Source organism: Coccinella septempunctata, chromosome 6 (assembly GCF_907165205.1).
Source record: "Coccinella septempunctata chromosome 6, icCocSept1.1, whole genome shotgun sequence".
NCBI classification, from domain to species: domain Eukaryota; kingdom Metazoa; phylum Arthropoda; class Insecta; order Coleoptera; family Coccinellidae; genus Coccinella; species Coccinella septempunctata.
This window is the reverse complement of record NC_058194.1, coordinates 13,132,756-13,273,264: the sequence shown is the minus strand read 5'-3', so window position 1 is coordinate 13,273,264 and position 140,509 is coordinate 13,132,756. Positions and strand designations below refer to the sequence as shown.

The 140,509-nt window shown below is 35.3% G+C and overlaps 3 protein-coding genes across 4 annotated transcripts; 2 read left to right on the top strand and 1 right to left on the bottom strand.

The window, feature by feature from the left end:
* Nucleotides 1-25,253: 25,253 nt before the first annotated feature.
* Nucleotides 25,254-26,627, top strand: LOC123315969. The gene has a single exon (XM_044901880.1). The coding sequence runs from the start codon at nt 25,254-25,256 to the stop codon at nt 26,625-26,627; it is 1,374 nt and encodes a 457-aa protein (XP_044757815.1).
* Nucleotides 26,628-59,501: 32,874 nt separating this feature from the next.
* LOC123315336 lies at nt 59,502-120,124 on the bottom strand. 2 transcript variants are annotated; one of them, XM_044900996.1, is made up of 2 exons: nt 120,047-120,124; nt 59,502-60,822 (listed from the first exon to the last, which is right to left on the bottom strand). In XM_044900996.1, the coding sequence occupies exon 2, from the start codon at nt 60,820-60,822 to the stop codon at nt 59,722-59,724; it is 1,101 nt and encodes a 366-aa protein (XP_044756931.1). In that variant the 5' UTR covers nt 120,047-120,124; the 3' UTR covers nt 59,502-59,721. The 2 variants fall into 2 exon arrangements, with proteins under 2 accessions (XP_044756931.1, XP_044756930.1); XM_044900995.1 differs by lacking the exon at nt 120,047-120,124 and adding an exon at nt 96,072-96,313.
* Nucleotides 120,125-131,269: 11,145 nt separating this feature from the next.
* Nucleotides 131,270-133,949, top strand: LOC123315317. The gene is made up of 3 exons (XM_044900971.1): nt 131,270-131,420; nt 133,500-133,658; nt 133,725-133,949. The coding sequence occupies exons 1-3, from the start codon at nt 131,345-131,347 to the stop codon at nt 133,874-133,876; spliced, it is 387 nt and encodes a 128-aa protein (XP_044756906.1). The 5' UTR covers nt 131,270-131,344; the 3' UTR covers nt 133,877-133,949.
* Nucleotides 133,950-140,509: the final 6,560 nt, after the last annotated feature.

The following is a 140,509-nucleotide window of genomic DNA, read 5'->3' as shown; positions in this document are numbered from 1 at the left end:
GCACAAGATTTTTTAAAAATTGGGAATTCAAATGTAGATCGCAGTAACATGGTGATGACAGTTCGAAATAAAAAGTTAGTGCAGTCATTGTCATTTTCGGGGATTATGAGATTTTCGTCAAATAAACCTTTTTTTCTCAGTTTTTAGTTGTTTTTTCTCAATTTTGAAGATTCGTTGTCGAAACTGGATTCAAGTATGTTAATTATTATCAATTTCAGGTCAATAAATGGGGATATTAGTATTTATGAAAAAAAACTCCCATTATGTTTTGAATCAGCTGATAAAAGGGAGCAAAATTTTTTGCATTCGAACTTCTTTTCCCTTTACACGATCATAATAGAAGAAAATTGATTATAATGGAGAGCATCTTGCCTTCTCCATTATATATGTTACGGCTAAAGATAGGTGTGAACATAAACTTAAGATTAGCCGGGTATTTGCTAATGTTAGTTTCTTCTATCTTTAGCCGGCTAAACTTAAGTTTAACCACACCCTATCGGCTAAAAATGTAGAAGCTAATAGAAAAGAAGAAAAGTATTGGCAAAGCTTGAGGGACGCAAATTCTCGGCAATTAAAAAAAGGTGAAGAAATAGCAAATATTAATGCAATGCTGTTTTTGTATGAATTTCACATATTTTTAATAGCAGAAAAGCAAAGTGTTAAGCAGTTGAGAAATTGAGAAAGAACCTATACAGGGTCTTTCACGAGGAACCTCACCCATATTTATACGGGAAACTACTGAACGTATTTTCATGAAATTCAGCACTTATAAGTATTTCACGATGCTGATGAAATCTAAAATATTTTCAAGGCATGAGCACCTCCGGTTTTTCCGGAAATGACGTCAACTTCCGTTTTTCAAATTAGAACACAATTTTTTTATTGCAGAAGTAGATTCCTTAGAAAATTTCAAGTTATTTTGATGTAACATTTTTCAGTTTTGGTTGGAAAATTCTCTCTGAGCGAAAAAAAAATCGAAAATAGAGCTCCGCTGAAACAAGAATAACTTCGAGGTTTTTGGATGGAAAATTTTGGGATTTTTCAAGATGTAAGATTGATGTATCCACTTTAAAAATCGAAATCGCGATTTATGATACAGGGGGTGAAAAAATCGCTTTCAAAGTTAGGGATGACAAAATCGTGAAAAATCAATTTTTTCTAATTAGAACCCCATTTTTTTATGGCAGATATTGAATCTACGTTAAAAAATAATGTGAGTGTATGCATCACACCCTTGCCCTAAAATGGATATTTTCTGAGTACTCACAGAAAACTGTTTTTCGTCTTGAATTTTCAGCTATTTCTTTTCCCTTCACGCCAAAAAGATGAAATTTTCAGGAACTGTTATTTGAACCATGCTGTAGATTTTTCACTCCTTTTTGAAACCGACTTCAAGTTACTATTAGGAGAACCATGGCAAACTCTCGCAGTTATAACTAGAGAAGATGCTCAAAGTTTTGACCGTTAATTTCTAGACATTTATTTATACGTCTCAGGAATGCTTCGTGCGTTGCTCTTCTTATTTCATCGGGAGGAAGAGATCTGCAAAAGTGTTCAAAAACCAAATTGAGTCTCAAAACTATGAATCTAAAAATCTAAACAAACCTGAACGCATTTCTGACTCGTTCTATGCAGTCCTCTTTATCAGTCAGGGGAGTTGAGTAGACAATATTTTTTATCCTACCCCAAACATAATAGTCTAAAGGAGTTAAATCGGGAGAACGTGGTGGCCAAAGATGTGGACCATTGTTCGCCAACCATCGATCTTCAAATAGCCTGTAGAGGATATTTGACACATTGAGTGAATTGCGTGGAGGCGCGCCATCTTGTTGATACCATAAGTCATTAGGGTTCTGTACTAGCGGCTCAATTATTTGAGTCAATATGTCAGCATATCTATCTCCTGAGGGAGAACATTCTTTAAATAATGCAAACATGTGTAGTGTTCTATCTTACCAGTTAAAGTCCCATCATAAATGTGAACATCGAGAATTGCATTATTTTTGATGGCGCAAAAATATTGAAACTCCAGGTCTCTTGAAAATTCCATTGTCTGAAGTGGTGGTTGTTCTCTTCATCCCAATAATGACTGTTATGCCTATTGAAAGAACCATTCTTTGTGAATTTAGATTCATCTGTCCAAATTATACAGTCCAAAAAGTTTTCATTCTCTTGAAATCGAATCTTCATAGCTTCGCAAAACTCTGTTCTCCTGACGAAATCAGTTTCCTTCAAACGCTGAACCCTATTGAATTTATATGGGTGCATTTTATGTTTTTTTTAATATTCTCCAAACACTCGATTGAGATAATCCAAGCAATCTCGGCATCTTTGAGAGAATTTTGAGGATTCACACGAAAATATGCAAGAACTGTAATTTCGTTGTTCTCATCTTCTACTACACTTTTTTCTCTGTGTATAGTTTTCTTAACGAAAGATCCGACATTTCTCAAGTTTGTCATGGTTCTGTTAATGGTATCTCTCGTTGGTCTGGGTCGGTCAGGAAACCTCTCAATGAACAGTCGAATCGTTCTATCTACAACTTTATTACATTCTCCATGAAGTAGAATGAGATTTAAATAATCTTCATTGGTAAAATTAGGCATAGTGATCGATTTTATAACTTAATACGAATTATCACCAAATTAATAGTAAACACAAAATGCTACTGAATAAAGAGGAATTTGGTAGATGTAATCAATGATATCTATCATTAAAAAAAAAAGAATGTAAAACATGGTAAGTTTTTGCATATGGTTCATAAGAAATTATTTATTTATCATTGGAGAGAAAAAGAAAGGCCGATTAGTTGAAATAAAGAGGTGTCCGATACAAATTCGAATCAAAATTCGCCATCTATTTAGGAAAATTTCATCTTTTTGGCGTGAAGGGAAAAGAAATAGCTGAAAATTCAAGACGAAAAACAGTTTTTTGTGAATAACTCAGAAAATATCCACTTTAGGGCAAGGGTGTGATGCATACACTCACATTATTTTTTAACGTAGATTCAATATCTGCCATAAAAAAATGGGGTTCTAATTTGAAAAAATTGACTTTTCACGATTTTGTCATCCCTAACTTTGAAAGCGATTTTTTGACCCCCTGTATCATGAATCGCGATTTCGATTTTTAAAATGGATACATCAATCTTACATCTTGAAAAGTTCTAAAAATGAAAATTTTTCATTCAAAAACCTCGAAGTTATTCTTGTTTCAGCGGAGCTCTATTTTCGATTTTTTTTTCGAATTTTTCCGCTCAGAGAGAATTTTCCAACCAAAACTGAAAAATGTTACATCCAAATAACTTGAAATTTTCTACGGAATCTATTTCTGCAATGAAAAAATGGTGTTCTAATTTGAAAAACGGAAGTTGACGTCATTTCCGGAAAAACCGGAGGTGCTCATGCCTTGAAAATATTTCAGATTTCATCAGCATCGTGAAATACTTATAAGTGCTGAATTTCATGAAAATACGTTCAGTAGTTTCCCGTATAAATATGGGTGAGGTTCCTCGTGAAAGACCCTGTATTGTTTTCTTCTGAGTCCTAACGCATTCTTATTAGCGAATCTATGACTATAAATGCCTGATGACAAAATTTGAGACGAACAATTTTGAGTGTGAGGGAAAACTGTAGAGTAAAGTCGAGTTTCATAGTCGAAGTTTTGAAGCTTAAATCATTCATTAGTATCATTTCAAGTGGGGTTGAAGAAAGCTTTAAATTTGAAGCGACTTTAGGTTTGATTATGAAACCGGCCTTAAATTGATATCTTTCATCTTGTTATTATTCATAATTTGCAAGGGAATTGAACGAACCAAAGGAGAGAATGAAGACAAAAATGAACCCTCGAACTTCTTCATCAAAATACCAAAGGTCAAATTCTGGAGAAATATAAGTTGCAGTACCCATTATTTTGTAGCTAACCGGACTATTTGGCTGATAAGCCCTACGATGACTGCACTTGAATTCTCCGGATGATTCATCAAGGGTGGCGACAGACCGTATTTTGGACTCCGTATGTTCAATGACTTGGGAAGAAACTTTCGACAAAATCATCTAGAAGAAGTGTTTTCAACTATTTTCATGTTGATAGCTTTTTTTGTTCTTTTTTGCAAAAATATTAAGGCTGGACAGAAATTGCAATATTTGAAACTATCGTTTCTAATCCGTAGAGAATTTTTCCACAATCTCAATTGTTGAATGGTAGGGAAACTATACATTTGTTCACAGAAAAATACTCTATATCTCAATGTCTCATACTTAATTACCTTGTGAGGTCATATTCTGGTTTCTCGCAGTACAATTGACTATCTGCGTTCCTATTGTTCTGTGGAAAACTGTATATCTTATTTCTGTATGTGAATTGCTTTTAAAGAACTATAATCTCCTAAACAGATGAAAATAACTCATTAAATGTTAAATTGAAAACCAATGGGCGTTATGTAAAAAAACCTCAATACAATAGCATTCGATGCTATTTTGCATATTGCAATTCTAAAAATTGAAACAAAAACGTGGCCGCGTGCCTTCGTCTTCTCTCATCCGATCATTCAAAAGACATCACCCCTCCGCGAATCCATCGAATACACTTTTAGCCGTTTTGTTTTGGCTTTTGTTTTGTTTGACCAAAGATGAAATTCCCTGAAGCAGACAAACATTTTATCGAACTTTAGCCGGTCCACGAATATAAACCTAAGTTTAGCCGGCTAATCTTAAGTTTATGCTCACACCTATCTTTAGCCGTAACATATACAATGGCCAAATTCGCAACATTTATTGAAAAAAAAACTTGTTCAAGTTGAACTGGAGACGAGAAATCATTTTCTAAATGAATTTTGTGTGAATGTCCTCTCTGGGGGAAACAGATTTGTTTTTTGTATAAATCCTTTAATTTGGAGGTTATACGAGTATATATGCATGTTAGTTAATTCACCTATTGTTCTTCGTAACTAATTTGAAATGTAAAAAAGGTTTACCGTGCTATAAGGACGAGATGTATATGTCCTTAAACATTAACTAAACGTTCATGTCATCGTGGAAAATAGTGAAATCTGACACCTTCACAAGAAAGTCGTAATCGCAGATTTGCTCCAAGAATGCAAATTATTGAAATTTCACTAAGCTTTCCCTATTGTCACGAGAGAGTTTAAGATATATTTTTTATAAAACTTCTATTGGAACACCAAAATATTCTCCGTTCCTCGATATAATCAAACAAAAGTGCATTAACTTTTCATTGACAAAAATTGTCACCAGAGGCCGTCCCTTGCTTGGACATCCCAATAAAACTATACATTTACAAATAATTTGCCATCAAATAGTTTCATGACTTGTCGGAGTTCATACAAAAACAATATATAAAGATAGAGAATTTATTGATCCAAAAATTAACTCAACCCTTAAAAAAATGGTCTTTTCTAAAATAATACGATTCAGCTATGAGGCGATAAAGGTTCGGTTATTAACAGAACAATAGTAAATACGAAGCTTTATATCCTTTCCATACCTTCCTCCTCATATTCAATTAATTTCATTAAATTTTAACTATAAGTTAGTACCAGAGAGTAATGTGGAGTTCAAAAAGAAGAACGAATTCTGATCATACACGACCACCATCGAAATCAATCCGAAGAATAACAAATGGCTTCGTCATCATTTTTTAATGTCCGTAATTGAAATAACGCGCCAGGGTGACTTGTAAACACGGAACTTTTCAAATGCTCATTTGGAAGGAACACTGAGAACCCTCATTGAATAATTCATGAAATATGGCCACTATTGATCATTTCCGCCAATCGATGGCACGTTTTATTCTGGTTAATGGCCCTCCCGATGCGAAATAGAATTAATTGTAAGGTGAAATATTCACAATGAAGGTCGTGATAAGTTTTTAGGATGAAGAAATCTGATAAAACATTGGAATAAATCATAATAAAACATGAAAATTACCGAACAAAATATTTTAGAATTTTTCGAATATCTGGAACATAACCCAAGATATAGCGGAATATTTGAAACAGTCATTTTTCGGAAAAGCCTTTTAACACGAGAAAAGATCAGAATATCCAAATCTTTCTGACATCTAATTATTCTGAAAAAAGAGATCCAGGCATTGGAGATTTTTTGTCTGTGTCCAGTTATAGTAATGCTCTCAGTGGGCTTCAAATTTGGTACATCTTGGAATATTTTCGACAGCCCAATAAACACAGATATGTGGAAGTTACGTTGAGTTCTTCAAGTGAGGGTTGAGAAACCAGCAAAATGTCGTTAGGAAATATGTTTCGTTCTAGTGGTGCAGTAACGTAGCGGACAATGTTTTTGGAATGGAAATTCTACTGAAATACAAACGTTGCCATTCGATTCAACAGTAACGTTGCTACCAGAGATTATAGGGTTAGGAAGACAGGAAACGCATATCGCTGGTACTAAAAATCGACTACATTTTTTCCTGTGTTTTACACAATCAGATGGCGCTGAAATCGTACTCTAAAACTTTTAAATAACAGTTTTCTATTTCATAATTGAAGGGCGCGAAATTCGAATTCTATTCCTCAATAAAAGGGCGCGAAATTCCAATTCTATTCCTTTTATTGAGTTCGAATATAGACTCGGTCGAAACCAGAAAAAACATTGTTGTGAATCAATTAATATTGATGAAATACTGTGTTAGATTTGCTATACTTTTTATTTGAAATATATCAAATTATTTGACAGAATTCAAGATTATACCGGGTGTATTCAAAGGTCAGGCATTTTTTTTAACGGAAATTACAACTGGTGAAAAAATTTCACCTTTGAAAACACCTTGTACACAAATGATAGAGCTTTGAATATAGGACACAACATACATGGTGAAATGTTATATATCAAAGGTGTTATTTCCACACAATAGATTTTTTTCCAATCAATAAAATCAGCATATTTCAAGAATTCCTTTACATATTGGTTACAGAATTTTCAGAACCACAATGAACAAAAATTACATAGGTGTAACCTGTACGTCAGTAAAGACATATAACAATAACAAGTCAACTACAAAATGCGAATAACTTCACTGATGATAACATAAATTACATATCAACATAATAATATCCAGCTATAAATGATGAAATTCGGTGATGAATTGAAATACGTGTATCTATTCTAATGAATTGATTGTAGTGTCTGACTGTCCAAAGCGGGAGGGCATTTAATTAATGGATCAAAAAGTTTTCGTGACATCTGCCCCAACTTCAGCAGTCCGAATTAAAAATATAGAAGAGGGTTTATTTCTCATAAAACGGTGTGTATAAGCCTAGGAGTACGAGTGAGGTTTTGAGAAAATCAGATTCAAAGTTGAAAATTATTCCTGAATTCGACCTGTTGGTTTCTCAAGTACTCTGTATTGCTTTGTCTTTTTTACTTGAAGTTTTGGACTTACTCTTTCATACCATCCTCAGCTTGTCCCACCACTTACTTATAGACAACGTGGCTATCGTCAAAGTGCAACTCTTCACATAGAATAATTGCATCGAACATTAAAGAACAAATTTCCATTATTCAAATGCTCAGTATTTTGGAGATGCGACCTCAAATATTCTATAATGGCTCTACTTATTGCAAGAAACTTTTTTACTGCAGTTCACCAAACCAAGTCAATGTCTCGACATACTGAAAATCCTATTCACTTCAGAGTACTGAAAATAAAAATCAATCAATATCGGAGTCACATTGTACGAGTTTCAATACATACGTTTCCATTTTTATGGTAAATTCAAAAAACTTATATTCGGAGAATCTTTCCGGCATCTTTCGTACTACAGTTTCCATAGTCAGTCACCATACAATAGTTTCCATACGACATTTTTCTTTGATTTTGAAGTTTTCACTAAGAAAATACACAAAAAACGTGAAGGGGAGTTGATTATGGGTAGGAAAAAAAGAAGAAAAAACAAAAAGCGTACCCTTCTTCGGTAGCAACCGGAGAGATTTTATGAATGAATATCGCATAGGCGAATGAACAGAGTTGAGTGATCTAAAATATTCCGACAAAATTTAGGAAATATATTTCGACAAATGAAGAGGGCTGAAAGAAGCGCACTTACCTTTGTCCGTTCCTGTTAGTTGTTGAAGAGGGCCCTTCCACCTGGAATCCCAGGAATGAATTTGAGTTGCTTCTCGAACTGCCGGCATGAATATCCTCGTAAATTAAGCCACAAACCACTCAACTTAAGCTTTCTGAAATTTCTCTCACAAGGAATGGTTATATATTTAATATACGTTTGCACGGAATAAATATTGCGACAGCATGAAGAAATCCTGACGGTAACTGACTTCTCTCCACCGTAGTAGGACATATTTACGAAGTACGCTGCTTTTTTTCTCGCCCTTTTCTAACCTTACAAGTTGAATAGAATCATAGATAACTCAGTCACAAGAGTTCTTCCCCAAAAGTCATCAACCCGAACAAAACAACTAGAACGACTAGATAAACGAGGAGCGGTAAGAGAATCAGAACAAAACGGCCATGTTTCTTTAAATCTTACAAAAGTCAAATTATGTTTCTGCAAATGGCTCTCGAATAATTATTTCAACTACATAATTCGGACTGGCAGAAATCTACACCTTCAGTATATCTCGGAGAACGTGCCAGTCCGAATTATGTAGTTATCTTACATCGCCTTATTGCGTCAATCTGCTTCAATTATTTTAACCATTCTCAGCATCTTAGTAACACAATGGAACTACCAGGTGGCGCTCACGCAAGTGTAGTCTCTTCGTTTTCTATCTTCCTAAGCCTAGTTGCACACACACCGATTTTGGACGGCCCGGAATAAAATCGACCGATATTTTATCGGTAGCAGTTGCTAGCACACTAACCGGATTTTTACCGTCCAAACGATCAGCCAACTAAAGTCGACTGAAATGGTTGGTAAAACACATTGAACTCAAGAAAGAACTCCTTCTTGAGTTCAATGGTAAACAATCGGTGCTTGTACAAACGTGTACTTAGTCACGTACGCCACTACATCCCGGTATTGCCGGTATTGGACGGTTTCTCACCGGCATTTTACCGTTACCGATCAGTGGTCGGCGTATGTGCAAGGTCCCGTTCCACACGTGGTTCACTATTGGAATTTGGACGACCGATATAAAATCGGCCGTCCAAAATCGGTGTGTGTGCAACTAGGCTAAGGGAGACCGGCCACCGAATGCGAAGTTGTGCGAAGCTGAGTGTTTTCAATGCTAAATGACGAGCTGCGTCACTCGATTCGTAGCTTGTCAATTATATTAGCATTGAAAATGCTCAGCTTCGCACAACTTCGCATTCGGTGGCCGGTCACCCTAATGGTGATGATGAGCGAAGCTGAGTGTTTTCAATGCTAATATCATCGATTCGTAGCTTACGAATCTAGTGACGTAGCTCATCATTAAGGGTGACCGGCCACCGAATGCGAAGTTGAGCGAAGCTGAGCGTTTTTTTCAATGCTAAATGACGAGCTAAGTCACTCGATTCGTAGCTTGTCAAGTATATTAGCATTGAAAACGCTCAGCTTCGCTCAACTTCGCATTCGGTGGCCGGTCACCCTTAGCATTGAAAACGCTGAGCTTCGCTCAACTTCGCATTCGGTGGCCGATCGCCCTAACACTATAATCTTTGGTTGCTACAATACGAATTGTACGTTTGTTCCCATTAGCCAACATTATCTCTTATCAAAGTAGGTTCATCAAGACAACCGCAAACATCCATCACTGCGGCGGGATTCGAACCTGCTACCTTTGGCGTACTACCCTACAACCGCACCCTATAGTTTTTATTGTAGTAGTTGTGAATATTTCATTAGCTTAAAGCTACAAAGTTCATAACATCATATTCACAATATATCTACATCAACAGTCATCAGCTCAATATCTATTCGCAATATTACCATTACCAGTCCCTTGAATTGATTCAATTTCAAGCAGATATCATATAACTAATGGTAATTGGTAGAACATACCCAATCTATTATAAAAAAGTTATCGGTGTTGCTCTTGAAATGCCACATACAGGCCACTCATTCTTTTTCAATGTATACTACTTTGCACGACAAGGAAACGTTTCATGGTAGAGACTACAAGAAGGGAATCTTGGATAGTTTCATTTTCAACAAAGATTAATCTTTGGTCTTCAACATCATTGTAATGTTCTTTGCTTTTAATCGAATATACTTTGAGGAAATACCACAGATCCACGTTTCATATTCGTGGCTACAGTAACGATTTGTTGAATGATTTTATATTCAACGGTGATGAAATGTTTTTTAATTTTCTATTGAATATACGTTGAGGAAGTACGCTAAAGACTCATTACATATTAGTGACTAGTGTTGAATGGTTACGTTTTCAAAGTAAATTCAAAGTTTCTCACTTCCTATTGAATACACCTTGTGGCTGCACTGAAATTACAACGTTTCATGTTAGTGGATTCAGTAACCAGCTTATTCATAAACGTTGATTATATGTGAAATCAACGTAAGGTGGAATTTAGGTTTCGAAATAACGTTACAAAATTCAACGAGTAACCTTGAAACAACGTCCCCTACCACATATAAAAGTTTAATAAACGTGTGTAGGTTTATTGAGAGTGTATCAACAGATTTTAGTATCGGGAAAAAGAAGTCAATAATGGGTCTTCTTAGTATTATTTTTTATTTTCCTAGCTTTCGTTCACAATTCTGAACTTCTTCAGGGACTAAAAACATATAAAACACCAAAGTCAATGGAGATTGTACCCTATGTTTTATATGTTTTTAGTCCCTGAAGAAGTTCAGAATTGTGAACGAAAGCTAGGAAAACTTCAATAAAGAATAATACTATGAAGACCCATTATTGACTTCTTTTTCCCGATACTGAAATCTTTTAATTAGCGAAGTCGAGATTGAAACATAGCTTAGTTAAATGAGAGTGTATCAAATTTGACTTTGAACGAGCTATGTGAAGGGCAATAATTCTTTATTGTTTTTGTCACATGTACAAAACATCAACACGTACTGTCAAGTTTCAATAAAAATATTTATACATATTAAGGATGAAAATTGAATGAATTGGAGAAATTGGTATAATGCCGGTTGAAACATTAAGATCTATCATCGGAAGTGAACAAATTGATAGTTTGATATTTTGAAGAATAAAGTTTATCTGTATGTTCTCAAAGTAGAGAGATATGTATGTGAATGGGTAACACACTATTTCTTATAAAGGTTTAATATATTGGCGATCGATTTATGTTATAACAGAACCATTATAAGGCCACTGAAAATAATAAGTGCACAATTTTACAAAATATATTCTATTATCTAGTTTCATTTCGCGGTGCAAGTGAGGTTATATTGAATATGAGAAGAAGCAAGAGTGTGTCAGATTAGTGGAGTTTTCATGCATCGATTGCGAATTCTTTTATACAGGTTAAGTCTTTGACTCTTTTAACAATAGATTTCTGAGGTCAAAAGAAATGCTTCTTTTCTTTACCATCGGCTCGGTTTAAAAAGTACAGGGTGTTGTCACAAACGGTTTCATAGAATGAAATGATTTTCGGAATATGGTTTTTCATTCATTCGATTGATCTTTTTCGAATAACATATATCACCCACCTGTTCTAGTTTCCTCATTATGAACATAACGTACCATAAATATATCAAAAATTCGACGAACCCAACTCTTCAAACTAAGTTAGGCACTATCTAATGAATATTTGAATGTTTTGTAAAATAAAAGTATTTTTCATATTTTCTCGTTTAATGCCCTGTTTCCGAGTAATCTCATGTTCAAAAATGGAAGAATGTCTGTGAAATTTGAATAATTATGTACTTCGGCTGGGTACAACTCTGTTCAAAAGATCCACAGATGTGTGAAGTCACAGATTCAGCTAATTATTCTGAAGGTTATTCTGTTTTTCCAGGGGCGACACAGATCATAGTGAAAACTTAAAACGGCTATATCTTTTTATCAAGGCCGAATTGGAAAAAATGGTTTAGATGATAAGTGTTTCTTTTACCTCAAGAACCTACCGTTGAAATATTTATATGAGTCAAAGACTCACCCTGTATAGACAAATAGGCATGACAACCCGGAACATGAAGAAAAGATTCAATAAACATCGGAAAAAAGAACAAATTTAGCTCATTGAGAAAACCTTGAAAAAAAATAAAACCATTTATGAAAACAGTGAAATTCTGCATGTAGGAAACAATTACTTCAAATAAAACCCATCTTGAAAAATAAGTTCATGCAGGAATGGTTTGTTGATTTGCTGAGAAACTTTGAGGAGATTGATGTTTTTTCAATTCTTCACAATTGAAATGTTTGCTTGCTATACTACGATTGTACCTACAACAGAATGGTATGTTGCATAATCTTGCCTTTTCTCATATTCTCTGTCACCTCACTTTCACCGTGAGATGAAACCATATAATAATATATGTGTTTTGAGATATTGTGTATTTATTTCAGCTGGCCTGATAATGGTTTTGTTATAACCGAAGTCGAACACCAACAGATTAAATAATTTAACTGGAGTACACATACGCCGCCAATTGCCACGGGCACAACGGGAATATCAATATAATGGAGACGACAATTCGAAGAAGTGTCTCTCCATTAATGCGAGCTAGTCATGAATAAACGCAGGAATTCCCAGAGAGGCTGAAATCTGAACAAACAGCACGAACTGTAGACCGATTTCGGGATTATTGTCCCTCATCAGCACAGTGCAGTGACAGGTGGCGCGTCGTGATGAGAATTGAAAAATATTCCTCACGGCGTGCAGCGGTCCCCTGATGAGATAATTCATTCGAAATAGATTTGTTATTGAAGAATTCAGCTCAATACCATACAGGGTGAGTCTTTGACTCCTGCAAATATTTCCATAGTTGGTTCTTGACATAAATTAATCACTTTTTTCCCATATAATTTTTTCATATTCAGCCCTGATAAAAAGGTAGCCATTTTAAGTTTTCATAAGGAGCTATGCCAACGAAATTTCCTCCAGAATAACAAGCTAAATCTATGACACTACACATTTGTTGGTCTTTTAAACAGAGTATAGAGTTGCATTCAACCAAAGTGCCCAATTGCCTGAATATCACAGATATTTTTCATTTTCGAACATCAAATTACTCGAAACTGATGCACTATACGAGAAAATTTGAGGAATACTTTTATTTTACAAAACCTTCTAATATTCATTAGATAGCGTCCAACTTAGTTTCAAGATTTGGGTTTTGTGAATATTTGGTATTTTTACGGTACGTAATGGTCATAAGGAAAAACTGGAAAACGTGCGTGATATCTTGTGTTCGAAAAAGATTCATCAAATAAATGAAAAACTATATTCTGAAATTCATTTCATAAGTTGAAACGGTTTGTTAGATAGAACCAAATCCCAATTTTTTTTTTTGGTTCACAGCCTGTATCTTTCAAACCGAGCCGATTCTGAAAAAATGGAAAGAAAAAAAGGTGTTTATTTTGACCTCAAGAATCGAATGATAAAATATTCGTAGGATTCAAACACTCACCCTGTATTGGTAAAATGTTCCGCCTATGGTGAAACATCATATTTGCATATGTTCGACCTTCCTACTTTGTTCTGAACACCTTTCATGTACAATGGTATATATTGGTTATACTGTGGGACCAAACTATGTATGATTATGCAAAATTATGGTCCATAGGGTTTAGACTGACATATTCGACAAACTGATCGACCGATCCTTCTTCAGAAAAGATCTATGCCCTTGGAAAATCCAAATAATCTCGCAAAGACATCAAAGGTTTTCACAGCACCCGAACTTTTAATTAGATATTCGGGAGCACAGAAAGGCCCGAGAATCTACGGACTCACACGAAAATCCGACCCTAAATTTTGCCAAACTTCTTAGGTTCCAATTCAAACTTTCGGGAATTTCCATATTCACGAAATTTAAATTATCGCCGTTAACCTGCCTCCACGAATTATTCAATTACCCTCACTCGTCCCCTGGAATGTATGAAAATGAAATTATCGATCCGTGCCATGCCCATTTTTAAAAGTCGCTGAATAATTTATCAGCGCTATTTGCTGAACCGTTTTTCATTCGTAAGTTAACGTATAAGATGCTTCCTCGTGTTTGCATTGGCGGATCTTCCGTGGATTGAAACTAAATGGGACGGAAGGGCCACCAACCCAATCTCCGAAAAACTAAAATGTTTTTTCCATAATCACATCGAAGATTTCTATATTTGACGTGAGAAAACGGTTTTCCACATAAGAAAGGGTCGGTTCGGTTTTTCTTCGCCTCTATTTTATTCACTTTTTCACCTGCCATCAATAATTTCATAGTCACCCCATTTTATCGAAATCAAATATGCTTTAGGTACTCAAAAAACTTTCAATTTAAAATTTCACTCTTCTCGAATACTCAGAATATTTTCGATTACATAATTACTATTTTATATGAGCTCTCTATTTCAAAATTTTGTTTGAATCAATAGAACGACAGCCAGTTATCACAATTCAGTCTCCAATTTGTGAATAATATCAAATATCAGATATTATTTTGTCATTAAAGGCCCATAGTACGCTATGATATATTATATTACTTGAAAAGAGGAACTGATTCAATTTTTGTTTTGGTGCAAATGAGTGACAAAAGGCATTCAATAAAGTAGGTCATGAGAATAAAATGTGACCTGTAATGTCAGTCAAATAAGCAAAGCAAAGAATTTCTTTTCCTGCTCTGCCAAATGTCTTACGAAACTGATCTTCGTCAAGGTGTTTATAATCTGTTTCGGCTGATCCCAAAACGAAGCATTTTCGTTATTCTCTTAAGAACAACATAGATGCCTCTTCTAAGAGGGACCATTATCTTTATTTATCGATATCAAAACATAAGCAAATCGACAATTTACAATCAAAGAATGTGAAGAAGGGATATCGTAAACTGCATAAGTTTCAGCCGCTGGTTTTGAACCAAGAGGAAAGGAAGACCAATTGAAGCAGATCACAAAGTTGAAGTCTCAGATCTGTTCAAAAGAGTCACACATTTATTTATTCAGAGTAAGCTCGCGCTTAGTTTTCCACACCATTGCTGTTCAACTACTTTGAACCGATTCTAGACAAAGCCACAATGTTGGAAAGACTACTGTTGTTGAGTACACTATGAGTACCCTATCAGGTAAGAATATTGTTTTGCGGAAAAAGTGGACATCTCTAAAATACATAGCGGCTCAGTCAGAGGAAATTACGAGATATTGCCGCGTGAAGAAGCGATTCCATTTTGAATTTCGTCAACGAAATGATTGTGGTAGACGATGAAAAATATGTCACTTAGTCCAGATCTGAGACGAAGGTCTCAGAGATAATGGTTTCTACACGGGCTATTACGAGAATGTCTCTGATTATATGAGATCGAGGAGCAAAAAGATATTGGAGGACCTTATTTTGGTATAGTGTGCAACTTCAGAGGCTGGCTCATCTCGCCATCCCACATTGGCATAATTCGGCGTGCAACCCCAAATGCCTGAGCTTTATATTCAGATATGTCTCTTTAAACTGCTTCCATTTTCGAACATATATCATGGAGATGCCGAAATAATGTTCTGGCCAGATCTTGCTTCATTCCAATATGCAAGAATCACTAGGAACTGGTATGAAGTCAACAATCTCAACTCTGTACCAAAAATAGACAACTCCCCTAACCTATCTCCCCTTATTGAAGAGCTCTGGGAAATATTGAGACGGAAAGTCTATTATAACAGATGGGAACCACCATCAGATATTCTCGAGTCGGTTGCATCTTGTGTAACTATTGACAACATAACTGAGGCCAATATATAAACGCCAGTAAGAAGTTAAAATGTGGACAGACAGCAGGGCCGGTTGCTATTCCTAGTTTTTTGTGAAGGATACTATTGGTAGATTGGCTGAACCTTTGGCAGTAGGTACTGTTTAAGATGATCGAAAATACTACAGTGTATCCAGTGTTATTTGAGGTCAGTTCAGATTGTTTAAACTTCTTTCATATGAAGAAGAGAAAAGTGTCTTTTCCCCTAGATGTACTGATCTTGCTGCACTCTTGGGTAAGTTCGGTACTGTCTTTCTGGCTGATCGATAATGTTGGCAGTTATTTTTCCATAGAAGCTTGTTCAGGTGGCGTTGATGGTCCTAACTTACTAGACAGGCTTTTTATTTTCCAAGGCCCAACATGGAATCTCTGCTGTTGCTTTATTTGGTTCCTCGTAGGAAAGGGTAGATCGTTATAGAGGAGGCAAGAGAGGCTAAGCCTCCTCATACAGGTTATCAGCAAAATTCATAATGTACATACATTTCTAATCATAATTTTCATAAATAAATTTGAACTGAATATATTAGAACACCAGATATTCAGATGAAAATCCTACTCGTGAAAATGTAGCATCACATTTGGCGGCCGTGACGCTATACCACTGCCGTCTAAAGAAGGCTATACTGCAATGTGTATTGCATATCACAGGAGGCAATTCGGAAATTTGACTCCTTCGACAGCGTAATGCACGCGATCGACAGTTAGATCTATTAGATCACGTTAGTTCACAGTTCTCATCAGCTTGCCGACTGACTGGGAATATCCAAGCTTTCGGTAGGGCTAAGGAGGCTGGGCTCCGTTGGCCCGTAAATACTGGTTCATTTTCATTCAACGGCTTCGTGGTGAAATTCTGGATTCTTTGTGATTTTGCTGTCAGGGGTTGATCGGAAATATAATGGATGGAATAGAGGAAATTATACATTGCGAAACTGTGGTACCTTGGATTTTGAGAAATAATTTCAGTCGGCTGGAATATCCTGGCAAAAAATAAATTTCATCTCCACGCTGGACAATTCGTTCTAGGTCATCTAGGTGGACGAAAAAATTTATTCTATAAACCATTTCCAAAAAAAATTAATTTCAAGAAAAATATCACTTTTTATTATATTGAAAAAATTAAATTGATTGACTGTTAATACTTGAATTAATTTTTCCTCAAAATTTTAGCCTCCTTGGTTCAAATGACCACGAGCCGCCACTGCTCGTAGGCAGTATTGCATGATATGATTCTCATTCATATGAGTAGCCTAATAAACAAGTTGTTTGGGACTGAAATTTTCTTTGACAATTTGACCACTATTGAACAGAGATTCCTCATTTGTATAAAATGATGATCTCTTTTTTTCGAGCTAATAATATTTCCTTCCAATTATGGAATCGGTTTTTTTACCTCTTTGTTTTTTTATTTGTAAATGATTCCCAAGGTCTCCCAAATAAAAGAGATCAGAGCTAGGGGTATCCTCAATGGATTTGGCTGGCGCCAAAATTTTCAAGAAGCTTACATCACATTATCAAATATCTGGTGAAAGAGTATCACTCAAAGTTCAAAATGAGGAGTGGTGTAGAAAATTATTCAAATGAAATATGTTGAATTTCCTAAAAGGTCAAAAGACTGTTTCCTCGTCTGGAGTCTCACAGGAGATATTCGCGAGTGCAGTCATTTTCAGTTCTTCGTAGGAGTTGACGAAAAACTGATTCAAGTGTGTTCGAATCTCTAAGTTGATGAGTCCAGGTCTCAGGAGATCGTTGGTTCTGCAGGAGATATCTGGTGATAAGATTTATTGTCCTCGTTCTGTCAAAAATATGATGTCAAATAATTTATTACAGTAAAATGTTTTCTGATTGTTAAGAAAATAGTCTTGTTAGAGTATTGTTGAGCAGACTATCGGTGAAACAAACTTTGATTTCATTTCCGAGTTATTTTTCCGAGTTTCAGAAAACTTTTAGGCCAGGCGCAAATAGAAACGCAGGTTGGCGAGGTTACGCAGGGTGACGCAGCTTTTTCCTGTGCTGTACGTACTGTCTGACAAGTCACAGTCACGCTTTATTCGCGAGGTCTTGTTCTTTTCTGTTTTACAAAAACTCACGCTGCGTCACCTCACTAACCTACGTTTCTATTTGAGCCTAGCCTTACGATCGTGTAGGTGAATGCTCACATTGAAAATCTCGATCACGACTCTCTGAGGAATTACGACATAAGTGGCCAAGAACTGTATTATGGTAGCTCCACTAGAGCCCTGATATGATAGCTCTCAGAGAAAAAAATGAAAGTTTGACCTGGCAGATTCTTTCAAAACTGCCAAAAAAGCAGATTCCTCCTCCAAAAAGGCAGGAACTATAACTTCAAATAACCGCGAAGCCCGCGATTCCATCGGAAAAGATTGACTCGACGCAAACAAAGAGAGCTAGGCAGAATTTTTCAGAGGCTCTGAAAACCGAAAATATTTCCTCGGCGATGATAAACGGAACCGTTTATAAAAAATCTTATATCGGATGCTGCTAGTTATTGTTTAATAATGGATAGGAGGAAGGTCTTCGTGAATTTCGATGTTTGTATTCGCCTGGTATGATCTCGGTCACATATTTTCCAAGACAAAAAGAACCCCAGAGCTATCATGATTTGTATCAGGAACAAAACACAGCTATCGATATTCTTGCCTAATTTGAATGAACACTCAGTCAACATAAATATCATCTAGAAGAAAATTCTTCTGAATAACTCCAAACATTCGTTCATAAATGATGTCACATTCGTTTGATCGACCATGAAAATTCCTGCATATAAATTTATTTCAACGAAACGCATTGGACTCCACATCAGTTGATGATACAATGGTGAAGATTTCTTCGGACAACCTCCAATTTCCGCAATTCAAATAGTATATCATTTATGTAGACTTCAGTCTACATTGCAGTCAAATAGAGGAGAAGTTTTGTTATAAGAATCGTTTAAAAATGAAGAAATATTTTCATTTCCGACGAAGAAAATTCTTTAATTACGTTTCTGGAGAACAGTTGAGAAAAGCATGGTATGGATATTAGAGAACAGAGAAACACAAGAATTGATTTCTTGTCCGAAACCTTGAAATTTTGAAGAAACGTGTGGCCAACTACGGAAATAAAGTTTCTTTTCACTTTTTCGTTGAAACGATTTGAAGGGATAGAGATATTTCGTTCAACTTTTGCTTTACCTGTTTCCTTTAATTATTCTATCTAAAATAGGTCATCCGCCTACTGTTTTTTTTTTTCAGTACAATTTCTGGTGGTTAAAAGCATCCTAACATCACGCCAGATGCGAATTTTCAGTTGGAAATCTTATCAATAGAAACCTATTAATTGCTCAGTATTTGCCGAAATGAAATTCGTCCAATACTATTAAAATAAACAGTTTCCGAAATAAAATGGCCTGAAAGAAAAAGAAAAAGATCGTAGTACCTATATTACTGACGCTAAAAACAGTAAACTATATTGAACAAATTAATATTACCTGCCTTACTATGAAGGCGTGATCCATTTCTTAGTAAACTATATTGTTTTGTTTCGAATGATAAAAAAAAATTAACGAAATTTTTTTTTGCTTTCAATTTTATCGACCAATATACGACACCAGTGACACCACATATTCCAGATAGTGCAGACATTTCACCCCATGTTTTGAGAGCAATATTTCAGACAATAAATTATATCTTGCATTATTGCAATTCTTAAATTATTTCAACCACTCGTGAGGATGTCATATTTTTTTGTCGACCATGCAAGAGTTCTTGATTTGACATAGTGAATATGTAATATGGATCTCATATTTTGCAAAGAATTCCAAAGTGGTAATGTTCTGAATATTTTGCCTTTAATATAATTATTCCGTAATGGAGTTATCACTTACATTGGATACATATATATTTTGAAAATCATCGAAAGTAAAAAATAGTAATCGGAAACGACGATGAAAAAGTTTGGGGAAAGCACTAAGGTAAATGAGTTGGTTTCGTAGGCTTGTTCAAATTCATAACCAAAGCGGTCAACCATACGAGTAGTAGTAAACTCCCCTAACGCTACCTAGTGTTAATAGTTAGTTTTACTAATAAGCATAATTGATTATTTTTTAGATAGACGACATATAAGAAAAACGTCATTAAAATTACAACTATACATGTAAGATATATGACTAGGTACTGCAATACAAGTACAACATCATAGACCAGGTTCAACATGTGAAATCATGTGAAAGTATCACTTCGCAAGAATTACTGCTCGCTATATATATAGTCCTTCACCTCTATACTGAATCGCTTTCCATCCAACTCCTTGAAAGAATTCGGAAATCAATTGTAAAAAATACCCAAAATTGACCCAAATGGTCAATGAACTGTTATTTCTTTTATCAAAACATGTCTATTCATATTTCTTGTGAACTTTTCAATATTTTGATGAATATATTTCAAACAGGCTAGTATATACATGCTTGGTATTGTAAGAATCCTTCCTGATACGAATGAGCTGTATCTGACCTAAGGACCGCAAAGTCTTTTACAGCCTTAAAACTCAGTATGTCTCCGGTGTTGCCCCCGAGACATAATTCCATGAAGTCGTCAATTGTATTTGTTACACATTGTTTCTCTGATAGAAATTTCAGGAAGGATCTACTTTCCCGAACTTATGGTAGATTAGTATCGAAGTCACAAAGGTTCAGGGGCCACATTCAATTCTGCAGGGTTTGTCTGGAGAGAGACTTAACACCAGCATGGTTGAGGCTGAAGTTCAGGAGAGATGATACGTTTGCGCAACACCAGGTCCACCTGTTGAAGAGGAAACTTCTTAAGTGGGAGATTAGAAAATGGTACTGCCGCCTTTATGCAAATAATAGAAAAATCAGAGAAGTTATGGAAATATTGAGAGATAGGCTACCGGAAAGGGATCTCAACAGTTTGATAGATCTCAACCGAAGAAAACTTCACAATCTTCAACTGAAAAGTGGTAAAATCCAACAACGGAAAATTGATAAACTGTCGAGCCGATGTGTGATTCAGAACTCAGTCACGCATCTTAATAATGGAACCAAATTTAGGGAACCAATACTCAATTTGTCAGGCACAATTTTCAATGAATCAGAAACCAAACTGTTGAGCCTGGGTTTAAAATTCTCTTTTCCAACGTATAACAAGTCAAAGATTACCGAAAATTTGGTCGTTGCATTAGAAACTTTCCTGAGATCAAACAGATTGATTAATCCTCAATTAATAGATAGATAGATAGATAGATAATCTTCTTTATTTCAAATTTTACATAAACTACATAAGAAATGAAATGACGTCAACAAAAAACCAATTTAAATTCCCCCATTTAAGTAATCCCCTAAGCTATAAGGTTCTAGCGTAATCAACATCCCTTTTACATCCTTTTTAAATCTAGAAAGACTTTTACAGGATTTGATATGGTTAGGTAATTTATTGAAAACTTTGATACACATGTAATATGGACCTTTTTCACTCAAAGTTAACCTATGGTGTGGATATAGCAGGTCTTCAGTTCTGGTATTATAATTATGTCTTTCTCCATTATCAAACTTCTCTCTATTCTTGAACACAAATAACAAACATTCATAAATATATAATGCATATACAGTCATTATGTCTAAATTCCTAAATTTGCTTCTGCAAGATTCTCTGAAGCTCATTTTACATATGGTCCTTATAATTCTCTTTTGTGCTACAAAGACTGACTGGATCTTAGAATTCCCCCCCCCCAAAAAATAATACCAAATCTCATAACTGATTCACAATTTGCGTGATATAAGATTTTAATAGTATCAGTATTCATATATTTAGATACTATTTTTATTCCAAAGCCAACACTGGACAGTTTCAAACAAACTTTATTTATGTGTATATCCCATTTTAAGAACTCGTCAATCTGTAATCCCAGAAACTTAGTACATGACACCGGTTTAACAGAGTTATTTTGGAGAGTAATAGAGTTGCTAGTAGAAACTTGTATTTGTTGAGTACGAAACAACATTACATTCGTTTTTGATTGGTTTATTACTAATTTATTCATGGAAAACCACTTACTAGCTTCCGAAAAACATTGCTGTGTTTTTTCAATTATTTCTGTTGAGTTGGTACCTGGAATTAATATGTTGGTGTCATCAACATAGTTTGTGATGAAGAAATTATTTAATGTTAATGGGAGATCATTAATATAAATTATGAACAGAATCGGTCCTGCGATGCTGCCCTGTGCGATACCAGTTTCTACAAATTGTATATTGGATTTAGCTCCATTAACAATAACTTGTTGCTGCCTATTAGATAAGTAGGAACGAATCCATTCGTTGGCGTTTCCTCTTACTCCGTAACTCTTCAGTTTCGATAGCAAAATATCATGATTCACACAGTCGTAAGCTTTGGTAAGATCAATAAAAAGTCCCAAAGCCAAATTTTTGTTTTCTAAATACTCCAATATTGCCGTTATAAACTGAAAAATGGCAGAATTAGTAGATCTACCTGGCAAATAGCCATGTTGGAACTGGGAGAAAAGGTTTTGCTGATTCATAAACTGAAGCAATCTCGAAGTCATAACCAGTTCAAACATTTTTGAGAATGCCGGTAACAAGCTTATAGGTCTATAATTTCCAAGATCTTCTGGATCGCCTTTTTTAAAAAGGGGTTTGATTATTGCATTCTTTAGCTGATCAGGAAATACTGAGTACCTCATAGAATTGTTTATAATATAGCAGAGAACAGTTGATATTACTCTGATTGAAGATTTCATAATACTAACAGGAATATCATCATATCCTCGACAGTGTTTATTTTTCAATTTTGATCAGTCAATTGCTGTAGTTCGGTAACATTTATAGGTCTCAGAAATATTGATCTATCATTTTCTGGGATTCTACTAACAAACGGCACATAACATTGACTGTCCTGAATATTGTGTACAATTTCTAACAGATATTTATTGAAGTCATTTGATAGTTTCAATGCATCATCACAAATAAATTTTTCGTGACTTATATTCTTTCCCGTCATTTCATTACATATTGCCCACATTGATTTCATTTTACAATCAGATTTTTCAATTCTTTCGTGATATAATTTACATTTTTCTACTCTAATCAATTCATCATAATCTTTTTTCACTTTACTGTACTGATTTTTATACCTAGCATCACCTTGTGATAAAAGCAACAAATTATCTAATTGTGTTTTCATCTTCAGTATTTCCTTATTATTTCGAAAAACTGTCTTTTTCGAATTTTTGTAAACAGTTGTCAGTGGAAAACATTCATTGAACAAATACAAGAATTCATTAATAAAAATATGCCACTGTTCATTTACACTAGATTTACATACAAAATAAACATTATCCCAAGTTTTTGTATTCAACTTTTTTAAGAAATCTGCCTTATTTTTCTCATTGAAGAATCTTTTACGAATTAATTCTTTTTTATTGTTGATGTTAATAAAGAAGCTACATATTTGGGCCTTACGATCAGATATATGATGTTCTAGAACTTTTGATGTCAAATTACTAGTTAAATTCGTGAGGATATTATCTAGACAACTCTTAGAGTGTTCAGTTATTCTGGTGTATTCATGAATTTGAGCTTTTACGTCAAAATGATTTAAGAGTGTGAAAAATCTATTTTTAACATGGTTATCTTCCTTCATTTCAATATTGAAATCACCCGCTATAAATATAGTAACATTTGATGAAATTTTTTCAGATAGTATATTTTCCATTAAATCGAAAAATACCTCAATGTTTCCCTTGGGAGGTCTGTAAACCGAAAGAACCATGATTTTCGTCTTATTCAGAAAAAATTCAGCAGCACTGCACTCGAAATCACCAATAACTGACAGGTCACTAATATTCTTGCACTCACTTGTTTTGAAGAGATTACTGATGTAAATTGCCGATCCTCCATGTTTTCCCGCCTCTCGACACATACTTGCTGCTAAATGAAAACCTTCCAATGCCATCAGACAGAGTTGCTCCTGTGATTTCCAGTGTTCTGTGATACATAATATAATACAATCCGAGATATCCATGAGAAGTTGTTCCATCTTGTCGATACTGTTTCCCAGCGACTGCACATTTTGATGTATTATGCTTACTTTTCGCAGTGTATTGTGAGATTCTATTCTTGAGGGTCCACCTTTTGTGATAGTACCCTGTTCTTGGTAAAAAACTTCGAAACCACAGCACCCATGGGCCAGACTTCTTTTTTCCAAGCATCTTTCATATTTTCTTGGCGAATATTAACTTTCATTGAAACATATTTGTCAGGATGTCTGGATTCATGATTCTCACAACTGACATCATTAAATTGATCTTTCAAAATACCCAGTAAATCATTTGGTGTAGTTTTTGGATGTAGCCTGGTTACATGCAGGGACACAAACTTGGGAACTGTTTGGATATTCCCTAAATTATCATTGCGACCGACCATAATACGACGATTTCTTCTATGTTTTACGTACTGCCAATCATTGTTAGTTTGGCTTATGTTTGTGTTTGAAATCTCCTTCATGCGATTAATCAATTGAGCTTCCTCTATTGCTGCTTTAACTTGATCATTTCGGAAAAGAGTTGATTTGTTATTATCTCTTATCTTGAGGTTATGAGTTGTAATCTGTTCCGTTTGACGATTCTGATTTCGTTCAATCGGACTTGTAGGTATCGTATGTATTAACTCTGTCTCTCTCTACTACACTGGAGTATGAATGAACACCTTTATTTTCATTCCTTATCTTAAGTGTTTTTTGTTGTTGTTTATCCGATATTTTTAATTTTTCACTCAAAATTTCGATTTTCTCCTTGAGAAGTATAATTATACTTCTCAAGGAGAAAATCGAAATTTCTCTCGAATGTTCTCTTCTAGGACTGAATTTTTGGAACCCTTTTCTTCCACTAGCTGTCTCAATAACGCATTTTCCGACGAAAACATTCCATCATCTGTACCCGTCCCCTTGTTTTTCGACTGTACCTCCTTACAAGTTTCACAAATCCAGAAAATGTTGGGATTTTCACTGAGAATTCTGTACCAATTATCTTTGATGGCAACACAATTCAAGTGAAACTTTTTTTCACAGAAGAAGCATTTTATATATTTGCTCGAAACAATGAAATTCACTGAGCACTTGCCACACACGTCTATACTCGGCGACATCTTCGACACCGTCACATTATTTCTATACTTGACAAATTCAGGAAAACTAAAATCAAGACGCCTAAATACATAAGTGTCCTAAAACGGAATCTCCTTACTATTCGTCAGAAGATCAAAGACAATAACTTGTTTTTCTCCAAAGCAGACAAGGGTGATTGTCTAGTAATTCTTAAGAAAACCGTGTACATCAGTAAAGTACATGATTTTCTGTCCAACAATGGCTTCAACAAAGAAACTATGTCAACGATCAACAAATATAACATAAAGTTCAAGAATAAACTTAAATCTCTTGGTCCTGTATTGTGTGACAACTGGAAATCACTGATGCCTATGTCCTTCATTACCCCTAGACTATATGGCCTTCCAAAGGTCCACAAGGACGGCATCCTCATTAGACCAGTGGTATCGTTCTGTGGCAGCTTAGCCTATAGATTATCTAAATACCTCAACAAACTTTTAGTGTCCACAATTAACTTCAAATCAGAGTTCAGTGTTGATAACTCCTTGGATCTGATAAGAAGAATAAAAGACTTACAAATCCCAGAAAACACCATGCTTGCTTCTTTTGATGTGAGCAATCTGTTCACCTCTGTACCAGTCCCACAAACCTTAAAAATTTTCAAGAACAGACTGATAGATTCTCCACTTTCTGATGACTTGACTGAGTGTGCGTACCAGCTCACAGAATTATGCCTTCAACAAAACTTCTTCAATTTTGAGGGTGAAATCTTTTCTCAACAGAAAGGACTTAGTATGGGAAACTGCCTTTCCCCTCTTTTCGCCGAACTTTTCATGTCCTACTTCGAGAAAATGCTAATTTTTATAGTGAACAATCCTTTCAAAGATAAAATCCTTTTTTGGTTTAGATATGTGGATGACATCCTTATAGCATGGATTGGTAGCGAAGAGGAACTGAGAGAGTTCCACAATTGGTTGAACGGACTCCATTTGAACATAAACTTCACGCTGGAGCTGGAATCGGATCGTGAAATAAACTTCCTGGACCTCACAATCAGGAGACAACAAAACAAGTTGACGTTCAGTATATATAGAAAACCCACGCAAACTTCCACCAAAATTAGTAAAACATCATGTCATTATATGGGTCATAAGATGGCAGTCTTTAACTCTAATATCAATAGGCTACTTAATATTCCTCTAAGCCAGGAAGCTTATATTGAGAAGGTGAACACTTTAAAATATCTGGCGGTAGAGAACGGATATTCCCCGGATATCATTGATCGACTTATTGATAAGGCAAGGAGAAGACGGACCACAGAAGAACCGAACTCAAGAACTCCGGGAACTGATGATAATTCAAATCGGAAATTCTGGTGCATTCCGTTCTACGGGGGTATCTCATATAAAATTGCCAACGTAGTAAAGCAGGTAGAGGACACTAGAGTGGCTTTCAAATCCCAGAATACCCTACACCAATCCCTCATCAGGAACAAGAGCCCAATCGACATGTTGGACAAGCCGGGCGTTTATAGATTGGAATGTGGTGAACCAGGTTGTAATGTCGTTTATGTGGGGAGAAGCGGCAGATCCATCAGAACAAGGACCAAAGTACATCTGGCTAGTGCAAATAACCCAAATAATGACAAATAAATTTTTGGTTGTCATTTAAGAGAAGAAAAACACAAGTTTGATTTAGAGGAGAACACCCATCTAATTCATCACTGCGAATTCAACCACAGACAAGAAATTCTAGAAGAAGTGGCAATTTACAAACACCTCAAGAGTACAGAATACAAAGCGTTAAATTCGATGTTGACGAACAACATAAAGGACACTTATAAACTCTTATATTGATTCTCTCTGCCGACGCCACTGTTCTCGCTTAAGAGAAGAAGAGCAGGAACCTGTCTGCGCGAATGTAGTTTTTCGTCTTCCCTTTGTGTTTTGTTTATCTGTCATATCTTTCATTTTATATGCTCACTTGATCTAGATCCAATTTTATGTTTTTGGCTTTTACCTTTTGACTGATATGTTTTTTACCGTATGACTTTGGAACCTAAAATCGTAAGTTTTGCATTGTAGGTTATTTATTTTGTTTATTTCTTTGTTAGCAAACTTTGTTAGCAATTTTCCAACTAAAACCTCAATCGGTATTTCAGAGTCCCTTGGTTTGATAATGGCGATTAGCCGAAACATGTCACCGGATGATTAAATAAATGGTTCCACAAACAGAAGTGCTTAAAAGACTTTTCCTTTTGCTTCTCTATTCCTCGCCTGGTTATTTAAAGTTGAGCCGTATAATATTGATGAATTCAGGTTAATATTGTAGGATAGTATAAATTAATACATGTTGGTGACTTGTACCATACTAATAAGAGGTAATTTTGCAAACTTTTGTAATTGAGAATATAACTGTGTTATTCTTTTTCATTCTATATTTAGAATTTGTGTTTTTTTTTTAGTTTTTGTTTGTATTTTTACGGTTGTCCTGATCATAACTGAGTGTTGTCTCTGTTTTCTCTATGAAATTTTGCGAATGTTTCGTATGAAAGCCTCAACTTTATATGATAATCACCTATAGAGTATTGAAGGGCCTTTTTGGAGTGGACCTTACGTCTCTTTTCAACCTGAACATTGATTCGCATCTTCGTGGACATAGATTCAAGTTAAAGAAGGAAGTCTTCCGTACTACATCCAGGCAACATTTTCTTCCAAATAGAATTTTCGATGAGTGGGACCGTCTCCCTGTTCATGTTGTGAACTCACAATTTGTCAACTGTTTCAAGAACACGTTTGACAGACTACTTCATTGAAATATTTTTTTTTCTTTCAGCGTTTTTTCACTAAATTGTATTCATGAGTTTGTAGGTACCTACCTCAACTCATTCTGTCAATTAATAATAATAATAATAATAATGTCTGGCCTGCCTGGCAACTATCCGGTAGATGGCCTGCCAGGTAGCCATCGTAACGACGTAGACGGTGCATCCAGCGACGCCTGCTATCCGCAGTCCCATTCCTTTTTCCTCTCTCTTTCACATCCTTTATAGGGGTGCGTGATGGTGTTATATATGCGCACAATAGTTTCATTCATGGACGTTGTCCACTTCATGCGCTTTCTAACTAACCCCGCTTGGGTGAGCGCTAGCTGGATATCCTGCGCAGCACCTTCAGCGGTTCGAGTCGGCAATTGAATTGGACTCGTTGGTTGCTGTTGTTGCTTTGGAGATGTAGCTTCTTTTGCAGCAGGAGTCCGCTTCCTCAACATCCTGCCACCGACGTTTCGTACGCTGTCATGTCCAGCGCCGGCTCCAGACATGCCCTGACGATCCCCAGGCAGCGACTTGTTTCCGAGGCTTCTCGTTATCACCATTTCCATGGGTTTGTGCTCCCATTTCTCTACCCCTCACCCAAACCGAGAAAGGGGAGCACAAACCCATGGAAATGGGTTAACAAGACCCAACCCGTCGACGTAGATGATTTTAAAAATTGTATAAGGGCGGAATAGGCGACAAATCGTTCTAACGTTATGACTAGCGTGCTCAACCGCTATGTGAGCAAGCGTTTTGGCTTGGGTTTTGCAAATACATATTGGGAAAATTTTGATCGGGACCTTCAAACATACGTTAGTTGCAATTATAATTCATAAAATTTTATTTCTGAATAAACTGCTTACTTTTTCATATTTGGATATTTTTTTCCAAATATTTAATGAGTTGGATATACCGTCAAACGGGGTGAAGTGGATATATCGGGGTGAAGTGGATATAGCGGGGTGAAGTGGATATAGCGGGGTGAAGTGGATCAACCGTATTTTCCAGCATATTTTATCGCGTAACTCATAGACAAGACCCTAAATTGCGGCGAAAAAAACTCTGTATCTACTGTTACCTCCTAAGATTGCTAACTCGTGCCTTGGATAAATTTCTGGATGGTTAGTTTTCTCACAAAAAAAAAGTTTCGTACACTCTCGAATGAACAGTTTTTTAATTGATCAACTTCAATTATATATTTGGCAATAACTACGATAGTTATTCTCACCAAAACTTTTACAAGTTACGTATAAACTAGTTGGAATGTTATTACCCATTTTGAAATCAAAATTACCACCACAGTTCTTTAGGAAAAAAAATATTTGTTACATCACTCAAAAGTGAGGGGTGAAGTCGATCACCAATGATTTAGTCATGTTTGACCATGTCGCAAAAATACCCTTTTCGTATATCCGCATGCAGAGGATATAGCTCTTGTGAAAAGGTACCAAATGATTCGCAAAATCCACCTGAAGCTGCGCCAGTGACTTCATTCAAAACTGTTTTTATGTTCGTTAGAAATTTATTTTCGATGTTGATTGTATTTTGTTTTGAAACAAAACATGTTTAGTTTTACACAGAAAGAATAAAGATTTTTTTATTTTTTCAATGGTTTTAGTTCTGATATGACAGCACCTGTCTATCTTAGAACTCAAAATAGATTTTTTTTTCATTTCATCTGATCCAATTCCACCCTTGAAAAGTTAAAGTGAATATCCATTGATTTTTAAAATGTGAGCCAGTTACCTCCTTGAGCCAGTAAAACCTGTCACCTTGCGTGTATTGTTTTATATTTTATTTGTTTCTCATTTGCAAAAAGTTTAGATAAATTACAAAAAAATCTCAATAATTTGTCGCAAATGTCGTAAGCTATGGAAGCGTTGCCATGAACATGTCTGTTTATTTTCTTTACGTTTGTTTTGGCGAAAGCGAAAATGAATGTACCAAAAGAAATTATTGAGGCAGCCAGCAGTGTAGTTTCAAGTTTATTACCTGCAAAATCAGCTTCAAGGTACGAGCGAGAATACGACGACTTCAAAAAGTGGCAAAACAAAAATAGTGTGATTGGGGTAACTGAAGATGTTTTGTTGATCTACTTAAACCAACTATCAGCTATATTCAGCCCTAATACTTTATGGGCAAAATGGTCTATGCTGAAAAGCTGCTTGGAAATGAAAGAAAACGCCCCTGTTCGCAGGTTTGTTTTCCTTAAAAAATTTATTGAAAAATACTTGTCATTTGCAGATTTCAAAAGGTAATAGCTTTTCTGAAACGAACAAATGAGCGTTATGCGCCCAAAAAAGGCCAAGGTATTAAGTGAAGAAGAGGCTGAACAATTTCCTTTACATGCTCCTGATGACCAGTGGTTGCTGGCGAAAATTGTAACAATATTTGGAATTTTTGGATGTTGTCGATGTGACGAAATTCTCTCCTTGAACATGATGTAGAAGATATGGGAAAATACGTTATTGTGACATTGCGGCAAACAAAAAAGTTAACAACAAGAAGATTCACCATAACCGATGATGGCTGCAGCTTCAAGCCCTGCATGTCATACAGAAAATATGTAAATCTTCGGCCTCCTGGAACAGAAAGCCTAAGATTTTTCTTGACATACCGACATGGAAAGTGCATTTCCCTTAATGCTGGCCAGCACACTATTGGTGGTGTCCCAAAGCAAATAGCGAAATATTTAGGTTTAAAAGACCCAGAGTTATACACCGGCCACTCTTCTCGCAGAACTGGAGCCACTATAGTTGCGGATTCGGGTGGAGATATATTAGCACTAAAGCGTGCAGGAGGGTGAAAGAGCACCGAAATCGCGATGAGTTATGTCGATGATTCGGTCAACAAAAAAATCGAAATGTCTAGCAAATTATTTGGTAGTAAGGAGAGTACAAATGTTCTGCAGTACTCGAGATCAGCAGTTTCTGAGTCAACAGATGATTCATCATCATCAGTATCAACTCTTTCATCATCAAAAATCTGTGTTACTGGAAATAACAATTGTACCATGATTTTCATCATATATGACGATAAAACAAAATTTTCTAATGTAAATGATACTACTAACTTGTAAAAATTTTGCAAGTTAACTGTCAGTTTTACAAGTTAGTGACTTGATAAAATAAACTTTTTTGATTAATATTGTGTTTTTGGAAACTGACGTTTACGAATGAGAAACAAATAAAATCTTTATTATAAACGCCAGCCCGCTCGCACTGATAGTTTGAATCTTATTCCTAAAAAACCTAGATTTTTTATCCTCTTATTCACCCCGTTTGAAGGTAATTCATTACACCTTTTCCATGAAAACTAATAGATAGATAGATAGATAGATAGTATTTATTCATCTCTTAGTATTCACGAATACAAGAAAAAATGTCAAATAAACAATATAAACAATATAAACCCTACACAACCATGTGTTTGTTTACCTTACAATATTCTAAGAATTCATTAACATTGTATGGTTCACAAGTAATTACAAACTTAAACAACTTTTTCAAAAACATTTTCTCAACATCGATAGTATGAAATTTTACAGGCAGGGAATTAAGCAACCTAATACACATATACTGTGCATTATTTTGTGTCAGTGTTAGACTATATATTGGGTATATATATTTCACAATTTGTCTGGTTCTAGTGTTCACACTACTACTGTGTATATCTCATCAAAACTAATAATTTGCCACGATAGTATAATTGTTCTGCTACAGGTTTCATAAAAAAAAAACACCCAGAAAATTTGATAGTAATCGACAGTCATTTTGATTACCTTTTTTATATTCAAGTTTTTCTACTCAATAATGTTTTATTTATACATAAAAGACTGCCGACGAATTCATTATATCTGGCGTGATTTAAGCTACCTATTTTTTATTTCATTCAGAACCGTAGATGTATTCACAAACCAAGACACTTATGCCATTGTGTGTTATGTCAGATGAAAGCTAGTAAAATTCTCCCAAAAAAACATCGAAAAACCAATTTTCAATTGACGGGATTTCATTCTTGAAAAAAATCGAACTCGATTTTTCCAAAAGAAAATCTGAAATTTAACGCACCTCGCGCTAAATTATCTCAAAAATTGACCAAGCTATGGGCCTGGGGAGTTTTAGGCGGACCCAGTAAAGCACAAAACCTCCTACGAAGAAAAAGCTTAGAGTAATAATTCAAAGCCATCTACAATGTAATGTAACAATAAAAATATTTTCACATTTGAATTATGGGATCCTGATTTTGGAACTTTTCTCCTTTTGATAGCGATGATATTGCCCTCTTGCGCGAATAAACGCAACAGAGGTAAATGAACAACAGCAGGATGCAAAGAAAACTGCCGGTCACCTGTGCAAGGGTAAAGCGATAACATTATTCTATCTTCATACACTGTCTAATGCTATCCCACATTTTTTCAAAATTTGCATCATGAATGAACTCATCCACATCTTTCAGAAGAAGACTGTAGAGTATCATTGAGGTTATGTCGATTAGATGCCGCCACATCCGCAATCAATACAAGGATTGTAGGATAGATTGCTTTTGCCTCGTATATAAAATGCCTTCAATCGCCGCTAGGTGTATAAGTAAGTTATTTCTGTAACGTGCATTCGGAAAAAATCGTCGTCAAGTAGTCTTTGAAAGTTCGTAAGGTTGATATTCTGCGTCTAAACAGACTAAACGAAGCTCTCAGCTTGTACCAGCACATTATTTGTAGAGTGCCCAGTCAACCACTTTCAGTCACAGGGACTGACCACCACTGTGGAAATGCGACTTCACAATGTTGATTTAAAAAAGGCCACCAGTACTTACTGGAGAGTGCTTAATGTCCGCAACATCGCATATCGCGGGTAATTACCCAGTACATCACATATATAGTAGGTGTAAAAAAAGCATCATAGAGAGCAACATTGCGACTTCTCATTTTGGAGGTTTTTGGAACGATTTTTTTTACAGGATAAACTACCAAAGTGTATCCTCTATTGAAGTTATATTCATGTTCAATTTGATAATTACCATCGTGGCAATCAATTTGCACTCTATATTCGATGCGTTCCGGGCAAAAGTGACCCAAGCTACAATTTTTCTGAATTTGAATTAACAGTAAGAACTGCCTAAAAATGAATCAAAATTTTATATATGTACTCTTAAACTCAATTTCAGAAAAATTGTAGCTTGGGCCTCTTCAGCTGTGAACGCCTCATTTGTACCCAGTGTCTACTCTTACCTACATATATTTCGCATTCTGCTCTCATCCTCGAGAGGGAAATTGAAGAACTATATGAATTTCTGATATCTTTTTATTCAAGATCAATATGTTTCATACAAATCCAAATATATAAAATAAAGAACATATATCTTGTTAAAAATCTTCATTCCACTTCAGGAACGGCATGGTCCAGCTGAAGAAGAAAAAATCAGAGCTGTATTGATAGTAATAAATTGAGTGTCATGAAAAATCTAACAACAGTAAAAGGTGATTTTTTCCAGCACACTATCTAAAATAATAATTTGGAGTTCTCTCGATGATTCAAATCAATTCCAAGTTTGATTTTTGAAGGTTGTGAATGTTACTTATAACTTAATAATCACCTAAATTCATATGAAGTATGTTGAAAGTTGAACGTTACAAAGGTGCAAAAATGGGGAGGAGAAGAGGGCCAAGAAGTGATCATGTGATCAAGTGATCATTATTTCAATAGGTTATATATTATATATCTATACTCACCTTTTACTGCACGTTAATTAATCAATCAACGTCAAGTTACTCCTAACTAAAACGAAATTTAATAATAGAACAGCTCGGTTAAAAAAATTATTCTCAAACTCATTCAAGATTTTGTTTGTTCATTCTCTCAACACAACGCAGTCACAGCACGAAACACGAATAGTCACACCACATTTTGCATAGCGGGATTTACGTTATGAGTTAACCTCGAGACCACGTGTTGATAAATAGAACATTTCAGATAGTTACTGAAAGTTTTTCTTAGAGAAGTCGCTGGGTAGAGTTCATCGAAATTTATTCACAACACATCATTTCATGTTCTGAAAATATCACATATTCAATATTTCAAAAATATCAACAGAGAGAAGTCGCATATTAGTAGCTATGTTCACTTCATCGGAACATCTCGATATGATGTTACATGCAACCACTAGTTGAGGAATTGGCAAACTTAACAATATGCGGACATTAATGTCCACAATGTGAAATCTTAAGTACATCCATGAAAATTCTCCAAGAAGCGCTTCAATGCGATATTTTTGGGTACTCCCTGCGACTTACTGTTTCGTTTCTGGTTGACTGGGTGATACATGTATGTTAATTTCAATGATACTTACTTCTAGCTTGATATTTGATAGGACAACTTGAAAAATATGTCTATCAGAGTTTCGCTAAAAGTCAGAAGCAGGTACTCGTAGTTCCCTCCGTAAACACAATATGTTCCAAAAAAAGCAAAGCGTTGCGTTCAAATAACAAATACATATATCAACCTTCATTTCACAGTCTTCTTGAAGAGCAAATTTTCTAAATAGACGTTACAATGGTTCAAGTTATGGAGAGTAGAGATAAGGAGAACGATCGACGTAGTAAGAATGTGTCCCCGAAAACGGGAAACGTAGGAAAGGTGTCGCTGCGATTACAGCGGGTATCGATAAGAGGTGGGGATTCAAGCATCAATTTGAAATGAACAGCCTTCATTTTATTTAAGGTTACGTGTCATCGTGGTTTTTCTGATGATTTTTCAAATACCTTTCTTCAAATCTATATTGAATATGAGTTCTCTAAATTATATGCAATAAAATGCAAGTCGAAATCAATGAAATTCCAAAGAAATCACTGATCAAAAAAATTGTACCTACAGTCCCTGGCCAGTTTATTAGACGCACTGAGGATTTTTTTTATATTTACTGGTATTGCTCGAGGAAGAAGCAGAATATTTGAATTTCATTTCCACAGAATGTTAGTTCATCTACGACTCTCATTAAATTGTTCTATTTGGCATTTATTTTTGATGTTGTAGTATTAGTACTTAAGTATGAATCAGTACTATGTCTTCCAGTGGACGTCTTGCATTCTGCAGGTTCGGACGTTATTTCGGTAATCCACATATGAAATCATTATCTTCGAATGCAGCAAACCGAACAATTCTGCATTGATAGTATGAAGCTCTCATAGCTACACAGGGTGGCTCAGCAAAATATTAGAATTTCATGTTTAATCATCAATAAATCAATATTTTTTATTGAATATGATATATTATATGTGAAAACCATTTACAGATTAAGTATATGTAACATATACATTCAATTTAATAATTCAATATTGAGATTTTGCATCGAATCAATGCGTCTAATAATATGGCCAGGGACTGTACTTTTGTTTATCATTGTTTATTGAAAGCAGCTATGTTAGTTGGTTTACTAATCTTCAAAATTATATAAATCCGTACTGAGGAGTAGTATACATCAAGACAACAAAAGGTAGCAGTCTCAGATTTATCACTTATTTATTAGAGTAGATTCTTTTGCCAATACTCAGCTGAGAACCGATATAAACCATATATTATGTTATGCCAACAAAATTCTTCAAGAATATTTACTTCTGAACCATGTAGTTTTATTGGTTAAATATTCTTATTCAGAAGAGTCAACTTCTTACGAGGGATGACAATTTCGATTTCGTTTATAATGAATCCATCATCTTTTTGATATCTTCATCGCAAAAGTGCTCTTGACACACAAATTGATTCGGAGTTGATTCTTGAGATAAGGTTTTTTCCAATTTTCTCTCAAAAATGCTCTCGGAAATTTTATCTCTTCTCCTTTTCTTTCCGATGCCAAAACACTCTTATACTAGCGCACGCTTCAACATTTCACCATGGTCATATGTTGTTCTCTTATCAAAAATCGACAATAATAATATTTCTATCATCTGTCACCAGGGAAACAGTTCACTCAGCCAACGAGCCAACTAAACTTTGATTTGTGTAAACAAAATTTCGCACTCTCGTGATGGCCAGCGCGCCTGTTGGCAAAAGCATGAACTACCCTATTGGTACATATTTTAGGGGACAAAAAATCTGTGGTCTCAAAGCAGCGATCGTTCTCCTTCTCTCTACTCTCCATAGTTCAAGTTTTGAATCAAATGATAGTAGATAACTACATCTTCTTCACAATAATATCATAGGCGGACAAATTATGGTTGAAAAAAATATTATTATCTAGTAATATGTGTACCACCCGAACTGTCCACTTCTTGTTACTTGTCTAATTTCCACATTGAAAACAAAATATAATTCAGAAGTAAGTACTAGATGTTGGATAAAAAATGATAATTTATTATTATTACAATCTCTAGAAGTGCAAGAAATAATTGTTCGATTGAAAAAAAGAAATGGCGTCACTGTCCCGAAAGCAGCTTTCTAAATAAAACACAAATGAATCTTACAAGATAATCGTTTCAATATTCAAGTTTAGCAAATAATATTCGAATTAGCTATGCAAGAATCAACAGTGTACCATCTGAAGAAATTTACATAGGTTTATTTCGTGTTAGTGTTCTTGTATTCAGAGTAACAACTGTTTCACCTGATCAAATGAAGTCAGTAGAGGAAAAAACTTCTATTGTAAAAGTAACTAGAGTGTTTTAGAAAATGTTTTTTGATAGTACTATAGGAAGTTTAAGTCTGAGCCTGTGTAAGGAATTTTCTTACAGGTGCGTAAGAAGTTTCTGAATTGTTTTGGGATACTTCCATAACATCGTGTATTTGCTAAAATAGTTTCTCAAATCGACAGAAACTGGAATATTTGAAAAACAAACATGATTCATTAGTACCTGGGCTATATCGAATAGTATCGAATAGTCGAACCCATGTTGATATATTTGAAAGAAAATAAATGAAATAAAGATAATAATGGAATGAAACAGAAAAAGATATTATGTGATTTTCACTAACATCAGTTGCTAAACCTTGACACGCGTTCCGCTATCACAGTAGTACCTTCAGGTAAGTGGAGGAAACTGAAATTGATGTGATAGTGATAACCGTGTCGTGGTTTAATAACTCATGTTTGTGGCAATAATAAAAAATATAATTCTGTTTTTAGTTCAATTAAATATAGAATATGTTCATCAATTATCGGACAACTCAGTTCGATAAATAAATAAATATATATGTAGAATGTAGAATATATTTGGATTGGCAAATATCAGCAGGTACTAATTGACCTGAAACACTGTATGGTTTCGGTCTGTTTTCAAGTTATATTTTTGTTAATTTATCCGTCATCAGATTATCAGGTTGAGTTTTCTTTGAAAATTTTTTTTAATTAATATTTAGATCCTTACCTACCCTCGTAATTTTAACACAATACCATTTTCAAAACGGTGACCTATTATTATCCGAGAAAGAGATTCTAAAATGCTTAATGACTCAGACTGTTGATTAGGATATATACCATGCTTCAGAATTCGAATATAAATTTTGAAAAAAATATAATATACTTGTCCCAAGTCACCCACCGATTTGGGAGGCTTGGGACACAAGTTAAAATCTGTTGTAAGTCAAGTATAAAAAAGCTAAACAAAACAAGGGAACTTTGATTTCTTTCATTCTTTGGTGATTTCTTTGTGGAAATAACGTAAATAATAATATCCTGCGAAAAATCGGCATATTTCCTGCGGTCAATGCGGCGCTTGTATCTATTCGGCATTGTCCCAAGTCACCCTATGAAGCAACAAAATAAATGAATGAGATCCATGTTGCCGTTTGATTTGTAAACAGCCTTGTTTCATAACATACCTAATATCCCAATATCCCACGTATCCAGAAAAAAAAAATTACACATGGATAAAGTGGAACACATGTACAGGACACTAGAAAGTATAGGGGCCATAAAAAACGCGATTTTTCTCTCCTGAATTCGTTAATTTTTTCTGTCAATTCAAATGCTCTGGTCACGTCAAACTCAACAGGAATTAATTGTTAAACTAACCGAAAAGACATTACACAATCTTATGAGTTTGTCCCTTCACTCGTAAATGGTAAGAAACTAAGAAATCTACAAGAGGGGTAATTGTCCCAAGTTACAGGACTGTCCCAAGTCATTCGAATATACCGGTAGTTATAGCCGCAATTGACTCTTTAGAAACAGAAATTATCGCCGAAGCCGTTTGCGGACGAAGCAAGATAGTCTCGAGGGTTGCTAAAGAGTCTCGCGGCCATGATATAATCACTATTTCTTGTACAACCGTGAAAAATATAAATACAAACTCTCATATATTGCAAGAAAAATTCAATTATTTCAGAATTTTGCGATTTTTTTCAGCGTTTGAATGGAAATAGAATTTTCATGAAATTATATTTACGAGAAATATTCTCTCCATTCGTGATAATGTATGTGGTGGTTCAATATCGAGCCCTTCTCAGGAGTAAAACGAGTGGTAGATTCTGCTATTGAATGTTTACTGTTTAGTACTTACCTGAGAAAACGATTTCAAAAACTGGTGTTCTGTGATGTATGGACTTTCAGCGGTGGGGAAAGCGTCTGCAGGTCATCAAATATGTAAAAAAATCGTCAGGTGTACATACTTGAGCGTGTCAAATTGAGATAATGCATATGCCGTTTTCGTGATGGGGCTGGCCGTACGGAAGAGTTGGAAATTGTGAAAAAAATTTTTCTTCGAGCGTGTCGGATTTTTACTCAAACGAAGCTGTGTCACAGCGGTCCTTTGAAAATGCAAAAAAATAGTTACTTTTATACTCGGGCGTGTCAGATTTTCATACAGATGGTTAATCTCGGTGTTACAGATGTGTTGACCCATTAATCTGACACTAGACACAACTCTGGTGGGTTCTTAACCTAAAAGTTTGATGATGATAACAAGGCATTTTCTTAAAATATCTCCTTTCCTGTACCTCTTATTGTTTCTGTACTCATCAGGAAAGTTGTAAATAATACAATTCTATTCAACTTTTGTCTGAAGAATTTTACCTACTTACTTTTTAACGTTTTCGAGTTAGAGGGCGATTAGGTCAATGAGCTTAGCCACACATACGAAAGGTTTAAGGTCAATGTAGAAACCCAGTCTAATGTACATTCATCACCATATATCTCATAAACTTTAGAACGTAGAAAGAATTGCGTCGGGCAAAATTTGTACATATAATGTACTCTACAACTTCTATAATGAATGCGAAAACAATTTGAAGTTCAAGAGATTATGTAAGTCAAAAAAAAATAATTTTTGTGACCTTTATGGAAATTTATTATCGGTTCGGCTTGCTGAAACTGTCAGATTTTATTTTTTCCATTTTTCTTGAATCATTAGCATCAAAATAAGAAAAAATCCACCGCGCTCGAGAATATACACGTGACTTTTTTTGCAAGTTTGACGCTTAAATCGTCTTTGGTCATTATCTCCGTTTCTGTTTGTGCTAGGATGTTGAAATGAAGACATTATAGAGACACTTTTTTGATAGCAATCCAGTGGCGTACTATGATTCTTTCCTACAGGTTTATTTGCTGAGCTATAACATAAAATTGTGTTTTTTTCTTATGAAAACAGTAGTTTAAAATGACTCAGAAAGAATCGCCATTTTTTTACCGTTTCAGAAATATATCAAACATTGCCCTCAGTTTTTGTGAGTCATTTTAAACTACTCTTTTCATAAGAAAAAATACATCTTTATGTAATAGCTCAGCAAATAAACCATATGGAAAAAATCATAGTACGGTACTGGATTGCTATCAAAAAAGTGTCTCCAAAATGTTTTCAATTCAACTTCCTAGCTCAAACAGAAACGGAGATAATGACCAAAGTTGAAATTTTAATTTTGACTTAAAAGTTGTACGATGAGGAACGCTACAGGATCCTTATATGGAGTCGAGTGCACGGAGCGAGTTTACAAGCTACAAGCCGGCACAAGCAGCTTGTAAACATGTCCAGTATACTCGACGCACTCTCCTCGTTAGCTGCTCGTAAAAATACTCTAGGAAAGGTTGAACTGCTGGCAACTTTACACGCCACTCGCCGGCTTCTAAGCGAGTAGCTTGTAAACTATACCCACGTGTACTCACAGTAGACACAAGATGTTAATAGCACTAGTTTCTACTCGCCAGCTAGTTGGCTACCGAGCAAGTCTGAAATTCTGTGCGTACTCTATTAGTGGCTTACTCGCTGACTCGCCGGTTTCTCACAAGCCTGCTTGTTAGCCCCGTGTACTTGACCCTTATAAAAATAGGAAAAAAAACGAGAAAGAAATTTAAAAACTTCTGACACTCCATTGACAATTTGTCAATGATGCTGACTCAAGTTCAAGAAGATGAAAAGCCTTTCAACTTTCCATCGTACTAACGATTCGAAATGCATGAGAAAGACAATTACCACTTCAGGCACTTGAACATAGTAAGATCAAAGCTTGTTTTCTTCCAATTCGAATTGTCACTTTCAGGAGATAAATATTTAGAGATATCAACACAAAGGAGTTAGCCGCTTGTGAAGATCAGTGTTATAGTTCTAACAAGATAGTCTACATCCAAGTAACTCAGTTGTTGTCTTATAACTTGTAGAATTTTTTAAGAATGGTTGGTGAATAGTAGTTCTCTCTCCTCACCATCACGTTCACACGATCCTACGCCCTTAGTGGTATATGTTTGCCGAAAAATGAAAGATATGATATTAATAACTCCCGTTAATGATAGAGATGGCTGCAAAATAACGCGTCAGATAAGCGTTTAGGTTCATTTTGAATTTAAAATGACCTGTTTGGAATATATCCACTAATTATAACAAATAAAAATAAAAACGCTTTCTCCTGATGAGGTAACAATGAATAATAATAATAATTATTATGTCATTCATCCACAGGCCTCATACCGAAGAAACTGACAGAGAATGTGAAAAAACTTGAATTAGACGACTCTATATATATAACAGAAAGCGGTTCTTGCGAGAAAGGTATCCAAGTTCCTGCAAAATGCAGAACTTCGATAAGAAATGCGGAGAGATCAGAAATCTAATGAACACCAGGAACGAGCAGGACCAGGACAACATCAGGAGATCGTAGAGCGGCCCGCACCCGACCACCACCATGAGCCCGAAAACCGGGAAAGGACTCCAACAGAGCTTAATCCTTTTGATATCTGAGATAACTGGGATAAGTTCTTCTGGAGAGGAGTGTAATAGCCACAAGGCTAAAGTCATAATACGAACTGATGCAATATGACATAATCAAAATTGAAGAAGTGAAATCAGCTATCCAGGAACTTCACAACAGAACTTCTGAATAGAGAAACTTTGAATAATGCATGAAGATTTAAGCATTGCAATAAACGAGGTCATAAAAATCGTGAAAGAATGTTCAATATTTCTTATACAAAGCACAACATACCTGCTACCTTTTTTTTTTTTTTTTTTTTTTTTTTTTTTTTTTTTTTTTTTTTTTTTTTTGGTGTAGCAGGGGGAAAATCTGCAAACAGACGAACACACCCTCTGCTGAGGGGGAACAGTGTGGGGATTCTCACTCTCCGAGCTCGAGACCCACTAAAAACCCTTAACTGCTTCTTCATAGGTTCCGGGCATTTTGCCTATTAACCAGTTGACTCTTATGGTTTCTGGACTCTCACACGATCATAGTCGTGTTGATAGTTGTATGCTGCCTATAGCTTTTATAGGTTAAGCTCTTCTTTGGTTACATTCAAATCCTTAACTGATCTCTCGGTCTTCGGTGGTAGGTTCTTGACCTTCTAGCTTCTTCTGTTGGATCGTAGTCGACTAATCTTCGTAGTTCCTCATTTGGATGTTGTTTGGCTTTGTCGAATATTCTTTCCGCCTTTCTCTTCATAAATTCTGTAACTGGTTCCCATTCCAAGTCCTTGTAGATTTGTTTGTTCCTAACAAACCAGGGTACGTCCATCGCCATTCTAAGGAGTTTATTCTCAGTGGCCTGTATTCTCTTGATGTGGGTCTTGGCTGCGAAGCCCCATGCCGCCGATCCATATGTGAGTTGTGGTCGCGCAATAGTTTTAATCATCGTCAACTTGATGTTCTTATTCATATGACTTCTTCTGCCTATGAGTGGATAAAGTTTACTCATTGCGGCTTTTGTTTTATCAACAGCACATTTGATGTGGTTTTTCCATGTAAGTCCTCTGTCAAGCGTCACTCCTAGGTATGTTGCTTCATTTTTCCATTCAACCTCTTGTCCATCAACTTCAAGGTTTTCTTCCATCCTCAATCTTCTCTTTTGCAGTAATATTGCTTGAGTCTTTCTTCCATTGATTTGGATTTTCCATTTGATGCACCATTTGAGTAATTCATCTATGGCTTCCTGCAGTCTCCGGTGTATGATCTCTGGGCGTCGATGTCTGAACGCTATTCCTGTGTCATCTGCGTACAAGGTGAGCATATTCCTAGCATTCTTCGGGATATCATAAACGTATATTACGTAAAGCAGAGGTCCAAGTACCGATCCTTGAGGCACTCCCGCTTCCAATTGTCTGGTTTGAGAGGTTGCTCCATCTATCTTCACATAAAAGTTTCTATTCCTCAGATAATTCCTTATAATCTTGCATAGCTTGGTCGAATATCCTGCTCTTTTCATCTTGTAGATTAGGCCTTCGTGCCATACTCTATCAAAAGCTCTCTCGATATCCATCAGAACTAATCCTGTGGCCTGTTTGGTCTGCATTCCTTCGGTGACGTATTCTATGAGCCGTAGTAATTGGAGTTCAGTCGAGTGTTCTCGTCGAAATCCAAATTGTTCGGGTGGGATTATCTTCAACATTTCTGTTTCCTCATTCAGCCTTTTGGCGATAACCCTCTCGACGACTTTTCCTAGTGCTGATAGTAGGCTGATTGGTCTATAATTTTGAGGAAATTTCCGTTCCTTTCCAGGCTTGTTGAAAACTATCATTTCTGCAGTTTTCCATCTCTTTGGGTAGTATTCGGTCCTCATCACTCCGTTTGTTATATTCGTCAAGGCTGCTATTCCTTTTCTAGGCAATTTCTTCAACATATAATTCGTTATCCTATCTTCTCCCGGTGCTTTCCGGTTTTTCAGTTTCATTATGATCTCTTTGATTTCTGTTGGTGAAGCCGGTTTTGGAATGATTTCGGTTTCCGGTGGTTCCATCATCAGTTCTTCGTTTGCCTCCACTTCTTCTTCTAGATCTTCATTGTCATCATCATTTCTGTAGTTTATTCTGGCTTCTCTCTCAATTGATACCTGCTACCTGAAGACCCAAGGAATGCAGAAGATCATCCAAATATCAACCAATCACATGCCTTCGAACGCTGCATAAGTTAATCACATCGTGCATTCCAAACCGCATTTATAACTATTGTGAAAAGGATAAAATCATCGCCACGCTACAGAAAGTGTGCGCCAAAGACAGCCGAGGATGCAAAGAACAGCTAATAATAAATTCAGTTATCTGCAATCAAGCATTCCCTAAACGAAGGAATCTTTATGCTGCTTATGTAGACTACAAAAAAACATTAAATTCCATACCCCTCGAATGATTCTTGATTATCTTGAGTATTCACAAAATAGATCCCAATATTTTTAATTTCCTGGAAAATACCATATTGACCTGGCGCACCAGTCTACAGATGAAAGCAGCAGATGGCCTCATCACAACTGGTCCTATACCAATAGAACGCGAAATTTTCCGAGGAGACTCGCTGAGCATGCTTCGAAAATATTTCCTGAACGAGACTGCTTCATCAAGCAGTTTGCCACGCTGATAACTCAACTACATTAATGTTGCAATAGAAGTACAAAGAAATCTTCGAACACTCTGAAGAAAGCAAAATGCAGAAACTGATTGCCAAACCTTGGTGGCAGACACCCGAACGAAGTCAATCATGATTATGTCGACATATCTGCGTCGAACTACTGGTTGACTTTCGGAAAGTTGTTCCCTGAGACAGAGGGATTCATCTTTGCCATCCAAGATCAAGTTATTCCAACAAGGAACTATATGAAACTAGCTGACCCGGCAAACGTTGTTTTGCCATATAAATAATTTCCATGTTGTATCATAAAAAAATAGAAATTAAAAATTTTGTCTAAAAAATAAAAAAAAAAATTAGGGGTGGACTACCCCTAACATTTAGGGGGATGAAAAATAGATGTTGGCCGATTCTCATAGATAGCTGACCCGGCAAACGTTGTTTTGCCATATAAATAATTTCCTAATGATTAAATTACTAAAATGGCTATTAAAAAATAAGGGTTGATCGTAAAAGGGTGAAAATTGAGGATTGTATGTATTTTTGTATGTTGTATCATAAAAAAATAGAAATTAAAAATTTTGACTCAAAATAAAAAAAAAAATTTAGGGGTGAACTACCCCTAACATTTAGGGGGATGAAAAATAGATGTTGGCCGATTCTCATAGATACCGGATAAGCACAAAAAATTTCATCAAAATCGGTCAAGCCGTTTCGGAGGAGTACGGTAACGAAAACTATGACACGAGAATTTTATATATTAGATATATCGCCAATGATAGCTCAGCGGCAGACGATAGCTGTCTTTATGTTGTACGATACATGAAACCATCCAGCACATCACTGGGGGATGCCAGAAGTTCGTAGGCATTTAACACCAAGATTTGGCTATAAAATATCAACTTCGAAGGTCAAAGAAGGTTCTCTATTAGAACTACCATGTGGATGCTGTTTTGTAAAATGATCATCACAAGCTCTACTGGGATCGCACGGTTCTCATCTCACGGACAAGAAGATCACTCATACTAGGTCTGACCTCATATTGGTGAATGAGGATGGGAACAGAGCACACTTTACATTGACGTGACGATTTCAAACAACAAAGAACAGGCTCTACTGGGATCGCACGGTTCTCACAGACAGAAAAATCACTCAGAATAGGCCTAGGAAAAACCTTGAAATCGGTATTGTATTGCCAATTCTTGGTGTACAATCTTGGCAACAGCATCATTCATATTCTCGTACTCCATGCTAGCGAACTTTTGGCATCCCCAGATGATGTTATGGGGGTTTTCATGTGTCGCACAGCAGTAACGATAGCTCTCGTCCTTCCCTGTGGCATCCTTGGCAATATATTTCATGTAGTTCCTGGTCGGAATCACCTGGTCCTGGATGGCGAGGATGAAGCTCTCTGTCTCGGGAAACAACTTTCCAGAAGTTCGACGCAGATATGGCTATGTAATCATGGTTCATCTAGTTCTGATGCCTTTCATGCAAAGGTTTACGAAAATCAGCATCACAAACTACTCGATGAATTTCTGATTAAGCAGTTTTGTTCAGGAAATATTTTCGAATCAATCAAAAAATGTTCGTGTGTTTTGCCAGAACAATGTCGTCATTGGAATTCTTTCTCCCTGATACAGAACTTGAAAATCATTTTTGGATTATTCACAACTGTGTGGTTCACTAGTTTGGGCGATTCATCTGTCTGTTTAACATCACCCTTTGGAGGTATTTTCAATTATTACATTATTCCATGAATAATGAACCGATTTCGAAAATTTTAACTCTACTAACATAAATAATTTTCAAACTAGCCAACACTCGACATCTCTTGTTCAATGTTCTTCGTTTAATAGTTAAGGGGATTTAAATTTTCGTTAGGACACCCCGTATAAATGATTGTTCATACATCTACATCTATCTGCTATCTAGGTCTATTCGTATTCTTCATTTCACCATCATCAAAGTGAATAGAACCAGTTCTGTGGAAAATGCGTACAATAAAAACGGGTTAGGCGTCGGACCAAACTAACTAGAGCTGAAAACTCGTAGAGCGTCACGACGAATGCCATGCGGAACTTTTGGAAAATGCCATTCGGGCGTCTCGTTTTGTTGAAGTTTAATCATATTAGAATTAAGCTGGGGGCATTGTTGGAACTACATGCAAATGCTGTGTTAGCCTAGGTTACGTTCAGATTTTCGACGGTCTCTCCGATGTAAAATGTGTAAATATTCACACATCCGCGCGTGAATATGCATGAGGGTGGATGGATTCGGTACATCACAGTAGACACTTTGTGATGGGAGCTGTTGAAGGGAGGGCGGTATTATATTCTTGGCGTCTGAGATTGGAAAGAGAACCAGCTATACATTTCATATATGAGCACATACTGAGTTATTGAAAAGCAGATTTCATCTTAGATTTCAGCAGTTTTATCAGAAGTTCGGGAATTCTGAAGTATAGTAATTTCAATTTATTTGTGATATTCAACTACATACCCAAATTTCATGATCAGAATCTTCATTTTGTCGGATCTTTTGTTAATTTGAATCATTCCTTTTTCATTTTCATTCCTGAAAATATGAGTATAGTCTTAATAAGCATCTGTAACTTCGGTTTGAAATGAAGATAAATTATTAAATCGAGAACAAATTTACTTTTACTAAAATTTACTAAATCTACATCTTTATTATGTCCTTTATTCCAATAATGTATTTGATGGCGCTGTATAAATCCGATAAATCAAGTTCTTGAAATATAAATTGCTATCATCATTGAAAATTCTTCGCATTTGGTTACCAATCGTTTATTGAACTGACTTATGTAATAAACCTATTGAAAATTCTTCTTCTTTGGTCAACAAACTCTTATTTTATAAATCTAATTGAAATACTGTGATATATATTTCAAACATAACACCTCATTTTTTATGTAATTCGGATTAACACAACATACAAGGTGACTCTGCGACTTGTACAAATATTTCAACAGTAGCTCCTTGAGGTCAAAGAAACACTTTTATCCTATACCATTTTTCCGATTCGACCCTGATGAAAAGATAAAGTACTTTCAAGTTTTCATTATGAGGTATGCTACCCCGGGAGACACAAAATTCCCTTCAGAATAGCTAGCTCAATCTATGACACTAGATATTGTTTATTTTCGAACATAAAATTACTCGAAAACGGCGCATTATACAAGGAAATATGAAAAATAATCTTATTTCACACAACGTTCGAATATTCTTTAGATAGCGTCAAATTCAGTTTCTGTGGGTGGGTGGGTTCTTTGAATTTTTATTATTTTATGGTATGTAATGTTCATAATGAGAATACTGAAAGACAGGTGATATCTTGTGTTCGAAAATGATTCATCAAATTAATGAAAAACTATATTCCGAAATTCATTTCATTCGATGTTTGTGAGATAATAAAAATAAAATTTTTATATGGTATTTCAACAGCCTATATTTTTCAAACCGAGCCGATTTGGAGAAAATGGTATAAAAAAAGTGTTTCTTTTTACTTCAAGAATCTGCTGTTAAAATATTCGTACGAGTCAGAGACTCACCCTGTATACCACTATAACTTCAACACTTTTCCTTGTTAATTAGAGTTAGGAAATTTCTTAAAATTTTCAAACGGGTTTTTGCGAGAGTGTTTTTCATCATATCATCATCAGCTGTCTCTCTGTGGATACCTGCTGTACTGTTATTAAACCTTCTTGTACTTTTTCTCGGCGAAAAAAATGTTTGACGCTTATGTGTTTGGTTCTCTGCTGTAATTTCACATTATACGACAACTTGAAGAATGAGTATATTCTTCAGTCTAAAAATTTCATTCAATAATTAACCATATAATTTCCTTCATTGAGACATTTGAAAATTCAAGGCAAGTCACTTGTAGCATTTTAATTCTTTCCGTAGTGCATAGCTCGGGAGATATTTTCGCTATTTTCCATTCTTTAGTCTGTTTAACTAGCTGAAATGCCGAAAATACCGACCTACCGTTTGAACTTGATCTAGCCATTTTAGGCTGTGTAGATTGCCGATTTCCGTGATCGTTGGACCGCCGTTGGCGTTGGGTCCCAGGAGGGCTCCCACCGAATGTTTGTTCTCATTTTGTTAATATTTTGCCGATTTCCGACCGATCAAGTTACAGGTTGACAGCTTCTTCCGACCCGGACATTTTGAGGGTCACCGAACCGAGATAGAGAGAGAGAGGAAGAGGGCGCACTGCAGTTGGACCGGTATCATCCACCGATTTGCGCCGAGGGAGGGACTTACTTGCCAGTCTTTCAAAATTTTATTTTGATTTAACCGTATTTACTGTTTATTTTAACCGTAAGTTAAAGCAACTGTAAGTTACAAATCTGTAGCGTAATAGCAGATAGAGCTACGCCTCGGTACAAATTTTAGTCTTCGGGACGTCTTTGGTTCGTAATATTCGGATGGTGACCAACTTGGTGACGTTGTGACCCTATGGAAACGTTAATATGTCACAGTCTGAAGACGTCTTCAAAACGAATTCGGAAGACGATTATTCGGTACTTTTTCCACGTCTTGCGTGCATCTTTCTCACGCACTCAGGACGGTAATATTTTTCTAAAAATTTCAGAACTTCATGGCTAGAAATGAAACGAAAAAAAACACAATGTAAACAAACATTCATTGTTAGGTATATATTCTTTTTTTTTCTCTTCCCACTCCTTCTGGCCTTGTGACCGTGCACATCAGCCAACAACTTTCCTAGGTTCAAGCACCCACAAATATCCATGACGGCGACGGGATACGAACCCGCTAACTCCAGCGTCCTAGCCGACATAGCTGACAACCAGACCGCCGAGGTATTGAATAACACGAAAAGTGGTGTCAAAAAAAGTTATGGTTGTATTCAACACGGTGTAATAATGGAAAAAAGATGAATTTTATCAATAGGAAGACAAATGCATTAATATAGATTAAATGGTACATGATAGCTAGTAATTTTTTTGTCCAGGTTTTTGACTTCGAATATTTGTCTTCATCTTCGAAAATATACCCTTCTATCTGGGACCATACTTGCGTCCTCTTTGGTTTTCAATTTTGGTGTACTTTTGGGTGTTCGACCGTCAGCTATCCACTATTTTTTTATAACTTTGCATTGTTCTTTCCTACTATTTGACTATTATGACTTTAGCCTTGCGGCTTTCACACTCCTCTCCAGAGGAAAATTCACTTATCCCAGATATGTCAGATATCAAAAGGGTTAAGCTCTGTTGGAGCCCTTTCCAGGTTTTCGGGCTCGTGGTGGTGGTCGGGTCTGGGTCGCTCCTCGCCCCCCTGCTGTAGGTTGGATTCCTGCTCCACCCGCACTGCCTGCCGGAGCAGACGGTATTCCTCTGCATTCCCCATGTACTTGCGTACAGTTCTCGCCGTTCCGAGCAGTACCGCCTTCTGCATGACTCTATAGATATTTTCGTCCAACTGAAGTTTCCTCAAGTTCTCCAGTAGTTTCTTCGGTATCAGGCCTGTAGATGAAATGACAATAGGGATGGTCTTGATATCTTTCAGCTTCCACTATCTTCTGGTTTGTTGCTCGATATCTCTGTATTTTGAAATTTTTTCAGTGTGCCTATCTAGAAGATTGTTATTGTTATTTGGAATTGCCACGTCGATGAATAGTGCTCTGTCCTCATCCTTATTGAGCAATATGAGGTCTGGTCTATTGTGGGTTATTTTCCGGTCTGTGAGAACCGTGCGATCCCAGTAGAGCTTGTGATGTTCATTTTCCAACACAGCATCCAGATGGTAATTGTAATAAGGTACCTTTTTCGAACTTAGAAGTTGGTGTTTTAGTGCCAATTCTTGGTGAAGAATCTTGGCAACAGCATCATGTCTTTTTTTGTACTCCGTGCCCGCGAACTTCTGACATCCCTCGGTGATGTGCTGGATAGTTTCATGTGTCGCACAGCCATAACGACAGCTATCGTCCGTCACTGAGGCATCCTTGGCAATATATTTCATGTAATTTCTTGTTGGAATCACCTGATCCTGGATGGCGAGCATGAAGCCCTCTGTCTCAGGAAACAACCTTCCGGAAGTCAACCAGTAGTTCGACGCAGATATGTCGACGTAATCAGTTTCTGCATTTTACTTTTTGCAGAGTGTTCGACGGTTTCCAAGTGATCCTGTTGTAGCTTTATCGGTGTGGAACTATCAGCAACACAAACTACTCGATGGAGTTCTGACGAAGCAGCCTTGCTCAGGAAATATTTTCGAAGTCCTTCAATTTCCTGGGACATACGGTTGGACAAATCAACAATTCCTCTACCCCCAAGATGTCGTAGCAGCTCTGTCCGTTCTATTGAGCTTTTGGGGTGATGTTTATTGTGTTTAGTCAGCATCGTCCTTATTTTTCTCTGTAGAGCTGCTAAATCGGTGGTCGTCCAAGAGATGATACCAAATGAATAGCTCAGCGCCGAGCAAGCATAGATGTTAATCGCTTTTATCAGATTCTTGCTGTTAAGACCAGTTCTCATTATCCTTCTCAATCTTCGGGTGAACTCCTCCGTTAATTCTTTCTTCATCTGGGTCTGATTGATTTTTCTTGCCTGTTTTATGCCTAGATACTTGTATGTGTCTCCTTCATTTAATGCTTCAATTTCTGCACCTTCCTTTAGTTTGAACGTGCCATCTTCTATTTTCCCTCTCGTTATGTTCAGAAGTCGACATTTTTCTAGTCCAAACTTCATTTTGATGTCTTCCGAGAATCCTCCAACCATTTTCAGCATCTGTTGCATTTGTTTTTTGGTAGATGCGAAGAGTTTCAAATCGTCCATGTGAAGGAGATGATTCAGTTTCATCATAGTTCTACTGCCGCTCTTGATGGAAAATCCGTAGTCCGTAGAATTCAATCTATGAAACAAGGGATTCAGGGCCATGCAGAACCACAAAGGGCTCAGCGAGTCTCCTTGGAAAATTCCGCGTCTTATTGAAATAGGTCCTGTTTTAATGGAGCAATCTGCTGCTCTCATTTGAAAAGTAGTACGCCAGGTTGACATGGGTTTTTTCATTTTATTTCCATCGTTGTCTATTGAATAAGCACTAATATATCTAGAGGAGATGATTCCCAAATATAAGGGTCCCGTAGCGTTACGCGAACAACTGTAGAACAGAAGAATCATCACTTGGAAGACTGGACCTGGTCGAAAGATCCTCCCAGTCTAAAACTAGATTTGGCTATTATTAATTTGGGTACTGAAGGCATTTCTAACGACGAGGGTGATCCTCCACCAAGAGCAGCAGAATATTTTTGACTCAGAGATGAATTTCCTCCCAGTGCAATTGAAGGACAAGTTATGTACCTATGATTATTTATTTTTCTCTTCATTCTTCATCAAGTCTTTGAATAAGTTTGTCCATTCCATGAATTAATGTTCTGAGCATAAATTGATGATTAATATGATAAATTTCTAGGTAGCCGTTACGTGATATTGGTGTCATACCCTGTATACATATATTATATAATGGACGTATGTTTATGTCCTTACGCATTAATAAACTTAATTAGAAAGCACTTAAACTCCATTGAAATCAATTTTTTTGAAGCATGAAATACGAAAGAACTTGAATTCTGTCGAGTACAAAATGTACAACAATACAACATCGGTGATCAGGTTCTAATTCTTGTTTCCAAACTATCCGATCTTGGCATCACAGTTTCAGATGACTGCATCTGTCGTAGCCATAACGAGCCATTTCCGAAGCTAAACAACTACCATATACGTTCTACAATTTTTTGCAATGACTGTAACTTTGGTAACATATTCAGGACCAACATTCGACCTGAATACGGTGATCTGGTTTGGTGGTGTACAACAAGAGGCGAAGCTGAAACCTGACTTACTCCATAGCTACATATCTACAACTACTGGCGTCTTATAATCATGGGATTGACATCTTTCGAGGAGAGGAGAGCTCTCGGGACCTGATATTCTCTTACCAAGCTTTTCGCGTTTGAGAGACAAGAGTCAGAGATATGTTCACTCTACACAGCAACAATCTCATGGGTCATGAGAACCAACTGGGGCGAGAAAATTTCATATCAACTCAACGTCAGAATTTTCTTCGTATCAGAATTCAGCATCTTCTGTTAACACATTCAAAAACAGACAATATAGATGGAAGTAAGTTCAAAAAGGAGGACACTAATCTTCAGCCTACAATTTGGTATGTTCTAGTATTGTTCACTGCGATTCTTTCTTTGCCTCTTTCATACACACTTTCTGATTTCTTTTTATCATTATTGTGAATGCGTACTATCATTATCATTATTCATTTTGAGTGAAGTTCTTAACCTCAACTCTTGTTATTTTTATAATAATGATTATGGAGGACCAAGACCAATTTTGAATTGTGCGTGAAAATGTTGAGAGAGATCAACACTGAAGCTATAAATCGTTTAAAAACCAGAGAAATTTTTTTTTACAATGGTAATATTAATAGTGAATTATTCTAGAGTCTAGATCTAGATGCAAAAACTTTTCAATATATGGAAAAGGCGTCGTTAACGTTCCATAAAATCTTGTATTGATTACATCAACTTCAGAATGAAAGTTCTTTTAGTTCGTTAGCGTGAAATCAAGTGATGAGGTGGTAAATCTTGGTTTCATTACTGAAGTTAATCATTTTGGCAGGATGACGTCTTGAAGCCTGCTTGTTTGTCCTTAAATATTAGCTCATAAATATATTCGGCAAAAAGGAATGCAGAAGCGGCCGACTCCCGGCAATATAATAATGATATTATTTCCTGCACGAGCGATGATTTATAACACGGACATAAATTTGAAAAGTTCTGGGGGGAATTATTCTTTCGGTAATATCTCTTGGGAATTTGCTAGTTGATATCTGAAGAATATGGAGTTGTCATAAAAGATTTTCGTTATTATGTAAGCAGGAATGCAGCAATCGGAATTACGCAGAAGGAAAGTTCTGAATTTTATGATGCATATATAATAATAATAATAATAATTTTATTTGCAGAAACTATAAATACATACTCCACAAATAAAGAATATTCCCACAAAGGCTTAGCCTGTCTGTGGGGTGAATGAAGATGTTTCTACATTTGGAGCGGATCATAGAAAAATTCCTATAGGTAACGTATACATTGCTAGAATCATCTAAAGGTACCTACCTAAATATAAATTTTATGCGACATCAGCTTTCCTAAGCATTAGCAAATCACACAAGCTTCTCTCATTTATTGAAAAAAATTTCTTTCATTTCCACATTAATGTTTCATTTTTTTCTCTGATGAAGGGATGAAGGGTATCCACGACTAGGTATGTAGAGTAGGTAATAGGTAATATCTCTATCGGTTGTTCGTATAAGTCCAGATAAGTTGTGTTCAGACAATCTAATGTGTTCTGTTAAAGTTCATATTCGCATGGTTACATTTATTAATTTGCGGAGTACTCAACGCATTATCAGATCCTAGATAGTCATTTCTAAATGTGTGCTATTGTTCTGTGGACTGGAAAAGTGTAAACACTGAAAGCAAGTATTAATTTTTTTTTGTCTTTGTACATCCAACATGCAAATTCCCAATTACAGGTGTGAACAGGTAACATATAGGTACTATTCATACATGTATTATATGATAAACACCTCAATCCGTCGTCAACCGAGGTTAACCTATAAAATTCACCAGAAAAAATCATTTTCATATTAAATAACATTGATTCCTTAACTGAAACTGAAAACATATCAACTGAGGAAAAACCATTTAAGCTTTTGCAGATGGATGCCACAGGTCTATGAAAATGATGTTGGGTATTGAAGACACTGATTCTTAAAGTTAAATATGTCCTAGACATAATGCGGGGTGTTTTAAAATTCAACAGAGATAGCAGATACATCGAATCGACTTGACCATTAACTAATTTGAATGCAAATAATATTGCACCTAAAATTTCTCTCCTCTTTCTTAAACTAACAAAGTTGCACTCGACCAGTGGAAAGTTAAAGTTATAATGGCGAAAAGAGTGAATGTTATGTTTTTTATAGTAAAAAAATTTCAAAAAATTTTTTTGGGCAGATTCCAAAGCCAAATTGTATTCCACACGATTGGGATTCCATACTTCAGCATGGCTTCAGCACAGCTTTAATTTTTTTTGGTACGTATCAAACCGCAATATACCGATTGAATAACTGATATAATCGAAAATTCTTTGCAATAATTGCATTAAACCAGGCCCGGATCTAGGGGGGGGCAAGCGGGGCGCTTGCCCCGGGCGCCAGCCCAAGGGGGCGCCAAAATCAACCAGAGGTTAAAATTTTTTTACTTTTGATTTTCTCGGAAAAAATTAATTTCCTAGTGCCAAAATGGAAAGTGTAGAATGGAAACATGATAAACCATCAATATGCCTAAATCTTTAAAATCAATGAGGGATCAATTAACTGCATATTATTCAGTCATCTACGAATGACCGCCACACTTGGGTGAAATAGGTTGAAAGATCTGATATGTTCACACTGCGTCCAGCAGTAATTTCTTTGCCTGTTGACTCATCGCCTTCTCATCTGGAACTAAGGGCCAAAATTTCCGATTTTCTATAGACCATAACTTAAAAACTAATCCTTTCAGCATAATTCTATTTGCATATTCGTAATCTATGCCTTAGATTTTTCACCATAATTTGAGCCCCCCTTTAACTTTGTTACTAAGAGAGGTACAAAAAAATGTTTTATACAAAAATTTCACGAAATTGAGTGTTTTAAAATGTTTTCACAAAATGAAATATATACAGAGTGGGCGATTTTTTGAAGAATATTTTTGGTCTCCGATCAAAACCGAATTCATTCTGTACACTAATTCGAGAGCGTAGAACACGAATATGCAAACAGATATTTAAAAAAAAAATCATTTTTCATATTATGGTCGATGGAAAATCGGAAATTTTGGACCTTCGCGGAAAAATTCATAAAATCTGAACTGTTCGTGATAGATGAATGAAGTGTGGTTTTTTATATTCGCAAAGAACCAGTTCATCACAAAAAAAAACAGCATATGACTAGTGCCTTTTTTCTAGCTGCTACAGCTCTTCAAAGTTGACCAATATTTCCGAAATTTTGCACTAAAAGTGATTTATTCCTCAAAATACTGACCCTCCAAAAATCTAATTGCATATTCGTGATCTACGACCTTGAATTAATATGTGAAATGATCCGGGTCGACATATGTAGCTAAAAAAATAAATTTTTGTTCGGAATAATTTCGTTCATGAAGCGCGGGTAAAAACGATAGACGAGGGCGGGTTGTAAACGACATTCTTGTAAATACAAACTTTTTTATTTTTCGAACGATTGCAACTAATTCGAGGTCGTAGATTACGAATATGCAATTTTTGGGAGTATTTTGGGAAAAGAATAACTTTTAAGGGAATAATGAGAAAAAATATGTTTTGATGGAACAATGGGAAGAAAATAAGAGTGATTTTTTTCCCAAAGTACTCATCTTAGGAAAAATCTAATTGCATAATCTATACGACCTCGAACTAGTGAAAAAAATAGCTCGGGTTGAAAGCGATGACGAATATGCAATTAGATTTTTCCTACGAACCTTAGAAGGGGGGGGGGGGGGGCGCCATCATGAATTTTTGCCCCGGTCAGAAAAAATCGTAGATCCGGGCCTGCATTAAACGAAACCCGAAGATCTGTTATCTTCACAGATAATCCTACCGATATAAAGGTCGAATGAAAGTTTGCTATCGAATGAAACACCTTAATCCCTACAATAGACTCTTTTAAAGACATCGTGTTAACATTATAATTGAATTCTTCGGTTATCAATTTTCTTGAATAACACATAATTTTACATTTACATATATTTAAAGGAAGTTCATTCACAGTGCATTATTCAAATAAACGTCCAATATCTTCCAATATCTACCAAAACGACTTAACTTTCTCAAAATAAGCAATCCTTGTGATACCCGGTCGAAAGTTTTACTAAAGTCAGTGTAAATTACATCGATCTGTCTACGATTATCCAAACAATCCGATACTTATTGTGCAAAAGTACAAAGATTTGTAATTTGTAACAGTTCTCCTCCAGCGCATGAAACGATGTTGGCATTCAGATAATTTATTGGATACATGTAGAATCAGATCGAAAAGCAAAATCTCAAATAACTTGGAAAAAGCTGAGATGTCGGCAATAGCCCTATAATTTTTAATATCAACAGGGAATTAAACAGAAACTGCATTACATATTGACCTTTTGACACACATTAAAATTTCCACTCTCTCACAGATTCTCATTATTAAGAAACAATACTGTTTCTTGTCACAAATGTATACTTCATTCACTTCTATAAAAGCACTTGGTTGGCCATGGAAATTGGACAAATTCCATACTGCAAAATACGAAAATGTGAGGTTATGACGTTGGTCGACACATTTTTGAGTTTTAAATGAGCGCTTTGTTGTTCGTACTACGTGAAAGTTGTGTAACTACAACAATGTGAAATTACTTCGGAAATTATGAATCCGAAAACATGTGATGAACATAGTTTCTAAATGATATAGTGCATTTTCCATTACAACCACACATTTCCTATATGAATCTTAGCTGAATCTGTTGATTAATTACCCTATTTTGAAATATCTCACTGGTCATTGCACTGTGATAGAATATGTCATTATTTGCTAATTTCGAAATTAATCTATACGCAAATAAAAATCCAAAATTAATTCCTGCGTGTAGAACCGTAAAACGTTTATTCTCAGACTTAATTTTTGGTGGATTGCTCCTCATTTCAGATTTATGTGTCCATCAAGGAACAAAAACTCCATTGTGGTAAATCCATGTTTGTAAAGGAACACTGATATGATAATTTAATCCAACGATTGATATAGCAAAAATCTTCGCGAGTAATTTTTGCTGCAACAACATGCCTTTGTTTAAACATTTGGCTTTCGTTCACCCTTCTGTATTTATAACCCATTGATTTCAAAATTTGAAAAGTGATATTATTTAATAGCTGGAAGATGTTTTAGCAGCAATAGGAAACCAGAGGGAAGTCATTATGATGGGGGATATGAATGCCAGGACTGGAAAAAAATATCGTCATCAAATAGTGTATCACGGTGAGAGTCTATGCAATGACAAAAGACTGAAAACCATGAGTTTTTACAGACAATATATTCAGAAGATGCGGAATGGATTCTTCTTCCACAAGGATATCCACAAGTTTACATGGTGGTACGAGGAAGCTAAGATCAATCATAAATTCTATCATACTTAAAATCGATACAACATGGATAATGAATGACGTCAGATTGTTAAGAGGTAAAGAGTGCAAATAGGACCATTACTTACTGGTGGGCCATATGGAAGTACTGTTTAAACAACACCAACAATCGAAAAGTACAAATGAACACGCAGAACAGAAGATAGACCTAGTGAAATATAAACTGCAGGGTTTCTATAAGGAAAGTATAAGAACTCTTTACAAGTCAAGGCTAGATTAGACATTAGGACCACGATTCTCAGAGCAAGGAGCACAAATCTCATACCAACATATCACTTAGTCACACTGCTTGGACCTGGAATAGCAACCTGGAAAACCAGGAACAAACAAACACCAAAAATGAAGAGGAGGTTGCTTTGCTGCCGTGAACAGGCAAAATTCAAGAAGTTGATCCTGACAGAAAAATGAAAAATGGGACGTACCTGAATGTGGAGAATTGGAATCTTACATGGGCGCAAGCAGATCATCAGAAGCCTGGAGACTTATAAGAAATATGAGGAAAGAACAGATAACGAGAAGCAACATAAAACCGATAACATTAAATGAATGAACATACGACAGAATTCATTAATATCTCTTCCAAACGAAATACAATACAAGATAAAGTAGAAACAATGACTGGGGAACATATGGAAAAAGCCATAAGATCTATAGAGAACGAGAAGGCGGCCAACCGGTCTGAGGATGAGTATTGTTGATATCAACAAATGGACAGTTAACACAACACTCTCGACTAATTTTCTTGGAATTTATATCGACTGCATTTTGAACTAGGACAAACATATCTGTAAACTTAGTTAAATACTTTATTATCATTTCCTGGTGGGTAGTATTATTTATTATCGACCCTGGACTCGACCGAAGTGCAAATGGTTTTTGAAGAGTATCGAGTGTTCTAGCTACTGAATCACTAGCCTAGTCTGAACAAGGCTTCACAAGTTTAATAACTGAACTAGTAGACCAGTAGATCCACCTTTACGAGCCGGTTAGCCTTAAAAGCAATAATGAAATTAATATAATAAATTCCGAGTCCAAAAACACTACTATTTGCCTTAATAATCAAATCGGTACTGTCTTTCCCTGTCGGTACTACCTTACTTTTTTCTTCATAGTCAAATTGAAGTATATTCACTTATATTTGCGCTCGTTAAATGTCACACCGTTATTTTCTTGACTTCATTTCCTTTATTTTGAATCCGGTTCCAGGGTCAAGATAATTACCAATTACCTTGGCACGGTTTGATTATTTGACCATAGTTCGGTTTCATTCATGACATGCGAGACGCAGCGGTTTGGACAAATAGATCGCTTTTCGAACCCTTGTCTCTCCCGATCGAACTACTAGCGTAGTGCGAACTAATCTTTATTGATTGAAGGACAGAATTGAATATGACCAATAAATCCAACCCAATCGATTGAGAATTTTTTCGTCTCAAAATTTTAAAAATAAAAATTCTGTTTCATGAATTTTGTCTATTTTTTTTTGAACAGATATGAAGGAATAAGTGGATTGAAAATGAGAGCAGAAAATTTTTCAAATGTTACCGATTATGAGATGCGGTATAAAGTCAGGAATTCGTCGATATTCGATTTTTTTATCATTCTCTAAAACATTTTATTTCCACCTGGATGGAGGATCACCAGATCTAGAAATTTTTCTTTTTCAATTTTTTTGCACTAATTGCAATATTTGCAATAGTAGCAAAATTAGTTTGTCATTGATGATGAATGTTGCGTACCGGAAAGCAATCGTCATTTACATAAATAATGAATTGAATTAGTAATGAACGGTACTTTCCCATTGTGGTGAGTGCTCTAAAAACGGCTGAATTCATTTGTTATCACAAAACTCAACATGAATTTCAGATGTGTTCATTTATTTTCTTCTATTTATGCGGTAAGCCAGTGACTTATATATCTGCACGTTAAATGAGTGAACCAAAACTAAATATTTCTGGAAAATTTTTCTGTCACAACTGAGATATTCAAATACAGCTAGTTACAAAAATGATTTTTTCGTCGACCTGAACAAAAAATTATATTTTACCTACTAATTTCTGAACGAAAAGTCGACTATTTTTGAAAGCGAGTACTTTTCGTCTTGATTCACTTATCATACTGATTTACTTTACGTCCGGCTCTTCATCACTCAGCAATATATTAGATCCAGGAGCGATTGAATCAATTTTGTGAATACAGAATTTGATGAAAACATAAGTGCCTGTGTCATTTGATGTTGTCAAATTTATTCTCTACGAAATCGGCTAGATTTTACCAGTGCATTAGGTGAGTGGTCTGAATGTTAGTGTTCAGTATAATCCTTGAGTATTATTGAATACTCAAAGGTATAATCAAGAATGGAAAGTGATAGCGATATGGATAATAGTAACACTTGACCAGAGCTCAGGGAATTTGCAATTACGGACACCTAGATGAAACCACAAAACGGGTAACTTCTCACTTTCATAGAGGTATGTAAGGTTGTCGAAAAAATTTAATATGCAACTCGGCGAAAACTGTCTATATTGTCTCGCCTACTTGCTATCCTCGGCTGGGCCTAGGGTATTAATTTGCAGGCTCGACTGTAACTATCCCCAAAACAATTTGACAAATCAAAACTTTATTATTCTTATATATACTGAAGATCAAAAATTCAATTTCGAAGACATTCATGTTTATTTCACTCATTCAAAATAAATAGATGCCAGGAAGATGTACAATATTTACAATAGATTCTTGATGTCTTGTTTGAACTGAAACAATATCATGTAGTAACTGTTACAGTGTCGAACAAGAATGCATATATCTAGGGTCTACATTCAGTGTATATCTTATTATAGGTTTCTTTTGAAAACACTACAACTGTAGTCGCTTATAAACAATTCAAGTCTGCACATCAATTTTGAATCCTGGATCCTCCCCATCAATGACGTCAACTGGCGTGAGTTCTCTAACTTCTAAATCACTGTTCTCAGAAAATAAACGAAATGCAGATTGTATTTTTTCTTCTTCAGTTTTAGCTATTTTTTCAGGAGAACAGTCACTCGTTCGCTGTGTCGGATTAACATTTCTATATATACTCTCAATATTAGATACAACATATTTTGTTCCAGTTCTGTTAGTAGACTTCTCAAAACCCATTGATTTGACATCGAATTTAGTGCATTTGGAATCACTGTCCACTTGCGTTAAATTCATTGGGCTGCTGTTCCGGTATTTCTGTTGGGGCACTGAGAATGCTGAGTTGTGACTGCCATATCTGCTTGGTGCAAAAGGTAAGTTGCTCTTTTCAGCATTCTGGCTGTGTTCGGATTCAGAGTTCGAAGAAACTATAGTTGACGGGTATTCTTTGTTGGCGGATCGGTCAAAGTTCACACATTCTTTCTGGCTTTTATCATAGATATGACCAGATACTCTGAGATCAATGAAAAAATGTAATGGATCTACATACGGACTTGGATATATGGGAGGAAACCAAATTGGAGGTGCTGGAGGTAAGACTAGTCCAGTATTGGGAGGTTCTGCCTGGACATGTTCAAACGGACCAGACTTTTCTTTCATATATGTCTTAGAGTCTTCCAGTACCCTAGAGATTGGAGATTTTCTGATTAGTTCAATGGGACTAACTTTTTCGGAAGTTACTTTGGGCCAATCGGCTACTTCAGTTTTCTCAATTTTTGGAACGTGTTTAGATGCTTCCTCGTGCCTCGATACTAACCAAGGACGTTTTCTAGATCTCCTAGAATGTACTGATGACGCCATCATGCTCTCGGCATTCGCAGCATTTTCTTGTTTGGCTTGAACTAGGGATCTCAACATCTCGCTGAAGAAGTAGGAATTGGGCAGCAAAGACATGTTATACAAGTAAGGTGGCGTGGCTGCTAGTAGACGTGAAACCAATTCTGTATTTCTGAAGTCCAAAGGAGATAGCCTCGGCTTCGACGTTGATGGTGGTAGAGGCAAATGATCGTTACTAGACGACATCTGAAAAAAAAAATTTATTTCATCAACATGTCAATCAATATGTAATTATTGAAAAAAAAAGTCATGAAAAACATTCACGACACTTATTGGGGCTATATTCCCTAGTGCAGTTTTCCAATGGAATGGGCTGGGATTGGCCTACTGATGAAGTTAATTTTATAAATAGGTAGATTATGAAATTTTGTCCTCAAATACATACCTATTTTTAATTTTCAATTTCAAATTTATTAGTACTAAAGATAATTTATACACCCCAACGTTATTTGGGAATTCCTAAATCGAGGATTTCACGACCTTTGTTCATTTAGGTTACTTCATAAGGTGGTTATTTCAGGAATTCGGTAGGTTTCGCATTTCCGCCCCTACTCTTTTTGATTTCCATATACTACATCAGAATCTGCTTCAAGTATTTTATAATTTCTTATGTAGCCATGACTTACACATTGGCAGGAAGATCATTTATGTAGAGGATTCTTTTTTTTTTAGTCTACTGCTACAAAAATCAACTACAACTGAATTATGAAGTGTGTGGATATCTTCCCAGCACAAGAATAAATAATAGTTTACCCTTTTACTGAAAAAAATGTTTCATGCTCATTTTGATATTGTTAAATCCACTTCCAAGACTCTAGGTTTCTTCGAGGGTTTTTCTGTATAGATAATGCGGAGACTTTCAGGATAGAGCGGCAATAAAATCTTCGTATTAATCCTTCGTACACAAGCTACAGACTGTAACAATACTGAAATTACTTAATTCCAAAATGAAAGAAGAATACATAACATGAGGCATCGATGAGATTTGAAATAGACATGGTACAGGTATAGCTTTTCGAACAGCTGAGTATAATTTTCGATGTGGTTTTTATATTCAACGTCGTAATGAACTACTGTGATTCCCCAGAGACATGAATTTGTGCAATTTCATAGAAAAGAGAGACAAACGAGAAAGGGACAGCTACTTCATGAAAGAGGTTTCTAGACCTGAATGTGTGAATATTTAAACAAATATGTCAATAAGTAGAATATTTGTATTATATCCTCGTATTCCTTCAAGAAAATTTTTTATGCTTGTGAGACTATTAAATTTTTGTAGATATTTTTTATTCTTCATAATTCTATAAAAGTGATGTGGCTGATATTTACTTATATAATCAAAATTGAATAACCTGCTTTTTTCTAGGATTAAGTATTTGACGAACGATACTTACAAAGTAGTTTACTTTCACACATTTGAAGAGGCTATCTTAGCGAAACACTTCTAGAAGTTGAATCCTCGTTTTAATGAAGACCATGTAATTTCAGTTTGCAATTGAATTTTGTTCTTGAATGGGTATCTGTTTGTGACTCATTTCAGTGAATGGAAAAATAAATAAAAAAAAGCGTTCCAGATACATGAAAACTCCATTACCGCACTGAATAATTTCTTTTTGGTTATGGTATTTTATGTGGTGATGTTTCAAAACCGTTACTTTTTAGCGTCTTCGATTCGACAATATAGCACCTCCATTATTTACTGACTACATCCCTTCCTTATCATATCAGTTAAAGTTAAAACGTCAAATGATGAATATTACATTACATATTATATTACATTTTCATAACTTCATACGAGTGACAAAATAATAAGTAGCTTGGACATTAGAAAAGTGTAGAGAATTGAAATTTCGGGGGGAACGAATATGATTCTCTGATCAGTGAGATATATTTTATTTTAAAACTTGCAATCTGGCTGCAGATGAACCACCCAATTAAAGACTTGCCTAATAGGTATACATTTCGGAAATAAATGGCTCCGTAACTATAAGAGCTAGGGAAAAGAAATTTTCGAAACATGGATAATCCCTCTGTCTTCTAGTGTTTTCAAGTTATAAGTGAAAACTCATTTTTTGTGCTTTATTTCAAAAACTCTCAGTGATATCCAGAAACAAATGTAACAACATACTACAAACTACAGACAGATTATATATATATATATATATTTTAGCTGAATTATATATATTTTATATATAGTGCAGTGGAGTAGTCAGAGACTTTTTGCAGTCCGCCACTTTATTGATCTAATAATAACTTTCATTTTTTTCAAATATAAACCCCATATTTTTTTACATAATCCACTCCCAAATTGTTTGCTGATTCAGAATATCTTATATACGTCGTGTCTACAATTGTTCTTTCAATAAAAAAAAACCCTAAAATTAGTTCGGTCAAGTTGGGGGGTTATTTTCATTGAGAAACCTTATAATTCAATAGAACACCCTGTACATATCCAATTCTATCAGTCATTTGAGATTCCAATATTTTCATGACTTAAATTGATTCATCAGTCTGAGGAAGGATTTTGCATGCTGGTCAATTACCATCATTTCCGTGAATTTATCGAAATTTTCGACGATGGGCCTACCAGTGTAAGGTACATTTTTAACATAAAAATACCTGAAAGGAATCGACGAAATCCAAATTGCACGTAAATGGCTGTTACAATATTGGATCTATTGCCACTGTCCTCACTTTTAAGCCCATTTGCAACAGCCGAGAATTCTCTACAAAATTCTCGCAAGAAAACGGCAGAGATTATTTTGTACGCAACTGAACAGAGAATTCTACCGAAAGTGCGTATGTAACGGTACATAATTCACGCCGCATGAAATCTTGAGTAAATTTTCTAGAGAATTCTCGGCTGTTGCAAACGGGCTTTAGGTGCATTTCCGCATTTATGAAAGAAACTGTAAAAGTACCGAATTTGGTTTTTCTTGACTTTCGTTTCGAACATTCCGTAACAAAAACTGAATTGATCAAAAAAACAGCACGAGAATGTTACATTTCCTACGAGTATAGATTTCAAATTGTTTTATAGATAGGAACATTACAAAATATCCATTATCTACAACAGCTATTTGCATGAAAAATAAAAAAAAATTCAACCTAATATGCAATATTCACTCAGCTTGTTATCTTACTGATTCAAATACTCTGAACATTTGATGAGCAACGAAAGTTCGAATTACTTGTATTTATCTTCTGAAAAGATTTTCGTATAACTCAGAGTCAATTCCCTAAGATGCGCATCAAAGAAAACGTTAACGTCTTCTCACGAACAAATATTTGATAATCATATAGATAATGAGAGGAAAATATGGTATTGCACAATTCGCAAAAGTACATAATTTAAAATAGGCAAACAGGGTGTTAACTGGATATTCGACAAAAGGTCGACAAAGTTACAGAGAATGGGAATTGGAGCTGCATTGCATCTTGTGAGGAGTTGGGGTGGTCCTCAAGGGTGGTAATATAACTAAAATATGATTTCATCTTGTCACATTTGTATTATACTTCCCAGGAAAAATTCTTTTCTCAAATTGCTGGAGATATAAAAATTTTTGTGTTTTCGCAGATGGCGAAGAAATTATGTAATCCAATCTCTCCAATTGCAAAAAATGTATTAAAGGGCTGCACCAAGAGTCTTTCTTCATCCATGTTTAGATTAATCCCAGCGAGCACAAACATCCCTGGGATATTTTGGGATGTTTCGAAAATGTTGGCATGAGGATGTTTCTTTGAAACGTAATATGCACTTCCCAAAGAGGTCTCCAAAGGCTATTGGAAATCTTTATTTGTTCTGTTCTGTGCCATCTGTGGCATTTCTTCGTCTACCTACTGAGAGGTACTGTCGTGTTCAAAATAATGTAAGCGTGTGGATATCTTCTCTTGGCGTCGCATAGTTTGCCTTGGGAGGTTTATTCCAAATAAACAATATACAATTCACCTATTTCATTTTGCCGCCATTTTCACTTTCTTCGTAGTTTGGACTGTGGACTGTTCGGAGTTGAAAGTTGATTGGTGATTTGTATAATATTAACTACTGCTGTGTTGGTTTTGATTGTGAATTTAGGATTGATCTCTTCATAGTAACCAAATACAATTAATAAGTAAGTATTACATGAATTGAATGTATGGTAATAATGTCCAGAAACATACATATAACCTCAAAAGAATCCACGCTGCGTGGTTAATATTATTTGTGTATTTGGGACTAGGTATAAGAGATCATTGTATTTTGGTTGGAATAATCGAATGGTATATGGAAGGTTATTATAATTATTCAAGAAATAACTTTATAAAGTTTAAAGCCATATCATCGAGGATTTCAACATATTTCGATAATCTATCTCTGCCGTTGATAATTCCCAGAATATTTTGTAAGATTACTCTTCCGACGATGATAATAATCATTCATCACTTGTAAATCAAAAAATAATTCAAATTGTCCCAGAAAAGTTCTTGTTTTTGAAAACTACTTTAAATTGTTCCATCTTTAAATACCATTTAAAGATTTAAATAATTAAATAAATAAAAACGTTTCGCAAATCAACCTGGTCAGGAGCTATATACAACTCAAATCTTCCAGATCCTTTCATGCAGCTATTTTCTCTGTTATTTTAATTGTAAAAAATCATCTTAACCTTCATATATTTTGTGAATTAATTGTTTGAATTGTTTGAATTGTTTTTATTTTGTAGATGTGATCCATAAAAAATTCCAAATCACTAGGAAAGTATTCGAACTCTATGCCAAAGATTGGTTTAGGCATATTAGGCAGAGGAGGAGGGACGATAAAATGAAGGGAAAATAAATTTTTCATAAATTTTTTTCCCTTTCGGTACATCTAAAATTATAATCAGTTTGTTTTCTATTATTTCTGTTTTTTTTATGTTGAATGTGATATTTCTTTTTGGTTATTTATGTTTGTTTTATTGAATGTGATATATTTTTTGTTTATTCTCCCTTTCTGTAGTATAATATTTATCAATTGTTTTTTTTGTTCAATTTTTTATGTGAAATGTGATTTCTTTTCCTTTTGTACCTGTTGAAGTATCATTAAAATATTTTTATTCTTATATAGTATTCTGTATTCCATTTAAAAACTTTGTAGTTCATTTAAAATAGAATGTGGTAACCTCAAACATTCAAATGAAAGAAAAAAGGCCTCACAACAGAATTTCATATAAAGTCTTACAAACAGCGATTTCGTGTGCGCAAAGCACTTTAGAAATGTTCTATTGTGTACATGAAAAGGCTATCAAAAAAACTTCTGAGTAGTTCTTTTTGTGACATCCCAGGGACATCCATATAATAGCCGCCTGCGGCGGACATTGGCTGTTCTATAAAAGTTCTATTCATGTATAAACAGAACATCGCAGTGGATGTTCAATGTCTCGAAATCTCTTACTTTTAACATCTCTGAGATGTTTTTGTGCTCGCTGGGATTTGTCCATCCAAACTAACTAGAAAAATCTGACAGACACCTCTTTTGATGCTAATTCCTTATTGAAAATAACGCTTCCCTTAGTTATATACTATTCGATATGATATTACGAAATGAATTAATGGAAATACAATATTTATTACAATCTGGAACCATTAGATTATCCATTCTAAGAAGGGGGAAGCTATATACCCAATTGAGTTAATGACTCGGATATTAGACTACGATTTGGATCTGCCGTTGACAAGAACTTAGATGGATAATCTAAGACGCAGTGATCATTTCAAGGACCCTCTTTCGAGCCTGGAGTATATGTCTCAGTCTATTCAGATCTACCTATTGTTAAAATAGATTAATTATGCTTCAGGGTACCGTTGTTTCTCGATCGTTGGACGTTAATCTGGAAGCGACACATGCTTCACTTCTTGTCAATGATGATTTCGTATCACACTGATATCACATCCACAGTAGGCAAAGGAGTATGATAATTATGTAGTTCAGTTAGCTGGAAAGTTACTGTTATAAAAATAAACCACTTCAGCAACTTCAATTGAACCCGATATTGGGCAAATAATTTTAATTCTGTTTATTTTTTGAAGGTGTTTGATCGAAATCGCATACGTTTCAGGAAATAAGTTCTTTCAAGAAACCCAATCCTATTGCAACAATGATCGAAAAACCTCCACAATACCTATGCATGTACCATAAACTTGAAAAATATTTATATGAAAGATGGACAATGATACCAAATAATCATTTGTTCACACGACAATATGCTTATTACAAATACTAAGCAGCAAAATTCTTGACTAACCTGACAGAACAATGAAAAAACTCAAACCCAATATTACCCAATAGTATTTGATAATATCAAAAAAATTTACAAAATATTTGGCACTTGAGTTCCATTTATCAATTACAATTTCATAACCATTACGATCCACATCTTTCCTGCCAATCATCAATAGACACCTTGTATATTGCATCGTCTCTAGGATGTTAATTCAATATATTTATTTTCCTAACAAGTATGGAAAGTGATACGTTTTCGCAAGAGACTGCCCGACGCGGAGCGGAGTTCGGTCAAGCTGTCGAGTGCGGAAAAGACACTTTCCACATGAGTTAGGAACAATATTTATCCTACTAGCGTAAATGAAACACTTTCTCGCTGTAGACTTATCGCCTTGAAACTCACGTTATGAGAAATTATATTTTTGTGGGCTCAGCCGCATACAGAAACGTTTGAATTTTATGATTGGCGCATAGAGATATGCCAAAATTTTATGTATGAACTCTTCAATGCAGGGTGGCGCAATAGAACGTGCATTTATTAAGTATAGGCTAAAAAAATATATATATATTCTTTTGAAAAAGAGTGTTACAAACTTTTACAATCTGAAAAACAATGAAGCGGTTGTAAAGAAATGGCAAAAAGAGACAGATCATAAAAACCTGTTCCGCGTTCCAGATCTCAGTGTAAGCAGAGGAAAAATGTCAACGGGGTACCATACATATCTTCGTATGATACATTAAAAAACAGAGATAAAAACATCAGAAAAAACTCTCTGTTTGCCCGTATAAGTGTAATGATGATGTATTTGTGTAAAGAATAAGCTGAAATTATTATATTGAAGGACATCTTCTCCATATGACAAAATCCAAAAAATAAATACAATAGGTATAGTTGAAATAAAAGATATGATGATTAGGTAATTAAATATACTTAATTTTTTTTAAATAACATCCTCTAAGTGACTGCCCTCTCGAATACGGCACTCCTCTAGATCCTTCTTTCGCCTCTCCGAGCAAGTGTTGCACCCAAGGTGAGTATGTTGTCATAGCTATATTTCAACTTTAGTCTCTGCGCTCATTGTTCAAATTTCTAATCATAGTTAATTTTATTTATGTTTGCTGACAACCTTTGTGTCTATCAACAGTGATCTTCTAACCAATATTGCCTCTATATATAATGTTTCTTCTGCTATTATGAAAGTTGATTCGTGTTTTCGCTGGTATACTTATAGAGATGTAGTTTGATAATGGATATTGCATTATGCCTCTAGATACGCCATTAGTTTTATGACATATCAGTATGATATGATGCTTGTTCCACTAACAATACATCCAGCACTACAAGATCTGTTACCAGGTCTACCTCTGATTTAAAGTGAGACAGTTGTCAATACGTTGACCCTCTCCCTGTCAGAGTAGTGTCTTCCTAAGAGGAACCTAGTAGACTTGTGAATCCAAGCATCATAGGAGTAGACAAGTGCAACCGTATGCGGATAGCCATGTGCACTTTCTTGTGGCGGGTCTTGAGATAACCAAACTTCACATGGTTAGGCACTTCTTAATACATAAAGCTCCGAATAATAACTTCATAGCCTTTCTTGGGGTCTTAAGAGAGCTTTTGAGAATTCATCAAATTCCTGTTGCAGTTCAGTACACTGTGACATTCAACGTTGCATCCAAGTAGTTCTATTCGGATGTTGTGCTCGAGGTAGATATAAACATATTATTGGTCTGAGGGAATCATAAACACGATCTACGAGGAACTGGAACCTCTTCTTGATAGAGGCCAACAGACCATCGGTAAACGCAAATACATTCAAGAGTGTTTCTGCTGCAGGAAGAAACCTCGATGCAAGTTTGAAGGTGTTCCAACAGTTGCAAACGTTTTATAGACTCTTGAAACAGATTATACACAATTTTCAGAAAATTAGTTTTTGAACCACGTGTTCCGCTATCACAATAGCATTTTGAGGTGGGTGAACCGTCACCTCCACCACAGGTAAATCGAGTTGAGTTTACCATCACCCCCCTATTGTGATAGCGAAAGGAGTGCGTGGTTTAAAAACTCATTTTGTGAAAATTGTGTCATATGTTTCAAGTTCAATTATGGATTTTCATCAAGTATCGGCCACATCAATTCAATATTTTATAGATTCTTTCAAATTTTTCATAATGAAAGTGCATAAAGAAAAAAAGGCATGAAAGGAGCACAATAATATTACAACAGTTATATAAAACCTTCCATAACACCTAGTTTTTTTTACGTACATGGTAAGTCTCCAAGAACCTGAACATTTGAAAATGTTCCAATAGTATATGAAGTTACAAAACTATCAACTCGATCAACCCGTTGAACTGTAGACTCAAAACAAGGAATTCAAATGGCAATTCACCTCTTGTGATACGTGATTGAGTTCATTTTTGATGCCAATTATTAATAAATCCGAAACAGGTACCTGCAACCAATAAAATTATACCGGGTGTAAATGAATAGTTTTCGAAGCCTCTTGAGAAACGTCCACGTAAGATGTAATTTTAAAAAAGAATAGAAACCAGAAAAATGCCAGGAATAAATTTGAGCAGACTTTCTATTGGAAAGAGAAGGAAATAAAACGATTTGATGGTATTCCTAAAAATCTGCGCATGATATCCGCCTAAAAGATAAATATGAGTTCGACTATAATTCCAGCCTATACGACTCGCGCCTGGTAATTTTTTTTTTCTCAAGAATCTTTCCTTTCAGCAAGAAATCACAGTATAGTAGACGTTATAATATGTTGAAAATTAATCCAGGTATTAAAAATTGATTCTGCAATGGTGGTGAATGAGAAAAAGTGTCCTACGAATTATATTTAAGGGTTGGCTTTTTCTACCTCTTCATAGGGAAAAAACATCGAAAATGTTTTAATTCATCTTTCGTTTGTATAGAATGTTTGCTTCATTATTGTCAGTTTTCCTTTTCCAGAGAGCTTTCATCTGAGCCAGGGCTTCCAAAAAAGAACGAAGTAAGAGCAACACAATTTCCTAACAAGGAATCGCCCCCAATTTTTTCGCTAATAAGTTAGACCCTTCGTAAATACAGGGTACGTTAGTATTTGAATTAGCCGTCTCAAACCTTGAATGTTGAGACATCTACGAAAATTTTTGTAACACATTCATCATCTGAATATACTTCTTCGATACCTGCAAATTCGAATATTCTATTCGACTTCGACGCCTTCCAGAGTGCAAATTTCCTGAACGGAAGGAAAAACCTCTACATCAAAATCCACTTTTGGCGCCCTACCACCGTGGCGTAGTCACCAGCACACGGCAACTGTTCCTCCTAATAAAAACCTTTTAAATCGCTCAGCTCACTTTGAAATAATCTGGGGAGATGTTGCTTCACAATTTGCATCTTTTAAAGAGGATGATAGCACTGTTCCCCGTCAATCCTGAAAACCACCCCTATCCGCGCCACCCCAGCGAAGTTTAATACCACAGATTGTCGCATAGTGAAGAGACTTGGAAGTTTATTCGACTTTGGGAACATTTTAGCGAAATGACATCGCGAAAGAGACATTCAATACGAATTAATTAGCGAAGAGTTTCTTCTCTCTTTTCACTTTATTGTAATTATTCCATTTCTATGCAACACCGGGATTTCGGTTGGAGTTAGCGTCGTTTGTTGGAATTCATTGATAAAACTTTCAAGTTTATCTCATAAATCCTATTATGGAGTTGTCAAAATGTAAGATTGCGCGTTCAATTCTGTACAGGGTGTCCCCACTGCTTTCTTAAGACAGCTGTGGTGTTCCGAACTGAAACGTTATAATGAGATCTACTGCTATCTCACCTAAAATTGACGCGACGAAACTCCGCTGTGCCACTTCGAAATGAATTCGCAAATAAATATACATACAGATACGAGTATAGGCCACCTCGAGCTATTTTCTAGTAATCGTGAGGTGGGTATCACCAACAAAAAAATTGCAGTGTTTCATTTCGAAAATCATGGAGCTGCACAATATGAGTGTGTTTCATTGAGAAATAAAATGTCTCTAATATCATTTTACTTCTTTGTTCTTATAATAATGATAATATTTATTTTCATAATCAATATATGTACAATGTACATACATGAGAAGAGAACATGTCAGAAATTACGATACCCTAAGAAGTACTAAGAAAAAACTCCTGCAAATTGTATGGTTCTTGATTTAAGGGAAACTCAGAAGCTTTTTTTTAAAACTTTTTCAAATCATTAATTGAACGTAAAGACGTAGGAAGAGGATTGAAAATTTTCATACACATAAACTCGACACTCTTCTTGCTGAGAGTGAGCCTGAACACTGGGTACAAATAAGGCTGTGTGTGTCTGGTACAGCTTCTGGAGACATACTGATTGAAGTAATCACTGTTGTTTTTTTAGAAAAAGAAGACCTCGATATATGTATAGGGCAGTCACAGTCAGCAATCCACTCTCCCTGAAATTTTCCCCGACCTGAATTTCATTTTTAACTTACTTTCGAGAGTTACTGTCTGAATCAACTCAACCTATCCTATCCAAGCTGGAGCTAGAACCCCAAAAGATAATCACATATGATATGACTGACTGAAAGTTGGCATAGTAAACAACCTTGAGAACTTCCAGGCCCACATGCATTATTTATCAGTGAAAACAACTAGAATGAAGCAGATGCCAGTCTTCTGCTAAGCTGTCTGGTGTGCTCATACCATTTCAGATTCCTGTCCAAATGGATACCCAGGAACTTTGTTGTTGACGATATATATGCATCAGTCCTTAAGGTTCAGTCCATTCTCCCTGCACCAGGATGTCATCTTGGAAATCGCATCGGCTGATGTAGTTTGGAGCTGCGAGATGTTATGTGCTCCTATGAGCAGATTTGTGTCGTCTGCAAACATAATCGTTGTCTGACTTTCCGAGTCGATATAATGAAGTTCTTAACGAACACTTTAGAAAGATCATTCACGAAAATTATGAACATGAGCCAAGATGCTTCCCTGTGGAACACCCCAGGTGATAAGCTCCTCTTCAGAGGCATATGAAGTGCCATCAACTGTAATTTCAACCCTCTGCTCCCGATTTGACAAATACCCTTTAATGAGGTCCAGTTGTCTACCTCTTATGCCATACCGCTCCAACTTCCAAAGCAGCAATCTGTGGTCCACACAATCAAAAGCCTTTGACATGTCCTTGTCAGGATCATCCTGACCAGTTCATAAATTGCACTATCAGTGCCTTTGATTTGCATAAAACCATGCTGTGCATTATTAAATAAATTTTTGAAGAATTTCAGAAGCCTATTTGCTTATATTTTCTCGAAGATCTTCGAGAACGCTGGAAGAATACTGATGGGTCTACAGTTCCCACAGCCCTCAGCATCATCTTTCTTGTAAATAGGCTTCACCACAGCAACTTTAAGTGCATCAGGGAAAATGCCTTGTGAAAAAAGTTTATTGATTATCACAGTGAGAGGTTCAGTTATCAAATTTATGGAGCGTTTTATGATGTTGACAGGAATACTACCATCATATCTCGAGGATTTACCTTTCAGATTCCTCACAGCTGACATCACCTCATTAACCGTCACCTCAAATATTTAAAAAGACTTATGATTCTATGAAAATATACATAAAGGGTTAGTCAACAGTGCTCGATCAGTCGATAACTCTCAGATGGAATATAAAACCTATTCAATCTTAGGCGGAATCGACTCTACACAGAGATGCACCTGAAACAAATTTTGTCACTCATAGCTAGGAAGACGTGAAATCGACTTTTTTTATTTTCGTAGTATTTCCCTAAAAATTAGAATATACAAGTGGGGGAATTTCGCCGATATCATCAAGCAAAGAAGAGATGTGCTAGGGTCAGTCCTGGTGGTCCTGAAGGCTTATGGAAATGATGTTGGAAATAAATCATTGCTGAATTCAAAAATTCACCAGGATCGGTTAAGCCGTTTCGGAAGTTGTCACAAAAAAAAACTGAAATGTGGAACTACCCTGGGTTCTACACAACAGGGGTAGCAATATTCGGAAAACACGCAGGGGGGCGTGGAAGGAAAAATATGAAACCAATTCTGACTCGTTCTTATAAGCTTATTAACAACTGAGGAAAAGTCACTTGCACTTGCACTTGCCGATTCAATTGAGAAAGAAGCCAGAATAAACTACAGAAATGATGATGACAATGAAGATCTAGAAGAAGAAGAATTGGAGGCAAACGAAAAACTGATGATGGAACCACCGGAAACCGAAATCATTCCAAAACCGGCTTCACCAACAGAGATCAAAGAGATCATAATGAAATTGAAAAACAGGAAAGCGCCGGGAGAAGATAGGATAACGAATTATATGTTGAAGAAATTTTAAAAAAGAAAGAGCAGCCTTGACGAATATAACAAACGGAGTGATGAGGACCGAATACTACCCAAAGAGTTGGAAAATTGCAGAAATGATAGTTTTCAACAAGCCTGGAAAGGAACGGAAATTTCCTCAAAATTAAAGACCAATCAGCCTACTATCAGCACTAGGAAAAATCGTCGAGAGGGTTATCGCTAAAAGGCTGAATGAGGAAACAAAAATGTTGAAGATAATTCCACCCGAACAATTTGGATTTCGACGAGAACATTCGACTGAACTCCAATTGCTACGGCTCATAGAATTCGTCACCGAAGGAATGCAGACCAAACAGGCCACAGGATTAGTTCTGATGGATATCGTAGTATGGCACGAAGGCCTAATCTACAAGATGAAAAAAGCAGGAGGATATTCGACCAACCTGTGCAAGATTATAAGGAACTATCTAAGGAATCAAAAGTTTTATGTGAAGATAGATGGAGCAACCTCTCAAACCAGACAATTGGAAGCATGAGTGCCTCAAGGATCGGTAATATCTCTGCTTTACGTAATATATGTTCATGATATCTCGAAGAATGCTAGAAATATTCTATGACACAGCATAGCGTTCAGGCATCGACGCCCAGAGATCATACACCAGAGACTGCAGGAAGCCATAGATGAATTACTCCAATGGTGCATCAAATGGAAAATCCAAAACAATGGAAGAAAGACTCAAGCTATATAACTGCACAAGAGAAGATTGAGGATGGAAGAAAACCTTGAAGCTGATGGAGAAGAGGTTGAATGGGAAAATGAAGCAACATACCTAGGAGTGAAGCTTGACAAAAGACTAACATGGAAAAACCACATCAAATGTGTAGTTGAAAAAACAAAAGCTGCAATTAGTAGACTTTATCCACTCATAGGCAAAAGAAGTCATATAAATAAGAACATCAAGTGTACAATGATTAAAACTATCGCGCGACCACAACTCACATATGGATCGGCGGCATGGGGCTTCGCAGCCAAGACCCACATCAAGAGAATACAGGCCGCTAAGAATAACCTCCTTAGAATGGCGATGAATGTACCCTGCTTTGTTAGGAACGAACAAATCTACAAGGACTTGGAATGGGAACCAGTTACAGAATTTATGAAGAGAAAGGCGGAAAGGATATTCGACAAAGCCAAACAACATCCAAATGAGGAACTACGAAGATTAGTCGACTACGATACAACAGAAGAAGCTAGAAGGTCGAGAACCTACCGCCGAAGACCAAGAGATCAGTTAAGCATAAGTAACCAAAGAAGAGCTTATCCTATAAAAGATATAGGCAGCATACAACTATCAACACGACTATAATCGTGTGAGAGTCCAGAAAAAGTCAACTGGTTAATAGGCAAAATGCCCGGAACCTATGAAGAAGCAGTTTAGGGTTTTTAGTAGGTCTCGAGCTCAGGAGAGTGAGAATTCCCACACTTGTTCACCCTCATGAGAGGGTGTGTTCGTCTGTCTCGCAGATTTTTCCTCTGCTTCACCAAAAAAAAAAAGGAAAATTCACATAGTGCTCGGACATTATAAAGGAAATCGAAAAAAAAAACTGGCTATGCATCCGAATATACCTAAGAATTTTTATGGAAGCTATGAAATGTTTCAATGGACTATGCGTATTTAAATACACAAAATTTCACAGCAGAATTACGATTATAGAGTTAGATCTAATTTTCGAGATGAAGTTGCAAAATCTGCGTGAAATTAAAATAAATAAAATGGGAAAACTTAACCTTCGAGTTTTATGTACCCAAATCAGTTGATAATTTTCAAATTAGACTCACCATTTCAAGATGTAAATCTCAACTGAGCTCATGCAGTCATCAGAATTCGTAAACAATTATTTTTGGAAACACTTCAGTATTCCACAACTCATAGAATATTATTGATATAGTACAACGTGTGTTGATTGAAATGATTCATTTGAATACTACGGTTTGTGCCCTAAAAATCAATGCCAAACATACCGCGCTGGTTGTTCCACCCCCTTGACAGGGGGGCTTGGCCCTCACATCAACCCTTTCTATTCTTCTTATTCCCCTCGATTGATTACTGTTTGAAAGGTGACAAACCACGTCCACCCCCATTGTTTGTATCGTCTTTTATCATACAGTCTGAACTTCCATAATGCACAGGGCAAGTACAAATATACAGCAGAAAACAAGAGTAGAACGACAGAAGCTAAAGTAGATACCTGTTTGCAGAGCAGCATTACGGAAGTAGATAGGGGAATGCATTTGTTTCTTTATATGGGGGTCGATATATATTTCCGGTGGAACGAAACCTACAGAAGTTCATTAGAATGGTTGGCGGTTGAGCAAGGTGATATTCGAAATACAATGAGCCAGACAGTCCATTGTTACCACTTTTCAGGGCTCCGGGCACAACCGAGTGATTTCGAAGTTTGTCAGGTTCTTTGAATAAGAGTTTCTGATTCCAGGCAGGATAGGATATTATTTGAAAGTAATGTCAGTTCGTATTCAACAAGTACTGGAATCTTGGGTTGTTTTCATGTTTCGTTGGATAAGTTTTTTTTTATTGTGGTGGAAAATGTGAAATTAGCATGAGCCTTTCAGTGGAGAATATATATGGATTTTTCGTTCTGATATGATGAAATGGGATGTTTCCCTCTTTTACGAAGTGGAGAATATATAATAGGCATTTTTGGTTGACTATTAAAATGGGATATTTATTTATTGTTTGGAATATGTATAGGGAGTTTCACGAGAGGTTGGCCATAGCTAACTGAAAATTGCAAGTAATCTAGGCCTTTCAGAGAAGTTGCTTTCTCTTCATCTTGAGAATGATAGGAGGGATTTCGATGAAGTTTTGTGAGCTCGTTAACTTCCGATAACCCTTCTTGTTGGCACATCCTATTCCTAGATTATCAGGACAGTACTCAGAATATATTTTAAATATCAAAATTTGCATTTTCTCGATCAGTGGGAAATTTTTGACTTCCAAATTGAAAAAAAAAAACATTTTTCTGAAATAATTCCAATTTTCACTTCGCATGGCATAATTGTTTCAAAAGAGAAACAAACGAACAAAATCATGTTCCATGTTCAATGTCGAGAAAACTCTCTGGTTTTCAATTATTTGAATACCACCTATTTTCATTTCGGATATCAAAAGCCCCGTTTTCAATTATTTTCTTTATCCTGAATCATTAACAGATATCAACTGGTCAAGTCGAGGTTAAAGCACGCTGCCCAAAAATCATATTTGAAAAATGTGGTATTAAACTGTCAATTCTTTCGAAATTATCATACATGTACCAATATCCATTTGAGTTTGAAAATAAAGATATATTCGTCTTTCGGATTCAGCAAGGTAGATCAAAATTGTCGACCAATACTTTTTACTAGTGCAAGGAATGATGAAATGCAAAGAAATATGAGGGTTTTGTCTGAATGCTTTAAATCGATTATTGAGATTAGTATTAACCTTAAAAAACGCGAATTGATAATAGGTTAGCTTAGCTGACCATGTAAGATACAGTATTTGCATATGTTACATCGAATCTTTGTATTCCCTTGAGTCAGTTTTCAAATGTGAGTTACCTTTTGCCAAATTATATTTTGTTAAGAGGTAATAAGAGGATATGTTGAAAAATTCTCAGCCTACTATAGAACCAAACAAAATTTCAATGTTAAAATATTTTAGTACTCAACATATTCTCCCTTTAATTGGATACATTTACTACAACGAACCAGCAACATCTCTAGACCTTAAAAAAAAATGTTTCTTCTTGCTCTGCAAACCAGACCTCCTCGTTGGACGAAAGTTTACAACCTTTTAAACTTTTTCTCAGTTGAGGAAAGACATAGTAGTCGAATGGAGTCAAATCAGGTGAATATGGGGGTTGTTCTAGTAATTCAAACCCTAAATCACTAATTTTTTACATGACAACATGAGATTTGTGTGCAGGGGCGTTGTCTTGCAAAAACAAAACATCTTTGGATAGCTTTCACAAAGATTCTCAGGTCTTGGAGAACCAGAGTGTCGCCATTCCATCGATTGTTGCTTTGTTTCTGGATCGTAGAAATGTACCGAAGTCTCACCAATAGTAACAATTCGGTTTAAGAAGTCTACATCGTTTTCAAATCGAGCACAGATCGAACACGATGCTTCCACCCTTGCACGCTTTTGGTCAACATTCAAACATTTAGGGATCCATTTTGCAGAAATTTTTCTCATGTCCAAATTGATGTGAACTATATGATGAAAGCGTTCGTATGGAATATTCAGTGCTTCAGATATCCGTTATAGCCCAACTAGAAGGTCTGATAAAATCATGTCATGGACTGCATCGATAGTTTTGGGGACGAACACAGAAACTGGCCTTCCCGATAGGCCATCACCTTCACATTGGCACTTCTTTCTAATGAGTTATTGTCCGTTGCTATCGTAACGCAATATTCATTTTATGCATAGCACTGGTCTAGGCTATCTAGATATAAATACATCCTCGAACTTCCCCGTCATGGTGAAAGGTGGTTATTTAATGGTTAAACTATTAGTACCTAAAGTCGAAATTTAGACCCTATTCAAGGGTCCCCCGTTCTCCAGTTAGATTATTTTGTTTCAGATCATACCTACTTCTCAATGATACCTTTACGTGAGGAATAGAGAAAGAAACACAATTTTTCCTATCTCCTACAACCTTCCGACCTAAAATCTGCTGATTTCCGGACCAACTATTGGATCTTTTGTGACGAAGTAATTTATCCAGCCGCTCGAAAACCGAAATTCAGTCGAACATTCTTCACAATTATTATTACTCCGCCATCCGCATACAGAAATCAGCGGCTGATGGTTGGCGGTGGCGAGGACGCAAATGAAAGTTGCATAATGGAATCATTCTCGATGTCCTGGAAACATCGTGAGAGCGATCCGCCGCTGTCGCAAATCGCACAAAAGGTTCGGACACAAAAGATTATTAAGTTTGACGGGGTGTATCAACGGCTCTTGCTCTCTGCATTCCGAGGTATTAGCTCAGAGTGTATTAATTGCATGCTTAGGTAAGCGGCTTATCTCAAATTGCGAACTGCCTTATTGTTGATCCCCTAATCGCGATAGCAGCAATTTCATAGCCAGAAGTTTTTCTTTAATTTGGTGAGGATTGAAAAAACTGTCGGATAGGGATTTCACGCCATAATCTTCTACAAGGGGAAACACCCTCCGATCTGATAACGGGCGGTTTGCATGGAAAAAAATTTGTTCTTGTTGATTTCTGTACATGGTGAGCAGGCAGTATCAGACAAAAATCTTTCATCCAATTTCATTTATTTTCTAGTAACAGCCTTATTGAAAAAAAAAATTTTTGCAATCAAAGAAAAACAAAAACATGTTCAGACGTCTGAATAATGTTATTCTTAAACCAATCTGAGACTTTAGACTTATTATTTTTCAACATACAATATATATCGGACAGTTTGAATATTTCTATATCTACATCTACATTTCTATGTAGATATGAAATGGAGGAAAATATTATATCTGTTAAATTAAAAATCGCTATATTCTTATCCTTTAGATTCAAAATTTTTGCGGTCAAAAACATGAAAAAAAACTATGACTAGCTACCCTGTTTCATTTATTCTATGTAAATGCATGTGTCTTCCCATTGAAAATTCAACTTTTGCTTCATTTTTGTTAGTACATAATCTTCGAATACAACTAGAACTTTTTCTGACACACCTTTTTGTGGTACTAAATACAAAGAATATATATTATGCAGTGTGTTTCCTAATAGAATGCCAATATTTACAGGGGTGATTTTTGGGTCCATTTCAAGACAAAAACTTCATATGAATATATGTCCTAAACGTCTCACCTTTTGAGATACAGGGTGGTAATGTTTTCAAAAATAAATCATATTATATTAATATCTACCAAACCACTTCAGATATTTTAATGAAACTTGTCATACATGTACTATGAATCAAGAGACATTTTTAATGTATCACTTATGTATTACTTATCGCTGTGGCCAAGAATTTGATATTTCGTTTGTCAAGGCGGTTGTCATTATTTCGTGTAACAGTTCATCAGTCTTTAAATTCAGTTCGTCGCGTCTTATTTATTTTCGAAAACTTTACCACCCTGTAACTCAAAAGGTAAAACGTTTAGGACATATGTTCATATAGAGTTTTTTTCTTAAAATGAGCCCAAAAACCACCCCCATAGATAATGACATTCAATTAGAAAATACCTTGTATAATGCCTCGGAGGTCTAGTTGGCATTGATTTCGGCTAGGACGCCGGAGGTAGCGGGTTCGAATCCCGTCTTCGTCATGGATGTTTGTGATCTTTAACCTAGGAAAAAAAATTGGCTGATGTGCACCATCGCAAGAACAGAGGGTATGGAAATTGGAATAAAACAATATAACAATCAATGTTTGTTCATATCATGTTGTTTTCAATCCATGAAATTTTTTGAAAACTATCAACGCCCTGAGTGCGAAAGAAAGATGTAAACAAGAGGTAAAAAAGTACCGAATATTCGTCTTCCAAATTCGTTTTCAAGACGTCACCGTAAGACTTCTTCAGGCTGTGACATATTAACAGCACCCTAAGGTCTCACAGACGTCACCAAGTTGGTCACTATACGTTCGAATATGACCAACCAAAGACGTCTTGAAAACTTAAATTTCTACCTTGGTCCATGGTGTTTGTTAAACAGATGGCCTAGAGAACGGTCGCTCAATTAGAAGCCTGGAATGCCTGATACTAGCTCCCGTGCTCCATTCAGAGGAAAATTGGAGAAGGAATTCGTTGGCATCTTGAGAGCCCTCGCGTACCCCTGTCAACCATCTCGCAGTTGTCTGTGTTCCAAAACTACAAAAGCTGTCTTCAAAGCCACCTGTTACTATAAGGTGTAAAGAGGTAATCCTAGTAGGTACTCCATTATTGCCGTCGGGGTGGATCTCAGAGCGCCTGTAATGCTTAGACATGCTTTCCTTTGACATCTAGAGAGAATGGTGCGGCCTGAATTCTTCCCCACCACACTAGAGATGCGTAGGTAAGGATAGGCCTCACCACTACGATGTGTGGTTTGAAGCCATATTCCTTACTATGTACTCTCCGAGAAGACCAAAAAATTACATTAGCCTTACTCGATTGAGTTTCAATGTGTTTATTCCTCAGTAGTTTGTGGTCCACTATCACACCGAGATATTGGATAATTAATTCGTCCAAAGAAATTATTCGTGAAGTGTACAATTCTGAAGGTTTATATTATGAGTCTACTGCTGGAGCGTAGCTTATATTTCTACACTATACATGCGAGTTAAACTACAGCACTTGGCGCTTCCCGCATCCTACCCAGCGAGCACAAACATCCCTGGGATGTTTTGGGATGTTTCGAAAATGTTGGCATGAGGATGTTTCTTTGAAACGTAATATGCACTTCTCCAAAGGCTATTGGAAATCTTTACTTGTTCTGATCTGTGCCATCAGTGGAATTTCTTCGTCTACCTACTGAGAGGTACTGTCGAGTTGAAAATAATGTAAACGTGTGGATATCTTCTCTTGACGTCGCATAGTTTGCCTTGCGAGGTTTATTCCAAATAAACAATACACAATTCACCTATTTCATTTTGCCGCCATTTTCACTTTCTTCGTAGTTTGGACTGTGGACTGTTCGGAGTTGAAAGCTGATTGGTGATTTGTATAATATTAACTACTTCTAGGTTGGTTTTGATTGTGAATTTAGTATCGATCTCTTCATAGTAACCAAATACAATTAATAAGTAAGTATAACATGAATTAAATGTATAGTATAATGTCCAGAAACATACATATAACCTCAAAAGAATCCACGCTGCGTGGTTAATATTGACTAGGTATAAGAGATCATTGTATTTTGGTTGGAATAATCGAATGGTATATGGAAGGTTATTATAATTATTCAAGAAATAACTTTATAAAGTTTAAAGCCATATCATCGAGGATTTCAACATATTTCGATAATCTATCTCTGCCGTTGATAATTCCCAGAATATTTTGTAAGATTACTCTTTCGACGATGATAATAATCATTCATCACTCGTGAATCACAAAATAATTCAAATTGTCCCAGAAAAGTTCTTGTTTTTGAAAACTCCTTCAAATTGTTCCATCCTTAAATACCAGTACAAATAATTAAATAAATAAAATCGTTTCGCAAATCAACCTGTTCAGGTGCTATATATACAACTCAAATCTTCCAGATCCTTTCATGCAGCTATTTTCTCTGTTAGTTTAATTGGAAAAAATCATCTTAACCTTCATATATTTTGTGAATTTATTGTTTGAATTGTTTTTATTTTGTAGATGTGATCCATAAAAAATTCCAAATCACTAGGAAAGTATTCGAACTCTATGCCAAAGATTGGTTTAGGCATATTAGGCAGAAGAGGAGGGACGATAAAATGAAGGGAAAATAAATTTTTCATAAAATTTTTTTCATTTTCCCCTTTGGTACATCTAATATTATAATCAGTTTGTTTTCTATTATTTCTGTTTTTTTATGTTAAATGTGATTTTTTTTTTGGTTATTTATGTTTGTTTTATTGAATGTGATATCTTTTTTTGTTTATTTTCCCTTTCTGTAGTATAATATTTATCAATTGTTTTTTGTTGTTCAATTTTTTATGTGAAATGTGATTTCTTTTCCTTTTTACCTGTTGGAGTATCATTAAAATATTTTTATTCTTATATAGTATTCTGAATTTCATTTAAAAACTTTGTAGTTCATTTAAAATAGAATGTGGTATCCTCAAACATTCAAATGAAAGAAAAAAGGCCTCACAAAAGAATTTCATATAAAGTCTTACAAACAGCGATTTCGTGTGCGCAAAGCGCTTTAGAAATGTTCTATTATGTACATGAAAAGGCTATCAAAAAAACTTCTGAGTAGTTCTTTTTGTGACATCCCAGGGACATCCATATAATAGCCGCCTGGGGCGGACATTGGCTGTTCTATAAAAGTTCTATTCATGTACAAACAGAACATCGCAGTGGATGTTCAATGTCTCGAAATCTCTTACTTTTAACATCTCTGAGATGTTTTTGTGCTCGCTGGGTAGCTTCCAGGTCCGCCTGTTTTTCCAATCATTATCATCCAATGTTCACCTGCTAATTGCATCTTCTACTCCTATAGTGACCCTTTCCTTTTAGCCACTGGCTACAATTCTTTGAGTCCATCTATTCTCTGGTATGCGCCTCATATAACCACACCATTTTGGTATTTTAACCTCTTTTGAATCTATTATATCAATAATCTTTTATACGGCGATACTCTAGAGAGTAGGCGCATCGTCCCTCGATAGATTCCTGCTCCCTATAATTCGGTGTAGCTGTCAGATGGCTGCTCAAACCTTCGCGATTCTATGTGCAATTTCTTGTGAGCTGTCTCCATTCTCCGATATAAAGCCTCGTAGATATGTGTACTTCTCACAACTTCTCACAATCGACCCATCGTTCGTTACAAGATCTACTACACTAAACGAAGAGTGAAAATATGTGAACATACTCCTGACATCTTAATCTCGTTAACAATTTCACCCTTATCCACCTAAAGATGATAGCCAAACTCAATGTAAAGAAAATCTGTTATTCAGTTTTTAATTCAATTATATAGTTTTCATCAAGTATCGGCCAGATCAATTCAACATTTGCAGAGAGTGTGTTGGGCAAAAGAAGCTTAAGAGGAGAATTTTGCTCAAAATCAAAGGGCAATAAGTCTAAGTTAAGTAGGTAGTGAAAGAATGATCCTCAGAAAGCTGGCAGAAGGAACTGAACTAATAGCAGAGCTATTCGAATTTCGAAAAAGGAAACGGATCTAAATTTGTGGCTTAATAGCTGCAAAGAATATTTGCCATGGGATCAATAAAATAGTGACGGGTCAGCCACAGCGCGCCAATTCGACAGAGGAGTCAAACGCTTGGAAATCAGATACTTCTTCTGAACAAATCAACCAGTGTGAGCGAAGTTGGTGCTACACCACTACAAACATATAAGCAATATTCCAATTCCAACCGTATTCGAAGGGGAAGTATTTCAATGTTGTAGTTTAAAAACCCTATGTGACCTCTTAACAAAATCCGGGATTCTTTCCACCAAGTGTTCGAACTAGAAAGGGTAAGAGGAAATGCCAACTCCAACAATTCGCAAAGATTCCCAATGGTCAATCATAAACGAAATGGTGTTTCGATAAGGACAGATCATCACCTTATTTATTAAATGAAAAATCGAAAAGGCTGGTGAACTAAGTATCCGAAGGAAGAGAGGGGAAGAATGAGATTTGCAGAAGGAGACCGAGGAGCCAATTGAAAATGGGTTTAAATATGTGGGTAAACTTATTGAAGCAATACCAAGAAGTGATAGAGAAACACAAAAACCCCATTGACAACAAAGCAATTATGAAACGACAAAAACTACGAATGTTATACGTCATAAACCAAATAATCTGCTAATTTTTCACCTGTACTATTCAACAGCATCAGAAATAACTCTCTGGTTCCATAATGATAACGCACAACTTATACAACGGTGCTGAATCTAATTTCAATTAACGTGATGTTATCAATCTGATTTCTTCATGACATCGTGCCATTTTTCTTGGAGAAATTTCATTCTGTGTTGTTTTCCTCTTTATCTCTTTATTTGTTATTCGCATGAGAAAATTCTTGTATTACAGTTTTTTCACAATAAGATAGGGCATTGTTGTTCACTTTCTTGCAGACCAGAAAATATATGTTCACCTGTTAAACATTATCCTATATCCAGAACAATAATTTGATTTCTACCCATCAACTCCAATTTGAATTTTACAATTATCTAATCCCTTGCGCCAATGCTACCGACCACGATGAGGGAATTTTATGAAGCACATTATTGCAATATTATTACAGAAGCTATTATCTTCGACTAAGACAAACATTAATTAACATATATAGAATTGTCTCTTAGACGAAGGTATTCCTAACTTCGTCTTGAGATCAGATTTCCATTATACTACTCTAGGCAACGTTGAAGTAGCAGCAAACATCAGTTACAGTAATTACTTTCCAGTTATGTTCAATTAATCACAATCTGCCACCGTCTTGATATATCTGAGATGCGGAGTACCTATTCATTATAAGCAATTAATCAAATCTTGGTGAATTTGTATGCTACACGTGCGAGGACTTCAGAAATCAAGTATTCATCAAAATTAATTTATACATCTAATGAAGAGCCGTTGTAAAAACCCCGAATATATCGATAAACTTTGTTAAGAATAATCATAAATATAAACAAATGAAGTTCAGCAAGGAAAAAATTGAGAGTGAAAAAGAAAAAGCGTGCATTTCGGGTACAAAAACAAAACGTAATTTTGTAGATTCTGGTGAGCAGTAATTTATATTCTTTCTATTACGATTAGTTTTGTTTTGCTGTATAAATAAAGCAATGATTTTATCATTCAACCACTTCGAAGATCAATTCACCAATTGAAATTTGAATCTTTCAATGAAAAATTAATTATGAAATTTTCTTTTTACTATATCAATAGATATTTTTTCTGCCCCTCTTCACGTTTCAACCAACACCGCACTCATTTCAAATTGGAAATTTTCAATTTCTCGCACTAGTGCAGAAGGGTGACTTTTTTCCTCCTGCTATTGACGGAAGGTGATATTTCAGAAACTGAAATGGTTATAGAAAAATGACAGTCGCGCGAGGGAAAGAGAGAGCCATCAAGTCAGTTTTAAAAACGCTTGTCGTTTCATACCCCTTTATCTGACATATTTGGGTTTGAAACCCATTCCCATTGACCCATTCCTTTCTGACCTAGTGAAGCATCTCGGTCAAAAACGCTGTGACGCATTACGCATGTGAACATTTTTATTTACAGCCTTGTAACCCATTTTTCAGCACATGTAATATTTCAGTTCACTTTTCGGCTGTTACAGTTCATTTTTAAATTAATATCATTTTCGAAATTCAATAGAGACAAGGTTTGTAGTCTTACTTGTTGACTTACAAATTAATGTTATGTATCTGAATTAATTTTTTATATTATTGTGATTATTATGATCTAGAATTTCACTGCATGCATATTTTAAAAAACAAAGATTTTGGTCATCCGTTTTATTTATATGCGACCTGCGACATGGAATGGAAAATATCTGTAGTAGACGGTAGATTTCATAGCGCTTCATTCGCATGATTTCTATTTCAGTTCATCATTTCCTTCCTGAACTTGAATTTTTTTCCAAATTACATTTTTGCTCCATAGTCATTCCGAAAAATAGCGTTTTGAGACGAAAACACTAGATTTTAAGCAGCATTCAGTATATTTCAATGTATTCATTTATTTTATTTCTTTATTCTTTATTTGATTATTCATTTATTACTTCGAGACACAAACGGCGCAGACCCAAAACATTGTTCAAATCATACAAAATTAGAAGAACACTAAACATGAATGTCTACCCTAAATAAAATATATAACTCTACTAACTCAAACATATTATGGTATGTGGTACCATTGAGTTGAATACCCAAAAGTTCATCTTCAACGCAACACACCCTGCGTAAAATTGCAGCGCCTAAAATACCTCGAGAGAGTGGACTGAACTCTCAGAGCTTAGTCAAAAAAAATGTCAATGTGTAGGTGAATTTATTTTATCTTTGAGCCAAAATCTATTTTTTAATTTGGAAAACCCAGACATTCTTTATTAAAAATACTCGAACACTAGGGTACCTGATTTTTGAGTCAATCGATTTTGTTTTGGGTATCATGAATTACCCATATCTGTATGTTACATTTGCCGACCTTGCAAGGTCGGCAATTGGTATTGGGTCTCCCAATTCAAATTTAAGCTTCACATATGTAGTGTGAAAAATGAACACTTTTTTATTGACATATTACTCGCATTCTCTCATGCGAAACATGATTCTGCAATATAAAGGGGGACGTCATCACTTTTCAAAATGTTACAGTCGATGGATTAAAAAAATATTTTTTTTTTATGTGAACAGCAGCCTGAATCACTTTATTGAGAGATTTTTCTTAATTTAAATGAAAATCAAAGATTTGTGTTCCTAGAACATCTCTAACTGTCAGTCCAAGATCAAAGTCAAACATTAACTCTTCTCAAGCATCTGCATGTTATGTGTCAAATGTAATATTTTTTCATAGCAAAAATGACTATACGTTAAATATGCTCATCACATACTTTCGATATCATATTTTCCTAAGTAAATTACATTGTGATCAAATACGTATTTCCTGAAACTTTTTAGGATGAGATAGATGTCTGCATTGTGTACCTGCTCCATGATTTTTTATTTCTTTAAGATGTCTAGATGTTGTTAAGAACAATATTGTTTATCGTAACTAGCCTTGAAAAAGAAACGAATTTGTTTCGAAACGTCGGCATTGTCACGAAATAAACAATAGAAATCAAACAGTGTCCAATATTCCCAATAATTTCTTCTTCCTCATTTAATTATTTTCTTCTCGCTCTTATGATACAGGCATCCTGAACTCCTATTTTGCAAAAAAAATTTGGATTAAACAAACTTCGATTATCCGAAATCACTTTGGTCTACATTAATTCGGAGAATCGAGACTGCACTGTACTTCAATCGATTGTTGCAAAATCTGGCATCTTCTACAAAAACATAAAAGAATTATTCTTTGAATAAGAGACATGCCTGCCCATTAACTATCTAAGAATTCGACAGAAAGTACTACCCCATTGTGTCTGAATTAACAAGGGACTATGAATGCAGTCAGTTAGTTTATTGGGTATAAGTATGTGCTGTGTATGTGCTAGAGTTGATACTTTTAGGTATGTGTAGATATTTGACTTTTGCGAGCAATGTATAGTAAACAGTAAAAGGAACTCAAAACAAATTGTCAAAGGGAACCGAGTTACCCTAGTTACCCTAGTCTCACTCACTCTGAACGGCATGCATAGTGCTCTCGTGCTCAGGATGTTTGGTCACTGCTATTCGTCTGAATGATAAAATATAACTTTTTTATAGTTACTTCAATGACATACTTCCATATCGAACATGTGAAAATAAGTAAAGTTCATTTACTTTTTGTTCAGCTTCAAAACGTCTGGCAAGAGTTCTGGCCTATGAAAAGTGTCTGTCAGTTATAATATAACTTCAAAATAATATTCTTTTAACATATATAAAAGTCAGCCATGTGAAAATAAGTTAAGTAACACTTATTTTCAGGTACCTCTGCCGCCTGGTATCTGCCCAGGTGTCACTAGGCAAGCTCCACAAGTTCGCAGGTATTCAAAGTACATGAGACTCTACTGAGATCCTAGAGTTTCATCTGTGTGAAAATAAGTTATGTCTGGTCGCTCATCAGAGATCTTACTCAATAACGGACAAGGTATATAGCGCTGATTTAAAAATCAAATATATTCCGACAAGCGTCATAACCTCACATTTTGGTACTATACAGTGTGGAATGTGTCTAGTTTCCATTGCCGGACGACTGCATTTATAAAAGTGAATGGAGTATATATGTCTTTATCATGTAAAATACGTTTAGGTGAAGCATATAATACACACTGCTCAAAAGGGCGTGCAATATACCGACTCTATTTGCATTTTTGACGTGCTTTCAATGTCAATATTAATGAAAGCTGATATGTGAACTTCAAAGAGTTGCGATGCAAGCGGGGTGCATGATTCTCATCGCAGTTTCATTATTCAACAATTCCATGTCTATCCTGGTTACTCTTTATGCTGCGTGTGATACATTTTCTACAACGCTAAACATTGTTCGTCATTGATCCATCAGTCAGACGGGAGGAAATAGGGCTGAACATCATCATATATCGGAATTCCTAATTCAACGATTGATTATTTTATAATTTAAAAGGAATAACTTATTTGTAAATTGAAATACCTAGGTATATGTTTTGAAGGAAACGTTGATATAATTTTTTAATTTTTATATTCCGTATGTGAGGATGTAGGTTAGCAACCACTTCATTTCAAAGGTACAGGGTGTTGATACTCAATAGGTACAGCCATCAGTTTTCCTGGATAAACGTTTGTGATATTTTCATCAATGCCGTCCGTGCATTAACAGGTTCTGCGATATGTCCAATCAGAATAATGATACGACACAGTTTTTTGTGAAAATTTCAAACTGACTGAAATAGAAAAATTCCAAATTTGAACCACCGATAGGGGAAAAGGTTCAAAATTTTATAGCCGTTTATCTATGGGATGAAAATATTTCAATTATCAAATTTCGAAACTCCATTATTTTCTAAATATACGAATTATTATGATGACACTGTATCAGTCTAGTAGAGTCCTGTGGGAAAAAGGATCATTATGTCTGATAATCTGTAACAAACAGCAATGTTAACAAAGGAAAATGATCACATTAGATGATATTTTGGCTTTTCTCAGCGTGATGACACACGTGACTACTTGGCGACAGCCACAAAGGACTCCCCTAGGTGTCACGATACACAACGTTGTCATGTCAGCGGGGTCAACCCCGAGACATATGCAACACGGTTATCGGACAACTTCCGGCAGTTGCTGGCCTTCTCTCCCTCTGTTAACTTGTTCTGCCGATCCATTCAATATGAAAGCGTCCTTTAAGGACCGTACTTGGGATTTGTTGAACAAGAGAGCTGAAATGCTGCTAAAAGAAGTTCACGCAGTGATTGATGTTGTGTCAGTTTGGTCAAATCCTATCATTCCCCTTCTCCTAAACTCTATCAGTTCATTTTGGGAAATAAATATTATCATGAATATTATTGTACTTTGCTAAAAATACATACTATTAAAAATAGCACCAAACACGCTCATCGAAACTTGGTTGATTATTTTTTCAACTATTGTTATTGCATCAGGGGACGGAACTACTATTCAAATGTGAGGAAGTCTCAGTTTTCACCAACCTTTTGGTTACTTCATAGGGAGCAGCTCCATTATGATTTGGATCTGTTAATCTCGAATTAGGATCCGAAAATGAGTCTCAAATGATTGGTTAGACCATTGAGTATTAACCCCTAGCTCAATGGTTGGACCCGTCGAAGAAAAATTCATGGTCTGTTCATAAAATTTGCAGGGTAGATTAAGGGTTCAAATGAGCCGAGGGAGGCCGTTTCTAGGCCGAATTCAATTGATGAATCCGGAATTGAAACAATTTTCATCATAATACAGAAGGCCACGATTCTAATCTTATTCATAAGAAAATGTGACAAAATCGAGTTCTAATATTGCTGATGTTAATGGCTGCACTCGAATCACAATAAAACCGAAACGACCAGGTCAATAGTTATCGTCTCTGAAAATACCGGTAGTACTTTTCTGGAATACCCCGAAATGTTTGTTATATTATAAGGATGTATGTTATGTTATAAGGATGCACAGGTTTTTTTGGCTCTCTATTTCTTGGTAAATTCTTCAATCATTAGGCTTTTTCGACTTTTCAATATCTGTTGTTGAATTTCTTGAATTAATAGCAACCACCAACTGGTTATTTCTTTCATAGGTTTTATATACTCTAAAATCTCCAAAGCTTTTAAATCGCATATTTTTCAAATTCAAATGCGTCCCTGTTCTTCCCCTCGAAATTTCTCATGACTATTTAGCACAAATATGGTTGATTTTCACTCATGCTGTGATGCAAAGGTCGTGTTTCTCATTCAAAAATAATGCTGTTAAATCGCACAATCAGTGGGTCCATTCTGATCACCGATCGTCGCCAGAGTACATGATAGAATTTCTCTTGTAGTAATTGAATTGTTTCGCATATAGAACGCATCAAACCATTAAATTTCGGCAGAAATATCAATGTTATCATGTGTCGATATCGAACACTAGTAACAGTCCTTGATTACCCTCATCTTCAAAAAATATGATCCAATGATGCCTCTAGCCTAAACCCTCCTCAGCACTAAACAATGTTCTGTTATGATTCAATAATCCATTCCCAGAACTCTTTGCGCCGTCTGCATGGTCATTATATGGGCTTGTTTTTCTGTTGAATTTTCTTGTTGAATGTGAGCATGGAGATCTTCAATGTTTGCTATAAAATTTTCCCATTGCAGCTCTCAAATTTGAACATTTTTGAGATATTATGTAATCATTTTCCAGACGATTAAACTGCCATATTTTCATGGTTGTCAATACCTCACTGCACAATGGCAGCATTTTCAAATCTTTATTCTTTAGTTTCGATGACCCCCCCTATACCGCATATGTAATTGTGGGATATATGCATTTTTCGATTGTTCCTACATTCGTGGAGGCAGTAAAAGCAATTATATCTCAGTCCGAAGCCAGATAGGAAATTAGAGTTTTGATATTTGCCAAACGTGTAAACAAATCCACGTCAGTTTGACAAAGTGTGGTTAGCAGAGAGATACGAAGCAAGAAGAGAGGTGCAATTTAGTTCAAAGGAGATTGGAAGGCTGATGACATATAAGGTGGCACTGACCTTGTTTGTTAGCAGTGGTGTAGCATAAACAATTGGGAAAATTATACAGAAGGTAATTCAAAATGTACGAAATCGCTGTTTATCTGATGAATAAGTCAGAGGAAGCACTGCAAGTGCGGATACAATCAAGAGTTGGTGGATAAAAATGGAATTATTTAAATGTATTACACACCAGCACCAAATATTATGTGTGCTGATCCATTAAACGCCAATGTGAGCTTTTAGAATTTTCCTTGTTAAGTGACACGAGTGCCGAAATGGATAAAAAATATCATAATTTCTTTATTGACAGTGCTGGACATTTGAAGAAATGGCATTTTGTGGACATATTCTTCCGACAAGAAACCTACCTATGCATATTTTTATATTTTGTTGTGATTTTTTTATAGGGGTGAAAAACATACAACCCCTATTCCATTTCCACTATAAATTGTATATTCCTTAAATGCCCCAATTGAAAGATACGACTCATTGAAAAAAACATTGTGCTGTGAATGGTAACGAAAAAATTCAGTGGTCAAGTCACTTTGGTTTCTATTGTAGCCTTCTGATCGGTAGAAAATGCCTATAAAATGCCATTTCTGCAACCTTACATTAATTTTTATTTCTTCTTCGTATGTAATTTCCGGGGAAAGACCTAAGAGCTTAAGTTTTCACCAAGGAAACATCTCCTGAAAACTTTCCCACTTATTTGGTTACACCCCATAAATGTAAAAATTTCTATAATCGGATTGAAATTTTGGTAGGTCATATTTGAGTTCGAGGTGAGAGAATTTTACCATTCAGCATATAAGACTTCAATTTGTTTACGAAGGCAGGAAATCCCTGTCATTTTTTTACGAATATTTCTCACTTTTCTTCATTCAAACTGAGTTTCAATGAGGATGATCGTGCAGTCAATAAAATTTCAGGTGTAATCAAATATTAGATTCGACACAAAAAACCTATTTTCAATAAATGTTTAAATTTCCGGGATTCGCAAACCTAGATATTGTAAATACCATTGAAAAGCTCACAATTTCAAAATTTCTACAGTTAAATTAATATAGCACTGGAAAGGAATGACATTCTTCTTGAACATTTGTAGAGGAAAGGAACTGAAGATTTTGAATAGCATGTCAATAACTTTCATGGAATGAAACCATTGATCATGAAACTCCTGTGTGGGAGTATTACAAAATTATTCCAAATCAATACACTTTTATAATCTACCGTTACTAGGGAACCAGTTATGTTGTGTTCATATTTCGTGTACCTCATGTATTATTTGATGCTGGATATGATGTAGCCATTACTGAAATATTTAATCATTGAACGTTTAAAGTCAATTACCTAGTTCGAAAAGTTTCATTTTCAATCCATTATGTCCAATAAACCATGTAGATATCTATACCATTCTTCATCATTTGATGAATTTGAAATTCTATTTTCAAGGACACAGTCAAGAAATCTTTTCAAAGAATAGAATAAATATAATGCAATTGAATCCTGAATTTCATACCATGGATATGATCTATTTTCCATGGAAATGAAAATTTATTTATCGGAAGAGTCATTCCAATGGACGATTTCAGGAACGTTTGCCAATCTTGTAAATAATAGAAAAAACTTTTTCAGTGAAAACATTTCTCTTTTAATTATATTTGTGCCTTTCGGTTGCTTTCATCATTTTACAATCCTTGGAATTTCCGCGGCTCTCAAATACAAGTGAAAATCTATATTGAATTTTCAAGGTGACATTATTCAGGGGTTTTTTTCGTGTTTCTGAATAATGTCTCAACTCACTTTGAAAATTCAATATAAATTTTCTTTCATATCACTTGGATTTGAGAGCCGGGGACATTCCAAGGATTGTAAAATGATTAAAGCAACCGAAAGGCACAAATATAATAAAAAAGTACGTTTCCTTTGAAAGAGTTTTTTCTATTATTCACAAGGTTGGCAAACGTTCCTGAACTGGTCCATTCCACTACAACAAATGTCAGTTGAAAGAAACGAAAAAGGCTGATTGAAGTTATCAACTTTTGAAAGTTAAGGACAAAGGTCTTAGTCGCATTCCGCAGAATGTTCAGCCTACAGTTAATATTTCTCAGAGGATTACGTTCATTGAATTTCTCCCACTTCCGTATTGATATCGCATATTTAATGATGACGTATTCCATTTGTACACCTCTTTGTAATTTTTTTGATTGAATAAATACTATTGCTACTATTACTGTTACTATCCAGTTTTCTGGGATTCAGTTCATGATTACTCAGATATGTCGGTGTAATGTTTGTTCTTCCTGCACTCTTATCTCAAAAATGAAATCTGAAATTTTTTCTGATGGTCCCAAAACCATTTTTTAATAAGCATAACAAAATTCGTGTCATCTACCTATCTCTAGTTTTGTAAGACATCAATGTATCCTTCAAATAATATTTTCGATATTCAGAAATTTCTTTCAAAATAGATTTAAGAAAATGGTCAAACAAATATATTATATGAAATCAAAATAATGTATCTATCTCTGGCGTGTTTCACTCTTTATCACGTATTCACTGAATGAAACCTTAGAAAATAAGCTTAATTCCCATTTTCCGTAAGTTGATATAATTATCGGATATTTCTTAGCTGCTCCGTCCCTGTTTCGTGCGATCAGTAAAATATAAACCCGAAATAAAACCCGATAGGGTCGATCTTTGGTTCCGTTATAACCAAGTATTTATAGAAATTTAGAAAAAAGTTATTCAGTCTAAGCTCATGAAAAGGGAGAATCTCCTCTTTACTAGTTATATCTATATTTAAACTAGTCAACAACAAAGGTAAAATGAAAGAACTTCAGTGAACCTATTGGTTTTTTCTGTTGGGTCTTTATGGTATGGAGTATTTACACTGAATGTGCTGGAATTAATGTATGAGCCTTGAACAACTCATACTGGTTGCACTGAATGAATTTTATTTCATCGGTTTCTCCGTGGTATAATATTCTCAATGAAATAAACCAATTCACACTTGAAAAAAGGTAATCCGTATCTCGAAAAATCAAAATATCGAAAATTCTGCGAAGGAATCTTCAAGAAAATTGTGCCGTTCATAATATATGCTGCATATTCAGGAGTGCCACCTATTTCTTCGCAAAAACCTTCTTCTCTTCGAAAAATTGAAAAACCAGCACATATATACAAATGATTTCAACTACTCCAAGTGTAAGAACACAAACACAGAAAATGAATTAAAGCCGAACAAACAACAATTAAACTACGGTTTACCATGTGTAATTTGAATGTCTCGAAAATAATTCGGGATTCTCAGTTTTCCTACGACGCAGACAGAGTGACATAATTCTCCGTTTAACAACTTATTCCTTTAACAATTATTCACATAATTGAAATCGATATCAAAAAGCAGACAGCTTTCTCAACCAAATATAAAAAGACTAAAATGATGAAAATAATTGTATTACCTACTCAAAACTCAATGTAATTGATTCAAAACTTTTCAGACTTGCTAGTATCCGTCCTCTGCTGTTACATGAAGTTGTTTTTGTTCAATACTCGATTGGAATTTGTACTCTCTTCAAATTTTCTCAAATTATATGATCAATTCCAAAGTTGAATGTTGTTATTAAATAAGTGCGACTTGTCGAAAAGTAAAGAAAATCTTTCCTGTAAATTAAAGCTCTGATATCTCTCGTGTAAAGTTACACGCTGTCGGAAATGAACATTTTGTGTTCAAATTCTACCAATAGAAAGACTACAATAGAAATCAAAGGGACTTGACAGCCACATACAAGATTTTTGAGATTCTATTCGAAGAATCTTCGTTTATGCACAATGTTATATTTAATGTTTTTATTAGAAAATTATTACTATTATTTGCAACAAAAAAATCTCTTTTTTTTTTTCACCACATAATTTCAAATTGAGAAATTCTTTTCAATATATAAGTTCTAGTAACAATGAATTTTTTTCTCGTATTTTCTTATTTTCTAATAAATAAATACTGATATATCTATGAGAGATAATTCCTCAACATCAGGGTCCCTTAACGTTCTTCGAACAACTGAAGAACAGAAGAATCATCCCTTGGAAGACCGAACCTGCTCTTTCGACCCTCCTGGTAAAACGCAAGATATGGAATGATTTTAATTTTCATACTGAATGATTTCGAACGAAGAGAGTAAACCTTCACCAAAGCCAACAGAAGATTTTTGTCGCAGAGATGATATTCTTCATAGTGAAATTGGGGAAAAAGTTACGTATACATCTATGACTAATTATTTTTTTTTATGTTTTCAGCAGGCCTTCGAATCAGATCTGTCATGTTTTTTTTAGATATGTAATTTCGTAATGAAGAGGGGATAAAGAAATTTTTATGTCAATGAAAAGGAAGCCCTTCATTATTAAAAGCTCATTCTTCAAACAAATTTGTCATCACTGGACTAATTACGGGGAGACAGTGTTTTTTCTTGGGTTTATCCTCAAAGTCTTGTATCATACGCCGAACTGTATGGTACCTCGTTACACACTAGCCTCTGTTAAAACTCATATGATATAATGTTTAATAACTAAAAATTTATTAATTGCTGACTTTCAAAAGATAATATATGGTGAAAATGAAAAAACGGTTATACTTTCACTAATTCACTACACACAATCTCACAACAAAATTTAAAATTTTTTTAATAATTGCTATTCGTCCAGCCCTCCGATAAAAAAATAATAAAATCTTTTTTGATCTTTTTTTGAACAAGTATATACAAGGAGATTACAAGCTTCACTTTACATAAAAGACCGCTTTTAAATTTTGACGAGGAAACACTAGTTTAAAACATTTTCATCCATATTCTAACATCCTGTATAAACTACTAAAGATCGTACAAAATATTCAAAGAATACGAAAATGTCGTACAAATTTTGAGAATTGTCTAGTATAAGTCATTCATAGTGACAGCGAGTAAGGATTGACAAAAATCATTCCGAGGGACTTTCATCTATGAGAAAAACCCGTGATGATACTTTCAAATCTTCTATATGACAAAAATAATGTCACACTACGATTTTAAACATAAACAAGTAGGCTCTAGATATAATGTACATAAATGTATATAATATAATGTATATAAATGAACATATATAGAGAACAACAAATAATTTTGATTATAAATTTTCACATTACAGATTGAGCCATCTGTCCGATTCGAGATAAATCATAGAGATGATTTTAAATCGGAAACAAACTGCATAATTTCCATGTCCGATAAGTATAAAAAATACGGAACTGAAGGAATCACTGATGGAAAAGTGAAGCAATAGAAATTTAAGCAGCAAACATCTTTACTCACCGTCGTGTGCTGGAATAAAACCGCGTTGAAACCCCAAAACACGTTGCTATTGGGGTTGAAGAACGGCAGACAGACAAAACTCGACGCTGGATGATCGCGAGCACGTGCCGACGGGGATTGTGAGCGATACTATGAGCAAGACGACGGACGGCGTCGGTTTTTAGGGGCGGCGCTACAGGTGACACCTCTAATTAATAAAACCGCCACATCCAAATCGCATCAGCGCTAATTGCGGGACTGATATTAGGGGGAGTTATTACCGCAAAAAAATTCGTGATATTTTCGATCAACGCTAAGTGAGGTGAGTAGATTAAAAAAAAATTATGTATTCATTAATATGTATATCAATTTCAACAAACCTCAAGTCACCAAAATTCGAATTCCAATTTCGAATATCAATTGTAGTGACAATTGCATTGTGCCGAGGCACAATGTCACTATTGTCAGATGTTTTTCAAATTCCTTTTTTTTTGAAGTTTTTGAATGAAATAACCAGAAAGTCAGTGGCGGCGGAAGGCGTAGGCGACGTGGGCGAATTTTATCTAGACCTAGTCAAAAGGAGGTGTAGATAAACTACACCTACTCTACACTGGTGTAAATCCAATCAGCAAACGAATATTAAAATCGAGTGTTGAAAAGTGCTATACTTTAAATGCAAACGAAATGACCTATACTGAATGCACATAACTGAATAAGGCTTAGTTCAGATGATAGCGCGTAAACGCTCGATCCACAAACCGCTCGACTAAAGATACCGAGGAGTCAAATATAAATGTTCATATGCGCGTAGACACCTCTGTATCTTTAGTAGTCCGGTTTCTGGTTCGAATCATCTGAACTAAGCCTTAAGATACAGTGGAGTCTACGCGCAATTTCGCGCGACCATATGAACATTTGTATATGACTCCTCTGAATCTTAAGGCCCGGCGCAAATAGAAACGCAGGTTGGTGAGGTGATGCAGCGTGAGTTTTTGTAAAACAGAGAAAAGAACAAGACCGCGCAAATAAAGTGTGACAGTGACTTGTCAGATAGTACGTGCAGCGCAGGAAAAAGCTGCGTCACCCTGCGTCACCTCACTAACCTGCGTTTCTATTTGCGCCGGGCCTTAGTCACGCGGTTTGTGGATCGCGCGTTTACGCACTATCATCTAAACTAAGCCTACTAAATACACTGAGTTCAAAGGATCGCGCGACTCCGGCAACCGTTTTCGCGTAATTAATTACGCGCGACTATGTAAACGGTTGAACGAGTTCATCACAATCTTGCACTGTGTATGGATCCAATCACAGGTTGTTGCGCGTTCATTTGAACTAGTCCTCAGTAGTTATTTTGAAATTTTTTAACTAAGCATGATCTAGCATCTCAGGTGGGCCATGACTTGATAATTAATTAGTTCAGTTAAGTGAGTTAGGCTGAAAGTAGAAAATTCTATATTTCTAAATTTCATTTTTTATTATCAGTCGCTTTCTCATGAAAACGTCCTCTGGCGTCACCAGAGGGCCTCGCAAAATGTATCTTGCCCACATCAAATTAAGGTCTTGCGCCGCCACTGCAGAAAGTTGTTCTATACTACATAACGTGCGTTCAAAAAAATTCGGCCTCAAGTAGGCTATGGAATTTTGAACGTCGATATTTCGTGTCTGAACGTAATTCTTAGCTTTCGATGTACTATTTTCCAGGTGAACTGTCAAGTAAGAAGTTAACATTTCGGATTGTTGTTGAATCAAAATTATCAGAAAATTATAAAAATGGTTTTTAGGGAGGTGTAACGAGCATTTATTATTGAATCTTACTTCAAAATTGGGGAGAACAGAGAAGGAGAATGGAAATATGAATTTTTTAATGTTCCAGCGACATTACCAATGTAGATCCCAATGTTGCCCAAAGAATCAATCTTTCGAAAGTACTGTTTTGCGATGAGTTGACGGAACAGGTATGTTCAAGCAAAAAAAAAATAGTGGTCGACCAAAGAAGAAAACCTCAGAGTTATTCAGCAATAATGAAAATATGATGACAGAAGCTCCACGAACATCTGTTCGGGTTGGAGTATATGTTGGCATATTTCATGCCTCACGATTTTGAATGAAATACATCAGTTTGTTTTCATAAATATTAACATGTAATCAGAAAATTTAAAAGATTGATCAGGTACCTATCCGTGTAGCATCAAAAAAAAAAAAAAAAATTGGAGTTCGGTATGCATCAGTCGAAGGCAAAATGTGGGAATTATTTTATTTTATGGAACTTTAACAGTAGAACGTTATGAATACGGAGCAAGCATCATGCCTTTTTATAGCTAAATTGAATTTTGATGAATTGTCTAATATTAATTTTCATGTAATTCAGTTCTTTAGTTCAGTCATGTATTTTCAGTAACGACAAAAGCAATTCAATATTTATAGAGAATTAATAAACATATTGAGATTCTTACTGTGCTTTATTCATATTACTGAAATAGGTAGAACCTTTTTACAAAAAAAAACAAGATTCCGGTTTCTATATACGAAAATAGTGGATATCGGATAAAATTTTTCCCAAGAATTTTTTTAACCGCCTCAGATTGTTTGGATTCTTGTGATCTGACTCAATAGAAGAAATGCTTTTCGTACTTTGGGCAAAATTAACTTTTCCTTAAAAGTGCCTTTCCATTTTCTATACAAGACCACAATGTATAGGTTAATGCCGCTATTATTGTTTACACTTTGGGAAGATGAAGTAATTCAAGAAAAGACCTACGTTCAGACACCGAATATCAACGCCATGGCCTACTTGACGACGAATTTTTTTGAACGCACGTTACCTATATGGAATCCATCTTCGAGAGTGCTAGATAAGTATGGTGGGTCGCTCTGAAATCTGATTCACAGCTTCTTGATTCGGTTCACAAGTGGCGCACAATACCATTATGTATTGTGACTCTAGCAAGACAGTGGCGACAATTGGAAATTTTGCAAAAATATGGAGTCTTCGAAGCACATATTACAATGCTGTGATCTCTAATTCGGAATGCGGGTTGGGTCACTTCACGTCACGTGATCAAATCCGCTATAATATTGCAAAAACGATGAAAAAAGAAACCGCAATTGTCGCCACTGTCTCGCTAGAGTCAGTGTACCATTTCTCTTCTACACTCGACTCAACTACTTCAAAAACATTCAAAAACATTCAAAACAATGCACAACTTTTTTGGTGTAGATCTTCAAAACTTAATCACATTCGATGCAAATAATCTTCGTCACCAAAGCTACGACTTGGTCAGAAACCGTTCAGGACCTCTTGCTGGATAAATTTTCTCTCCAACAGAGTCTTTGATGTTTGAAATCGTTTTCCGGCTGAGGTGTTAAATGCAATGACGGAACGGGTTCAAAAACCAACATGACTGTTGGAGAGATGATGTACCTATCTGTGCAATTTGTCTATTTTTTATGGGTATAGAAAACTAGGATATTAGCATTTTTGTTATGTTTGATATCTGAGTGCATAGGTATTTTACCTCCACTTTCGTTGTATTCCTCACCACTATTATAAATGTTAAAGACCATGTGTTCGTTAGTTTGTAAGTTTAAATACAATTAATTCAATAAAGGGATCATGAGAAATATGGATTTTTCATAACAAGTCGTGAGTTACTCCTGATTGGTAGGACTAGGTCACTGGAAAAAATTGTTTTATTCTGCGATTTGTGGTGAAAACAGCGTAGAAAATTGAGACCGTTTATTGCTAATGGTGAGTAAGTGCTATTATTGTTACCCTATTTCACCATATTTTTACGACGATTGTTGGAGGGTTTGAACAAAAATGAAATTGTGAAGACCATTTTGCAAAATTTCTGAATAATTTAGATGAATTTTAGTGGTGAAATTATGAAGTAATATTCTATTTTTTTAAACTTGTGTCCTGGACAGTTGGTATCAAAATGAGCCATTTCATCAAATCGTAAGGGTGACCGGCCTCCGAATGCGAAGTTCAGCGAAGCTGAGCGTTTTCATTCAATGCTAATATAATTGACAAGCTACGAATCGAGTGACGCAGCTTGTTATTTAGCATTGAAAACGCTCAGCTTCGCTCAACTTCGCATTCGGAGGCCGGTCACCCTTAAAGTTACTGCAAAATGAGAAAAATTTGGCAATCCTCAGTTACCATTTTCATTTTCACGTTAAAATCGAATGCCAAATAGGTATCCTGAACAAAACCATATGGTTAAGCCTGTCATCACGAAATATGTTTTTTCACATTGCTTTGCGATAATTTCGATAACAAATGATCTAGGACCGTATAGGAATCTATTTCAGCATCATTTATCATTTTCAATTCATTCAATGACCTTGTCGTTTCAAAAGTTTTGTATAGGTGATTTTTGGGGATACGTACCTACTTATTACTTTGAATTGTTCGACATTCTGTTAAGAAAAAGCCTTACATTCTAAACAATCCCGTATAATGAAGAGATCATGAAAAATATCGATTTTTGATGAAACATTCGTGAAGCAAACCGTTGATTTCATGCTTTCAAGGCAGACGCTACCAAGAAGGTAAGCTAAAAATGATGTAATTGAGGAATTGATACTATTTTGTCGAGCTCGACGCGTTTTATCAAAAAGTCCATATAATGGCATATATCTAACATTCGAAGATAATCCACAATAACCAATATTGAGATTTTGAATTTAATGCAAAATAATGTTCCATTTGAGGGTTGTGTCTATATAACTGCGGTAGCCAGATGTCCGGTTTTGATGGGAATTTCACTTCACTATAGTGTAGAGAAAATTCGAGTAGGTTTTCGTGTGAAATTTATTCCTTTATAAGTTTATAATGAATGAGGAGATATGAAAAATATCAATGATTTCTCTTGAACAAGTCGTGAATTAAACCATTGCTTTCAGACTTTTATGGTCGACGCTGGGTGAACACTATAAAAGATAGAGGAAAATGATCACGTACAATTTCGTAGAGTACGAGAAGTCCACGTATATCTTGTTTTCGGGGTTAACCCACGATAACTAATTTTAACATTTTCACTTCAATCCAAAATAATGTTCCACTTGAAGAGGGCTTTTATCTGGCATTGAATGATTAAATATGAAAATGAATGTTACCCTTAGCTTCAGCATTTCTTCCTGATGAAAAAGGTTTTTTACAGTATAGTTTCCTAGCGGATATTCCGCGAAATATGGAACCTTGAAGAAATACGGATTTAGGTAAGAAATAAAATCTACTTGAGATCGCAGTGTCACGTGGCCAAACATGATCATTTCGATTGGGACTACGATCGTGATAACGTCGTAGGCAGTAATTCGCTTTAGCGAATTTTACAATTACATTTTGATTTCTGGTGCAAAAAGATATGGAAAGGAGGTGCAATTCAGCAATTCGTCGGAAAGTAGATGATGTAGATGGAAGCTTATGTCAAGCCAAATTGACAGAACTGGTATCTTTAGCAGTTGGTTAGCATAAAAAATGAGTAAATTTTAAAAGAAAATTCAAAACACCTTCAATTTTTGTGCGAAAACTCTGTTTATCTGATGAATAAGTCACAGGAAGTGCTGCAAATACTTTCACAAGGTAGAAGAGAAGAATGAAATTATTTAAATTCATTGCATTGCAATCTAATTTCATATGAACTACGTCAATGCGCGCTCAATGTCATTGTTCGCGCTAATAGATAGAGTAGATGGAGGCAAAACATGAGTGCCGAGTACTTCGATCTCCTATTGCTCTTCTTTCGCTATATCTTCTTGGTCTGTTGTATGACAGTTAACGATTATTGTCGAAATACAGAATACAGTAATGCAAATTTTATTGTCACACTGGATTCAACGGAGTGACCAGTAGTGTACTAAATTTAAGTTTGAATATTTCAAAGACGAATGGAATCAAAAATTGAATATGAGACGGCCTTTCAAACTAAGTAATATTTGCTCCATCATTTCTAAGCAATATTAAGTGGTAGTAGTTGCAACACTAAGGCCTAGTTGTTCAATCCAGGATTGAGCATTTAGTTCCAGTTCAACCTGACAGAATTGAACGTAACTGTCAAAATCAATCTAGGATTAACTTTAATCTCGGCTTAATCCTGAACTGAGCAACCAGGCCTAAGGGTTGAAGCGATATGGTTTTGAATTTAAAATCGACGTATCCTAGCATTTTCTCGAAATGAATTCTTTCCGTGTGTGTCGTTTTCAAGAGCCCAGCATGCAGATATGACAGGAAAATTGAATCTGCAACGTAGGCGTAGAGATTTGAAATAAAAATTTCTTATAGGTGGGATTGCGAGTTCATGTAGCGAAATGATAATGAAGTGAATAATAGGTACATATCCAAGAAATCCCAAAATCGTTTGCGTTGTCGATCGTTATGCGAAAATCCAGATATTTACGGAGGAACGCTGAATAATAACGAGATACACTCGCAAATCCTCATCCATCCCAAATGCGGTAACATTTCTCTATCAAAAGAAGCGACGGGGTGTGAAGCTTTCGAGTGTGATAAGTAAATGTGATAAGCGGTTGATTGTTCCGGAAATGGAAACGTCTTGAAGTACTCTATATGTACTCGGCTAGGGGAAATATTGTTGGACGAACTTGAAACTACATCTGACACTGCATGAAAAGTGGGAGTTTTATAATACATTATTTGATGCAGATTTGTTTCAATCATATCTCATTGTCCACAATAGTCTAATCAAATACTATAAGTTAACGAAATAAGGGATTCAGTTATTAGAACCCGATTAAGAAGATATCCTTATATCACATTCAAAAAAATCCGCGGAAAATTCAAAAGTACAATTCACTATAAATTGATTCGTTTACGTTTTCTGCTCCTTTAGCATCACAAATGACATGAACATGAACTGAAGTTTGAATATGCAGTGCAACTTCGCTTTTCCCATCCATTTGAAGGAAATAGTTTCAAAAGTGCCAAAACAATTTTATTCAGCATATATTACATATTGCATATATCACAGCTATGAGAGTTGTCTTCAAAATGGACCCACATAATATACTTCTATATACTATCTATACTATATACTATCTATACTATATACTCTCTATACTTATATACTATATACTTCTGTAGCCAGGAATCAGGAGAACGAGGAATTTATTATTTGAGCAAAATCATGGAGTCTTACTTGGAAAAACGTATTTGATAGAAACTTTTTTCTCCTTTGTATTTGGGCGTCCAAAGTATGGGGTCATATTCAGTAATTGGCTGCTTAGCTGAATAGTTTCATTAGTGATAATCCCCAAGAATCATACTTTCGAGACCAGGAGAGATCTCTGTAGATAATAAATTTAGCGGAATATTATTTTTTGTATTCTATAACAGTTTATAGAAAAACATTATGCTTCTTTTTATTTACTAGCTGCAAACCTCTGCTTGGCAGGTAGAATTCTCTTCACTTCACTTACTTTCTCCAAGATGGCTGCGGAATTATGTTAAGTCGAAAAACGAAACGTAGACTCCCTTGAAGAGCCTCCTTTCAAACATTCCCGTGAAAATCGGTTGGGCCAATCTGGACATGATTCCGGTTAACGGATAAAAAATCTTGATAAAGTGAAATAGTCGAAAATTGCAGACAGGCAGTTCCTATACAGGATGTTTTCAAGTGTGAGGCTTTTTTTTCGACAGAAGGTAGAACTCATCAAAATAGGTCGTTTAACTAAAAATTGTCGATATAAAATATCCAAGATGGCTGAGATACAACCCCTAGAAGTTCGACAAAATTTCATTGAATTTCAAGTACGAGACTGTGGAAGGTAACTCCGGCATCGAAAAAACGAAACAAAACATGAACATATGGCTGGACAATGATTGGTTCAGTAGCAAGTTCATCTGACTAGTTGCGTCAGGTAACTTTCGAGAGAATCATAATTGTCGTATCGTAAAATTTAGGGTGAAAAAAATGTAGAAAATGGAGGCAGTTTCTTCTCATGTTAGGTATGCTGAAAAAGGGCTATGATGTTTCCCCATTTCATCCTTATTTTTAAGACGATTTGATGCCCATTATGACGAAATTCGTGAATATATTGGAAGAATTTTGTTGGTGAGATTTTGAAGTATTATTCTTTTCTTTACATTTGTGTCCAAAGTCTCCTCTGTCAGTTGGTATCGAAATGAGCCATTTCATAAAATCGTGCACTTTACTGAAAAATAATGACAACAATTTCGCAATCCTAAGTTTCCATTTTCATTACTACGTAAATATCGAACGAAACAAAAAGAAGGAGTACCTACTGTACAGTGAATATTAATGGAAATAGCATCTATTTCTTCATAACAGTTGAAGTGAGGTATTTGTAAGGCATCCATTTCAGTTTCTTTCCGTGATCTCGTCGCCACTGTAATATATTTGTATTTGTATAGGGTCCGGAATAAACTAAGAACAATGTATTTTAGGTATTTTCCGTTTAATCTCATAAAACTTACACTTTTACGATATTCAAGTTTCTTTTCAGTAAGCGTGTACATATAATGTCATAATGTCAATAATTTTTCCATTTCCTGTCTCTGTCAACTGTCCAGTGTTACCAATCTAGATTTTAGGCATAGTTGCCAATCATAATATACAACAGTCGCCCTCATATCTTTCAAGACTTCATCCTTCGGTGGGAATATTCAGCGCTACACTCCACTAACGAGAGACAACGATCTCGAAACCGGTCTACAGTTGCGTTTGGATGTTTCGACTTTTCCGAGATTTCCTACGCCTGTTGATGAAAGGCTTGCTTTATTTGCCATTCCATTGTTGTTTCCTGTTTAAAATACAGATACTTTGAAGAAACTAACGCTATTATTATTTATCGTTGAAGGAACTTTAAAATGTCTACAGGAAATAGATTCATAGCAACGTTACCACCTCAAGTTGATTCTAGGTTTGTTACTAGAAGCTGCTATTTTCTCTGTGACCAAATTTCTACGGATAAATAACGATGAGAAAGTTAGTTTCGAAATAACGTTGTTTAAATATGAATTCTAGACGCGACAACAATGTCTTGTTAGGTATGGTTATTAACCATCAATTGAATATATTTTCCATTCATCCTGCTTTTGTTTACTTCGGAAAAATAATCAGAGTACTTTGTATGATCTCCCCTTTTCTATTGGGAATTCAATAACAACGTTGGTAGGGGTACACACAAACTTCAACTTTGATTAAACATTTAGGTTACACGGAGAGGACTAGTTCCATATTGTTGGCTAAAGTCACAGGTTGTTGAATAGTTTCGCATTTAATGTTGATGTTATGTTTCTTACTCCTTATTGAATATATACTATACTATAATATACTACAAAGTCACGTTTCTAATTGATGATTAGAGTAACAAGTTTTTGAGTAGTTTTAAATTCAACGCTGATTTTTCTTATTCATTATTAGTGAGTTGTCATAGTACTAGTAGGAATAACCTTATATTTACTCCTTTGATTAGTTCGATAAGGAATGGTTCTTATTTGGTGGTATAGTAACGGGTTGATTATAGAATTTGGGTGAAATCAACTTTCATTTGAATTCTAAATTTCGAAAAATACCTACGTTACGGAATTCAAGGAATAACCTCTATTTAAACGTTCTCCACCACATTTGAACGTACAATTCACGCGTGAGAGTTTATTGGGTTATTTCGAAATTCTTCATGTTCGGTGGTTTATAAAGGTACATTTTCGTATTCAATGTCTAACTCCACTATTCTCGAATCGGCATATACCTAGACATTCAGCCTCTGCTTAGACGACAGAAACATATATGAAACTGTTGGAGCCAAGGACAGTGGTGTATCACTGGGCATTGTTCCAAATAGAATTCTCAGCCTGTAGCGGCCAACAAAAATTTTCAAAATTAAAAATGATTCTCCTGCCTAGTGTAAGGCAGGATTGTAGAAGCTTTGCATATAGCTACAAAAAAAACATTTTCTGGTGGAGCAACTCAGTCACCTGTCATCTGGAAGTCTGGAAGTTTACGTGTCCTGATAGATTCGGGTTATTAAACTGTGAAGGTATTCTGAACGTGAAAAAGAGGATGATTGGAAATTGCCTCTTCTCAGCACCGGCCACCATTCAGGTTGATTTCATATTCAGTCTGAAAAACATATTTATCGAATTTAGTTACTAAGTGATTAACAGATGTTTTTCCGATTGATATCTGATATACAAAATAAAACAGAGCATAATCTGATCGCCACCTGCAGCTTCGGGCACCAACTAGTTGAGGTAATTTTTTTTTTCCTAACAGAAAACAAAAATTATATTGCGGATCAGTGCCTTTCTGGATATGTCTTCGGTATTCATAAGAAATTTCTGATATATTTTGCACGCAGAATATAGGACAAAATTTGTTAGTTCTAGTTTCAGTAGGTACACCCTCATGACTCGATAGCTACAGCTAAAGCTGATAAAAATCCTCGCAAAGTGTGTAATGATAAAATTACTCCAATTTATCTATTTTTCATTCAAGAGGATATCAATTCAAGGTTTGCCTCATTACTTTCACTTCCCTTCTGACATTTTCATGTAATTATTTGAAAATTCCATTTTTCAATTGGTAGAAACTATTCTTTCATTTGCCTTTGGGTGAATCCCTCTTTGTGTTCGATGGATTTGGGATACAGACAACTCTGATGTGATTTGCCTGCGGATAACTGTTCCATTCCGATATTCCGATTTTCCATTGTACAATTTATGGCTGCTGAGCGAGTAAAACCGATTTTCACTTCATAAATTCATTAGTTTGACCGTTACATTACTCGCTATACGCAGGCAGATAAAATCTCGAACAATAAACGCTAGGCGTAATTATCGAAAATGTAGTGATGTTTCTCATAGACCATAGTTTATAGGGTCGCAAAAACTCTTCAGTTCTTATGAATATATATGGATCATCCTGAATCCTTTCATATACCTTATATTTTCCAATATATGGAAAATGAAAAGCGATCTTATAATTATATAACACTTCCAATACCATCGATATGATGTGGGAAGCTCCCTTCAATATAGGAGACTACTCAAACATCCTCTGGATGACGAACGCCAGATTGTAGATCCTGCGATGATTTCGATTAAATTCGCAAGAATTAACAAGTTTAAGATAGTGAGACTTTTTTTGGCAGGTTTGTGGTGAGTGTAAGCAAGATGCCACCGCATCATGTACGAATCCTGATTATTTATTAATTTAGTACAAAAGTGTAGGCACTGGTGGTTTTAAAGAATTCAGGGGTGAATACGTCAGCAAGCCTGCAACATCTTCAATGGCAGATATCTAGGATGAATCATGGCGTAGGCTGCGTGGTTGGACTGAAGGTGCCGATGGAAAACTACCCACCGTATCCATAGAAGAACTGCACGTAGGGTCTGAAGCAGAAAGTGAATGAAATGTTTAATTTTATGTTATGAATTATACAATAATAGCATGAGCTTTATATACCGTAAAACTGTAGGGGGTGTCCGGGAGACTTGATCAGATAGCAGACTTGGACCACCTCAAATATTTCAATTGAAATTTCGCGCTACCGATATTATAAATGGCTTGCGAGATACTCCTAACAAGGCACAACTAGTGGCGGCTTCATTTTGGCCGCCATCAGAACAGTTCGTGTAGTGATTTTGTTGTAAGGAAATTAGGAATTGAATAACTTTTGTTTCTTATACTGTCTGAAAACTTAAATAGGTGCGTGGTGTTATTCAGTTTCATTGCTTTCATTTATTAATATTGTTTTACAAATGATACGCGTTTTTAACAATAGTTGTAAAAGTTTCGAGAAAACATGTGTTGAATAGACCTAAAGGGAGCGCGGGAGAATTGACCCATGCTATGGTCGGGACACATAATCGGTGGTCCAAGTTTCCCGCACTGAATTTAGATAAAAGTTGGCTTCAAAAAAAAATCAATAATAGAAATGTATATAAAAAATATACAAAGATTCAAAAAAGTAAAAAACATCTCGAAAGTAAGTGAGAGTTACTCTGAAATAGAAAATATATCTGATGATGAAAAACATAGACAATCGTTGGTCATTGGAAATTGTTTTCTTTCAATGTTTTTCCTGATAAACAAACTTATGGTCAAGTCTCTCTCGCCCCCTGTTCAACTCTCCCATGGGTTAGGGCGACATGAGCCAATTTTCGGTTTCTAAAAGAAGAATTGCTGTCCTCAAAATGTTCATCTCACGATCACTATTATCTATCGTTACCTTTTGGGCATGATATAGGTACGCAAAAAAATGAGTAGCTACCATTTACAGATACAAATTAAGTGGCTTCAGAGTGAAAAGAGGTCCAACTCTCCCCATACTTTGTCTTACTGCTGTAATGTGTAATGTGCTTAACTTATTGGAATAATCTATAAGATGTATCGATAAATGTAAAATTACGGTAAATAAAGATTTAAAATCTATAGTGCACGATATGGGCTGTTCTCACATTTGCGAGATTTCTACAGAGTGTTTTTTTAGATTCTACTTTTTCCACAAGCTCTTTTTTTAGGTGCATTTTCCTATGCCACAAAAAGAATCTGGGCTAGTAAGTGTAGTTTGTGCTCCCGTTCTGGCGAGTGTGTTGACCTCGTTTTTTTTGATTCCAGAGTGACCAAGAACCCAGACTTGCCCATTTCACATAGTTCCCGCTCCCATGTTAGCTTTGAGTATATGACATAGGAGTTCAGCTCTTTGATAGCTGCTTGACTATCAGAATGGATCCCTATGTCGCATTTTTGATAGGTTTTTTCCAGGTTTATGTCTACTCAAATCATCAAGTTGGACAACTCGTAATATTCAAAACTCAATATTTTCAAATTAAAACCTATATTTTTCAATCATTTGAGGCGATTCTCGGTGTAAAAAAGTATCCTAAAGACACCGTACGTCTGAAATGAAAAAAATTTTTCGAGGAGAAACTGCTTGATTAGTGACATTTGGTGTTCCGTTGAATAATTTTGACATTTTATGAATTGTTTATGGATCCTCAACAGTTCCAACAAAATATTCAAGGAATACAATTCTTGAAATGTCAAAATTACTCAAAGAAAAAACGAATTTCAGTTTTCCTCTGTAGTGTCGAGAAGACACGTAGTAATCAATCATTTCGAAATAGCTGTTTTTCCTTATTTCAAGTTTTTTCTTGATGACTGAAAGTTTCCATTTTAGGTAGGTAGTAGGTGAAAGTTTTGTTTGGCAACTCCACTCTCTTTTCAAATAGAATAGACTGAAACAATAAAAAATATAAGTTGTTTTTCGAAAATCTTGAGTTTTGATGACTTCAATTTGTCCAACTTGATGGTCTCATAAAACACCCTGTACCTTATCGGTACAAATTACAAACAATGTTATAATACTACATAATTTCAAGATTGTAAATAGAAAGGATTTTTTTTTGGATAAAAGCCCTTCTCAACCATTGAGTCTTCACCAAAGGTAAGGTATACTGCAGAAACTGTCATCAAATCAGCTCATCTAACGATGCTATGGTAATGGATGTTTCATTCGAAATAGGAAAGAAGTAGTAGGTTGCTTCCGATATGACCTAAAGTTACAGAGGTCTGAAAGTTCACTTTGGAAAACTCCAAAATATGATGACTCTGAAAGTTTCTATTTTGGGTAGGTAATAGGTAAAAGCTTTTTTTGGGCCACCCACTCTTTTTTTACATAGAATAGACTGAAATAATAAAAAATATAAGTTGTTTTTCGAAAATCTTGAGATTTAATGACTTCTATTTGTCCAACTTGATGGTTTCATAAAACACTCTGTACATTTTCAGTGCAAGTAACAATGTTATAATACTACATAATTTCAAGATTATAAATAGTGAGGATTTTTTTTTGGATAAAAGCCTTTCTCAACATTCTCTTCTATAATAATCCCAATAACTCGTAAACTATTGGGTCTTCAACAAAGCTAATGTATACTGTAGAAACTGGAATGGATGTTCCATTCGAGAAAAGAAAAAAGAAAGTAGTAGGCTGCTTCCGATATGACCTAAAGATACAGAGGTCTGAAAGTTCATTTTGGAAAACTCCAAAATGTAAATTTTCAGCACAAAAGCATGAACACCTTGTATTCAGATTGCGACAATATTTTCTTCATTCTTTATTCTCCTCCATTTTTGCCTAAAACAAAGTCTTATTATTTATTCGCCGCATTCTCCATTAACTACTCACACCTCACAGCAGTAAATAAGTTTGTTTTTTCTTCAGCATACAGCGGGTTTCATAAAACTTTGATTGTGCGATCAACGATTTGACAGTCACTTGATTTCTAGAATGAACTCACTGACAACTTTTCGTTGCTGAATATATTGAAGAAGTAGCAATTAAGAATAATTAAATGGACGTATAAACATCATAATTTGATGCGAGAATGATATTCTGAATGATCATGACTGAATTATCGATTGAAAACAAATTGACGTCTGTTGGTCAATCAAGCGTTGATTCCCTGATCAAGCTTTATGAAGCACGAGGATAACACGGGTCAACAACAAATTTGACTTTGACTGCAAAACATAAAATTTCGATAGTTTAGATCCTAATTAGACGAAAAAAAATATATGGCATGAAAAAGTTTGCTTCTGTGTTTAGGAGACTGATTCAAAGATATCATTTACAATAACTACAAGCAACATGTAGAGCCCATGGCTTGTCTTGATTCCAAACAGGAAAGTCAAAATATGCTTCATAGGCTTCAGAGAGAACGTGAAATGTCTTTAATTCGTATTTCACGTCACGAATTATAATAAATTGACCACCTATAAAACAAAATGCAACAGCATCGTATTTACACTTTCTTGACGACATTTGAAGTTTGTCTGGGCTTGTAAACAACACCTTATCGTTGTTTATGACTCGAGTGCCCACTAGTGACACTTTGTAAGGGTAAACACCTACTCTCATCGCGCGGTTTTTGAATTATTAAAAATTATTAAGAAAAATGAAGAATGAGTATTAATACTAAAACTATCACAAAAGCAAACCTTTATATCGAAAAAAGGTATTTTATTTTCGTTTTTGTGCATAATTAACCGGAAAATCCTAGTATAAACGTTAGGACAAAGAACGAAAAATTTTTTGTAGAGTCGTGTAATCTATTTTTTTCAAACTCTCTTTCGATTTCGATGTCAAAGGTTCTATTTTCTTGGTATATGGTTGAAAATGTTCATTACGTCTTTTCCAAATGCCTTATCTGTTTCCTGGATTAATTTTTGAAGGTAGTTTGTCCAATTAGATGGCACATTTCGTTATTAATAGCTCAATTCGAAGAAACAATCATGGACATATTCAAGCCCTTCAGGCAGGTACTGTTCTGGGAATGAGCATGAATGCTCAGATTTTCATGCGTCCAAAACATCTATAGTCTTATTGGCTTACATTTCACCATGTTTGTCTGTAATATTATCAAATACGCTACGATTTTTCATTATAATATCTAATATCCCATATCTTGGAAACAGATGATACATAATTTCCTGTGATTTATATCGTGTTAAACGACATCTCGGCCTTACCATAATAAAGCTTGGAGAGGGCCGCATATCGTTGTTGAGTAATCCCACATGGCAAATATCAGGGGTTAATTTAACATTTGTGACGCGACATGCCAACGCCACTTGCGGTTTCCTCACGGCCGAATTTTTTCCTCTCTCTGATCAATGGCAGGGCCGCAATGAGATTGAATTCACAATGACATGAGGTCAGCGGAAATCTCCATGATCTAACATTCTTCATAAACAAGATATAGGGTGATTTATCAATTTTCTTCATTTTTTTTTCTCTCATTATTTTACTGAAATAATTTCTTATTTTAGATTTGTCCTTTGAAAAATGATATGCATCATTTTCAAAACATCAACGAATATATACAGGATGTACCAAGTTCGAGGGCCTATTAGACGTTTCTGGAGAACTGGACCTATTTGAAATCTGAAAATTGGGATTATGATATTGTTCAGCATTATCTACTGAGCTAAAATATTCTTGAAGCGTGAGCACTTTCAGTTATACAGGGAATGAAAATAAATTTTTCAAAAAATTTTTGTTTCTATTTTTTCTTTTCTGATATGATAGAAGTATTCTATTTCGAAAATATTTCTGTTCAAATCATATCAGGAAAGAAACAATAAAAACAAATTTTTTTGGAAAAACTTACTTTCATTCCCTGTATAACTGAAAGTGCGTAGACAACAACAATATCTAATCCAAATTTTCAGATTTCAAATAGATCCAGTTCTCCAGAAACGTCTTATAGGTCCTCGAACTTGGTACACCTTGTAGACATTTTAAAATGAAAGTGTACGTCAATAGTTTGTTATTATCTGTTGTCTTTTTTCCCGACTTTTATTGATATTTTTATTCTTTTAAAATACCACGTATCTACTTTTACGAGTCATAATAGTTCAATGCAATATTCAATGAAAATGTACCTGAATACGTTTCTGCATGATTCAGTCATAATTGATTTGTTAATTAAAGGTACCATAAGTGAATAAAGGAGTATTAAAGGTGTACAATTTCAACGGTTTGACAATCGAGTAGCCAAATCTTCTACTTCATTTTTTTCCACCACATTTCACATTGTTTCGAACTATGATGTACATGCCTATCAAAACGGAATGTTCAGTAATGAATTTACTTGGATCTTATTCGATATTTTCCTTCATTTTAATAAAAAAAAATTCCATTTTTCCATTTTCATGAATTCCGATAAACAGGGTGCCTAAGAGCCATATTTAGGTTCAAACGAAATTTACTGACCCTGTCCTACATTTCAGGTTTCTCTGCTATGCCAATCGAAAAATATTCCCCTTAAAATTTACTAGAATATGGCCCAGTCGCAGGAAAGTCCATTGATTTGATGCCCTATCAAAATTTAAAACTGTCATTTTTAAAGGGGAAAATGGAGGATTAAGATTTTAATGAAGTATCAAATTTTAATGGACTTTTCTGCACTTGGACGTATACCTAGTGCTTCCAAAGGTATGGCGTGTGGAAAATATGGACCAAATGAATAAACCATCTTGTATCTTGTAGACCCTACAACTATTTATAGGTTATTTGCACTCGTTTGTATGTCCTTTATCCTCAGTTGAGTTATGAAACACCCTGTATTTGGAACTATTGGTAAAGATTGGTTTATCTCTATTTGTGGAAATGAATGAATAAGTCATATAAGTTAATTTAGTTAATATGTATAAATATAGGTACAATTTGTCTAGAAACTTTATTTGGTAGGTACCTATGCCAAAACATTAGTGAACTGTTGATTCTTATTTCATAGGAAATGCGTAAAAGTGTAAAGATCTGTTCTAATTTTTCTTGGAAAACAGTTATAAACCCATCTCTTCACAAACCTTTTAGGGCTTTCACTCCCAATCTCTGAAACAAAATCCTCCCAAAATAAATTTCAATCGATATCTAGTTATAAACCCAGCAGTCGACATAATATAATGTCTTCTTTCTAGTACTATTTCTTTTTGCACTAATCTTTCGCCTCAATTTTGTAATACATACGTAATTAATGAGAACACATATATATTTTTTGATCATGAATCTGTTCGTTCACATTCCTCACTGAACTAAATGAAGATGTTTTGGAATTTTTTTCCCGTTCAAAACACCCTCTATGCGAAAACAAAATTCGAGTACAATATTACTATTCCCACATTTTTTTTTGTTCTTATTGAACCGTTCTCAAGAACAAATTATTTTTCATATAAGATAAAAGTATCACAGATAGATTTCATATGGAACAAATATTTGCATAGTCCATTTTAGAACTATATTGATTGTCTCTTTAGAAAGGAGCGTAACTGCTACATATTTGTGCACTGTGTGCAATATTTCTGTTACAAATGATGAACACTAGATATATTTCTGCTATGTAGCTAGTCTGTAATATGGTCATCTGGGTTGACTGAAATAGAGATATTTCAATAACGTGGTTGTTCAAAAAAATTAGTCGTTGTTTCCAAAAGGCACATTTCCAGATTCAAACCATGAAATCATCAACTACTTCGTATTCTCCTAACTTCTGGGTCCCAACCTCATCGAAAAACGGGAGAAAATGTCCGTATTTGGGACAAATTTCAATTACCAATAACTGACTTCAAAGCATCCTGTATGCCTAGAAAAAATATTACAAGAGAGAGAATTGAGGACGTATGCTGAAATATGACCAAGCTCTTATTATAGAAAGACTTTCACAAAACTCGAAATATTGGTATTTAGCACAATTGAGGCTACTTCAAAAAAATATTATGAGTTAAGAATATTGTTTACATTTTTGTGTCTTATTCTTTTCGTTTAACTTGACGTTATTCTTGATTGAAATGAAGATTTATATTTTTCTTGTTGCGCAATGAACGAATGTTATGATAATTTTTTTAACTCGTACGTTATTATAATTTGTCAGAAACACGGACGAGTTGTCCTGTTCTTCAATAAAGAATTGGGGGAACTTGATGATTTTGTGGATTGAAGCTGTAAAAATATCTTTTGAGACGATAATTTATATTTCACAATTTTGTGCCAGGTCATTATCAAAACATCTAGATTTGATTCAAGTTAATAAGTGAAGTATAAGTAGTATGCGGAAACACCAAATACATTTATTCTCACCTGCCGCCAAAGTGAATTAAAATTTGAAATATTGATATAAAGAATGTTTCTTCGACTCGAAAACTACGTAATAATATTTGATTCCGGACCTGGAATGAAAATTTTTATTATGAAAGAAAGAATATATTGGGAGTGTTGGACACTGTTTATTATCTATTGTCAATCAATTTATTTTTGAAGATGTAAAAATTCTTGATAGAGAAGAGGTTGGTTATAGACGTAATATAAGCGAGATGATACACATAAAAAGAAATTATACCGTCAATCATAGAGAAGATGTGCAACACCTGAGCACGATTTATAATAATATACTTAGAAAGTAATAAGTAATAAGTAATGGCTGGCCTCGTCAATAGTGTTAAGACCATTCCTGATCAATATTTTGTAACCTTATGTTGATGTCATTATCATAAATATAGAAACTGATAAGGTGATGGGATTGTGTGCCTGCTCTCCAAAAGATTTTGATTTCTTTGTTAAATCCTAATGTTTTTAAAAAGCGTACAATATTGTTCTCGTAACTAGGTAATTTATTTTCATATTATGTCATATTGTATGTCTTATAGTATACTTTTTGTATTTTCTTTCCTAATTCTAAAACAATGGATGATAACCAAGTTACTATTTTTATTATGTTTCGACATCACTAAAGGCACTGAAAATACAGACCCGATAGTACAAAAATGAGATGGTTCATAAATTGAGATCAATTAAAAAATGGATAAAATTAGTAAATAACTTTGTGTCTTGGATGAAAAGAACGATAGGCCCATATAATATAGGTATGTATTCAACAGAACCTTGGTGTCCGCCATCTGCCCTTGTATGCGCATTTCCTAACGATTCACCTTATATGACCAGATAAAGATATGTATAAATTATTTTGGGATGAGAATCAGTAGGATTGATATACACGAAATAACCCGTTTTCAGATTCTCCGTTGGGTTGAAGAAGGAATAGTTGAGTTATTATCGAATTTGAAAATTTGGCAGATCATGCTCCACTTGGACGTCATTGTTTGCAGATTTCATATAAGTATCATTTTATTAAACTCTGACAAAATTTAGCCTGGCTCATCAACTTATTGTTTCTCTTAATTCCACTTCAAATTCACAGTTGAAAAATGCTATTTTTCTGGGTTAATTATATCCACGCTAGACGCTAAGCAGATGTCAGGAAAGACTCAGTTTCTGGAGAAGTTACTCAAATCTCTTGATTTAGTTTTAAACTCATTTTTGCTATCCAGAAAAATTAAAAAAAAAATCGATACTGTCCTGTTAGGACACAGCAATATTAACATCATTATTACGTTTGTTGCGGCTGCTCGAATTGCACCCCAGTAATCTGCTTAAGGTCACTTCGCTACCGTACACTTTCAATTTCTACGGTTCAGTTCACCCTCCACACAAACCTCCCCAGCGTTTCAATTCAATTATGTTTCACATGAATCTTTCTTTTTTCTCATTATCACTAGCATTATCGAATGTATGAGGGGATTTGTCAATTATCGCGATATAAGAAGTGATAAAGAGTATATTGAAAATTAAACATGCCTACTCAAAACAGATTATTTACATGTATCGTGTATCGAACATACACGAACAGGAATCTAGAAATAACTATGCTGGAAATTCAATAATACAACTCAATTCTGTGTAAATTGACTATAAAGCTCGAACAATATTTCAAGTCCTTCGAATATTCAGTCTCGGAATAAAGGAATCAAATTGAACGCTTCAATCGGGGAGATCTGTGAGTTACACGTGAAAATGTCCGGGATGAAGCCATAGAAAATTCTACGTTGGAAGAGTTGGCTTCTTGCCTCTATCCACACTACATTGATATAATGGAAGCTTCCACACGTATTTAAGTTCACTTTCGCACCGAAAAACTACTTGGCACACACGCCGACCGCTGATCAATTCCGGTGTGCATATTCATCCACTGCCACTACATCGACGAGATAAAAATAGTAATTTTATACAAACGGAGATAATAGATATATATACCAACGGTCAACACATCTGAAGATTTTGAGGTTGTCCTTGAACAGTTGAAGCAAAGAGCATCAACAAGAGGATTCACCCTATCATTTTGGCCGGTTGCGTTTCAATGCCCTTGAATGTTCCCTGGTTTAGTGGAAGGGACGAAAACGAAAGAAGATGTTCGTTCTGTTCGCAAGTCCCAATCTGATTGGTCGCCCAGATTCTCACAACGCAAAGAAAGGAAAAAGGGTCTACAAGAGTTCATCACGTTGCTTTCCGTTTCTGACGTGTTTTCACACCAGCCAGAAACTTACTCCTAACACGGAGAAAGGAAACAGGACAAAGGGTAGACAACAGGTTACCACGCTGGTTTTTGTTTTTGACGTGTTTTCACGCCAGCCAGTAACTTACTCCCAACACGGTGAAAGGAAACGGGATAAAGGGTAAACAACGGGTCACCACGCTGGTTTCTGTTTCGGACGTGTTTTCACGCCAGACAGAAACTTACTTCCAGTACAGAGAAAGGAAACTAGATAAAAGGTACACATGCAACCATTAAGTTGAAGAAAGTTAATCGACACACTTCTGTTGATCCTTATCGAAAGTCTTAGAAAGCAGAAATTGGAAATTTATGTTGCTGTTGGGAATTAGCACTAACCCGAACAATAAGTAACATAAGGCTGACCGGCCACCGAATGCGAAGTTGAGCGAAGCTGTCCGTTTTCAATGCTAATATACATAAGTGACGAATCGATTACTGATAAGCTACGAATCGAGGGACGTAGCTTGTCATTTAGAATGGAAAACGCTCGGCTTAGCCCAACTTCGCATTCGGTGGCCGGTCAGCCTAAATATATGCATGCACTGACCTAAGATATTTTAAATTTTGTAGATACTCATGTTATGTTCTTGTTTAATCGAATGAATTGAGCAAAATAGTTTGATCAATTTCGAACGCTGCTAAATCATTTTCACTGAATTTGAGTATATCTTTACTTGCTTTTCTAGGTTACTTACACAGTGCGGATGGCAGCAGAGTGAATGTAGACCGGTGGCTTGCCTCCCATACAGAATCGGACGTAGAATGGTAAGGCCGCTTCCAGATTTGTCGGTGCAGCAGTACCGTTTGTGAGCCGTCGCATCGACATGTCTTCATTTGTCGTCATTTTGTTTCCTTCAAGTAAGCGCGGTAAATGTCGAGGGGCGACTGGACAAGCATACCGAGATGCAGTAAGACGAAACGATCCCTTCCCGCTCATACTGAGCCAGTTAGCAAACGCTCATTGAAATATAGGCGCTGGGTAAGCTTTCGGTACCGAGTATACCGAGCGTACCGATACCACACCGTTGATGCACCGACAAGTCAGGAAGCGGCCTTAGTAACAGAAGAATGGCCGGGAATATAATAAATCAATGAAAGATGGCAGAGGAAAAGGATCGCTGTTCGAGAGAAAGCTGCATGGACTAACGTTGATGACCTCATACTTCTTATGATAAAGGACAGGCGAAAGTGGAAGACTATGTACTAAACATGACGAAGATAATGAAGAGGAAGGAGGAGGAAGTCAGGAGGGCAAAGGGTCCATAAACAAATAGAAAGAACAAAGCACGGAAAGGGCATACCGGGTCACGCCTCTTATGGAAAGAGATGCAGCCTATTTCCAGGTGGCAGATACTCGGGGATAGAGGAGGATGGTTTAGTGGGTGAAAGTCGAAACCACTGCGCACAACACCGAACGTCTTATGATCTGCTGTGGAGAAGGAATAAGCTCAACCCTAACTCTAGGCAAAAAAACGGTATTTACATTCGTATTTAATTTTTATGATTAAAATTTGTAAAATTGATAGTGATCTGAACCATAGATCAATACCTTGTTTATGCAGAGGTACTAAGAACTAATACCTCAATAATTCTGCCTAAACTCATCATTACTCTATGCACTGACCGACGATATACTAATTTTGTATTGTTGTTTATGTTCTTAATTCGATCCAAAAAAATGGGAATATAAACAACAATTTTGAATGCTGATTTAATTGCCCTGAATTCGAATATTTTCCTTTTCGAAATCAATTTTAAATCATATTCATACAATCCAGTTCAGTAAATAAAAATACAGAAATTATTGAAGATCTTTTATTACCAGACATCAAATTGCTTCTGGAATTTCAAGGCCTACTGGAATGTCAATAATTCTGTAAGGGACTGCAAAAACATAGAGTTCTACGTATATGTATAGGCGAAAAACATTACAATTCTTCTAGCGGAGTAGGTTGAAAAATATTTGATTTTATATGATGCAAAAAATCTTTTCGTTTTCATGGAAAGCGATCGAAAAGATTGGAAAACCTACAGATGTAACTGAACGGGTGCTACAACGGCTACATATCTGAATAAATCTCTCGATAATTGACAGATCTCCATTGTGAGCAGCGTTTAATACCAGGGGATGAGGGGACAATCCAGGGGATGGTTAGGCACTCGAGTCATCTCGCCAATATAAAAATCCCCCTTCGGGGATCGCGTCACAGTTCTCCCATTCTATTGAAATCAGAGCTCGAGCTCGAGCTTTCCTCCCGAACTCGTCAAATCCGCATACAAACTCGCCCCGTTTTTCCCCTTTCGGCAGTCCTCAAGCTCTTCACTCTGTCATGGATATGCGGCGGCAAGCGCTTTTTATAATCCATCCGTTCTCTAATGGTGTCATCTCTAGAAGGGGTTGAAGAGAAATTCATCTTGCAGTAATTAACCCTCAGATGTTGTGAATCAATTAGCTTCGATACGGTGAAACTTTATGAATTAAAAGGTAGAGCGAGTATTGAAAAGACAACGCGAATTGTTCCAGCTGAACTAATGTACGTATTTTAGAGTAAAAAAACAAGACAAAGGAAATAAATAATTATTTTTTTTATCAAATTTAGTACAAAGTGCAACAGTCTCATTCGACATTGAAACAATTTGTGGCAAAATAGTTTATAATTTTCTTTATTATATGTTTCGAGGGTCTATATAAGCGATATAGCAATAAATGTCGAAAATGTTGTAAAGATATCTCTGCTCAACAATTTTGTTCAGCATCAATGATACGCAATTCTGTGACATGCCAACACTTGTTGCGCGACTGTGCTACCTTACGAAATTCTCTTAGGCTGAAAACGCACCGGACGCAACATTTTGTTGCGAGACGTTACTCATCATTTTGTCTCTCATAAAAAGTGTTGCAAGCTTGAATCCGTGTTGCGAGCGGTGCGTGCCGCCTCATTTGATTCTGAAGGAAATGAGGAGCTTGCAACATCTCGCAACGTCTCGCAACACCTCGCAACAAAATGTTGCATCCGGTGCGTTCCCAGCCTTATAGTTATGTCTGCACCCAGCTTACCTGTAAAACAACTTTGGAGTTGCGACTATACTCTTTAGGCACAAAAATTAGCAATTACATAATTATTCGATAATCAAGAAGCAGTATTCCACATATTCGGTAAATTATATTTACTCTATCCAGACGAGAATAATCATTGAGAGAGTCGGACTGCCAGAAATCCACATTCCCAGTATACCACAGAGAACGTGCGGATATTGAACGAGATTAGCGATAGACTTGTTTGGCTCTTATTCGAGCTCGTTAGTACCACATAAGTCAATCAACGATGCCGACCAAATAAGGCAAAGGACCTATTCGGCAAGATCACTAATCTCGGTCAAAGGAACAAGAATATAAACAAGCTATTCTTTCGGAAACGTTTCGGCCTCTTTAATGGGCCTTCTTCAAGCTAAAAAATATAGCAGGGAATGAAACAAATTAACTCAATCAAATAAACAAAAATGAAAGGTCGGCAAAAACAACATGGTTGCGTTCACAAACTTACTCCGAGAGTAGAGTACGAGTATGGCCATGCACAGAGAGCATACTCTGAGGAACTAAAAGTACGTTTGTGAACGCTTCGAGTAATCAAAGCTTACTCAGAACTTGCTCATAGTAAGTTTGTGAACGCAACCCATAACTACATGAAAAATTAAATCTTTAAATTTAGTAATTACAAATTCTACAAAAGGCAGTAATCAAAGAGAAAAACTGAAAAGAAATAACATAGATTTAAATGAAATATACATATGTGTAACACATAAATAAATAAATGAATATCATCTGCCTATAGTTATGACAAAAGGAATAGAAAAAATTAAATTGAAACTGAAACCACGAAAAAATAGGCTATGAGTATGACAACCAGAAAAATGCAATTCAATGAAAAAACACCAACCGTCAAAAAAATAAAACTTCAAATAAACTTTCATACGATGAAAGTTGTCAAAAATAAAATCAAATTATGTACATACATCAAAATACCTACATGAAAATTTCACAAAGGTGTACTAAATTTGTGTTGTCGAAAGAATAGCTTGTTTATATTCCTGTTCCTTTGACCACGACTAGTGATCTTGCTGAAATTCCTTCGCAGAGACAACCCTTGGGAACGATGATCGTTGTGACCTTTAATTCAAATCCATTAGCCCCATCAAACTACATGAATCGATGCGACATCTGGAGCTCAACGACCTAAGCTTTCTCCTCTATGGCTCCTCAAAAATAGATATCTGTGTACATTTCTTCTCTTCATGACAGTTTTCCGGAACTACTTCAGACTGGCGTATGTTTCTGTCCACTGGGGGGAGGGTGAAATCACAGCCGTCTATAGAATTCTTCAGTTAGAAGGCTGTGGTGAAATATACTTCCAGTTCAAGTGACGATAGACGATAGCAACCAAAGATATTACACTCAATATCACCTAATTAATATATATTATGTGCTAGCAACTACGTTCCTAACCTTATCGGCGTTGAACTCACAATTGTTAGATCAACGATTATTATACATTTTCATGTATATGTGCTAGCTTTCAGATTCCTGAGTTAGTTCGCAACCTGTGTTTTCTCTTCGCGTCGAAAAAACTTTCGATTCCTGAGTTCTTTTATTTATACAGGGTGTCTTCTTTTAAAGTGGCCAAACTTCAAGGGGGGATCAGACGAGTGATTTGCAACAAAAAATGTCATATAACACATGGTCGAAATAATGTTATTCTGCAATTAAACAATTCTTGATTTCACGAAATATTTCAAATTTTTTCATAAACTCAATCATTATTCAGTTTTCCTTGTAGCCTCATCAAATTTGACCGCATATTCGGAAAGGGCAATAAGTTTGCTACGAGATAAGAGAGTCTGTGTTTTTTTTGGTTCTGTTTAAAATGAAGCGTTTCAGCAAAAATCATCTATACAAAACTTCTCAAAATGGCAGAGTTGAAGAAAAATTTGAAAATGATTACTGAAATATAACCTAATACGACCCAAGATAATTTGTGACTTGAATTATCGAAAACCAACGGGAAAAAACCCTCATCTCGTGATGACTGAATCAACCTTATGGTTTCGTTTAGAAGATTGAGCCGATCGCTTTATGAGTGATAATGAAAATGAGAAACTCCTCTCACTATTCAGAAACTTCGACGATTTCATGAAATGGGTCATTTCGATACCAACTGACAGAAAATGCCACGAGTTTAAGAAAGAAAAGCTTGAAATAGGTTATACGAATTTTACAATATGAATTTTTAAATCACGACACGCGTGTCGATATCACATTAGCATCTTCAGATTCAATCATAGAGTTTCATCAAGTATCGACCACATATAAATTCAATACAAGAAAATAGAATTTGAGTTCAAAAACTAACCAATAAAATTCACCAGAATTATTCACACATTTTTCACGATTATGGTCAACACAATATTCTTGTACCAACCCTGCAAAAATCATACCCAACGTAAAAATGGGTCTAAATAAGGCACCTACCAATAATGGCACTTTGTTAACACAAGCACTTTCAATATATAGTGTCTCAATTTTATACACCGTTTTCATCTCGAATCTTACGATACAGCAATTTTTTCAAAGGACTTGATGCCATTGATCAGATGTACCGAATCATTGCTAATATTATCGGTCCAGCCGTAATTTTATGTTTTCCTTCGATTCTTCGATGCCTGGGTTGTCTTGCTTACAGCACATGTATATCCATTGAATGCCCATTAAACGTACAAAATGTTCATGACGGACATCCATTGTACGTCCAGTTAGGTACAATGAGTGGTCCAGAAAATATCAGAACCTCACTAGATTTAACATCCTATGGACGTACATACAGGATGTATAATGGACGTACAGACAGGATGTACAATGACAATGGAAGAACATACAGGTACGTCCATTGTACATCCTGTATGTATGTCTGAGTCACTGAGTAGGAAACACTCATGATTCTTTCTCGCTGGTTCTTCGAAGTCATTTAGAAATAGCTTCTTCTATCTCCTTAGTGTCCCCTTTTTTGGAGGGAATGGCCTTTCCTGTGAATTTATTTCGTTGAAATTATCATATCAGAGTACCTACATCACCATACTATAGTATGGTGATAATTTTTATTGCATATTGAATCTTTGGCTGTTTTCTGGTATGTAATTCCGTTTTATATTCTTATGATCGTCCCCCTAACAAATATTATAATATTCTTGATTTTAAAAAGACCACAATAAATTTTTTATGATATCGTAGAATGAATAATTATAACTAATGAAATCATTAAATTAACAGGAAACAAAGAGGAACATTCGTGGTTCGCATAGGCATTCAATTCTTTAAACCTTTCTGCCCATGAGATTACATTATTCATACTACAAGTAAATTTGCCACGTCCCTCATAAAAACTTCTACTCACCTCGTTACTATCAAATATATGTACCACACACTGGAACCATACCTTTTCAAGTTCAAATTGGCGCTAATCAGAATCAAAATGACATTAGTCAAAATCAAATTGGCAATAACAATTTCAAACTGGCATTAAACATAAGCATAAGGCTAAAGCCAAAAATTAAAATATTCACAAATCACAAAATATGATTAATGAGTTTCTCTATATTTCGCTGTTTTACTCAACTAAAATTCAAAAAATAGATGTTTGGGTCTTTGTGACGAAAATTCCAGAGTAAAAAAGGGAATAGTTATGAGAGGGCGGAACATCTGGGTTTCAAGTTCCAATATTACCATTGAGGCAATTATATTACCTACTCTCAGTGAGAGGCGAGACGGACATTATTTTTTTAGCAGCAATACAAGGGTATATCTCTACCAAAGTGTTGATACTTTTTGTCTCTACATACGCATAAAAAATGTATTATATATATTTTAGATTCATCCTCTCATTCTCAATATTTGAAACAGGAAATTTTCATACTAAAAGCAATTATAAAGTATTATTTATATATGTTACGGCTAAAGATAGGTGTGAACATAAACTTAAGATTAGCCGGCTAAACTTAGGTTTAGCTTCGGGTATTTGCTAATGTTAGTTTCTTCTATCTTTAGCCGGCTAAACTTAAGTGTAACCACATCCCATCGGCTAAAAATGTAGAAGGCTTGAGGGGCGCAAATTTTCGGCAATTAAAAGAATATAACGAAATAGTGATACGAGTATAATCAAACTATTAATGCAATGCATTTTTTGTATGAATTTCACATATTTTAATAGCAGAAAAGCATTCTGTTGAGCAGTTGGATAAATGAGAATGAACATAATATTTGTTTCAACTGTGTCTCAACGAATTCTTTTTGACGAATCTAAAAATCTAAACGCTTGATGACAAAATTCATGACATGCTATTTTGAGTGTGAGGGAAAACTGTAGTGTTAATGATTATTTTTCATCTTGTTATTATTCATAATTTGAGGGAAATTGAATGAGCGGACAAAAACTTCTTCACCAAAATACCAAAGGTTGAATTCTAGAAAAATATATGTAGAAGTGCCCAATCTTGTTTGTAGTTAACCGGACTATTTGGCACAAAGATTATAGAGTTAACTCTATATCCCCCAGGATGATTCATCAAGGGTGGCAACAGGCCATATTTTGGAACCCGTATGTTCAATGACTCGGGAAGAAATTTTTAACAAAATCAGCTAGAGAAAGTGTTTTCAACTATGTTCATGTTCATAGTTTTTTTTTTTGTTCTTTTTTGCGCAAGAATTGGTTGCAAAGAAATTGCAACATTAGTTCCTATTTCGTAATTTTTCCATAAACCCAATTATTGAATGGTAGGGAAAATATACTTTTGTTTACGGAAAAAATTTTCTATGTCTAATATCTCATTTTATTGTGGGGTCATATTATGGTTTTTCACAAATGAGGCTCGGTTTGAAGGGCATTAATCTCCTAAACAGATGAAAATAAATCGTTAAATGTAGAATTGAAAACCCATGGGCGTTATGTAATACAACCCCAATAAATTCGATGCTCTTTCTTTTGCATATTTCAATTCTAAGAATTTAAACAAAAAAGTGGCCGTGTGCTTTCGTCCTCTCCCATCCGACCATTCATGATACATCACCTGTCCGCGTGTCCATCGAATACATTTTTAGCCGTTCCGTTTTGGGTAATGTGCACATTAGCCGGCTAAAGATGAAATGCCCTGACGCGGATGAATATTTTATCGAACTTTAGCCTATCCTCGAATATAAACCTAAGTTTAGCCGGCTAATCTTAAGTTTATGCTCACACCTATCTTTAGCCGTAACATATACAAGTGTTGGATTATTATACGAATTAAATTCATAACAAGGGCAGACCTGTACTGAAGCGCCTGATACATGATCCATAAATGTACATCCAGTGGACGTTCATCATCAACGTACATTTTCTGATTGTCCAAATAAGATCCAGTGCTGTACATCCTACAAATGTTGAGAAATATAGGTACAATTATGGAAGCTCGAAAATGATATATTCAGTTGTCGTACAGAAAAGCACAATTTCTGGAAGCAAATATTAAGGTACAAATCTGAACATCCAAAAGATGTACAATAATGGATAATTCACGTTGATCCAAATATGTACATCCAGTGGACGTACCTCAATTTACAGTTTATGATTTTACAAATAAGATTCAGTCTTGTACGTCCTACGAATGTTGAGAAAAATAGGTACAATTAGGTATATACGCTCCAGAATGATACATCCAGTTGTCGTACAGAAAAGTAGAATTTCTGGAAGCAAATATTAAGATACAAAATTGAACATCGAAAAGATGTACAATCATGGATTATTCACATGGTCGCCCGCAGAAACCCGCAGAAAATTTTCTCAGGGGGGGCAAAATATCATCTACGATTAGTTTTACTGAAAGAAAAATTTCTCTAACGGTGTCTATCAGAATCTCAGGGGGGGCCGTGGCCCCCCCCTGGCCCCCCCCTGCGGGCGCCCATGATTATTCACGTTGATGCAAAAATGTACATTCAGAAATGTATCTACATCCATTCGACTTCCATATAAGGTCCGTGGACGTTTGTACTTCATTTGGATATAAAATGGATGTCCATTGGACGTCATGTGCTGTATATGGAATATGGAAGTCCCATACTTGAAATTTAATGAAATTTGGGCAAAATCCCTTATGTTTCAGATCAGACATTTTGAATATTTGAGAAAGGCAATTCATGGTGACATGACAACTACCTTCTGTGAATATGGGCTCACCCCTGAAAACACGCTGTATATTTTAAATAAAAATAAACTTCATCTAGAAATTGATAACAGGAATTTGGACTGGACCATGTTTATTAAATTTTTTACGGAATTTTTGCCGACGTTTTGGAGTAGTTCACTCAATTTTTCTGAAAATTATTTCAACTATATTAATTACCATGTAATTCGGATAGATAGATATCATTGAAAACCCAAATTCAATAAACTTCTTCCGTCCAACTTAAATTTAATCTATTTCTTGGATACGTCTTTGTGATTTCAATTCAAATGAATCTTCCATCCGAAGAAGGAGACTGAAACAAAACACATTTTCTTCATGGGCTTCTTGAGTGGATTCGTGCAATTTTGACAAATAGAACATTACGAGTCAGAGTTGACAATGTCAAACCTCAGAGATCACTCTCGGCCCTATTTTACTCCTTCTTCAAACCTCTTATTTCCCTGATTGTTTTTTATCGACATGTTAACTATGTATGTATGCTGACGGCACCAAGATCTATAATTTTTCTCTTTCCAACGCCGGCCGCAATTCTCAAACAGTATATAGGTCTGGCTATGTGTTGGCCGCTATGTGTTGGATGGAATGGTTGCTTGTTGCTTTCACTAAACATGGTTCATCATGTTGAACATATAGATGGAAATTATCCTCGAATTTTATATACCATTGACGATCATTTTATTTCTCTTTCACCGATCAATGTTATTTGGGTTTGACCAAACCGGCCGATCTGACATGGTCCACCAATATTGATTCTATTACTACTATAAAGCCAGTCAACCTACCTACCAGGTTCATAGATCCTTAAGTGTTTCTGACGAATAAGTTTATAAACTACTTTATGAGGCTTTCATATGACCTATATAGAATACGCTGGTCCAGTTTAGTGGACTGCATTTATTGGCCAGATCAATATCCAGGGACCAGAATTCCATATGAAATCGTACTTTATTATGAGACCCGCCTACGTACGAATAACATGACTATATTTTATGATAGACGAGCTAGACGTGACATAATATTCAAAAACAAAGGTAGGCCACGATATTTTCGGTTCTCAGATGTAGGCCATATTCGCTAAAAACATCGATGATATCCCATGTTACAGTTTCAAATCGAAGAAAGGATTTCCGTACCATTTCTTCGATTTTCTTTTTAAATGGTACAGTCTTCCTATAGTTCCTTGGTCACTAGCTTCACCATCAATGGATTCAAGAGTGGATTTAGAGTGACTGAGACGTCTTTGATGATGAGCAAACGTTGCTGTGGCTAGTGCTGATTTGTTTTAACTATATCTTAGAACCATTTGGCTCGTTTTGTGTTCACTTATTTGGCCACTTTCTCATGAGGAAGTGTGCAATGAATTTTTTCATGTGTAAGCTCATTTTAGTTTATAGGTGCTGTATTTGGAGTAACAAAAACTCCCACTTCTACAGGAGAGCTTTTGAATAAAATTGAAAGGAATCTGTGTGTATTGAAATAAATTATTACATCTGATTTTGGGACAGGGAAAACCGTTCTGCACATTTTGTAATATGAATTACGATGCTGATAAAAAGACGTGCAAACATATTTGTGGCTGAAGTTAGACAAAGGTTCAACAGGCTACTCGTATTTGACTTGCGAAAGTTTTGACAAAAATCATCTTTTTATGCCCAATTTGCGTTCGGGGATGACAAATTTATCTCAATAACGGCCGTGTGCACCGTCTTATTTAAGGCGAGATTAACGTTGATACCTGATAATTTCTCTGATTTCTATAGCAATTACCATAGCAATCACCGAATTTACGTTAATCCTGTCTTAAATAAGCTCGGGTTTAAGTCCTACAAAAAATCCTAGATTCCATATAATTTTCAATATTCTACGATATCTCTGGGTATCAGTATTTGCATTGAGTATTAATATAATATTTCAATTAATACTCAATGGTATTTGGTCTAGAAGGATACTCAATGAAGATAGTTTTGTACGTGCAGGTTCCTAATATTGTCATCCGCCATGCTTTGTCCAAGTCCGCAACCCATAAAACAAGTACGTGGTATGAGAGTGAAGTGTCTTAAGGGGTAAAAAGAGACTTCCGAAAGAAGTATTTTCGCTAAAGCACTATAAGCGGTGACCGTAGCGAAAAGAATTTTCAGGGAAAATGCAGGGTGTCCCGAAACAGATGGGAAACATTTTAATGTGAGATAGAGAACTCCTAGAGGATCACGAAAAAACTCCATATGTAGTGTCTAGGAGTTTCAGATTCCGATACACAGTGTGTTTTTCAAATTTAAATGGAATTTAAACCACTCTATCTTCTGAACGGAATCACCAATTTATGTGAAATTTCTAATGAAGATAGCTTCCATGAGGTTCCAAAAAGCTGCAATCAAATATTTCTATTTGCATGACCGTATGAAATAAATTCGGACAGTTCTTAAACGTTTGCCAAGGCATTCTATAACCAGAACAGTAGTTTCCTCTTCTTTGCCACAAAATCTACGTCAGTATCTGATAAGCCCATTCTCATCATATGCTTTCTAAGGAGGCAGATCCAAATACTTCTTGGATCTTTTGAAGTTTTGAATTTCATATACATTCATATATTTTATAAACATTTCGATTCATTCCCTTCAATTTCCAATAACAACATTATTTTTTCAAGTATATTCCTGAACTCCTCCAGAATGCGCACGCAAGACTCTCTTGCACATGCTTATTGCAGTAAGTAGCTTTGCTATGCCCTCCAAGATATGCGGTCCAAGGCGAAGAAACGATGATGATGATATAGCTTTGCAGGTTTTATGTAGATATTTATATTTCGACTTTATCGAAACTAAAAAAATTATCAAGAGGTCCCATCTTGTTTTTTTGCACCAGGGCCCCCGACTATCTTGCTACGCCACTGAGTGTCATATGCATGTAATACAAGTATATTGTAAACTAAGGGTCCAAGTACTGATTCCTTAGGTATTCCTGCTTCAAGATATCATTTATTTTTCATGTGAAAGCTTTTGTCTCTCAAATAGTTCTTCAATAATTTGCATTTTTTCAAAGAATATTTTGTACAACAATCCTTTTTGGACAGGATAGAAATGAATATATACGAAACCCATGCAACATAGTTAACATCTGAAGGAGGACTGCAACGCAAGAAAAAATGAAATGAGCAAATAATCTTTGATCAGTCACAGCAATAAAAAATGTGAATAATTTCAACCCATCAAATTTTACATAGGGCGTCAAAATAAAAAATATAACAATTAGAAATATTTAAATCACGAATAATACAAATCAATAAGTTACATGACGAACATAACATTCAAAGAATTATTCAAAATTCATCCATAGTGAAGTATGATTTTCTGCATAAAATTTTTTCATCTCATTTTTTCTTTTCCTTTTTTCAATTTTTTACTTCCTTTGGTTTCAATATTCACCATCACAGATTAAAAGAACATATGAAGAGAGAAAATTTTTTGATCAACCAATATTTTCAGATCTGGGCCTGAATTTCCAGAACTTCGAATATATATCACATTTCATACATGTGTCAGTCTAATAACACACCACAGAAAGCAAAATGAAGAAACTAATTGGCAAACCTTGCATATAAGGCACCAGAACGATGTCAACCATGATTACGTCGACATATCTGCATCTGCAATTACTGATTAACCTCCGAAAGGTTGTTTCCCGAGACAGAGGGATTCATCCTTGCCATTCAGGATCAGGTGATTTCAGAAAGGAACTATATGAAATATATCGCCAAGGATGCCTCAGTACCGGACGATAGTTGTCCGTACGGCTGTGCGAATCATGGAACCATCGAGCACAGAATGCCATTCGAAGGATGTTTTGAAAAATGATCACAAGCTCTACTAGGATCGCATTGTTCTTACAGACAGAAAAATTAGTAACAATAGACCTGGACTTACATCGCTGAATAAGGATGAAAACCGAGCACTATTGCTCGGCGTGGCGATTTCTATCAACAAAAACCTACTAGACAAGCATATTGAAAAGATTTCGAAATACAGAGACCTCGAGGAACAAACCAGAAGACAGGCCTGATGCCAAAGAAATTAATGAAGAATCTCAGGCAACTTCAGCTGGACGAAAATATCTATAGAGTCATGCAGAAAGAACTACTGCTAGGTAAGGCGAGAAAAGTACGCAAGTTCATGGGAAATGCAGAAAAACATGGAAAAAAACGCCATCCACTTCGACAGGAAGTGTGGAGAGATCAGGAACCTGGACTCGACCATCACCTAATCAACTAATAGAGCTTAATCATTTGTATATCTGAGATGTCTGGGATAAGTGAATGAATGAACGGATTTTTTTGGTACATCAATAGGAATATCCAAATTTCAAGAAATTCAAATTTCAAAGTCAGAAATTTTTTCCAAAAATCCATGAGTGGCATGAAATTATCGATTGTTGAAAAAAAATTACGAATAGGTGGATTCATTTATGTCGAATTTTTCCAACATTGAATTCCTGTCATTTGAAAACTATGTTAGATGGAAAGGAATAGAAAACGGCATGAATTTTTTTTCTAGAGATCGCAATAAACCGAAGTTTACCCTTTGTATACCTATGATTCATAAGTCAGATTATTCGAAGGGTTGTCAGTTAGTGTTATATTATATAGTTATATTAATTTTGGACACTCCTGGAATTGAAACAATAATATTATTTCAAAAAATAGTATTCCGTAATAGTGTATCTATATATATTCTATGCAATGTATGCGTCCCGTATAACCTTAGTCGAAATCACTTGTACCCAAACAATTGCATGAAATTTCATCATCATGCCACCCGCGAATCACCCTCAAGAATAAGCTTTCCTGTTAGATTAGTTGGGCGTTATCGTTATGATTAATCAAATTTATATTCAGTAGGCTCCTAAACAATAAGGAAGTATGTGACCAAACCAAAATATAATCAATTCGTCATTCATTAATGGGATATTGCACTATAGAATAACTTTATCTTTGTTTATTGAGAATATGAGATAAGTGGTATAAATAAGTTTTTATGATTTTTATTGAAAATAGTACTAGAATGTAATAGATCTTCGGTCATGAGATATCAAAATGTTGAATAAAGAGAATTTATTACGTGTAGCTAGTCTTAGTTTAGTTCTGGTTATTATTCTCCAAGTTGAAGAAGGTAAATTGATTAATTCTATTCCTGCAACACTACAGTAATTCATTTTATTCGGTTCAGCAGATATAGGATGTTGGAATAAAGCCATTACAAAAAGTGACTTATTTTTCGAGCCATTGAATATTAAACTCAATAGTCGTGCTTAAAAATAATCTCTTAAAAGTCAAACGAAAAGAAATAATCAAGTCTAATAATTGTTGTATAAGAATACTGAAAACCGAAAGAAGGCTCGGTAATGTCAGTATGGAACCGTTTGCGCATTTACCTATTACTACGTAAATACCACATTATTATCGTCCGAATTTGAAATCAGTTAAACTCTTCCTTGATTTTGGTTTATTTTTATCAGTGATGATTCATAGTAGTGTTCTAGACAAACCTGAAGTTAGTACTTAATTGTACAAAGCTATGAGTCGAGTTCGTTCGATTGTTTCATTTGGGGGTAAAAAAAAGCACGACTTCTTCCATTTTTTTTCCATCAGTTATATAACCTACTTCTATTTTTCCGAAAGCTTCGAATTATGAAAGTGTAAACCAAATTTTTAATTTCTGATTTTCGACAAATTTTGAAATTACATTTTTTTTCGATTTCAAAAATATATCACATATAGTAGTATAGTTTATTACTTTTCGTTTGATACTGTAACTGATAAAATAACTAACTATTATTTTTAACATAATAGGCCTATGATCACGAAATGAAGATAAAGAAGAGAAAATTTAATTAACAACCAGCCAAAGAATATAACTTAACAACTTCTACACATTTCCTTCTATATGATGCAGACTTAAGGAAATAATAAATTGCGGTTAATTTTTTCAAATGTAATTCTCAGTATGTCATTTTCAGCTAAACATGAATTGCACCTTTCCTGAATACTTTTTATAGAATTTCTTATGTAAATGTTGAAGATTGAATAGGTACATCTGACAAAAGCTTGTCTGAAAGCTCCTTTATTATTGAATGTTTCCAGGTACGACTCAACTTTGATATAGACCCATTCAAAGTCGTCCATAGGCGCAAAATCCGGAAAACGCGCTGGTCACTTCACTGGTCCTATATAACCAATTCCATTCAGGCCGAACTTATCATCAAGTGAATCAAAAGCAGCTCTTGTTTTTTATGCCGATATGCCATCTTGTTGAAAAAATATACTTCTTCTTTCCGCTGAGGGTATTTCAATAAAGAGATTCCCGTATTACGTGAAGATAAATAATTTCAATATAATTAGGAATACTCAATTTCAGAAAATTTATTAGTCAAAACTCGATATTGTATTGCGCACCAAACACCAAAACCAAAATCTGCCTAAGCGGTTTCCCAAAAATAGTGAATCAAACGTTAGATCACGATTGTGTAGACCAAATACCATCGAATGACACCAAAATTAGTTCAGCGAAAATGTACCGTTTCCAAAATAATTTGAATTTTATGAAAATATGTAAAATTGCTAATTTAGGGTAACAAAAGTGTAGAAAATCCAGACAGCTTCTTGAAAGTGCCTATGTTGACTAAGTGCTATTATTGTTATACCCTTTTTCATCCCTTTTTATGACGATTGCCGGAGGTTTCGAACAAGAAGAAGATTGTGATGACCATTGATAAAAAATTTAGAAGAATTTTATTGGTGAAATTTTGAACTAATAATCAATTGGTCGTTAGTATTTTTCTGTCAGTTGGTATCAAAATGAGCCATTTCGTAAAATCGTGTAAGATACTAAATAATTAGAAAATTTTGGCAAACCTCAGATTCCATTTTCATTCCCACGTGAAAATCGATGGGGCCAATATCCTGAACGAAACCATATGGTTGAGTCAGTCATCACGAGATGAGTTTCTTCCAATTGCTTTGCGATAATTCAGATAACAAATGATCTACGGTCGTATAAAGATCTATTTCAGTAATCATATTAAATTTTTCTTTTAACTTTGTCATCTTGAAAGTTTTGAATATTTGATTTTTGCTGAAATGTTTCATTTTTACCAGTTCTATCTTCTATTAAAAAACCCTCAACTTTATGTGCACCCTGTATATCCCCTCACATCTGCTTGAAACCTATTTAATGGAATAAATATTGCAGGATACTCATTGAAATGTTGGGTATGTTGCTCAGAAGCTGACCCTCAATGTGCTGAGCCTTTCAACAATTCAACTTTCCAACTTATGAACTGTCATCGGCGCAGATCGGATGGAACGGCCGATCCAAGACCATCACTTTGTACTAGAATAAAACAAAGAGGTAGGATTGGTGCAGGGAAAGCTGATAAAATCTATTCCTGTTCATTTCTCAATCTATTTTTTACAGTCGATGGACGTTGGCAGTATATAAGATCTTGTGGTGTTCAAGATGATTTGAAGATTCAACAAGAAGACATAATTTGCAAAACAAGAACATATCCTGGGGATGTTATCATCGAATACTGTACTTGCAATTCCGAGGATGGTTGTAATGGCTAAATATTAATTGTTTCAAACTGCATAAGATACAAAATAATGATACTCTTGTATATACTTCAATTTACTTCTCTCACTATTGACTTTCTTTCCATATTTGTTTTTCCGTTTCCTGTCTTTTATCAGATTTATTACATTTAGAAATCAAATTAGTGAGTAGATTGTCAGTGGCACGAAGCCAATAAAATTATGTAATTTTCAATATTCTTAATTTAATTTTATTTACATATCCATCAAAATATTTGTTATTTGATTTCAAAGGAAGTGAATATTATCATTGAGAATCAACCCCAAAGATTATATCTTCGAATATTCAAACACTAAATATGATGTAGGCAATGTTGCATCAAAATTGTAAGAACTTGCGCCTTCGCCATTCGTGAAAATTTATGAATGATACCTATTATAATATTAATTTGTGATGATCCTTTGCCAATGTTTTTCATTGTTAAAATAGGTAAGTAGTAAGATCAAAGTTCATTTCAAGAAGGAAAAGCTTGTATTTGACATTAAGTCAACCTTGAATGGGCAGTTTGACATATCAAAAGATAACAGGTCCTTCCACCATTAACCAAAAACCCGAAATAAATTGAGAAAAGGGAATAATGCGCTTTCAAGCACGCATTTCAAGTTGAAAAAGGTCATTTTCCCAAACGATGCGGGAAAAACGCCTGCTATTTCTTTCCGCACGAAACAAATAGGTTTTTCCCGTACTCAAAGCGAAATACGAAGCCCTTGCTCGGAAAATGAGAGGCATATGTGGAAGTTAGCATCTGTTAGCATAATACCTCTAATCATAAAGTAAGTGTACGGGAACTAGGAAAGTGAAAAAATCAGCAAATCTTAGCTAATGCCAACGTTTCGCAACATATATTGTCGCTTCTTCGGGGCTAAAAAATACAGATTATAGTGAATAAAAACGAAAATCGACAACACACACAAAAGAAAACAAATCAACATGTATATAATAAAATAGACAATTGCAGAGTCTAGAGTCACGATCCGCACGGAGACACACCTACCAAAGCCAAATTATATGCTTTCAAAAAATAGATAGAGATTGTCACTGCTTCTTGATATCACATCACCATAATGTCCGATATCACAGTTGGAGTCCACTACTGGAAGTCTCGAAAACGTCCTTTCGACTAATTTTTCGACCCTTACTTGCTAGTTTCCATCAAAAAATTTAGTTTTTCTACAATTAATCAATAGGTAGTACTCATAGATAGTGATAATAAAACGGTCAAGTAGAAAAGTTATTATTGCTACTTACAAATGTTACAAAAAATTAGAATTCATCAACGATCACGTTGCAAAACTTCAGATGGAATATAGATATGATTCGCATTTTACAAGTTGAACTTTCATTATATCAGGAGTTCACCAGCACAATCAGTAACGGCAGCGAAGTTCTATATTTCCAGCACAAATCAATTCCATGAAGTAGTCGAAACGAGAATTTTGTGTTTCAAAATGCTCTCCAAGATTTGCTTGGCATTTGGCCTAAAATTCAATTTTTCTATGACTGGCTTGAAAAGGTATTCATTAGCTTAATAATAGTCATCAACGATATGAATATTCAACAGTCTTCCACTTCAATCCTTGAGTGAGTCAAATAATGAATACCCACCTATTTCAAATCGAGTTCATTCTGTAGAAAATTCTCAATCTTGTTCATCTAACATATCCTGCAGTACGGTTTGATAAGATATTGATATAAGTAATATGAATGATCAATCTGTATTCAATCACCCTGTACACCGCCTTTGAGTATTTAACGGGGGTGAATACTCAAGGACACTGCTCAAAGCTTTTACAGAAGGTTTATTCGCATTTCGTTTGGCATGCAACCCATAGAGAAAGAAGGAAAAGAGTGCCGACTCAGTGGTAAAATAAATTACGCGTGATTGTAGCGTCCTTATCGGCAGTAGACGCGAACTACCATGTTACGAAAATTGGCACCAGGTGGCGCATTGATCGTTTTGAATTCGCATTTTGGCGCCACAAATCATACAATCAAACAATTTGAATTAATACTTCACTGAAAATTGATAATAAACTGGAAGTTACAGTTTATTATCAATCTTCAGTGAGGTTTTCTTCTTGTAATACTTGTTTTCAGAAATGATACTCGACAATTATTGAAATACTTTTTATTAAACATTATATTAATTAAATACATATTGATTTTTTTCAAACAAAAAGTAATGAAATAATTTAGTAATGTCAGATCAAATATTGTTTTGTATAACCAAATTATTGAAGAAAGGAACATCCAGTGTGAAGACTACACATAATTAATTGTATTCTTCGATTCATTGGCAGAACTTCAGCATAAGCCATCTGATTCACGTAATCTGGAACAGAGTGGAAAATCGGAATCGATACTGAATAGATTTTTATTGAAAGAAATGATTTATAAATAAATTAAAATAAATGCATTCAACAAAAATATTCTTTAGTAACTGAAAATCACATTTCTATCACAGATAAGGTTAAAGGTTTGTAAATAAATATATATTCAACAATAAATAAAAAAAAACTCTGATAAAACAACAGCAACTTCTGAAAACAAATAAAACTTCTATCACAGACGAAAAAATAATATAAATCTATATATGAAGAAATTTCTTTGGAACTGACTTTACCGTTACATATTTTTTTGCAAATTTTTTTTGACATCATTGAAATACTTATTACAAATTAGATCCAAAATTATTTTGTTCAACATATTTTGCACATTTTCATAATGTTCAAAACATGTGAAAAATGAAAATGAAACATTTTCTGTCACGAACTGAAGAATTTCCTCATATATATTGAACAAATGACCATGACTTTCTAAAATTGCAACGATTACATCATGCATATGAGCAACGTATATACACAATTGCTCAGATACATAATGTAAACACCTCTTGTCATCACCGTATTCCTGAAACATTGTAAATGTATGAAACTCTAAAACTTGAGTACTTAAAAGACATTCTTTGCATTGATGACACAATATACCAAAAATTTTTTCAATAAAATACCCACTTACATAAACAAGAGCTTGGTCATCAATTTCAGCAATATTGTTGGGAGGCTTTATAATTTGAAATTTCGAAAGGTCAACTGAATTGGTGGGATAATTTTGATTTTTGTCAAATTTAAAATCCAAAAAATTTTTCAAATCTTCAAGAATGTCTATGCCATCGTCTTCACAATTTTTTCCACGGCTCCTAGGTGTAACAAGGCGATTCAAAATGCAGGTCTTAAGTGCTGATATAAATTGATATGGAGTGGGATTAGTATTCGCACGGCCATGTTGCCTGATCAGACTGAAGAGATTCTCAACAGGATCTTGGTTCAGCGTTCTTGTACGCAGGTATTTGAAACCAGCTTTACGACATTCATCCCACACCATAATTATACCTTCAAGTGTGGTAATCCAACCTTCCAATCTGGGAGCCTTTGATTCTAATCCCGTTTCAGGGTGCAAAAACTGCCATTTTTTGATCCTCTGCAAAATGGCATACCAAAATTGGACATGTCTACTCTTTCTACTAACACATCGCCTTACCCCCAAATCGAGAGTTACACACAGAATTCAAAGAGTCAAAGAGTTGATCAATATCGCCTATGAATTCTGCTGTATGAACTGCCGAAGAAGGGAAATCAGGATTGGATGACATCATCTCCAATGCTGCCGCAACTGTGTGGCTCATAGTTTTAGCAGCCACAGAGACTTTCATTTTTAAATGCGAGTGTTGCAGATTTAAATAATCTAAATCAATTTTAGGCATGGTTCGAAATCTTCTACTATTGTCTAATTTGTGACCTTGAATAATATGCTCCCATTTGGCAATTTTGTTGTCCTCAAATTTGATATTGTAAGACTTTAAGGCATTACGTGTGTTTTTCAATAAATGTGGAGGATCATGTAACACAACAACTTTTTGATCATTTACAATGAAGTAAGGTCCTGGTTGATTAGTATGGCATTCATTGATCAACTGTTTAATGGCAGCTGCGTTGGTAGTGCCTTGATCACAAACTGTACAAATCACCCGAAGACCAATTTCCTGCAAAGCAACTATGACTTCTTTAATAAGAATTTTGAGATGAGTTGTCTTTATCTGATCTTTAGTAATAGTAGGCTATTGGCTGTTTCCAAGACTTATGAAGTCCGGAAATCATAAAAACTAAAGCATGATTTGCGATTTCTTTGAATCGTCCAAGATTTGAACCTAAATCTACATGTCCTACTACTTTACTTAAGGCATGGTCATAATGTAAGTCGTGAGATAAAGACATTTCATCGAACATTAAACAACAAAATTTATCAAGGGTTTTTAATTTTGAAAATTTGACAGCTAATTTCTCAAAAATTTGTTTATTGATGCCAGTATCAAAAGAAAAGGAACTTAAAACGGAATTTAACGTTGATTTACTTGGCAATCGTAAAAATCTGGACAAAAATCTGTATGAACGCGGACCTCGTTTATATAAAGCTAATGCAAAAACTTTGTCTTCGGATGTCCAACGCTCCCCATGTTTTTTTTGTTTAGCATTTCTGAACTGAGAAGATATAAATTGAACCCCATTACTATTAATTGATTGCTCGAGTTGTAAAAAAAATTTTGAAGAACTGATCTTCTCAGCTAATTTTAATTTATGTTTAGACTTTTCAATGGTTTTTTTCAATCTAGACAGCTTCTCTTTTTGGTTTTTAGTAATATCATACAAAATTTTTTTCTCTATTTGATAACTGATTCCTACGCTTAATATTAATATTATTTAAAATGCCTGACCTTTTTTTCACAAAAGAGGGAACAGTCACTGTACTGGGTGAATTTGAGTTTATGTCTGATGAACTAGTACTTGGCAAACTATTGTTATTTAAATTTGGAAAATCTGATCTTCTCCAAGCACTAGATGAATTTGAACCTCCAACTTCAAAACCATTATTATTATTATTGTTGATAATTAAATTATCCTGATTAGAATGCAGTGAAAAATTTGGAAAATCTGGTAGAGCTAAAGGTAGAAGTCTAGATTTAAATGTATTGTGAAAATTTTTTACACTGAAATGGTCCTCACATATTCTACTGTTCTTATTAAAAATACAATTAGAATGAACTGATTTGATTGCATTCTCCCATTCTGAAATTCTACTTGGAGGAGATCGAAAAAAGTGCTTGTTAGTTTTAGACCCCGAATAATTTTTGTTAGCACAATTTGGGATGCAACATGAAAATTGAAATTTTAATGATGCCATACTAATCGATTATGACAATAGGTTTACAGAAATAATACTTACCTTAAACTATACTTACCTTTCACTGACGGAAGTTGTATCTTGTATCCAGTCCCTATCCACTTCTAGACTCCACGATTGCACTAAAAAATTCATATTTGAATTAAAATGTTACAAAGAATGTGTGCCTCAACCCAAAGAAAGATGTTTGCCTTTATAATCCAATAATGAATGAATAAAACTTGTTGATATAACTGATGCAGAAATTATGTATTCACTGCAGAGAACAAATCCACGTATGATGCATTTAAAACACAACAAATGTTGAATTTATTAAAAAACATTACAAAACTATGAGGACAACATGACTTACCAGTCTTACCACTGCTGAAAATACAACTAAAAGCGGGTAAAAACTTACGTTATGTTATGTTATGCCGGAACGAAAACATGTTCCATCCTTTTCTACTATATATATAGCTATTTCAAACAAATAGTTCTATCTACTGCCCATCGAGGCGCCACCAGCAACGTTTTAAACGACCAATGAGAGTTGTCCGTCTTTCCTTCCTTTGTCTATGATGCAACCCAAACAACAGGCAGACGTATCATTGGAAAGATGTGCGTCTGGCGTATTGAAATCCTTGTTTTCGATACGATCATTTGATGAATTCATTATCATTGATGGGTATTTATTATTATTATCAAAGATATGAACATAGTAAGCTCAGAGTAATCCACGTATTTCTTCGTGAGTTTTGAATGTTCTTTGTCTAAATCGGCTAAATAGCTTGTCCTACTGTAACACTAACATGTGACTTAACTTTCACTTCAAATTTATTTCTGAAGGACAAATTGCTGCTTCATATTAATGTATCAAATCCAAAACCATAAAAATATGGATTACTTGACGATCTTGTTTTTGTTATATATCCTTTGAAATACAGATTAATATATTGTCCCCAAGTATAATTATCTCAAATGATACATGCCTGCCACGAATGACAGGAAACTTCCTAGTGCGAGAGCACTAAACTTGCATGCAAATATCTATGATGTCATTGATGGCAATATTATATACAGGGTGGATCAAAAATGTGTACCGAGCTTTCTGGGTATGCCCAAAATTCATATTAAGAGATATATCCTTCCAAATATGATGAAATTAAAAAAATTCCTCCTCATAAATGTATGTTGTCAAAATAAAACTTTTTATAACACTTCTACGTTTCTGATATTGTTATAAAGGGTGATTTCAGAAGGTGAGTAATGATTGTTTTGCAACAACTTCTTTCGTTGTATTCATTTTGGACAAAAAAAATAAAAGCATTCGATGGCGCGGAAAATTATAGGGAAAAGGTACTCTTGTATCATTGACAGAATTGAGAAAA

Bases quoted from the DNA above. Each gene is read 5' to 3' on its own strand.
- LOC123315969 (XM_044901880.1), top strand. From the start codon at position 25,254: ATGTCAACGATCAACAAATATAACATAAAGTTCAAGAATAAACTTAAA.
- LOC123315336 (XM_044900996.1), bottom strand. From the start codon at position 60,822: ATGTCGTCTAGTAACGATCATTTGCCTCTACCACCATCAACGTCGAAG.
- LOC123315317 (XM_044900971.1), top strand. From the start codon at position 131,345: ATGTTGAATAAAGAGAATTTATTACGTGTAGCTAGTCTTAGTTTAGTT. The intron at 131,421-133,499 runs GTAAATTGATTA...TAAATATTGCAG, and splicing joins TATTCTCCAAGTTGAAGAAG to GATACTCATTGAAATGTTGG. The intron at 133,659-133,724 runs GTAGGATTGGTG...TATTTTTTACAG, and splicing joins TACTAGAATAAAACAAAGAG to TCGATGGACGTTGGCAGTAT.